We start from the raw sequence: 144,179 nt of genomic DNA, 5'->3' as shown, positions 1-144,179 counted from the left end.
CCTGGGACACTCACCAACTTCTCTTTGTGTTAGTATCTCCCTTGACTGTGTTCCCACTCTTCCTTATCTCCCTAAAGCCTGTCAGTCCCTTCACATGGTCACCTACTGTCCTATTCTCTTCAGTGTGGATGCTCAAACCTGCCAGTTAACCTTGTAGCTTCACCTCTTCTGTCTTTTGTCTTCACCTACCCTTGCCTTGTACTTTTTCACAGGGTCACCTTGGCTGTTTCCTTCTCTCTCTTTTCCATTCTTTTCTTTCTTTCTTTTTTTTTTTTTTCTGAGACAGAGTCTCTCTCTGTTGCCCAGGCTAGAGTGCCATGGCATCAGCCTCGCTCACAGCAACCTCAAACTCCTGGGCTCAAGCAATCCTTCTGCCTCAGCCTCCCGAGTAGCTGGGACTACAGGCATGCGCCACCAAGCCCGGCTAATTTTTTCTATATATTTTTAGTTGTCCAGATCATTTCTTTCTATTTTTTAGTAGAGACAGGGTCTCACTCTTGCTCAGACTGGTCTCAAACTCCTGAGCTCAAACGATCCACCCGCCTCGGCCTCCCAGAGTGCTAGGATTACAGGCGTGAGCCACTGTGCCTGGCCTCTTTTCCATTATTTTCTATATCAAGTCAGACTAAGTGCTTCAATAGCTCCCCTGAACTAAAGCATAAGAGTTCAATAGAAAGAAGGTAATTTTGAGACTCAGCCTAGGATTGGAATCCTGTCTTTGCTACTTACTGGTAGCTCTGAGAACAATAATTCTGTCATAGAGTTGTTGTAAAAACTTAATTAGATAATATAGAATTATGCCAAACACAATAGATGTTAAATGTGTGGTAGCTATTATTGTTCTTATTATTTTTGTATAAAAACTTTCCATACAACTGTAGCCCTCAGTGCTTTTTTTTTTTTTCTCCCTTTGTACTTAAGTAGATTTTCTTGGGTTTGTGGTTCCAAGAGAAGTGAGAGGCCAGAGTGTATGGCCCCAACCTTGTGACCCAAGAGTCAGAAAGGGGACTTTTGAACAGGACGAAGAGCCATTTCCATAAGTACGCCATATCTACTGCCTATTCACAGGCAGGGGTTTCTTTCAAGACCACAAGTGGCCTTTGCCTGAGTTTTGATGTGGTCCCCTCTTTAAGCACAAACTATGTCCTAGGGAATTTTTTTTTTCTGAAAGGACGGTTCCCTCAGTGCCATTTTGTTGAGATAAAGCCTTGGAATTTCAACTGGGCCAGCTCATAATGTCCTAGGTAAGTCCTATCCAGTGGGGCCAGGGTGCCTTCACCATGTTATGGGTGTTTCTATGTCCTGGCTCTGGTGTGAGCACAATTCTCTCGCCTAGCCTCCTGACATGCTTCTGATTGCCAGCAATTTCTGCTATTTGGTGCTGCACGAGAATTCTCTAGATTGGGGAGCCTTTAGACAATGCTGCCCCTGGTTCACTAATCTCTGAGACCTCCAAGAATGAGCTTCTAGTGCAGTCTATTCTTCCTTCCCTTTTGAACTTTCAAACTACAACATGAACATCTTATACCTAGGAATCTCTGACTGGTCACTCTGCAAGCCACGGTCTCTCACGTATCCAGGGGTTCTCAAAGTGGTGCCACACAGGGGAGCTTTTTCTGTGAAATTCTGCTATGTTTCACTCTGTCTCCCCTCTCTCTATTAAAGGTTACTGTTGAGAACCTCTAATAACCTTTAGAAGCATTGAGAAGGAGCAAAGATTGATTGGAACTCCTTTATAGAATTAGAAAAACATTTCATAAAATTCTAAAATATCTGCCAAAGTAGAGAATATAGGCGTTTCTTTTCTACTTCTTACTACTCTTCCAAACATTTCAGTTAAGCAGATAAAAATATATCTGAAAGCCAACCAACAACCAACCAAAATAAATCCTCAAACTTCCCCTAAATCCTTAAAACCCTCCAAAAACCAGAAAGCCCCTTCCTCTCTTCTTTCCTCTCTCAGACTCTATTTGTTCATTCTTGGACTATGTCTTCCTTGGAATTCCCTTTTACAACTTGCCCATCACTGGCAACTCTATCCCTGTGTTTCTGGCCACTCCTCAAACTCCACCTCTCCTCAGGACCCCTAAACATTTATTGTTTGTTTCATTTGATGCAGAATACATACCATTTACTGGCTGGGTCTTTTTTATTATCAAGGTGGTATGCTTCTTGAGGGTACAGTAGCTCATACCGTCTATAGAAGGTAGCACAGTGATTTCCAAAAATCAGTTGCTCAATAAAAATATGTTGACTGGTTATTGATTTTTGCCTTAGTTATTCTTCATGATTTTTCTGCTTGCCAAGTCCTGCTTATAGCCAACATAGGATTTATATGAGGCACCCGGGACAAAGATGGCATGGAGAACTAAAAACCTAGAGATAATCCTATAAGCTCATTTAGAACAAAGGTTTAATTATCCCTCTATCAACTGAGTCTTTTGTCTGAGCTGAGTTGCAATAAGCAGCAAATTGGTGAGTTTCCTTTGCTCTGCTTGCTTTGGCTACTGTGAAGCATAAGGAACAAAAGTCAGAGTGGAAGAGAAGCAAGGGACCTGCACAGAACAATCAGCTTGTTTCTGGTCCTGTTGGCCAAAGAGCAACAAGTGTTAAGTGCGTCACGGAACAAGACTTTGGCCTTTCTATGTGTGGAAACAAGCATCTGACAATTTGTTTCACTATGGACTGGAACTAGTCCGGGAGTGTTACGTACTTTCTGATGCCTGATTTTCCTCATTTGTAAACCAAAAGGCTAAGTGGTGCTGTTCCTGGAGATGGAGGTGGCCAAGTGCCAGTGGTGGGGGAACAGAAATTCAAAAGGGGTGAGGACTTCCCAGCGTGGCCTTTTATTGCTGCCAAAGGAATGGGCTCTTTCCCCTCCCTCCTGTGCCTTCCCTACCCTTACCTGCCACGGGTCCACAGGCAGGAGCTACAGAAGGCTGGTGACCAGTGATAAAGCCTGCTGGCCTCTGAAAGGGCATTAATTCTACCACTTAGAAACTTATTTAATTAACCTCTTTCTAGCTCCACTACACCTTCCTAGCAGTGAGTTTTTAGTGAAAATATTTAATGATTGGTATAGCACAAGGCACTGACCTACAAGGATGAAAGCCGGTTATGAACAACCAAGATGACCATACCGAGGAGCCCTGCTCTTTGGAACTTAAGATCCAGTTGCCTCTGGCCTGGACCCTGTAAAGCCCTCCTAAGTGGAACCTCTAGTGTACCCTAATCCACTGCACAATAGCCAGGAGTTATTTTTTTCAAATGCAAATATCCTTTGGTCATCCCCCTCTCCTCACTTCTTAAAACCCTTCCATGGCCTTCTGTAGTTCTTAAGCTGAAAAGAAGCTCCTTAACATTGCCTTTAAAGCTTCACATAATTTATCCTCTACCAGCCTGTGATATAATGGGTAGCCTATCTCATACACAAAGCCGCAAGCTCCATATTTGTTCTTTTCCACACAATTATTTCCCCAATGACCACTTGGTATAGTGCATGACACAGAGCAGGAGCTTATTAAATATTCTTTGAATGAATAAATAAATCACGAAACAATCCCAATTTTTCCAACCTGTATCTTCCTGTGTGGTCCAGAACTTTTATCGTATATACATGTGAATGTGCTTTTAATAAACAATTTCATAGATGATACTTGTTCATATTTTTTATAGTGTCAAACAGCAACAGCATTCTCCTGGTGGTGGGTGTCAGACATCTGGGAGCTATTCTAGGACACTCTTTGTTTCACCCTTCCCATATCTAAACAGTCATGTGGTGCTATCAGTTCTAGTTCCCAAATGATTCTCCCAACTGTTCCCTCTTCTTCAACCTTCGGCTGTGCCTTGGTCTGGGTCTTACTGTTTCTTCCAGTTATTTCCAACTGGGTTTCCCTGCTTTCTTGCCTTCTTTCCTCCAGTCTGTCTTCTGCATAGCTATTATGGAAAACTTTTTAAAACCTAAATCTAGTCATATTATTCTTGCCTTAAAATTCTTCAGGATTCCCCACTGGGGCACAGCATATAAAACCCTTCATAATTTGGGAACTTGTGTACTTTTTGAGAACTTATCCATATAATAAATATTTATTGAGCATCTACTATGTGCCAGGGGATTGACTGGAAATACATTGGTGAATAAGGTAGTAATTTCTTGTTCCTTATTGAAAATATTGTCTAATGGTAGAGTTACCCTTTGAGACAGACAGGCTACTATGTGTGGTTCCCAGAATCTGCCATCTCCTCATGTTTCTTTGTTGTGACTGGGGTGCCCCTTCAATTTCTCATCTCTACCCACAACTTCCTGAAAAAATATTTATTTTTTTAAGACTTAATTTAAGGACTATATCCCTTGGGACACTTTGTTTGATCACTTCCCCTCCCCCAGGAGAATTTATCATTCTTTCTTGTTCACTCCTGGTCACACTTTATATTTCCTTATCTTTCTCTACACTAATTTATAGACTCCACATAACATGACGTTCTGTCTTAGTCACTTTTGTCTCTCTAGAGAATAGATGGGTACCTGTTAAGTGGTAAGCGGGTCCTCAATAAATGTTTGTTGATTGAGAAAATATTTTCTTGGAATGTGAGACCCAAGAATATATGGTTTGTATCATGGACTCTTTTGTGACAAAACAGATTTTAAGATCTTAAGAAATCATAATTTATAATAGTAATTTGTTAATATATTTTAAATTGGTATATTTAAAAATGTAAGGCTCCATTTTATTCAAAATCCTTTGCTTAAATGGAATTCAATTGTAATATGACCTTTTTTAAAGCTTATTATCAACTATGATGTCAAATTAACTTGTATAACTTGAAAGATACATACACAACTCTGACAAATCTCAGCAGTAAAAATTTTCATTTGCTCTTTTCCTATTTTGATTTATGATGGACTTTGGCATGGTTTGGTGTGGTAAATGTTGATATTATCCCTCCTGGAATTTACTAGATTTTCTTTCTATTGATGGGGATAGACATTTTAGCAATTCATGTGTGAGCTAAGTCTCTCAGCCATTTCTTTTTCCCCGGGGCACCGATTTTTATTTCCATCTCTTGGTTATCCTTAAGCATAAAGTCAACATTAACTACTTCCTGTGACAGCAAATCCTGGTTAGAGCTCTCTGGGGTATGAGGTTTCCGGCGGAGGGTTGTCTGAGATGGGACTACTAGGGATTGGTCTTGTCAATGCACAAATATTTATTAAGCACATGCTCTGTGCCCAGCTCTCTGGTAAGGTATAATTATTTTTGTTCTATTCACCATTGTATTTCTAATGCTTCGTAAATTCCTGATGAATAGTTTTTGAATGAATAAGTTCTTGGAAGATATGGAGCCTGATCTTGGGAGGGGAGAAGGTAGTTGGGAAGAAGAGTAGGGAGAAAACTAACAGCTATGCTCCTACTATGTGTCAGGCCCTATGTTTATACTTGCCACATATTATCATGCAAGTTTTACAAGAGAATTTTGAGGTAGATGTGATTATTTTATTTTCCATGAAACCCCCTTTTCCCAGTTGTAGAGCCAAGGAGTAAAATTAGAATCACACAAACAGCATCATTGTGTTCCTAATTCTGTACTTACACTGTCTCTATTGACAGACCTTAGCTCTTCCTAAGTCCCCCTCAGTTAATAGGGAAAATGCCTAGGGGTGTCCCCTGTGTACTCATGAAAACAGCTTTTGCATTTACTACTGCCCATCCACTTGCCACATTATGTCTACCATTTTCTGGCTCGGTCTGCCGCTGTGACTATTTCTACCCATGGATGTCCCCAGGGGTTGGGCTGTGCAACACTCTATGCCATTTAGGCTGTTCCACTGTCACATGGTGGCCTATTTGGCCCACAGATGCAGCAGTGTCATGGAATTGTGAGAAAAACAACTTGGTGACCAGATTATCTTTCTCTGGCAGAGGACAAAGCAGTGGAGGGAAGGGTTGGCATGGGCAGAGCACTCATCTGATGTGCTCCTCCAATGGTGTGGAAGCCAGACGCATGGAAAACACTGCTACGCTGGGGATGGAGGGCGTGTAGCTGGAGCTTCAGGCTAGAGAAGCCACTGTCTGGCTCAGCTCACCCCATAATAATGTTTGCTGTTAAAATAAATCTTCCAACCCTGAAGGAGAAGGAAAAAGGTAGGAGAGGTTTGAGATCTGATGAGAAATGCCCCTGGGGGAACAAGGAGTATGTCCTTTTTGGAGACCTACCAATTTTAAGTAGAAGGAAAGTATGATAGGAACAAGAAAATTAACCTGTTAAAAATGGATAGCTTTTCCTCTTTCTCTACCTCTGAAAGAGGAAGTGTCATCTTTCCTTCAACAGTTCCAGGAACTAGGATGTTGTTCTGGTTAATGTCTGTGTATACTTATTGGAAGGAGCCCCAAAATTATAATTTGATATAGAAGAGACAGGGCAGACAGCTATTACTGGAAGAATAATAGATTCAGTGTTGAGAGGTAAGGTGATAATGAAATCAATAAAAAATCAGTATAGACTAGAGTTTTAAAGATAGAGAATATAAATGAGAAGGAAAGAAAAGAATGATCATTCAGCAGCTGTTATGAAGACTTCGGAGATAATGATGGAAGAGTTGCAGCCTTTGGATATTTGCTGTGTCTCTTTGAAAAATGTGAGTAAAAATTTGTTATTTTCAGGTGTATGTTTGGGTTTTGGACGTATGTTTTTGTTGGATACAGTCAGGGAAAGATGAGGTTTGGATACATTAGTGACATTATTTTCTGGGAAATGTAGGCCAAGAATTCTTATGGCATGTTAGGATTGGAAATATAGGTTTGGGAGCAACCAGCATAGCTGTGGTAATTGAGGCTTTTGTTTTGGGAGATCCTTTAAAGAAGCAGAAATTGATTCAAGCCTGAAGACTCAACCCTGGAGGTTGCTCATTTTTAGGATAACTATTTGGAAGGAGGAAAAAGACCCAGGGAGGAACAGTACTCATGTAAGCAGGGTTAGAAAGAGAGGCAGGAAAGGAAAATAACTTAGTCCTTATGTATGTTTTCACTGTTTTTATGTAGGTGATAATTAAAAGGTATATGTAAGGCAACAATATTTTCTGTACCCACAGTCTTTTTAAAAAACTGTAATAGAATTAAGGAGTACAAGTTGAAACTGTTACATGCATATATTGTATAGTGGTGAAATCTGGGCTTTTGTACTCATTGCCCAAATAGTGTACATGGCACCCCATAGGTGATTTTTCATCCTTTCTCCTCTCCCCTCTTGTGAGTCTCCAGTGTCCCTTATACCACTCTATGTGCCCTTCTGTGGCCATAGTTTAGCTCCCACTTGTAAGTGAGAACATGTAGCATTTATTTTTCTGTTCCTGAGTTACTTTACTTAGGATAATGGCCTCTAGTTCCATCCATATTGCTGCAAAAGACATTATTTCATTCTTTCTTATGGCTGAGTAGTATTCCATGGTAGTATATATTCCATATATACCACATTTTCTTTATCCAGTCATTGGTTGATGGGAACTTAGGTTGACTCCATATCTTTGCAATTGTAAATTGTGCTGTGATAAACATTTGAGTGCAGATATCTTTTTTTTTTTTTTTTTTTGAGACAGAGTCTCACTCTGTTGCCCAGGCTAGAGTGAGTGCCGTGGCGTCAGCCTAGCTCACAGCAACCTCAAACTCCTGGGCTCAAGCGATCCTCCTGTCTCAGCCTCCCGAGTAGCTGGGACTACAGGCATGCACCCACCATGCCCGGCTAATTTTTTCTATATATATTTTTAGCTGTCCATATAATTTCTTTCTATTTTTAGTAGAGATGGGGTCTCGCTCTTGCTCAGGCTGGTCTCGAACTCCTGAGCTCAAACAATCCGCCCACCTCGGCCTCCCAGAGAGCTAGGATTACAGGCGTGAGCCACCGCGCCCGGGGAGTGCAGATATCTTTTTGGTATAACAATTTTTTTTTCCATTGGGGAGATACCCAGTACGGGATTGCAGGATTGAGTGGTAGATCTACTTTTAGATCTTTGAGAAATCTCCAAACTGATCCCCATAGAAGTTGTATTAATTTACATTCCCACCAAGAGTGTATGAACATTTCCTTCTCACCGCATCTGCACCAACATCTATTTTGATTTTTTTTACTTTTTAACAATGGCCATTCTAATTGGAGTAAGATGGTATCTCACTGTGGTTTTGATTTGTATTTCTCTGATGATTAGTGATGTTAAGTATTTTTTCATATGCCTATCACTCATTTCTATATCTTTTGAAAAATGCCTATTTGCCCATGTCATTTGCCAACTTTTTAATAGGGTTGTTGGCTTGCTTTCTTTTTCTTTCCTTCCTTCCTTCCTCTCTCTCTCTCTCTTTCTTTCTTTCTTTCTTTCTTTCTTTCTGAGCTGTTTGCGTTCCTTGCAGATTCTGAATATTAGTCCTTTGTTGAATACATAGTTTGCGAATATTTTCTCCCATTCTGTAGGTTGTCTGTTTACTCTGTTGATTATTCCTTTTGCTGTACAGAAGCTTTTTAGTTTAATTAAGTCTTATTTGTCTATTTTTGTTGCATTTGCTTTGGGGATCTTAATCATAAATTCTTTGCTTAGGCCAACGTCCAGAAGAGTTTTTTCCTAGGTTTTCTTCCAGGAATTTTGTTGTTTCAGGTCTTACATTTAAATTTTTAATCCATCTTGAGTTAATTTTTGTATATGGTGAGAGATAGGGATCCAGTGTCATTCTTCTGCGTATGACTATACAATTTTTCCAGCACAATTTATTGAACAGTGTGTCCTTTCCCACAGTCTTAATCTTCTTCTGGTACAGTCTATGCAAATATCTGGCAGATTGCTGATTGAAAAGGCCATGAACCATTTTGTTGCTAGAAATGAATAACAAAAATAAAATTAATTTTTCTTTAGCACTTAAGTGAACCATTAAAATTATAGTGATCCAAACTGTAAATGCCTTATGAGTACTGAAGACTTTGTAGAAATGTTTATTTTACAACTAACCCATGCATCTACCCTCCATAAAGCAGTTATAATATGTTTCTCTATGTCCTCGTCCCAACCTTGAGGTTTTACAATCTAGCATGAACAACACCAGTGTGGCATGATAAGAGGCTCTTTGGACAGGGAAAAAAGCTGTAAGCAAATATAATACCTGAATGAAAAAGCAAGTAAGTAGGTGACTTATACTGTCGCCTGAAGTGCAAGGCTTATCATTTAGGCAGTGACTTATGTTACTAATCCCTTCCTATAAAGTCAAGGCTGCTTATATACTTGTTATTTGTTTCCTCTGCATTAGAATCTTTTTTTTTTTTTAATTTAAAAGATGCTAAGATAGACAAATGAATCAAGAATTCTCTAGGGCTCAGAGGGATTGAATTATGAGCCTTAGTATGTGAATTGTAAAGGTACCCTCTGCTGACACTCTTGTGTGAACTTGCAGGCTGGTATGCTAAACAACTGACGCAACAACAACAACATAATCCCATGAGACTTTAGATGATTATGACCTACATTTCACATTACAAAAAACTTTTAAATATTAACGATCTCTTGTAAAATCAATGTGTATTCTATTACATGGAAATTTAATAAGAAAAAATTGAATAACATTTAATATTGGTCAAAAGCCCTTAAGACACTTACATGTCTTAACTACCTCTTTGTCCTATTCATTACTTGTAAGGGAATTAAAATAATCATAAATGATGGCAGTGATGCAACAAAAATTCCTTATCTTATAACAATACCACACGAAACTTAGAGGCTGAAACTATTTGTTTCTATCCTTTTGCTCACAGACCATCTTTCAGTAATGGAAAGAAGCAAGTGATCATATTTAGTCTTGATGCTCATGAATTATGACTCATGCCAGTTTGGGAACCTGGAATGGTTGAATAGTATTAACCCTGATTTGCAAGCTCAGGTTTTGCTATTAGAAGTGAGTGCTTCCATTCCCACCCTCCTCTCTGCCTTTTTCCCTCTAAAGTTCAGAACTTAAAACTTTTCAACTTGAACACTTTTAATTTTTGCTTTTACTACATATAGTAACCTAATATCACCATTCTTGAGCTAACAATGACAGATGTTTGAGGACCATTGGTTTTAGTTGCCTGTTTTTTGTCAGACTAGATTTTTCTGTTACTAAAGTTGATTCCGTTTGGGTTTCTTTGTTGTTTGTTTTGTGAAAGGAATGATTACTTTTGTAAAATATTTACAAATATATTTAAAAATTAACATATATCAACCGAATACCAATCGCAGTGTAATATTTAAAATAGTTTAAATGTTATTTTGGTTGTGAAGTTCTGTGCCTCTGCAATTGATAAACAGAACAAAGCAGAATCAAGGAAACAGTAGTCAAATTGATTTTCATAATCCTTCTTTCATAGAATCATCTGGGATGTATTAAAAACTTCTTCTCTTTACATTACCATAAAATCTAAGGGCAAAATAAATATTTTTACAGAAGTGAATCATTCATATTTGAAGTTAGTGAAATTGCGAGTACACATAGATTTCTCTTTTTGTTAAAGTAACTTGAAAGATACTTTACTGTATGGTTTAGTCTGACCAAATAAAAGGAGAAATTGGGACCAAGATTCAAGAAAAGTATGTGTGGTGTATAATATCTGTGTTGGGATATGCTTTGAAAGACTCAGAAAAAACTTTACATATATTCCAACATATCACATATCTTTACATATTATTAGCATCTTAAAAAGCTGGACATAAAACAAGATATGTAAAAGCCAACATTATGTCACGGGGAACAAAAAAGAGAAGGAACAGACATTATAAATTTTCTTATATGCTTTACCAAAATTGTTTAAAAAATAAACTAGAATGTGGCTTGCAGCCATAGGTGCAAAATAGATTATAAATTAATTTGGAAGCAGGTGTTTCCATGGTTGTGGGAAAAACAATGCCAACTGAACATTTTCATAGCATTAAAAGAGCAGACTATGGTTATGCTTACAACAGGCAAGAAAGAGAAATAAGATCATAATCCTGGAACATATTCCTCACTTTCTGAAACAAAACCTGGAGCCATAAATGCTGCAGCTGGAAGAGTTTTGTAGAAGTTTTGATCTTGGTGGGTGAATTCAGCATTAACATCTTTAACTCAGACGCATAGCTTGCAATAAAACCCATATCCATGAGGTATTTTCTATTCCCAACTGTGAAGTTTCTGTTCTTTCTTTTTCTTTTAAAGAGAAATAAACAAAGACCAAAAATTATTGTATTTGTTAAGCTTCAATTTGTCATTTCTTGGAGCAAGTAAAGTTGCAAAACAAAAATTCTCAAGCCAGCCATATATATAGTTATGGTATTATTATTCTTTATGCTCACTGGCACAGAATCCTATTCCATTAGTGAGCTGTGTTGAAGAATAATGTCTATGCTTCCATGGGCAATATTTTCCTCTGATAAGAACTGCATTTCCATTTGATCACAGATTCCATCTATTAGTTTTCCAACACCTAATTCTAGCAACTTCTATCCCACCTTATTTTCATTTTCAGGCTAGGAAAAACATTTGATGCAGGACTCAGTTGTGTTTTATTCCTTGGTTTTGGCTGAATGACAACAACTATGATGTCTTTTCCATAGATCTTGGACATTTTTCAGGATACACATATACAAATTAACAAGAACAAGTTACCTGGACCTCCTGATGGCCATTTGCTTGATAATTAATGGGACTGTCATATAGTATATTTGATTTCATAATTAGAATATGCATATACAGTTAATATAAAGTATACATTTGAATATATGCATGTAACTACTAAAGATGTAAAGAAATAATTACGAATGGTTGATTTTTGTCATGTTTTAGTGATAACTTTAGTATCTGCTTATATTTTCATTAACATAAAACTAGTGGGCAAAAAAAAATCATGTATCTGACAATTATTTCCCACCATCCTTCTCAAATTGAGTAATCATCTACGAACCCCTTGGTTATTTAAATATGGTTGAATTATATGGAATTAATTACCTCCATAGGTGAAAAACAGTTGAATATTAGCAAAGTCATATGGTTCAACCTAATAAATTCAAGTTCAGTCACTAATCACATGCTTCCCTTTGCTGGTTCCAGGACTGGGAATCTTTCCCCCAGGTACTTCCATTGCAGGGGTTCAGCTTTCTCCCGTTAATCTAGCATGTGCACTTGTTTCCTCTTCAAAGGAACTATTTCATCTGCTTCCATATTCAAATTCTTTTTTCTCTTTTATTCTTTTCCTTGATGTTTTCTCTTTTGTCTTCCTTCTCTGAACCCAAGCCTTCTCAGTGTATCACTCTGCTCTTCTAAGCACCCTGCAATGTATAACTGCAGAATTCTTGCAGCAAATTACATTCAATGGGACTCTTTCCTAGTTACTTGGTCACTAGTTAGCAACATTTACTGACTGAATGTAGCACACTATGGTAATGGATGTTAAAGGAAGAATAAAAATGAAAAAGTCTTATTATTAATATTAAAGACTTTATAATCTAGTGAGTGAAATCAAAACTACATTTATGAAATTGAAGACAATGAATGAGACAATATTTAAAATGCAAACAGCAAGCTGAGAGCATAAGAATTAGGAGAGCAAGAAGTTATCTGGTGCACTCAATAAGATAGAACTGACCTTCATTGATAACAAAAATGATTTTCAACTGACGTTCTGTTGGTAGCTAGATATCCCAGAGTAGTTGCCCCAGAGTCATCTCTGATATCACAGGTTCAATACTGAACTTGCTTTCTTCCCCCAGCCAGAGGTTCTGACTGCAGGCAGAATTGTTTTGTGTAGGACAAAAGGAAGATTTTTTTTTCTGGAGAGAAAGAGAGAGAACAAGAGAGAAAGAGCGAGAAAGAAGAATAGAAAAAGATAGAGAAAAGTGGGGTGTGAAATATATACCAATAAAACTGTTTTCAAGTCCTTCTGAAGGTTCTTAAACTCAAAATATGTCTGGGTGTGAATAGATTGTTGCATAAACCGACCAGACTTGGCTTCCTGCTAGATTAACGTGTTGGAGTGCAGAGGCAGACGCCCAGGGAAGCCAGTCCTGAACACCAGCAGGAATCATGGTAGAACTTTGCCTTTCACAGTCCTATAGAATTTGGGGTTGTCCAAGTATAAACAGATTTCCAAGCTCCCGTTTGACATCCATGTTTCATTTTGGGGCTGTCTTCAGTATTGTTTGAATTAAGGGACTGTACTGAACCAGGAGTACTGCCTTATTATGACTTCCAAACTGTAGGGCGCATCATGCAGGAAGGTTAGGAGTGTGTTGAATCTGCCACACATCTTGATAATTTTGGAAATTCCATTTAAATTCACAGCGCAGTTGTGGAAACCACTCTGAGATAGACAGTATAGACTTTGGCAAAAATGCACTGTTTAATATTGGCTACTTCAGAAAGAAGCCAGGAATATGCTGAATCATGAGATATAAGAACATACATAGAACTTCCTGCTTAGCAGTGTGGTTTTGTTAATAGAGAGAAGAGACATTTTGTGGGGCAAATTCCTACTAACAGGAAAACCCTTGTTTTTCCAGAAATGAATGTCAGGAAATGGGAAAGGAGCCAGAAAGGTAAACTACTCCAGCACTGTGAGCAAAGCTGCTGGTATAGACACCTCACCCTTTCTTGTATGGTGATGAGGCCCCAGAGGGTGGAGCTGCAGGGGGCAGGGTGCCCACTTAATCCCTTCCCTGGTTGGGGCTTGGAGATCCAGGGAGGTCTCTTACTCTGAGCATGATGGAAATGTGGCACTAGTTTTAGATTGGGGGTTCCATCCACTTCCTGGGCTCCCTTAAACCCTTGTGCTGTTGGCTGTATTAACAATAGTGCTACATTCACAGAACTCCTTCCCTCTGGGTCCTGTGGAGTCCTCTGCTGCCAGAGAGGCCTTGTGTGGCCGGGCTGAGCGGGAGTGGCCCCTCAAATACATGAAGAGGCAAAGCCGAAAGAGGATCCTCAGAGACCGGCTTTTTCCAAGGCTGTAGGAAGGGGATGAGGGAAGTTAGGGCTGTGGAGTGAAGAAGGACCATGGTGTGGAGGGGAACTGAGTGCCAAGTCGTCTGTGTGCTTTGTCTTCTCTTTACCATTTTCTTGGAGGGAGAACTTGATAAAAGCTGTGAAAGACTGCTATTATTTCCCTTCTCACCCTCACTTAGTGGAAGTTTTTTAAAAAAATCACTTGATGGCCATACGATTGACCTATGAAAAGCGGTACATATTTGATATATACAGCTTGATGAATTTGGGGATAAGTATATATCTGTAAAACCATCATCACCATCAAGGCCATAAACATATTCATCATTTCCCAAAGTTTCCTCCTGCCCTCTTTATTATTATTATTAATTTTTTGTGGTAAGAACACTTAATATAAGACCTCTCAGCAAATTTCAAGTGTATAATAGAATATTGTTAGCCATAGGCACTATGCTGTATTAATCTTCAGAATGTATTTATCTTATCTAACTGAAATTTTATATCCTTTAACTATTATATCCCCCTGTCCCACTCCCACTAGCCCTTGGCAACCACCATTCTACTTTATTAAAAAGATGGAGAAAATTGCATTCACTAGAATTCACTTAGATGGGCAAAAGTCCTGTTTGGGAAAGTGCTTGGGGTATAGAATGAGATGTCAAGGCTATGGAAGGGACTCTTTTGAGCTAGATAAGCAAAGAACTTGCTCACTTCTTTGGGGGAAGGAAGGAAAGACTGATACTGGTGGACTCACCTGGCTGATAGAAAGTCATGTGCTCCAAATGCAATTTCTCTTCATGACTGTCTAAATTTGTAATAATTTACAAATAAGGTAATAAATTCAGGGAATGCCTCAGCATGAGTGGATTTTGGGGGAAGCAAACAAAGAGGCTTAGTGTGGAATTATGGGAGCATATGGATGGGATAGTTTAGGGATGGATAGAAGGGTGAGGAATGTGGACATTGCCTGGAGTGTTCTGCACTCTCACAGTCTGTATGATTGGCAGCCAAGTTTAACCAGACCTATGATATGATGTATGTATGTGTATGAGTGTGTGTGCGTGTGTGTGTGTGTGTGTGTGTGTATGTGTGTATATGTGACCTAGTTCAGCGAAAGGAGTCATGTCTTCCTAGGCATCTTCCAGGCCCCATGATTGTATGTTCCAATGGCAGCACTTTACGTATTGTGTTGTAATTACAACCCTTTTGACTACTTTTTTTCCTTCCAGACACAGACTTTCCAATCCACTGAACTATCACTGTTCCCTCACTCAAAGGCTCCCTCCCCTCTCTTTCTGTTTCCATAGGAAGTCCATGCACATGAGGAAAAATTCTTTCAAATAATTCTGACCTTATCCGGATCAGATGGATCTAACAAGACCAAAAGAAAAAGGGAGGGGGAACATCCTCTTTGAGTCCCGGTGTGACTGCCATACTCGTTTCTGCCTTCACATCTTTGTTTATCATAGCCTCTTGCCTAAATGCCCTCCTTCCATCCCTCTTTCAAGGCCTAGCTAAAGACACACATCTGCCTGAACTTTTCTCTGATCCTTCCAGTCTTTGTGGATCTCCTTTCTAGCATTTATCTTGTCTCTCCAACCCCATTGTGTTCTCTTTGAGGATGAAGAATGTTTTATACTTCTGAAGCTCCTGTGGTGCCTGGCACCATGCTAAGCATATAGTAACATTTAATTTAAACATATTTATTGCCAGCTATGAGCAAGTGTGGTCTACCGACTGAAAACGTAAGCCCCTAGAGGGCAGGGTCTTGGCCTTGCAGGTGTTTCTTTTTACCAGGCTTCACACATTTTCGTGTGTTAGACTATAAAGAATGAGGAGGACAATGAGAATGCTAGAAATCTCATTAAAAGTCTTCATGAGATATGTGCTTGCTCTGATCTTTTGTGATGGATATGCAACAGCAATGAGCTGTTCTGTAGGTGCACTCCCAGGGACCAGGCATGCCAGGAGAACAGTTACTGCAATTATCACCTACTGAGATTTCAGCTGATTTTCCTTTGTGAAATTATTTTTGTAAGGCTTCTTAAAGGACCCAGCATCCTGACTTTGAATTCATCCTGGATTGAATAATGAATTATTATTCGTAGAAAAGACTCAGGGGCAAAGTATAAGTAGAAAATCAGCAGCCATTGGTCCATAGAAAGACTGGAAAAATGGAAACAAGCCAGAGGCTCTTTATTCACTCAAAGAGTTCATACCTTTCTTAAAGCCTTGTGTTATTAATAATAATAATAAAAAACTTTGTCAGCTACTTGGATGCAGAGAGCATTCCAAAACCAACAGAAATGGTTTCGAGGAGCCAAGTCTTCAGGGTTTGCATAATTGCTAAACATTGTACTTCTCAACTTTCATAAGACAAACCCATCTTCAAAATTTATTTATGAGATGAATAATTGAGCCTGAAAATTTGATTCTGACATTTCCTGTCTCTATTGTGGACCTCTGAAGAGTTGTCTTAATCACGTTTTCAGTAGTGTCCAAGAATGACATTCTTCTGACCCTTTTAAGCAGAAACCGCAGAAATTTTTTAGCGTAAGTGATTGCCTCAAGTTGGTAACCATTTCCTTCGGGACATGCAATTGTGCCTCTTTTACTGATGGAATAGATCCTGCAGAAATGGAGGAGTCACATGCTTCCCCTAGTTTTTCCCCACTCCATCAATGCTATGGAAGATTTGACTTCATAAAAAGCCGTCATGTTATCGTAGACAAAGGATATTCTTTTTCATCCCTGTAAAAGTTATCTTGCCCAGGGAGTCAGATAGGGAAAGGTTGGGTGAGGCAGGAATGAACTGACTCATTGATATATCTCCCATGAACTCTCTGGATTGCTTTAGAGGGATGAAATTGAGCAGTTGAATGATTGTCTAAATTCCGAGGCAGGGAACTGGCTTAAGAACAACAAACACAATTTGGGCCTGCATAAAATAGAGGGCTTTCTAGGGGATCAGAAAAAACCTGTTTTGCACAGGTGTTACTCTAATTGTGATCCAGAGCTATGGAGAATTTCACAGTGTGCTGCGGTTCTTGCATTGAGACCACAGCTGTTATAATTCAAGCTCCTCTTCATCCTGTGTGGTGGGCTTGCATTATTACAGAGGCCCATAATAGGATGCACAAAGAGAAATAAAACAAGATATCAAGGCTCTTGCCTGGTTTGAGTGAGTGGGGGTAGCTTTGTTTCTGTAGTTAGGTTTTGATCTGTTTAACAGGCCTTTGGAGAGGCAAATGTACAAACTGAAAACTTCTTACAGTATGTAGAACCATTTGTTTTAGTGGTTACCAAGTGAAATTGCACATGCTTTGAAGTTAATGTGGAAGGTGAAATTAAAGAAAAAACTTTGGCGTTCCAGAGACCGACAGCCAGGTCAACAGGATAAAAGTTTCTCTTAGTAGGGATTTTCGGCATTATCTTTCTTAAAAGGTGTTTTGGTCCTGAATGTTAGTAATTTTGGATACAAAATATTATCTGCTACATTCGACTCTGGGGATGAGTACTAGAGTGTATCCATTCCTTTTCATGAATGGATTTACTTGGTTGTCTGTGGGTCATTTGGAGGTCTGCTTTTAAACTGATGGTTGGATTTCCCTGGGGATTGTAACTCTGCACAGTGTCAGCAGGATATTATGAAACATGGGACCCAGAAGCATCAACCAGTTTTTGAAATTGTATATTTGGTTTGTTGCACTTCCTGGGATGAAGAAACAAGGTACTTAATCTCCGTGAAACTAGCCTTTTAAAAAATATAAAAAGTAAATAGCTTTTCCTTGGTTACTGAGAACTCTTTATTGAACTGTCAGTATGATTGCTTTTTAATTTTGAAAATCTTGTCCCCCTGTCCTAGGTGACTATCTCCAGCCTTGAATTCTCTGTGTTGGATGTTCTTCTCTCCTCAACTTTCTACAGAGTTTTCTCTTATCACTCAACTCTATTTAAATTGCTTTATAGTCACTTTCCCACGTGGTTATATTTTAGTGCTTCTTCCTTTCTGTTCCCATAGCACCTTGTATATTATATTGGTAAAAGAACTGTAAATACTTCAAAGAACAGGAACTATGGTATTATCTCTTTATCTCTATTAAGCTAAATTTGTTCAATAACTCAACAATTATTCCCCACCCTTTATATTTTCCACACGCTTCTGTTTCTGTTCTTAATGTGCCCTCTTTTTATCATCCCACTTAGAAATGTTCTTTTTTAATTACTTTAATGCAGTGGTCTTCAACCTAAGCTACATGGAAATCGTGTGGAGAGCTTTAAGAAAATACTAACACCTGGGTCCCATCTCTAGGAATTCTGACTTAATTGGTCTGACGTGTGGCCTGGGCATTGAGTTTTTTTCCCCCGAAACTCCCCCCGATTCTAATGTCCAGCCAAGAGTGAGGGCCACTGCTCTAACGCCCTATCAATACCAATCATGAGTGCACTTGGCTCTGAGCTCCCTGCAAATGCATAGCTCTTTAATCTTTGCAATGATGTTTACTCAAAACGATAATAGTAATAATCATAATGATGAATAACAGTTATTGAGCACTTAATATGCCAAGTACAAAACACTTAACAATTTATTTTTCCTTCACAAAAATAATATAAGAGATAGTATCATTTCCATTTTATAGATGAAAAAATTAAAGCATAGGGAGTTTAAATAAACTGCCTCAAGTCACATAACTAATAAATAACAGAGCTGAGATTTCTACTGAGGAAGTTTGGCTCCAGAGTCCATTCTCCCAATCATGACATTATGCTGTTGTCTGTCACACCTTCTTGGGACAATGACTCTTGATTAATGGGGATTTCCATTTATCAGAAAAATAAAATTGCCAGCCAGTCACATAGCATCTCTCTCATTGCCTTTATCTACACAGCTTTGCACTGAGTTGCATGATGAGGAAGAGATTCCTACTAAAGAGAGAAGAGACAGATCGAAATATACAAGAAAACATGCCACAGAGCCATGGAAACATCTAATCTAGTGTTTTCAATAGTGGCTTTATTGACATTTTTGGGCAGACAATTGTTGTTTTGGTCACTGTAGAATGTTGAGCCTCTACACTCTACCCTCTTGATGCCAGCAGGACCTTCCCCCAAAGTTGTGACCCTCAAAAATGTTTCCAGACATTGCCAAATGTCTCCTCATTGACAACCACCACTCTAATCAAACAGCTTTCAAACTAGTAACAGTGATTAAAGTATTAAGATGCCATGACTGATAGTGACAACTTTTTACAAAACAAATGTGTCATAATTGATTTATTCAAATGAATGTTTCCACCCAAGTAATCAACTTGAAAAACTATACACTTATTCCAATAACATTGTTGTTGCTCAAAATATTTTTGAAATTATGTTTGGAGCCTGTAGGACAATTTTTGAATATTACCCAGAATAATAAATCATCCATTAATGGTGAGTTTAATATTTAGAAAGCTCTAAAAGATATTCAGAGCCAAGGATGGTGAACAAGGGGTGTTGATGAAGATGAACTGTAGAGTTTTTGGTAACTCTAACAACACGGTCCGTCTTGTATGACTCATAAACTGTCTTTGACAGTAATTAAGCAAGCAGACTTCAAACTAATGTTCTGATTTGTGAAACCCTTTGTAGAAGTCCTTCCAAAATTTTTTCCCTGAAGTATAATACTGTATAACTGCTTGTTATTTTTGTTTGAAAATAAATTTCATTTTCTAAGGATGACATAGCATGCATATACTAAGAATATGTTTGAGTGAGGAGTGAGCAAGTCCCACTACCAGAAGAAAGTTGGAAGCTTTCTACAGGGAGTTAATGTTGAATGAGGAAAAAACCATAGACTGGCTGAGAAAAGTTGGGGAAGTACTTTAAGTAGGGGCAGTAATGTGGGCAAATCTTTGGAAATGGGAGGGAGTAAGTCATGAGTTAGGGATGGTGAGCAGGTGCACTTAACTGGATTGCAGAGCCTGAGGCTAGGACTGTAGGTGTCAATCCTGGCCAGGTATCAGCATCATCTTAGAAGTTAAAAAAAAAGATAGCTGTCTGAGTCCCACACTGGACCTATTAAATAAGACTCCCTGGAGGTGATGCTTTGAGCCTTTCTCTGTGCTTTGACTTGAAAATCTTTGCAGGACGCCTTAATGCATAAGCATGGTTGAGAATCAATTTAATAAGATATAAACTTGGTTTAGTAAAAAAAAAAAAAAAAGGGAGCTTGCAATCACATGTTTTCCATGACTCACAAAGCAAAAGAGGGCCAGGTCAGGCTTCTGAGCAGGGGAGTGATAATCTCATGCAGTTTTGTAGATACCATGATGATGATACTGATTTAATATCAGAGGATCCAAAAAGGTTAAGTAACTAGTCCAAGTTCATGTAGCCAGTAAATAGAAAGCTAAGGCATAATCCCAAGTCTCTTGATTACAGTTCAGTGTTCGTGCCATGGAGGCAGACCTGAGCAGGAATTTGGGAATTTGACAGACAGTAGGAGTCATAGCAAAGTTAGAACAATGTGAAAGGTGTCTCTAAGTTGAGAGAGTCATGAAGAGCAGGAAGCAAGAAAACTGAAAACCGAACACCCACCCTATGCCAGGCTGTACTTCGCTTAATCTTCTCAGTACCCCGGCAGAGCAGCCCTGGAACATACAAAGTTACTGAGGCTCAAAAGGGTCAATAATTTGCCCAAGGTCACATGGACAGGAAGTGAGATTAGGATTTACACCCAGGTCTGCTGGCTCCAGCCCTCATGCTTTGTTTTTTCACTATCCCATTTTGTCCCTCATCTGAGAGTGGTGTTTCTTTACTGTGGGCAATTTTGCTCCCCAGGGACATTTGGAAACGTCTGCACAGAGCAACCACAAAGAATTATCCAGCTCAAATGGCAATAGTGTTGAGGTAAAGAAACCCTAAACTAGAAGGATGGTTGTAGCTAAGGGAGTTGGAAATGAAGGACAACTTTATGGTCAAGCTGATGAAAGGCACTTTACGCATTCACGTATTAGTTAGGTGTTCAATTAAATCTAGTTATGTCTCATCTCCTTCCACCTGAGTATTACGTGAGGCTGAGATGTTGCCCTGTGTGTGTGTGTAATCTAGTGACTGGCTTTCTCATGCCTTAACTGGCCGCTTCTTTACAAAAGCCCTCCTTCAAGACCCCAGACCCCAAAGGAGTTTATCACTAGAACAGCCTTTGTGCTAGTTTCTACCTACCTGTTAAGGGGAGGAGGCTTTATTTCCTCTCATTTCTTTCTTTTTTCTCTTGGTATTATTATTATTATTTTTAGATGCTCCGCTGAGGTCTTGGCAGATCTGTTAGACATGTGCTCCAAGTTTCTCTTTTGGGCCTTTTGTCTGAGGGAGGTGGATCCTTGTTTACCAGGATCTGAGAAGAAACTAACAAGCCCAGAGGCCACAATGAGACAGCCATTTTTAGTCACTTTCCACCTGGGCTGAATTAGAGCCAGAAGATAAGAGGCAAAACGTGTCCCATTATCAGATCTCTAAGCCATCTACTCCCCTGACTTCTCCCACGGATATTCTTGTTTCAACACCGGTAAGCCCACATACTCTGTTTGTGGTGGCTCGGAGCCAAAATCCAGGTGTGATATTCCAAAGCATTCTTGTAGAGGAGTTTTCAGCTGGTATTTTGTTTACCTGCATTTTTGGCCTGTCTTAATCCCTTGGGAGCCAAAAGCTCAAGGAACTGTAACATCTCTAACTCTTACCATACCTATCTGTAAAATATGCATGAATGCAGACTTTATGCAATGTGTCTGTGGCCTTTGGTGACCCCTTCATTGCCTTTATCTTTCTTTAGGAAATTCCAAGAGATGGTGGAAACACCTGCTATCTAGGTACTGCTCGTTGGAAATCTAGTACCCTCACAAAGTGTTTTGAGGTCCTTGGCAAGAAAAAAAGGAACTCTGTGAAATCAAGGTATGTTGCTCTTGGGATTACTTTCTATTTTTTAGTAGAAGATCCTTCTTGAATGTTCATCTAAAGGGAAGCCTGGAGGAAAATCATAATAAATACATTAGCCATAAAAGAATACTACCACCCTATCGATTCTAGTAAAAGATTTTAAAATATTCTAGGTTTGGATTTTGGTGTGTTTGGCTTTGGGATCACAGTCCTCCCCAATATCCTTTTCTTTGGCTTCTTTGGAGCCATCATGTTATTCCTCTCACTTTGAGGCTTGGGTGTGTTCTGGCTGGCTCTGTGACCTTCTCTTTTGCTCACCTCTGCAACTGTCCTAGGCCTTTTCTCTGAGGTCTGCTCTGGCCACTGGGAAGGCTGCACAGCAAGTCCCATGGCCTAGTCGGTAGAGATTTATGGTAGGGGGCTTGTGGGAACTTCCGCTCCTACTACTTTTATTGTTTCTGTACCTGTAAAATGGGGATAATTCTACTTTGCTTCGTGATCCTACATATGAATTAGGAGGACTTTGTCTTATTCACTACATATAGAACAACACTTGGTGCCCAGTAACCACACAATAAATATATATTGAATGAATGAATAATCATATAAAGTCTCCAATTCTAAATAAACTTAAGGTACTGGTTTTTGGGAGATAATGTTTTGTTTTAAACCAGTCTGTTTTTGTACACACAGATAAAAATTTTTTTGCTAATATTTCTTCCCCGGGCCATGCAACTACTGGAAGAGAACGAGGAATGAGACTATCATAGATTTTTCCATATAAGAAGAGTGGGGCCTTTCAGAGTGCACAGTGTTTTTCCCTTGGCAGAGTTTTAGTGGAAAATGCTTATTATTATTTATTATATACTTTTTAAGGGAAAATCATTGTATATAATCTTCATCTAGATTTTTCTGATCTCAATTTTGAAAAACTTATATGAAGAAGAGAACTAGATAAGGATGTAGCTCTTACTAAGTCCACTGTACTATATATTTTCTGGAGACTTCAAAGCTGGGAGACCCCTGCCTTGCCTTGCAGCTCAGGGAGAGTGAAGGCATATACAGTCTATGCCTGTCTCCTGACTCATAAGCATGATATACACACACATATGTATGTACATGCACACATTATCAGGATAGTGGCAGCTCATTCAATGTCCAATGCTGGGAGAGTCAAACTTTGGTACTGTGCCTTTTTGCTGAGATTCTCTATTGCATTACTGTTGAATCTTACATAACTTGAGCCTGTGTGTGTTTTTGTTTAAATCGTTCACTGGTAAGTTTCCTTCTTTAAACATCCCTATGATTAAAAATTTAAACAGTAGGATATCTTCTGCCATTGGTAATCTGCCTGATACTTTAGCTAAAAATCTCAGGGACAATTGAGAGTTGGAATTTTAGATCTGAGATTTTTTAGAGATTTTAGATTTTACATTTTAGATTTTTAGAAAGGCAACAAAGTGCATATACTATGTAACACCCTCATCTGGGTCTGGACCAGCATCCATAGTCAATCGAGTTTTTGCAATGAAAATGTATATTTACACTAAGGAGGATAAAGGAAGAATATAAATAGAGTCATGGACATTCAGGTAAGATTTTGCCAACAAATAAGTGCAGATCAAGTTAGGTTTTGCCACTAAATGAGTTTAGAAAAAATCTTTTGGTTTTTAGAAACTTTGGGATATTTGAATTGTGGAAAAGGGACTGTGGATTAGTATTTCAAAACCACAATTATTGATTAGTGGTATTTTTTAAAAATTCCATTAATGGGGAAACCCTATTTTATTGAGCCTCATGGAGAGAGGTAAGCATCTTGCCTTGTGGTACATTTTTTCTCCACGGAAAGCCGACAGTGTTTCTGCTCACAGTCATGTGAGACTCAGCTGAATGTATTTCTTGTTGCAGGCTGTTAAAATGGTTTGAATTCCACTAGAGGGCAGTTGGGTCTTATCTCAGTGGACTTTATGGTTACCAGATCTGGTCCTGCCATAATTGGGTAATTTTTGTCACTGGCACTGTTGGGGCCAAGGGAAAACTTCTCTGTCACTCTCTGAAGGTTCATTGAAAATCATTGACAAAGGCAGATTAATAGGAGAAAAGGCATATAAATTTATTTAATCCTAGTTTTATGTGACATGGGAGCCTTTGGAGCAAAGACCCAAAGATATAGAGAAAACTGTCCATTTTTATGCTTAGGTTCTATAACGTATGGACAGCTATGTAGAAATGTGACTGGACAAAAAGGGTATCATCTAATGCCAATAGATTGAGTGGAGAAACTCAGCAAGGCCTATCTGTCTAGATTATTCTTGGCCTTTCTAAGCATACATTTCTTCCTTCTGGGTATGGGGCAGGACTCCCTCTGGATTGGGGGGGAGGTGCATCTTATGACCTGCAATCAAACAGGGTAGGTCAGATAATTTCTTTATGGCCAGTTTTTACACAGAAAGGTGTGTGTATGTGTGGAGAGGGAAGTTAGACTGATATTTAGGTTTTATGGCTGGCTTTGTGGAAAAGGGGTTTGTGGAAAAGGGAGATTCTAGTTTCTATGGCTAGCCTCAGGGGAAAATGGAAAGCCAGTGACAAGAGCAGGAAAAGTTTAGAGAGAGCCTCTTATGAGGCCTTCATTTGGGGATATCATTTTCGGAGACCACACACAAACAGTTATTTCTATTTCTGTTCAGCACACATCTGTCCCACTTGATATGAGGTCAGTGATTCTCGTACTTACATTTCAGCCTAGATGGCTCATCCCCTACTCAGCGTCTCTAGTTGACTATTTTAAAGACCATTCAATCTTGACCTGTTGACGATGGACCTCAAGAGCTCCATTGCCTGCCCTCCACACACAGCTCTTCTCCCAGTGTTCCATGGCTCAGTGGAAGACAACACCATATCCATTTGTTCATGAAAGCCTAGGAACCTAGGCCTCATCTTTGACACTCCCCTTTCCTACATAACTCCTCACCAAATCCCCAAATTCTGTCTACTTTACTTGCAAAATATTGCTCATGGTCTATCTTCTTTTCTATATCTTTATCTCTACCTACTACCTTCTTTTGCCTGACTGTTAGTTACCTAACTGGTCTCCTAGCTCTAGGCATGCCTCTCTCCTTTCTTCCAAATTTCTCTCTTATCCTCTGTTTCCCCTACTACCAACTCTAGACCTTTCAATTAATCTCAGTTTCTATCTCCATACTTATATATCCCTATCCACTATGAAATACTGTTTTTTAAGCATGTGAAATGCCAGTGCACCGAAGATGCATGTAGCAAGACCCAATTTTCCAAGAGGATAGTGGGAGATCATATATACAAGTAGTGCTTGCTTTGCATGATTCCTATATGTATGAATATCAGTTATCATGAGTTATTTAAATAACACTAGCTCACCAACACCAGTCTCCTAACAATAAGTTTCAAATTTTATATTATTTCTTCAGTCATTTCCTTAGGTATGGCCTCCCCTTGGAGATCAGGACAACAGCAACAAAAAGTGAGTGCCTGGATATACGTAGCTATGAAATGCATATAGGGTGTGCTAGAAGAAAAGTACATCTAATTGGATGGTGGTTTCCTCTGGGAGGGGAGCAGAAATGGGGGTATGAAGAGTTGTCTTTTATTTTTATTTATTCAAACATCTGTGTGGCTTGAATCTAAAAAGAATATATCTGTGTACTAGTGGAGTAACAAAAGAAAACAAGAAAGAAAGGAGTAAGACAGATATTATGAGTAGTTTTTTGACCTTTTTAAAAATATGTCTTTCTGAATGGTTCCTTAATTTTTTTTTTTTTTTTTTTTTTTTGAGATGGGGTGTTGCTCTGTCACCCAGGCTGGAGTGCAGTGGCACTATCATAGCTCACTGCAGTTTCTAACTCCTGGGCTTGAATGATCCTCCTGCCTCAGCCTCCCACAGCCCTGAGACTACAGGCATGTGCAACCATGCTTGGCTACTTTTTATTTTTTAATTTTTGTAGAGACAGGGTCTTGCTATGTTGTCCAGACTGGTCTCAAACTCCTGGTCTCAAGCAATCCTCCCATTTTGGCATCCTATAGTGCTGGGGTTACAGGCATGAGCCATTGTGCCCAGTCAATAATAATTTTTAAGATACTAGAAAGACTCAATCTCCCTAAATATCTCCTTCATATCAATTCCAGCACCAGATATTTGTCATTCATTCAGTGAATATTTTACTGAGGGTGTGTCGCAAACAAAACTCCATGTTAAAATTTCTTTCTTTCTGTCTTTCATAATTCCTTATTAAAATGCAGATACCTTTTCCTCATCCCCCATGGTTGAGGTGTAAAATGCATCTTCAGCAAACACCCTGGGAGATTCTGGCAATGAAGAAAAAAAATGGTAGCCTGTTTTTGTTAATTTGTCCGTCCATTATTGAGTATTCCCAGTCACTGTTACAAGCTGAATGAATATAATTAGGTGGATCATAATCATCTAATTTAAAAAAAGAGAAGAAAGAAAAAATAAGTAAAAGAAAAAGATAATTACATTTCATAGCTATGTGTGTACATGTACTCACATTATCATTATTTAAACAAAATAAAGAACAGAGAAAAACCACTGAGAAGCCATGAGGCTGGGGGCCACTATACAAGGTAAAGCAGTCAGTAGAACATCCTAGTAGGACTCATAAGGAGAAGAATATATTTAGTGGCAAATCCTTTGAGTTGCTATAATGACCCCCTTCCTCTGTGTCCAGCCCTAGCCATTCTTTAATAAAGTCTACTTCACACACATATACATGTATACAAAAAAAAAGAAAAGAAGAAAAAAAGAGAAAATGAAGTCATGTCTTTCTTATTTGTAACTTCTCCTTAACATGATTCAGAAATCTTTCAAAATGAGTAAAAAGTCTACCTCATTCTTTTTGATGTTGTCTCAGTGCTTCATAATATGGATATACTATCATTTACTTACCATTTCTCTATTGATGGACATTTGTTTTCTCAGTTGTTTTCAATAACAAACCGTGCTTTATTGATCCTCCTGCTTTTGTGCACCTGTTGAGTTTTTCTCCTGTGTGGATTTTTTAAAGTGGAATTGCTAGATCTAAGAGTTGGTATATTTTAAGTTTCAATAGATATTGTCAGATTGAATCAATTTATGCTGTTTGTGCTTGTTTCTACTTGTCAAGACCTAAAATTTAAATAATTATTTAAATTAAATAATGTCTGATGGTCAAAAAATATGCTATTATTTTGGTTTGCCTTTCCCTGGTATATTGTGTACATGAACTTCCTTTTATCTGTTTAGTGTGTATACATATATACTTTTGGTCATATCTTTTGCTAAGTTTTACAAACTTTTGCTTTTTACTTGAGAAGAACTCATTAGAGTCATTTGTTCCATTTAGTTAACAAGCATTTATTCACCCATTGACATTGTGCAGACATAATGCTAGGTGTTGAGATTTCAGAGTTGTATAACATAGAGTACCTGCCCTCTTAAGGGTTGGGTGGTTGGAGGGAATGCAATCTTGGAAAGAAAATATACCCAGTAAGACGTTACAGCTATCATTTTAGACAAACTGTCTACTTAAGAATATTGGGTTGTGGGACAGTTGCTCAGTCATCTCAGAAGGAGAAAGATTGAAAATAGTATAAAAGTTCATCTCTCCAGTAGCAAACCCACAATATATTGAAAGTTGCTTACTATTTTTTAGCTTACTGTTCTATCCTTGAATGTGAATCTTTACATATTTAATCAGAAATTACTGCTTATCCACTAGTTCTGAAGGCCAGAGAACTAAGAACAAAGACTCAGGTAATTGAATGTTTTAATATTAAGTGTTTCTTTACTGCATCTTTAATGGCAATGGTGCTCTCACTCCCCTCGATCGGAGCCCTTCGACAGCTTCCACGACCTATCACGCCACACATCCAAGCAGCCATATTCAACCATACACCGGCAGAGCCACACAGACACACAGACGCAGCCAGCCAAGTGGCACTGTGAGAAAAGACTAGACGTGATGCGACTGTGATGTGACTTAGGTGAGGAGGACACTCCAGCTGGAGAGGCTTACATTCATGAGATCTCTACTTGCCAGTTAAATCAGGGAATTAATTCAAGACACCAGTGCTGCAATTTAACTAGAACTATAGAGAACTGAGTAACTTAGTAGGCTAGTAAGGGCCTGACTTATGTTCAGGAAGAGGGCAGATATTTGTGTATCTTGATGGGAAATTATAAAACTCAACTTACTTGTACAAAAGTCACTGATAATTAATTCTCCAAGTGGAATGCAGGATGGCTGGTTCAAATTTACTAAGACTGATCTCCCCATGGATTTAGTCTGCCAGAACAATAGTAGTCTTATTCCTTTTAAAGCACAATTCTAGTTAAAAGGCCAGAAAGGAGATACAGGGTGGGCAGGATTATTGGTCAGGTAAGTGCAGGGAAGCACAAGAGACCTCCTTCCTGGCTTGCTAACGGTGCTAGTAGGGGCCCCCAAGGCAGGGAGTGTGTCAGAAATATGATAATCCATGAAATATGATAGTCCATGCAATAGCTTGTAAATTGTGGGACATAAGTCATAGTAATATTATTTTTGGTAAAAATATAAATCTAACCCATGGGATTGAATTTCAGTTATAGAATGGGTTTATAAGCAGCACTGTGGTTGAACGGGAACCTGTCTTGAAGCTGTGTTTGCATAGCAAACACCTTATTTTTGTTTAGATTGTATGTAGGTTGGGAAGAAAGGAACCGATGTAAATTATTGGGCACTACAACATGACATGCACCTTCACAAAGACCCCCTTGACATCACCACCGAACCTCACAGGTATTTTGTCAAGAAAGACACTGAAAATAAAGATAAACTATGACCGCCATCTTGTGGCGGCATCCACCATTACCAAGTCATACTGAGTGTGAAGGGGTGGTGGGGGTGGAGGGGATGAGAAGGCGATAAAAACGCCAGACACATATTTTTTCTCACTTTGGGGATCCTGGTAGGGACTATAGGAGAGAGAAAATCCTCTGGATACAAAATTTGCCACCTGGCAGGAGAGCCATATTACCTGAGCCTATAGGGGAGGTTTTCCCTTAATTTGATTTAGGTTTCTACAGTGTGTAGAATCTGGAGTAGTTTTGAGAGAGCGTTTGTCATTCCTTACTTTCCTGTTCCCAGATCCCTAGTTTGGGAAGGTATTTTTCTCACATTCTCCAGAGTTCAAAGAGCTTATCAAAAAACAGAAACCCAATATTTATTCTTCAATATTATTCTATTATATACCACACCAGAGCACATTTGTTTCCACAACAGTTAATTAGATTTTCCGGAAATGGAAAAGCCATTTGCTTTTTTATGGATTTACTATCAGTCTGAAACCTAAGAACCTTTCCAATATTTTAATACAAACCAGTCATACTGACTTAAATTAAAGGAATGTGTTCAAAGTAGAAATAACATTGATAAAAGAGGCTTTTCATATGTCCCAGATAGCACCCAGCCTAACAGGATGACATTTTGGTGAAAGTGAATAAGATGTAGTATCAAAGGGAGATTTTTCTTTCTTGAAATATTTAAAGCATAGTTTGCCTTTCACTTGGCAGAACAACAACAACAATAACAAAAGAAACCATGTGGCCATTTTTCACTTTGCAAAGCATTCTTTACAGATGCCTGTGTAGTTGTTCTTGGATGGCTTCAGGGCACTGACACAGCATTCATCTTTTGAATGTTCTTCACCAGGTCCAAATGGCTGTTGTTGATCCCAGGAATGGGTGAGGCACATCATGCCTTCCAGTGGGTTTAGCATTTTGTTTATCTGTAGTGTAGCGTGCCCAGGAACATATCTGGCTGAAAACGTATCTGTGTCTAGAACCTTGTAGGACTACAGTATTCTATGTTTCTACTATTGAGGAAGGAAGATGATCAGATTGTAAATTTGTCAGCAGTGCCTAGCACAATGCCTGACACATAATAGGAGCCGAATGACTGCTCCAAGACAGGTCTAGCTGTTATCCTCAAACCTAGAGATACACTGAAATTCTTATATAGACATTGGCAGCAGCCCCCTCTCCTAAAACATGGCCTCAAATTTGGCTCTTTTGCCTTTTGGGACTGGATAATTCTTTGTCATAGGGATCTATCCTATGCATTGTAGGATGTTTAGCAGCATTCCTGGCCTCTACCCTCTAGATGCCAGTAGGTTGCCCAAGTGGTAAAAATAAAAAATGTCTTCAGACATTGGAAAACATCCCCTGGGGTGCGGGTGGAAGGCAAAAATCATCCCCTGTTGCAAATCACTGCCCTAAACTGAGTGTGGTTGTGTGGAAGAAATCTGGCCTTAGGTGTTATTTGAGTAAATCATGAAATATGATATGAGCGCCATGGAAGTGCTCTTCTGACCAATAATACCTCTCCTGCCCTCAATGTCCTCTAGGAAGGTGGACCATAAATGTTTCAGCTGGGATAGTTTTGCAGAAAGTTGAGAGAAAATGATGAGCAATCAGCCAGGGAAATGGTTCGTTTTTGTTTTAAGGAAAAGGACAGTCACTTGGGAGTAATGTAGTCACTTGTAAAAAAGCAGGTGTCTGAGAGATACTGTGTTGTAAAGAAAATAAAATTGGATAGGAAGTCAGGAGACTTGCACTCTAATCCTGGCTTGGCTACTGACCAGCTGTGTCTCATAGTGGAGCTCTTTACTTGACTGATAACAGGGGGCTGAACTAAGTGACCCATAAAGTTTCTTCTACTCCTCAGGTGTGAAGAAATTGTGGATTTGGTTACCTGATGAATAGCCCTTTGTGACCTCCTTTGCAGAGGAGAAGCAGGGCTTGGAAGGTGTGCGAGGCAAAAATCAGGGAAATGGAGGTTAGGAGTACGGAAAGATAAGTCATGGATAGGGCTGGGGGGATGCTGAGGTCTTAGATGAGGGTAATGGAATTTGCACTAAAGGGAAATCAGAAAGTGCAATGAGTATGAAAGCCATACATCTTTGCTGCTTTGTGTGTGAGTGCGTGTGTGTGCACATAGGTTGGTGGTGAGGACGTTAGGTAGGCCACAACTAGTAAGCTAGTCAGCTTCCCCATAGCTCCTCAGGGACAGTCTCTCTTGCCAAATGTGAAAGCCACGATCATAGCTTACTGTCAGCAATGGGTGATCTTGGATGTGTATGGAACCTTTCATCAGAGCCTTCAACTGATTCAGCTACGTTTCCCTATTTTGCAGATATACATGTCAAAGCAGTCCATAAATATTATGTCTTGTGGAAACCAATGTCATGATTCATTGACTAAAAAAGTAAAATGGCCTGAAAGATTCTGATATTCAATAGCACAGAAACCAGGGTAGGACAAGTCTAGCTGGATTTTCAGTGTTTGAAGAGATTTTCAGCCATTTTGGGATGGAAGAGTAAACTCACTCTATGAAGGAGTCTTACCCTTACTTTCTAAACATTATGTGTATTTGAAAGGAAATTCAATCCATATGTTTTTGATTAATTTTACTTAAATCATCAAAATATTATTTCTTAAGAGTCGTTTGATGTCTAAGAAGTATTTAAGCCCTTTGAATAATTTTAAAAATATACATTTTTTTCCTCTTTAAAACAGGAAATCACTTATTAAAGAGTTTAAATGGGTTTGGACACAAATGAGATTCAGACTTGAAATTCTGACCCTATAAGATTAGGGAAAGTTTGGAACTTGCCAAAATAGACTCTCCCATTCCTCCCTAAAAGTCAGTACCTTCTGGTATTATATTGTCAGCAGAAATACTTGGACATGGTCCAACAGAATGAAATGTTTTGTTATATTTTTCCTCCCAGTCATTGGGTTCATAACCGCAGTAAACTTTGACTCCCCTCTGTCTCCTTTGCACTGGCCTTTTTTATCAGGTAAGTCACTAAGTTCTTTACCTCTTTGGTCTGTCTCTTTCTCTTGATTTCCATTGCCTGCACCTCCCTTAGGCTTTTGTCACCTCAGGCCTCAGTCACAGCATTTGCCATCTAACCAGCACATTCCCACTGTCTAGTCTCTCTCTGCACCAACCAAATGTGTATGTTGTTGCCTTTTAATCCTCATGAAAACCATCACTAAGTCTTCCCCAAAACCATTACTCTTTCACCATAGAGGCTTCAGTAGTTCCTAAAGCTCATGGATCCTCTAGTCTGCGTTCGATGGTCCTCTGTACTCACTGGCCCCAGTGTATTTATTCAATTCAGTGTATTATCAGGCACTGTTGGCCAGTGGAGAAGCTCTCCGCAGAGTGGGTTGGTTGCTCTGTGAATCACAACATGTGTACATTGGTCTGCAGTGCCCTTCCTCCTCTTCCTCCTACTCATTCACTGAGAGCCAGCCCAAGTCTCACCTCCTTTCCAATGACTCCTGCTAGTGGAATTGCTCCCTCCTTATGTTCTCAAATCACTTGTCCCTCTGAGCTCGTGTCTGATCTTATGCTGCTGTGTTAAATTCCTTCACTTCATGTTTCTGTCTTGCCTCCTCACCTGGACTAGAGACTTTGTTCTATAGCAGTGGTTCTCCAAGTGTAGTTCCTAGACCATAGCATCAGCATCATCTGAGAATTTGTTAGAACTGTAATTTCTTAGGCTCCACCCTAGACCTGATGAGTCAGAAATTCCAGGGGTAAGGCCCAGTACTCTATATTTTAACTAACAAGCTCTCCAGATGATTCAGATGCATGCTCGAATTTCACAGCCACTGTTATAACAAGAAAGAGACGTCTTTGCGTCCTCCACAATGCCAGGATAAAGCTGAAATGTAGAAGTTATTAAAATTCTAGATAACTTGAATTTTAAGACAAGTTCTCAATTACATACAATGAAGAGAACGAAAATACTTTTAAAAGGTTGTTACGAAATTTTAAGAAATAAAAAGCTAGTACTTCTTACTGATTGTCATGAAGGATTAAATAGTTTACAAGTTTATTGGTAACCCATTTGAGGAGAATGTCTTCATTTTTTTTCTTTTTCCTTTCTTAAGGATTTTAGCATTGTTTAGCACTGAGTAATTAGATGATGGTATTCAGCATATTGTTTCTAACATTCTTAAAATTCTAAGTTTGTAGTTTATGGATGATTTTTTTTCTTTGGAGGTTGTGTGCTTGGTGGCCATATGTGTGCATGGAGGATAATTTCCTTTTCTTCCATTTCTCATTAAAATCCTTTATAACAGCTTAGAACTCGAATACAGAGATGAATGTTGCTACAGAATAAAAAAAATTGTGGTACACAGAAGAATCGACTATTTGAGTGTATCTGATAGAAGGGAAAGTAAATTTAACTTATTATTTTTAAAGAAATGTAAATATTTTATTTTTCTCTTCTCCACCTTCCTCTAATCAAAGTGTACACATCGCTAGTTTACAGTGCTGAGGTGATTCTTAAAACAATCAACCCGATCATATTTTTTCTATACTCCCCAAGAAAGTTCTGTGGTCAGAGGTAAACCATACCAAGTTCCTGGCCTGCCTATTGGCCACTGAGCCAATCTGACAACACTTGCACACATGAGCTCAGGCAGATAATAAGAGAGCCAAGGAACTACCTTAATTTCGACTGGGAATGTCAGAGAGCCTGTTTTTTTGATTAAAGACACTAGGTTAGTCAGCATAGTATTCGAGAAAAAGTTTGTGCTTCTAAGTCAGACACACCCTGGGTTTGAATCCCAGTTCCCTGTCTCTAACTAGCCATTTGCTTTTCATATTTGTTTTTCCTTTTCTAATGAGGTTCCTGATGTTGATCTGTCCTGCAGGGTTGCTGAAAGAGGTATTGATAAGGTATGTGAAGTACATGGCTCAAGTTAGGTGCTCAGTAAATGAACTGAGTATTGTTAGTCTCTGACAATTACTGTTTGTAATTCTTTTACTTTTAATCTCAAAGACATAACTCAAATGAAGTCATCCTGTTCCTGGTTTTAATCTCAGAGAGTTCTGCTTCTTATTGTTCTCTTCTAGTAGCAACTATTTTGCATTGATTTAAAGTCTGTTGAACAATTTTTCTTTTGCCTTTCCTCTGCTGTTCTTTATTGAAGTTATACCTCTTGGGTTTCTATAAAGCAGGTGTGTAGCCACATCAGTACTATCATTTATTTGGAAATCAACTCTGTCTGGACCTTCCTTCTTTTATTCAACCAGTATTTATTGAATGCTTATTCTTTCAGGCTCTTAGGTGCACAAGCGTGCACAGGAAATAGAGAACTGAAGTAAAAACTTGTTATGACTAGAATCCTCCCATTGTACCTATTGTCCCTACAAACTCGGACTAGTTGTTGAAGCAGGTTTATGCCTACATGGTGAGATATTTCCAGGACTTACTAACAGGACATTTTCCCCATCTGGTTGTTGTATACATGGTGTTTCCTTCACTAGAGTTAGTGCTTAGTCAAGGCCTTGGCTCTTTTATTCTCTGATGGATGAGAATGTGTGCTAGAAGCTACACTTTTCCCCTGTAGCATTCTCTGAGTGTATCAACAAAACATGAACTTACTAGATCATCAAAGTTACACCTAGTAAAGAATTGGGAACTAAGAATTTTTGGATAGGGATGCCATCTGGAGAAGACCACCAGGACAAATGCAAGCGGGCCAGTGTGGAAGGCCTTGGGCAGTTAGGGTCTGTGGTAACCTCCAAGATGGCTGCTAATGAGTCTCACTTCCTGTTCATTACATTCTGTGTTGTTCCACCCACTTTGAATAAGGGTTACATGTGCAACCAATAGGACATGGTGGAAATGACTCCCAAGTATGACTTCTAAGGCTAGATCACAAAAGACATTGAATCTTCTTCCTTATTCACTCTGGGAGACGCCCAAGATCAATCATTTTGGGAGAAGCCAGCTGCCATATCATAAGGAAGCCCAAGCAACCCTTTAGAGAGTTTCTAGGGGTAAAGAACTGAGGCCTCCTGCCAGCAACAAGCACCAACGAGCCAGGTATGTGAGTGAGTCATGTTGGAAGTAGACTCTCCAGCCCCAGTGAAACCTTTAGATGACTGTTACCCCAGCTGACTCTTGACTCCAACCTCAAGAGAAACCCTGAGGCAGAACCACCCAGCTAAGTCACATCCAAATTCCTGGCCCACAGAAACCATGTGGGATAATAAATGTTGATTGTTTTAAGTCAGTGATTTTTTGGGTTATTTATGAAATAGCAACAGGTAACTAATACAGGGTCCAGCATGTGGTGCTAGATTCCTGGAAGATAAGAGCAAAATTAAAGAAGGAGATATTGAAAGAGAAGATCAGAGAGGCTGAAGACAGACATTTTCTTCACATTTTTGCCCAAAGATGGTATTGTTTACACTTTATAAAGGATATGTAGAGATGGGGCTGGAAATGGAGAGAGAAAATGAATTCAATACCCAATTCTCAGAGTACATGGAAGAAAGAAGAAAGGCAAAAGGATGAATGTTAGTTTGGGAAGTACTCCTGAATATGAAGACTTGGAAATAGATCTGTCTTTTAACACTATGTGAAGTTTGAAAATTGTTTTTTACTTGAGCAATCCTTAGATTTCATCAAACAGTAGGACCACAGTAATGTAGGTAAAAGAAGTCTCTGGAGACCCTTCAGTCTTTTTTTTCCCCATAAAAGACTCTAGTTAAAGCTACCAAAGACTATCTCACCTTTTAAAAGTCAACATGCCAGTGAAAGCAGCAGTTTCAAGGCTTAGCAAAAGGTTTCACATTCATTTAAACAAAAGGGGCTCTTTCTAAAATTATCCCTAACTATATTAAACTATGAATCACTTTTATACATCCAGGAAGGACTTAAGTGACATATTAGCATTTAGGTAAGAAGGCTTTGTATTACAGATTAAAAAAATTTTTTTAAACAAATTGCGTTTTTTCCTACATGGTTTTATAACTGTCAACTTTTTATGTGTTTTTAGTTGGGGAAAAGGATGAGTTTCTTTGGAAAGGGGCAAGGCAGGAAATCAGTAATGATTCATACCACTCTTTCACATGCTTCTCTGACGAGTTTTAATCACAAATCTGGGTCCACTTGTATAACAAAAACATTAAAAGAGGGTGTTTTAAACTGTGTCTTTTTATTAATCATGAATTTGGTCTTGTAAATAATACACGCAAGTACATCCTTGTTACGTCAGTTGGAAAACAGTGATTAAACTAGCTGTTTAACTAGGAGACAGAAGTATCTGGTAATTTTATATTCACTCAAATAGGCTGTGTTTTCTCTTGTGCTATTTAATTTGATTTAGGCAAGTATGTTAAATTTTAGAATTTCTCTAATTGATTTTTAATTTCAACAATCTTTTCTATCTTTCTTTGCATTTAATGGCAATTTTTAGGGCTGCCACAATAGTCTTTTGAAAGAAGGGCACATTTATTTGAAAGAAATATACTTTGTTATTTCTAAGTCCCTTTGAAATCACTGAAGATGGCTTTTACTTTAGCTTTCCCTTCAGCCTAATTCCTTGTCCCCTTTGTTTCTATTGGGATGAGGTAATCCTGGGTTTGTCGAGTCTTTTGTGATGGAAATGGCTATGACCACACAGACACAGCATAATATTTACTTGGAATAAGAGAAAGAGAAATATCAATAGTGCTGCTCCCCAAGCATTTGAAAATACTTGTGTCTTTCATTTCCAGAGAGAAAAATGCCACTTAGCATGTTCCTTGTTAATTTGGGTGACTGAAACATACTGTGTGCACATAAATTGTGAACCACAATTGAGGAGAGGAGTGAAATTTAAAAATGAATTATGGCAAGTGGAGGAAATGGTCTAAAGTTACAGAGACCAGATGCATTAAAATGCATTAATATAATACAAGATGTTTGTAATTAAAGTAAGAAAGTTATGTGGAGCTGAACAAGCTTCAACAGATGAACTGGGGAGAATGTGAATACAGTACATAGCTGGGTAGTTGTAGCCTAGATTCTAGGGCCGGGGTCAGCAAGTGTTTGCTATAAAGAGCCAGATAGTATCCATGGATGGTTTTGGTGGGAAAAAAAAAAAAGAGCTAGATAGTAAATATTTAAACTTGGAGGCCGTAAGGTCTCTATCATAACTACTCAACTCCGCAGCAGTGATAGAAAGCAGCCATAGACAATATGGAAATGAGTAGAGGTTTCTGTATTCCAATAAAATAGGCTGCAAACCAGATTTGGCTTGTGGGCTGTAGTGTGCCAACTCCTATACTATAGTATGTAGTTTTTCTTATTTATTTATTTGTACATTCCAATGCATTGAATAAAGAGTTTGAAGCAGCTTATAAGTACAGGTTGAGCATGCCAAATCTGAAAATCAGGTATCTGAAGTGCTCCAAAATCTGAAATTTTTTGAGTGCTGACATGACACTCAAAGGAAATACTCATTGGAGCATTTTGGATTTTGGATTTTTGGATTTGGGATGCTCAACCAGTAAGTATAATGCAAATATTCCAAAATCCAAAAAAAATCTGAAATCTGAAACACTCCTGATTCCAAGCATTGATGATAGGGGATATTCAACCTGTGTCTATACAACACTGAATCCTTAAAAATGTATATGGCAGGGTCAAGGGGCAGTGGGACCTGCAGATGTTTTGTGAATAGGAATGGAGTGGGCTCCAGCTTACACTAGATTGAGTAAATCTTTGTTAGCATCAGGGAATCACTTAGCAGCAAAGCCAGTGTCTGTGGACCATTCAGTATCCATTTTAGTGAATATTATCCATCACTTGTGTTGAAGATCTGTATAGATGTCCTTCATATTGATCTTGTCAATGGAAAAGAAGCCGAACTGTAAAATATTTTAAAGAGGTTTATTCTGAGCCAAATTTGAAGACCATGGCCTGGAGCCATGCCCAAGAAGCCGTGAGCAAGTGGACTCGCTGTGGTTGGGTTACAGTTTGGTTTTATACATTTCAGGGAGACAGGAATTACAGGTGAAGTCATAAGTCAATACATGGAAGGCATATAATGGTTTGGCCAGAAAAGGTGGTACACCTCAAAGTAGGGGCTTACAGGTGGGTTTAAAGATTCTTTGACTTATAATTCGTTAAAGAAATGAAGCTTTGTCTAAAGGCGTGGAATGTTTTAAGTTAAGATAAGGAAGTCTGGGAGAGGAACAATGGCGGATTATTGGTGACCTCCTGGCTCTCTGCTCCCAGAGTAGAAGGTGAAGAATGCAGACAGCTACACACAAGTGGATCGCCCTCCCACAAGAACAGCATCGTGAATCTGCAGAGAAGCAGCATGGGACAAGCAGCACAGGACAAGAAGCGCTGGAAAAAAAAAAAAAAAGGTGAATTGGAGAATTGACTGCAAAGCCTGGAGAGTGTGAGATATGCAATAGGAAATAGAGTGTGGGACGGCCACGCCCATCGGCTGGCCAGGGCAGTGTGATCTGACCCACAGGAGGACGGCACTTCCTCCACCGACCTCCATATCCACTCAGGCAGGGAAGCACCTGGAGTCAGTGCGAAGTTGTGGCCCGGGATGACAGGCTGTGTGGAGAAGAGACAATAGCGGGAAACATTTTGAACTCTCCAGTGCTCTGTGGTAGGTCCGCACTGGGTGGGGGAGGGACTGGTCTGAGTGGACACTTCCAGGGTCGCAGGAGGGAGTTTGGAGACAGGCACCTCGTCTCTGGCAGTCACTGGGACCAGAACAAAGGAGGTGAACACTGAAAGGGAGGCTCTGCCCCTGGAAACCGCCGAAGATTTAGCTGGCGCAGGGTGGGACAGGGAATGCAGGACCCTCTACTGTACTGACGTGAGACAGTGGGTCAGGGAAGCAGTGGGACCAGCCAGTGGCTCGTTGAGACATCCTGTCAAACCCAGCACCCACTGCCTCCTGAAGCAGTCACCTCTAGTGCTGGCTCTCGGTGGGTGGGCAGCCGCCATTTTGGGGGTCCATAGCCTAGAAACGCTGTGGCGCGTTGCGGTTCTGGGCACCGCGCCTTCCCAGCCCAGCAGGGCAAGCTCAGGCAGCGGTTGCAGGCAACGCCCCCGCCCCTGCCCAACAGAGCAGGCCCCACCCTTGGAGGAGGGGAGTAATGAGAGAAGCCACTTTTTGGGCTGAGACCCGTGGTGGCCTCAGGCGGCTCCCCTTCGCCCAGCCTGGCCTCTGTATTTAGGGCTGACAAGACAAACCCCCGCCCTTGGAGGGGCAGAATAAGGAGAGAAGCCACTTTCTGGGCTGAGTCGCATGGCGGCCTCAGGCAGTGTTCCTTCCCTGGTCTGACCCACTTGTCTATTGCTCCGCTGGGGTGAACCCTGCCCTTGGAGGTGGGGAGTAATGAAAGAAGCCACTTCCTGGGCTGCCACCTGCCTCGGCCTCAGGCAGCGCCTCTCCCCCAGCCTGGGGGCTTGACTTTCTCTCTGGCAGGGCAGACCCTGCCCTTGGAGGAGGGGAGAAACAAGAGATGTTTTCTGGGCTGGGATGTGGGGTGGTCTCAGGCAACACCTCTCCTCCAGCCCGGCAGGGCAGACTCTGCCCTTGGAGGCAGGGAGAAGGGAGAAAAGTCACTTTCTCTGTGCGACTAGCATGAATCTGTGGGACCTTGGCACTAAGCAAAAGGGGACAGACTGTTGATTCCGTTCAGAGGGTTGCTTTTGATCATCTGATAAGAACATAACACTAGGGCTCACCCAGATGCCCAGGCAGCTGCCAGCTTTGGGGCTTGTGGACTGGGAAGGAAAATCCTGGCCAGAGTCCTGAGCAATTGCACCAAGTGACACCCCCCCCACACACACCTGGAGTTGCCTTGCAAATGTGGTGAGAGAGCCCTGAATAACATATTAGCAGCTCTCCCCTAGCTTTCCACAGAAGTATATGCTCTCAGGCTTGCAGGTACCTGTTGCTCTTACCCCACCTAAAGTGGCAACAGGGCTCAAGTTACCCTTGGGAGCTACAAGACATTTTCCAAACATTGGGGCACTTGTATACCCCATTCAGGGGTTTAGAGCCCAACACAAAGGCATTGGAATACCTTGATATTAGACTCCTCCATGCAAACTACAAGCAACAACAGAGAGGGTAACCGCATAGCTCAACACAGTGCCTTCCATCTCAAGCTATTGGAGGATAGCGGAATCACACACACAAGTGTGATTCACCACCTGGGAGCTTAAGCAAGGGGTCCAAACTCACTAATATCATCTGGCAAGAGGTGAAGAGAATATATCAGAGATAATCCAATAGGCTAAAACACCTCTAAGACAGTACAGGACCAGAGTGCATCTCCCCAGCACTGTCAAGCAACATCCTTTTGGGGACTTGGACATAAAGCCATAAACCAGCCCCAGCACCCCCAGTTCTCAACAAAGTAGCCTGATGAGAAAGAATCAGTGAAAGAACACAGGAAACAGGAAAGATCAGAGAGAAAAGTCACCCCTAAAAGAAAACATTCGATCTCCATCAATACATATCAACTAACACTAGGATTCAGAGGAAGAATTCTGAATATGGATTGTAACAAAACTCAATGGAATTGAAGAGAAAATAGAAATCCAACATAAAGAAGCCATAAGAACAATACAGGAAATGAATGAAAAATTCTCTAAAGAAATTGAAATACTATGGAAAAACCAAACAGAAACTCTGGAAATGAAAGACGCATTTAGGGAACTAAAAAACACAGTGGAAAGCCTCAAGAACAGAATGAATCACAGAGAGCAAAGAATCTCAGAGTTTGAAGATAATGCCTATGTGCTAAGCAAATTGGATGAAGAAAAAGAACACAGAAACAAGAGATCAAAACATACAAGAAATGTGGGATTATGTAAAGAAGCCAAATATAAGAATCATTGGCATCCCAGAGAAAGAAGAAGAAAATACACCAGGGCTGGAAAACTTATTTCATGGAATACTGGAGGAAAATATGCCTGGCCTGGCCAGAAATCTAGATATCCAGATACAAGAAGCACATAGAACTCCTGGGAGACTCAATAACCAAGTCACGTAGTTATTAGGCTGTCCAAAGTAAACATGAAAGAAGCAATCCTTTGAGCAGTGAGGCGAAAACTGCAGATAACCTACAAAGGAAAACCTATCAGACTAACTGCAGACTTCTCAACTGAAACTTTACAAGTCAGAAGGGACTGGGTGCTTATCCTTAATCTTCTAAAACAGAATAATGGCCAACCTAGAATTCTCTACCCAGCAAAACTAAGCTTCATCTATGAGGGAGAAATAAAGACCTTCCCAGACAAGCAATCACTGATGGAATTTGTGAGGACAAGACCAGCCCTACAAAAAGTACTCAGACCTGCATAACACACTGAACAGCGCAATAGACACTCTCCAACGTAAAATCACTCAAGAGTTAAAGTCTAGAACCTGGATGGATGATGGCTCAAGGAGAAAAACAAAACAATAGGAATTCAACCAACAATATGAATGGAAATCTACCCTAATTATCAATTCTAGCAATAAATGTGAATGGCTTGAATTGTCCTCTGAAGAGACATAGACTGGCAGAGTGGATAAAAATCCACAAGCCTAGTATCTGGTGTCTACAGGAAATGCATCTAACCCACAAAGATGCTTTCAGGTTCAAGGTCAAGGGATGGAAAATAATCCTCCAGACAATTGGAAGCCAAAAGAAAGCAAGGGTAGCTATACTTATTTCAGATATCATAAGCTTTAAAATAGCAAAAGTAAGAAAGGACAAAGATGGCCACTATATAATGGTGAAGGGTAGATCCAACAAGAAAACTTAACAATTCTTAATATTTATGCACCCAACTCAGGAGTACCCAGATATATAAAGCAAACCCTGTCTGATCTAAATAGCATGATAAACAATAATGCCATAGTAGCTGGGGATTTCAAAATCCCACTGACGGAACTGGACAGATCTTCCAAACAGAAAATAAGCAAAGAAATAATGGACTTAAATAGAAATCTAGAACAAAAGGGTCTAACAGACATCTACAGAACATTCCCCCAAATAAAGCGGAATATATATTCTTCTCATCAGCTCATGGAACTTTCTCCAAAATTGATCACATACTAGGCCACAAATCAGACCTCAACAAATTCAAAGAAATAGAAATTATACCATGTAACTTCTCAGATCACAGTGGTATAAAATTAGAGTTCAATTCCAACAGAAATACTCACCACTTTACAAAGTCATAGAAATTAAATGATCTATTGTTGAATAACTATTGAGTCAAGGAGGAAATATAGAGGAAAATCAAAAGATTCTTTGAACTAAATGATAACGGGGACACAAGTTACCAGAATCTGTGGGATACAGCAAAAGCCTTCCTGAGAGGAAAACTAATAGCATTAAATGCTCACATCCAAAAAACAGAAAGCTCAAAAATCAACAAACTAGTAAATAGTCTCAAGGAACTGGAAAAGGAAGAGCAAATCAATTCCAAACCTAGCAGAAGAAAAGAAATAACTAAGATCAGAGCAGAACTAAATGAAATTGACAATAAAAGAACTATACAGAAGATCAACAAAACCAAAAGCTGGTTTTTCGAAAAGATAAACAAAATTGACAGCCGTCTTGCTAGATTGACAAGAATTAGAAGGGAAAGGACTCTAATAAATTCAATTAGAAATGAAAAAGGAGAGGTCACAACAGACACCATGGAAATACAAAGCATTATCTTTGAATACTATAAAAATCTATGTGCCCAAAATATACATAATGTGGAGGAAATGGACAAATTCCTGGAAACATACCACCTCTCTAAATTCACCCAGGAGGAAATAGAATTCCTGAACAGACCAATATCAAGCACAGAAATTGCAGCAGCAATTAAAAACTTTCCAAAACGGAAAAGTCCCAGACCAGATGCGTTCACTTCTGAGTTTTACCAAACATACAAAGAAAAACTCATACCTATACTACAGAAATTATTCCAAAACATTGAGAAAGATGGTATCCTCCCCAACTCATTGTATGAAGCCAATATCACCTTCATACTAAAGCCACGAAAGGACACAACAAGAAAAGAAAACTACAGACCAATATCCCTCATGAGTATAGATGCAAAAATTCTCAACAAAATTTTAGCAAATTGAATCCAACAGTATATCAAAAAAATAATTCACCATGACTGGGTGGGCTTTATCCCAGAGATGTGAGGCTGGTTCAACATACACAAATCTATAAATACAATACACTTCATAAAGAAGAGAAAGAACACAGACCATATGATTCTCTCAATAGATGCAGAAAAAGTATTTGACAACATCCAGCACACCTTTATGATAAAAACTCTTAACAAAATAGGCATAGATGGGACATACCTTAAAATTATTAAGGCTATATATGATAAACCCACAGCCAATATCATACTGAATGGGGAAAAATCGAAACCATTCCCACTTAGAACTTAAACCAGACAAGGTTGCTCACTATCTCCACTTCTCTTCATCATAGCACTGGAAGTCCTTGCTAAAGCAATTAGATAAGACAGGGGAATTAAGGGCATCCAAATGGGGTCAGAAGAGATCAAACACTCACTCTTTGCTGATGATATGATATTATATCTAGAAAACCCCAAGGCTTCAAGCAAGAGACTCCTGGAATGATAAATGGATTCAGTAAAGTCTCAGGATACAAAATCAATACACACAAATCAGAGGCGTTCATATATGCCAGTAACAGTCAAGCCAAAAATAAAATAAAAAATGCAATACCTTTTACAATAGTCTCAAAGAAAATTAAATATCTAGGAATATATTTAATGAAAGAGGTGACAGACATATACTGGGAGAACTATGAAACACTAAGAAAAGAAACTGTAGATATAAACAGATGGAAAAATCTACCTTGCTCATGGATTGGCAGAATCAACATAGTTAAAATGTCCATACTACCCAAATTGATCTACAGAATTAAAGCAATCCCTATCAAAGTAACATCATCATTCTTTACAGATCTAGAAAAAATAATTCTGCGCTTTGTATGGAACCAGAGAAGACCTCGTATAGCCAAAGCAATCTTAAGTAAAAAGAACTAACTGGGAGGTATCAGTCTACCAGACTTGAAGCTGTATTACAAGGCTATAGTAACTAAAACAGCATGGTACTGGCACAAGAACAGAGACTTTGGAACAGGACTGAGAATCCAGAGACGAAACCATCCACATTTTGTCATCTAATCTTTGACAAAGCAGACAAAAATATACACTGGGGAAAAGAATCTCTCGTCAATAAATGGTCTTGGGGAAACTATATAACTACATGCAGAAGATTGAAACTGGATCCCCATCTCTCCCCTCTTACAAAAATCAATTCACGATGGATAATAGACTGAAACCTATGGCATGAAACCTTAAGAATCCTAGAAGAAAATGTAGGGAAGACTCTTTCAGACATTGGCCTAGGCAAAGAATTTATGAAGGAGACCCCAAAGCAATCACAGCAGCAACAAAAATAAATAAATGGGACCTGATCAAATTAAAAAGCTTTTGCATAGCCTAGGAAACTATCATTAGAGTGAATAGACAGCCTGCAGAATGGAATAAAATATTTGCTTTCTACACATCTGATAAATGGCTGATAACAAGAATCTATCTAGAATTCAAAAAAATCAACAAGAAAAAATCAAAGAACCCCATCAATAAATGGGCAAATGACATGAACAGAAACTTTTCAAAAGAAGACAGAATAATGGCCAGCAAACACATAAAAAAATGCTCAACATCTCTAATCATTAGGGAAATGCAAATCAAAACCACAATGAGATATCAGATAACCCCAGTTAGATTGGCCTTTGTCAAAAAATCCCAAAACAACAAATGCTGGTGAGGATGTGGAGAGATAGCAACACTCTTACACTGCTGGTGGGACTGCAAATTAGTACAACCTCTGTGGAAAAGAATTTGGAAATACCTCAAAGAGCTAAAAATAAAAATACCCTTTGATCCAGCAATAGCAGTATTAGGCATCTACCCAAAGCAACAAAAGACATTCTATAATAAAGACATCTGTACTCAAATGTTTACGGCAGCACAATTCACTATAGCAAGGATGTGGAAACAACCCAAGTGCCCATCAATCCATGAATGGATTAATAAAATATGGTATACGTATACCATGGAATACTACTCAATTACAAAAAACGATGGTGATCTAGCACTTCTTATATTTTCCTGGATAGAGCCTGAGCCCAACCTCCGAAGTGATGTATCACAAGAATGGAAGAATAAGCACCACATGTACTTGCCATCAAATTGGCACTCACTGATCAACACTAAGGCGCTCACATGGTAGTCATTGGGGGTTGGGGGGTGGGGGTGGGTAAACTCACAACTAATGGATGCAGTGAGCATTGTAGGCAGGAAAGGGCATGCCTCAAATCATGGCTTGGGTATGGCAAAGTCATAATATATAACCAAGATGTTTGTACCCCCATAATATCCTGAAAAAAAAAAAAAAGATAAGGAAGTCTGTTAATAAAAAAAAAACAAAAAACGCCACCAGACATGCCCAGACTCAGTGATTTGTTATGTAAATTGAGGACCTGCAGGTTTGTCTTGTATAACTGTAGGCCTGTTAATGAGTTACAAAGGATATCTACAAGTAGGGTGGGGGGCGTGATGAGGCATATCTGACCTCCCTTCTTATGGTTGGCAACTCAGTTTTAGGGTATCACCTTGTACAAAAAGGGATCCATTTGGTCAGCCAGTGAGGGGGAGCCTTGAGATTTTATTTTAGTTCACAGTATTGGTGAGACCCTTCCAGATATGAGATAAGAGCCAGCATATCTCCCAGTGATCATTCGAGACAGATTGTGCTCAATTCCTATGTGACTTTATGCAGAAAAACCTCTTTTCAATGGCTTAGGACACTCTTAGATACCCTGAGATAGAAGGTGGGCCCTTGACACCTAGAGGAATGATGGTTGAGAAGGGAAATCTTCTGCATACCTGAATGTGACTAAACAGGCCTAGCTCACCCCCGCCCTCCACTAATGAAGTGGAATGGGAAACATACCCTCTTCACTTATGTATAATATCCTTTGACCCTATAATTCCACTGCAAAAATCTGTCCTAAGAAAAGTTTTAGAGAAGCTGCTAAAACTTTACATACAATATTTGAATTTTGGCTTCATTTATTAAACCAAAAATTGGAAAGTAGCTAAATATCCAAAAGTAGGAGAGTAGGTAAGTAAGTTCTGGTCTATATGAGATGAATAATATATAGTCTTTGGAAACCGTTTTTGAAAACAATTTTATGATAGTAAAATGCTCAATATAATTTTAAATGAATATTGCAGAATGCAATATGATCCTAATTTTGTGGGAAAAAATGCAGCAAAAAGACTAGAAGAGAATATACTATAGAGGAAACCATTAGCTATCTACCCAAATTCCTTCTTCTCTTCTTCCTGGTATACAGACACACTACATTTCCCAGCCTTCCTTGCAGTTGTGTGGGGCCATGTGATTAAGTTCTCTCCAATGGAATGTGAACATAAATGATGTATTCCATTTTTAGGCTTGACTCATAAAAATCTCCTACACATGTTTTTCTATGTTTTTAAAAAAAGGTTTTTAAAAGTTGTTTTTTTTTTTTTTCCATCTATAGTTCACTGGGATATTGACATTGGAAAACCTTGGAAGTAACATGTTGAGAATGGCAGAGTGACCATCAACTTAGGATCCTGAATGCCCACAAAGAGGTGAGTTGCTCTGATGACCTGAGCATTTATCTAGGACTGTCACTTGAGGGAAGAAATACAAGTCTATGATGTTCAGCTACCATGGTGATGCATGATAGGAGAACAGATGCATGTGAGTGCGTATGAAGCACCCACTGAGGACTTCCAGAAACATTTGTTTGGGGGCAGAGATGGCATATTTTATAGGAACTCAAAGACTTTCATGAATAGATGAGAGTATAAACTAGTAACCTTTCAGCTATTGTTCAAGCTACCCCATTTGTACCTACATGTTGATGAGGTCTGAGGAAACTTGGACTACATGTATCTTTAATAATGTATACCTGAAGTATATATTTAATTGGGAGAGGTAGTAAAAAATATCAATGTATAAGTGACAAAATGGAAAAATAGAAGTAAATTAAAAAATATGTACCAGAGAAAGCATAAATTAATATACAAAGTAAAAATTCAGGAAGATAAAACACACATGAAGCATTCTGACCTACATAGTTTCTGAAAATCAAGTGAAAATTTAACTGTAATTTTCCTAGCAACTAAGGTTGATAGTTAATTAACTGACTAGTTTCTTAAAGGTGCAAATATTTCCTTTGGCAATTAGTTCTGAATGAAATTTCTCAGTCAATCTTCATAGAGGAGACAGCAATATCCCTAAAGAAAATACCAGAAGGAGATTTACAGTGCTGCCTCAAGATTAACTGAAAGGACATTGAGTCAAAACAAACCTCAGGAAAAGAAAATCTGAAGAGGGATTGGGCAGGGCAGCCGGACGATGGGACGTGGGTGATGATGGCCCGTGTTGATCCAGGAATTAAACCTGTATCTAGAGAAATGGTTGGAACTTCTGTCCTTCCAACAGTTTTTCATTAGTTTCCTTGCTCTTCATGAGGCTTTTTATAAGTTGGGCAGCAGGTGATTTTCAGGAGCTTTCTCAAAAACTGCTACAAACGCCTATCTTCTTCCATTTGCCCACACGTTTTTCTGCTAAAACTGTTAGAGAATAGTAGCTGCTCCTTCTCTACTGCCTTCTCAGTCTTGTGGGAGTTCCTTTTTCATTGATGGAATTTAATCCAGAATCACAGTTAAAAGGGATTCTGGGAAATATTTTTATGGGTGTCTCCCTTGTGATGCTGAGGAGAACATAGAAGGAGGAGGAAGATATAGTGCTGAGTGAATAACATATCATCTGGCACACTGTGGTTTATGTGGCAGTCTCCAATATGGCAAGCCACCAAACAGGTAAACAAACCAAAAATCACAAACAATAGGTAATTATGGTATTATTTGTTTAAAAATCACCTTAAAAACAAAATTTTAAAGCAAAATAATTTCATTTTTAAGAATTCTTAAAATTCTACATATTAGAATTCTGAAAACTGAAATTATCTGGACTGGGCACAATGGCTCACACCTGTAATCCCAGTAATCTGAGAGACTGAGGTGGAAGGATCATTTGAGCTGAGGAATTTGAGGCTACAGTGAGCTATGATCACACAACTGTACCACTCCAGCCTGGGTGACAGAGAGAGACCCCACCTCTAAAATAAAAAGAAGAAAGAAATTATCTGTATGTATAATGACATGCTCGCTATAGTTAATAATAATGTATTGTATGCTTGAAAATTGCTGACAGTAGATTTTAAATGTTTTCACCACAAAAATGATAAGTATGTGAGGTAATAATATTTTAGTTAGCTTGATTCAATCATTCCACAATGCACACATAGTATCAAAACATCATAGTGTACCTCATAAATATGTACAATTTTTATTTTTCAGTTAAAAAATCTTTAAAAACAAGATATCCTTGACCACCAGAGTATTCCCTATTTTAAGAATGTAATGTGTTTGGCACTGATTTCTGAGACGCTAGTGCTTTCTTTATACCAAAATATTCACAGAAATGGCTAAATAAAATGTTTGCTTATGCAAAAAAATTATCTGTATGTAAAAGCACAGGGAGGAAAGTAAATATCAATTTCAGAATAAAAGTATGTCTAGTGAGGGGAGTGGGATTCTGTAGGACCATGAGAGACTTGCATATAATCTATATTGTTTGAAAATTTAAAAATACAAATTTTTATTTATTCCTCAATTAAAAAGAAAAAATAGATGGAGCTATTCCAGAATAATTAGTACCTTAACGTAATAGTTTAAACAAATTTCTATGATGCCATATTCTGTGACAGCTCCTAAAGGCAGCAAATGGCAGAAATCCAGAGTTGTAGCCCAGTTTCTGCCTTAGCACTATACAGTATATGACTTTGGGTAAGTATTTTATGCTCCTAGGCCTCTGTTTTCCCAGTTGTGAAACAAGGGGATTGAGTTAGATGATTTCTAAGGCCCCTCTCAGCACAGAAAGCCTATAATTCTAGGATTTGTTGGAGAGAAATATTAGAAGTGTGGCACAGTTCTGAGTGAGGGGAGAAGGCACTCAAATGATGGTTTCTGGGAAGCAGGAGGAACTGCCTGAGGCTACAAGGAATTCAGAAAATGAAAATGTGAGCAGTTAAAGGCAGCCTTTATATATTTTAAAATTTTACTGATGTTCAGCTCTCTTCCTATGAGACAGTTGAGGTTACTCAGAGAAACTTATCCTGATATCCATGAATAGGGTTTATATTCATCTAGTTTGCAAAAGCATTGCTCTATGAGTTATTTACGGTAGGCATCCTTTCTGATATTTTGAGTCTATGCTGTATGGATTGTTGAATATTAATCCTAGCCATATGTCATACTCAGGTGCATCTCAAGAGGTGTACTCTTATATTTCTGTTAGGAAATACAAGATAGAAATTTTGCATTTGTTTTTGCTATGCAGGGATCAAATTTTGCAAACAGCTTACACCAGAGCAGAGGATCTATCACTTTAGAGAGTGAAAGAATGAAAGTGAAGGTGCATATCTTTCAAGTAAAAGTGAAACTAGACAATTTATTTATGCAATCCAAACAGAAGAAATACATAAAGACCTAACAGTATATCAATTGAAAAAACTATTAGCAAAAGGCATATTAGCACAATTTAGATGTAATGGCCTAAGTTTTCTGTTATTTGTTGTAATACCTAATATACTTTCATACCATTTCTAAAGTGGTATTATTAACTTTTGACATTTATTACACATCATTTATGGCCTCAATATTGCATGTTCTACAACAGAATCTATTAGAGATATTATTCTTAAAAAGTCCCAGAAAAATACTTAGAAAGATAGAGGACACAGGTATAGGGGCCCAAAAGGAATTTTTTATGTTCATGAATGGAAATAGTCAATATTAAGTTGTTAATTACCCAAATTGATGTATAAATTCAACTCAAAATACCAGCAAAATATAAGCAGACTGTTTTTTTTTTTGTTTTTTTTTTTGGACAAGCTGATTATAAACTTTACATGGAAGTGCAAAGGATCTAGAAAAACCAAGACAATTTTGAAAAAGACAAACACAAATTGTAAGACTTACATGGCCTAATTTTCAAGTCTCAGTATAAAACTTCAGTCACCAAGAAGGTTTAGTACTGATGTAAAGATAGACAAATAAATCAATGGAACAGAATAGAAAGTCCAGACATAGACTCACACATATACAATCAATTGATTTTCAGAAAGGGTATCAAAGCAATCCAATGGGGAAAGGGTGGTTTTTTTTTTTCAGCAAATGGTGCTGGAGCAATTGTGTCATATCATATACAAAACTTAACACCTAAATATAAGAGCTAACATTATAAAACTGTTAAACAAAAGCATGTGAGAAAATCTTCTAGATGGTGAGCTTCTTGAGGCTAGGGACCCCACCCCCCCATCCTTCTTCATTTATCTTTCTCTCCCCAGCAGCACCTCGCACAGTGCCTGGCTCATAGACGATATCCAAGCAATGCCGAAACTCAGTGAGACCATGCTTTGTGGCTCTAAGAGTGTGATGAGCAGAGGCCTAGATCTGTGCTCTTGTACTCCACATCCCTGGTCATTCCCTCAGGGTTTGGCTTCACTCCCTTCATACTGAACGAGTAGAGAATGGGGAATTTCTTAAGCATCAGCCCCTGCTGGGTAGTTCTTTGATGCCCCTCGACTTGGGATTTGCCCACAGTATTTCTAAACTGAAAGAATGAAACCTCCAGTCTCAGGGCATAGTTTGTTATCTCCTCAGCTCCTAGTAGATCCTTCCCTAGGTTGAATCCAACCAAGCGCTGCTCTCTGGCCACCCATGCTGACGCCCTGAGAAAACACAGCGAGCCAGAGTTCTGAGGTTTATCGGTGAGAGGGTGGCTCAGCTCATAATAAGGGTTGTTCCAAAGGGATATAGTGAAGGGCACTTAAATCACCATAAGAAAGTAAAATATTTATTTTTTAAGTATGCACAGGAAGGATGTGATACTGTTTTTATAAGAGGAACAGATTTTCTTCATTTCCTGTTCTCCGAATTAGAGACCTCCAATTTATTTGGTCCATAACCTAGATAAGTCCTGGAAAGAAATACTACAACTTCTTTGTCTTTTCTCCCTTATAGCCTCACCTCTGTGCTACCTATTTTCTAAGCACTAGCAACATCTTCATTTAAAACTTTAGCTCACCTAGTTCACGGTGGAGTCAGGACTAGAACCAGACCTAGCTGAGTCATTGCGGAAAATTGCTGTCAATTAACAATACAGGTCCTACTCTCAACGGGAATATAGTTGTGGATTTAGCACGTGTTAGAACTGAATGGTTGGATTAAGGAGGGTCACTTTGGTTGGAAAAGCCAAAAGAACATACCTCATACATCTATGAACTTCAGATTTATGACTTCTTAGCAAAATTTTTAAAATCACATCTTTTTCCTTGATATGTTTTCATTCTCTTCCACTGTGGTTTATGCATTGGTTTGTTTTATGGTGGTGAGTGCTTGACTTTCAGTGATATCTTTCTTTTCTTCATGGAACATCAAAAGAGCCCTGCCACATAAGTAGCCTTTGATTCAGGCCAAGATTCCTCTAAACCAGAGTACTTTGCCCAGATGAGGGCCTGCTCCAGGATCTAGAGTTACTCTGAACACTCTCCTACCACACCTCAGCACTTGGTCCATCCCACTTCACAAACCCTAATGGTCACATATGATAATCATTTAAGCAAGAGCTGTGCTAGTTATTATGTTGTTATGTTGGAGGAATTCTTGGTAACCAAGTAATTTATTTCCTTCTCCAAAATGACTATACCTATCTGCCTGGACATAGTATAAATACTTATTTTATTTTGGGGGTTAAATTAGAAAGAGGTATCTTTAAACAAGCTGGATATGTGTGTGTCCTTTAACAATGGGAATACGTTCTGAGAAATGCCTTCTTAGGCAATTGCATTGGTATATTAACATCATAGAGTACATTTACACAAACCTAGGTGGCCTAGCCTAGGCACAGCCTACACACCTAGGCTACGTGGCATAGCACCTATTGCTCTTAGGCTACAGACCTGTACAACATGTTTCTGTACTGAATACTGTAGGCAACTGTAACACAATGGTAAGTATTTGTGTATCCAAACACATCCAAATCTAGAAAAGGTATAGTAAAAATACAGTATAAAAGATAAACAATGGTACACTCATGTAGGGCACTTAACATGAATGGAGCTTGCAGGACTGGAAGTTAATCTGGGTGAATCACCGAGTGAGTGGTGAGTGAATGTGAAGTCCTAGGACATTGCTGTACACTCCTGTAGACTTTGTAAACACTATATACTGTGTTACACTAAATTAATAAAAAATATTTTTCTTTCTTCAATAATAAATTAACCTTAGCTGACTGCAATTTTTACTTTATAAACTTTTTGACTTTTTAAACTTTTGATCCTTTTATAATAACACTTAGCTTAGAACTCAAACATGTTGTATAGCTGTACAAAAATATCCTTTATTTTATATTCTTTATATCCTTATTCTATAAACTTTCTTTAATTTTTTTTTTTTTTACTTTTTAAACTTTTCTGTTAAAAACTAAGATACAAACATATATTAATTAGCTTAGGCCTATTCAGGGTCAGGATCATTATCACTGTCTTCCACCTTCACATGTTGTCCCATTGAAGGTCTTCAGGGTCAATAACACCCACAGAGCTGTCATCTCCTATGATAACAATGAATTCTTCTGGAATATCTCCTGAAGGACCTGCCTACAGGTGTTTAGATGTACACTCTAAAATAATGATAAAAAGCATAATATAGTAAATGCATAAACCAGTAATTTATTATCATTATTATTATTAAGTATTATATGCTATACATAATTGTGTGTGTATACTTTTATAGCACTGGCAGTGTAGTAGGTTTGTTTACCCCAGAATCACCACAAACAGTTAGTAATGCATTGTGCTACAACATTAAAATGGCTATGAAGTCACTAGGTGATAGGAATTTTTCGGCTCCGATATAATCTTATGGGACTACATTTGTATATAGGTTTACATCATTGACTGAAGTGTGTTTATGAAGTGTATGGCTGTATATACATACATGAAACACACACAAATATATTTTTTTTGTGTGTTTTTTTGTTTGGACTTACTTCCAGAGGCCTTGTAAAGGTCCAACTCTTTTTGCCTCCCCTTGCCACCCACTGCTCTAGATGCTTTGAGAGCTGCTGGCCCATTGGCTCATGACTGAGGGGTGGTCATTGAGGCAGCAGATGAGAAACTTCGGGTTCACGTTGTGGGAGTTTATGATTTTATACAAATTTCAGAGTAGCTACAAGCAGAGCCAGCTTTTTATTTCAGGCACAATAATGTCAATATGTTTTGTAACATCTTCTCATTTTACTCAGAGTTTTAAACTGCTTCTTAACCAAAGCTGGTTTCTTAACAGTGAGGTTAGCATTTATTTTTTTAAATCCTCTCTTTAGGACATGTGCAAAATAGGAAAATAAACAACAAATCAAGCAGAAGGGCCTGGAACTTCCCCTCTGATGACCAAAATGTGATGGACGTTTTTTCTGTGATTTCAAAGAACTAAGATTTTTATACTGCTACCAGGTTTTCTGCTACTGTTACAACATTGAGGCTTTCTTGCATGCTATTGTTTAAAAATCACTACTAAGGAAGCAATGTATCTTCATAGGTTCTAGTGTGAACTAGGGGCAGTTCCACCTGAAGTTGGCAGTGGTTTCTATGTGCCTGACTTGTCTTCAGTATTGGAGTTGTACCTTCTCTCACTCTACTAGTGCTGCCATATAACAAAATACTATAGACCAGGTAACTTTAACAACAGACATTTGTTTCCCACAGTTCTGGAGGCTGGAAGTCCAAGATCAAGGTGCTGGCAGGACTTGGTTTCTGGTGAGGGCTCTCCTTGTGGCTTGCAGATGGCCACTCTCTTGTTGTGTCCTCATGGTCTCTTCTTATGAGGACGCTAATCCCATTATGAGGATTCCAATCTCATGATCCCATCTGAATCTAATCACCTCCCGAAGACTCCACATCCATTCTGTCTCACTGGAGGTAGGACTTCAACGTATGAATTATGGGGTGGCACAAACATTCAGTTCATAGCACACCTCTAGCCCCTAGTTGCACGTGGGTTCTTTCTATTTCTTTACTGGACATAAAACATTGGAAACAGAATAAGATTTCAGCTGTGATTTCCAGTAGTAAAGGGTCTTGTGAATTTTAATTCTTATAAATTTTCTCTCAAGTGAAAGTTATAAAATTTTGATTAAAATCTAGTGTCCAGAGAGGTCTATATTATAAATCCCTCAAAATTAAATGTATTGGGGATACCCTGAATAGTTCATTGGCAGGAGTAACATTTTTAAACTGTGTCAGGCTGGGAGGATTTTACCATTTACTTTTGGTATAAACAGATTTTATCCAGCACTTACCAACAACTTGACCTACATTTCACATGGTACAACACAGAATCTCAGTGAAAAATAGAAACCAAGAGTGCTGGGTTTAAAGCCAGAAATATTTGAGAGGGAGTGTTTATAGGTACTTCTCTTGTATTTACTGTCTTAAAATGGTTGTAGTACCAATGAAGGGTCTAGGATTTTATTTCTGCCCACACTTAAAATGTTCTGAATAAACGCATGTGGTTTGCTTTTGTAAAATGTTTACAGAACACAGTTAAACAGCATCCAGTGTCTAGAGTTAATCTCAAAATATTATGCATTTTACTGAAGCAGAGTGTGATCTCCTGAGTAAAGCTGGACAGTAGGTACATTTATACCATGATTTTTTATTCTAAGTCAGTTTCATTAATTCTGTTGGCCATACAAAGCATAGTTTCGTGATAACCACTTGCGGTAAATGATATTCATTGTTCTCTTTATTTCATTTTGGGTGGAGGAAAGATATTGTCAGATACTTTGAAAGCCTTTTGGGAAAATAAGGAAGAAAGAGATTTCTTTTCCTTGTAATAATGCAACTCTTACAGGGAAATAGGCTACATTCCTCTGGTCAAAGGTCAAATAGTTTTGGGGTATCCATAGTTGTAGACAGTGATGACTTTGTTGGGCCTGTGGTCTGTTGCTTACCTCAAGGCCTAGGGAAAAAAGCCCAGGGCTGAGGGTTGGGAGGTGTTTCACCAACCTTTCCTCAGAGTAGGAAGCATTGAATGTTGACAGGTGCTGGCTCTAAGGTGCAGGAGGCCTTGCCTTTTCATGTAAATGTGGAGATTTTCTTTCTAGGATTCAAATTCTATCACAATATTCTCTAGTCAAAATTATAGAAAACTGTCTTTTACTCAGGCCTTTTCTTTTTTATTAGGGACAAAGTTTTTGATCTTTCTCTATTCTATTCCTTTTAGCATTGACTTTCCTTTGAAATATATAGGGATAATATTTTGACTGTACAGATAAAAGGAAGGGCAATGTACGTAAGCTAAACTTTTGTACCCCCTTATTTATGCTGAAATAAGGAATAAAATAAAATAAAATAAAAAAGGAAGCAGAGACAGAGTGTCTTAGTTTGGGCTGATGAAACAGAATACCATAGACTGGGTGGCTTAAACAAGAAGTATTTATTTCTCACAGTTCTAGAGGCTGGAAGTCCAAGATTAGAGTGCTGGCATGGTGGGTGGGGTTTTTGATGAAGGCACTCTTCCTGGCTTATAGAAGGCTGTCTTCTTGTATCCTCATGTGATGCAGAGCATAGAGAGAGAAATCGAGTTCTCTTTTATCTTTTTGTAAGGGCACTAATCCTATTTGCAAGGGCTCCACCCTCATGACCTAACCACTTCCCGTAGACCCCATAACATAAAACCATAACATTGGGGGCTAGAATTTTCAACTTATGAATTTTGGGGAGACACATACATTCAGTCCAGAGTGACAGAATAACAAATTCCTAAATAATGGAAAGGAAGCTTCCCCTTATAAAGCTGAACTTAAAATACTCTCCTGAGCTTTTGATCAGTGAATCATTAGGCTGCCTTTACACATTTACCAGTCTACTTGCTATGAACAAAGCCTCCAGTAGACATTTGTAGAAAGATCTATTTCCTCCTTTTTTGCTGTATCACCAGGCCATGAGATCTCTTGTAACTTAGTTATTTAAAATTAGTGTACAAGAATTAAATTGTATAAAATCCATTAGAAAAAAATTAGAGAACTTGAGGCTGATTGAACATCTCATTAGACCAATCTCTAAGAACTTAGGTACATATAATTATACATGTTAACTTATATAAGGGTCAGTGTTCATAGAATTAAATAAATATTGACAGATTCAAGTGCAAAGCCAATCAGTTTTATAGCAAGCAAAATGTTTCTTGGAGATAATTCGAGATGTACCTTAGAACTGTCTGCATGGTAATTTTTACTTAAATGTACAATACAGAAACAAAATTGCTGAATTTTATACCCTGGTCTTCTCCTGAAAAGAAAGGTGAAGAGTGGGAACAGTGAAGTAAAAAAAACCACTCTGATATTCATTTTTAGAAATTATTTATGTTTTTAGCCCTTTGTTGGATGTATAGTTTGTGAATATTTTGCCCATTCTGTAAATTGTCTGTTTACTCTATTAATTGTTTCCTTTGCTATTCAGAAACATTTTAGTTTAATTAAGGCTCATTTATTTATTTTTGTTGTTGCTATATTTGCTTTTGGGGTCTTACTTATAAATTCTTTGCCTAGGCCAACGTCCAGAAGAGTTTTTCCTACATTTTCTTCTAGAATTTTTATGGTTTCAGGTCTTACATTTAAGTCTTTAATCCATCTTTAGTTAATTTTTGTATATGGTGAGAGATAGAGATCCAGTTTCATTCTTCTGCATGTGGCTATCCAGGTTTCCCTGAACCATTCATTGAATAGGGCGTCCTCTCTCCAGGGTTTGTTTTTGTCTGCTTTGTTAAAAATCAGTTGGTTCTAGCTATTTGGCTTTATTTCTGGGTTCTCTATTCTGTTCCATGGGCCTCTGTGTCCACTTTTATACCAGTACCATGCTGTTTTGGTTACTATAGCCTTGCAGTATAATTTGAAGGCAGGTAATGTTATGCCTCTAGCTTTGTTCTTTTTGCTTAGGATTGCTTTGGCTATTTGGGCTTTTTTCTGGTTCCATATGAAATTTAGGGTTATTTTTTCTAGATTTGTGATAAAAGATGTTGGAATTTTGATGGGAATTGCATTGAATCTGTAAATCACTTTGGACAGTATGAACAGTGTGGATTCTTCCAATCCACGAGCATGGGATGTTTTTCCATTTTTGTGTCATGTATGATTTCTTTCATCACTGATTTGTGGTTCTCCTCATAGAGATCTTTCACCTCCTTGGTTAAATATATGCCTAGGTATTTTATTTTCTTTGTAGCTACTGTAAATGTATTGAGTTCTTGATTTGCTTCTCAGCTTGACTGCTATTAGTATATAGAAATGCTATTGATTTGTGTACATTAATTTTGTAAATCTGAAATTTTACTGAATTAATTTATCAATTCTAGGAGTCTATTGGTGGAGTCTTTAGGGTTTTCTAGGTATAAGATTATGTCATCAGCAAACAGGGATAGTTTTACATTCTCTTTTTTGATTTGGATGCCGTTTATTTCTTTCTCTTGACTGATTGCTCTGGCTAGAACTTCCAGTACTATGCTGAATACATGTGATTAAGTGGCACCCTTGTCTTGTTCTGGTACTTAGGGGATAAGTTTTCAACTGTTTTCTATTCAGTATGATGTTGGCTGTGGGTTTGTCATGCATGGCTTTTATTTTTTTGAGGTATATTCCTTTTATTCCTAGTTTGCTGAAGGTGTTTATCATGAAGGGGTGCTGGATTTTATCAAATGCCTTTTCTGCATCTATTGAGATGATCATATGTATTTTGTTTTTAATTCTGTTTATGTGGTGAATCATATTTATTGATTTGCATATATTGAACCATCCTTCCAACCCCAGCATTACTCACTTGATACTGTTGAATTTTCTTTTTGATGTGCTTTTTGTGTTGGATTTAGTTTGCTAGTATTTTGTTGAGGATTTTTGCATCTATGTTAATGAGGTATGTTGGTCTGTAGTTTTCTTTTTTTGTTGTGTCCATTCCTGGCTTTGGTATTAGGGAGATACTGGCTTCATGGAATGAATTAGGGAGGATTCCCTCCTTCACAATGTTACAGAACAGTTTCAGTAGGGTAGGTGCCATTCTCTGTTGGCCTGTGAAACCGTCTGGACTGGGGCTTCTTTTTGTTGGGAGTTTTTTTAATTATATTTTCTATCTCATTACTTGTTATTGGTCTGTTCAGGATTTCTATTTCTTCCTGACTGAAGCTTGGGAGGTTGTGTGTTTCCAAAAATGTATCCATTTCCTCTAGATTTTCTAGATGATATTTTGTTTTTGTGTGGTATCAGTTGTAATGTGTCCTTTTTCATTTCTGATTGAGCTTATTTGAGTCCTTTCTCTTCTGTTTATGGTTATTATAGCTAGTGATCTATAGATTTTGTTAATCTTTTCAAGAACCTAGTTTTTGTTTTGTTTGTCCTTTGTATTCTCTTTTTGGTTTCCATTTCGTGGAGGCATAGTGGCCCTGAGGCACAAGCACAAGCCTTTGAGTGATGATCATTAGCCTGAAGTTATAGTCCTAAGTCTTGGTCCAATCCATTTTTCTTCATCAGATTTTTTTTTTTTTTTTACATTTATTAGTCCAGGATGACCTACTGGACCAAACACAAAATCTGGGTTAGATAGTTCTTAGGTTGAGTTGTGGAGGTTAAGCATGAGCATTTCAGAGCAGTTGGGGTCAGATTCCCATCAAAAGCAACCCCTTGGGAATTTGGAGTACTCAAGTATTAGCCAAGTTAGGGTCTAGTTCAGTATTCTTATGAAATGACACACTGGAATTATTCTGTCAGAGGGAGCTATGGAATGCACCCCACCATGTGATTTGAAAGCTCTGAACTGTAAACAATGGAACTGTTTGAATGCCAAATAGAGTCACATGGAGACCAGTGACACTTTACATCTTAGTGGCATCACAACAAACACTATATTCATTAAAGATTTGCACTTGGCCTATGTCAATGATGGTCTAAAATGATGGCCTAAATCATTTCTCATTCCCTTTGCATTTATTCTAGTTAAATTAATCATGATAAATTCATTCGGTATTAATGCTAATGGCATAAGTACTTTATCAGATTTCTACCCATAATTCATTATTAATTTTTCTAGAGATTCCCAGATGTTTCTGGGATTGAGTTAAGGTAAACATGAAATGGCTTTTTAAGGTTATGATTAGAGCAGTTTGATCCAATCTGACAAAGTCTCATGTGCCTTTAAGTATAAAGCACCTGCCAAGCCACATGTGCACTAGACCACTGGAATTTCTTGGCATTGTTTCACTGAGCAGGAGGCTTGAGTAGTGGGGTACTCACCAAACTACTCAGTATTTCTTTCTTTTGTTTTAAAAATAAAACATTCTTATAAAACTAGCCTAATCTCTGTTTTCCAAACCACAAAATTATGAAGCTGGGATTTTCAGGAAACCACTGTATTTCTGAATGAAATGTTGCTAAGTCCCATCATAATTTTCAATTATTGTTTTCAAAGCACACTGTATTCTTTCCAAAGCACACTGATGTTCTATTAGTAAAGTCATTTCACATAGGCCTTAGTGAACATACTGATGTAGAATTAAAGAGAGAAAACACAACACCTCTTCTTTATTGGGGCTACGTGAACTAATTGGCATTTTATAGGCCTTTTCTTTGACTCAGTGGTAGAATAGATATGATGCACAGGTACTCTGTTCCCTGTTTCAGGGTATAAACCATGTGAGGAAGAACACACTCAATAATATTACACAGAGTAAAAAATTTAATCCCCCATATGTACAGCTATAGTGACAGAAAGCTTATAACCTACCAGGTATAGGACATCGAGAAATTAATCCAGTGAGCTTTGTTTACAAAAGATTCTGAAAATACTCTGTTATCAGTTAGGTTGGGCCAATTGCTTTAACAAATAGACCTCAAAGTGTACAAGGCTCAAACATAATACAAGGTTATTTCTTGCTTATATACCAGTGCTGGGAAGAAAAATGCGGGCAGTAACTTTCCTCTACACAGTCATTCAGGAATCTATGTTGATGGAGGCCTTGCCAACTTCAGCATATGGATGCACCAAGGTTCCCCCACCAGAGGTTCCCCCCATCCCCACTAGGGAAAAAGGGCAGAGAAACAAGTTTTATGGACCAGAACTGGACATGGCATGTAACATTTTCACTCATTTCTCTTAGGCTAGAACTCATTTTTATGGTCTCATCTAACTACAAGGGAGGCTGGGAAATGTAGTTCCTAGCTGGATAATCATTTTTCAAGGAATCTCTACGTTACGGATGGGAAACCACGAATTTTCAGTGGACAGTTAGTTACCTTTGTCACGTGCTCTACCCTATTTCTCTGAAAAAAATTTAGTCAGATAAAAGTTAAAACTAGTGTTTGAGATGGAAAATAACAAGAGAATAGATCATTTTTCCCTAGGAGTAGCCTTAATGATGATAACCTTTACCACTTTCTCTACCGTCTCTATGAAACTAGTGTAGAGGAGCGTGAAGAAGAAAGGACGTGGGAGAAAAGGAGGGAAATTCAGAGGAGGAGAAGTAAAAGAGAGAGGAAGAGAAAGAGAAAGATGGAGAATAACATGATGAAGTGATGAAAAAAATAAATTTGGACTACCCTGAATACACTTGAGGGATTAAAAAGAGTTAACAGCAATTTACTTCTCTTTCAGTTTTCCCTCTCAAACCATGAGAAAACTTCATATAAATTTTGTGCGGGCATAGCTGGGCTCTGGTTCCCCTTCACTCCAGATACATTCTAATACTGATTTACTCATTTTTTACCATTACATTAATGAAAAGATAGCATATATGAAAAGGCTTTGTAAAATACCAAGCATTATCCAACTGTAATTATTATGGATTTTAGCATGAGACCCTAAACATGTTTTTTAAAGGTTGTATTGCTAGGCTAAATCAGAAAATCTCAAATTACAGATTGCAATTCCATTCCATTTTATTTTAAAATATTATTTTATATTGAACTATAAAGTGCATACAGGTAAAAGCACAGATACTTATTGTGTAGTTTGATTAATTTTCACATATGAAGTATGTGAAATACTTCATATTCATCAGGACATATAACATTACCAGCACCCAGACAATCCTTTCATGCTTGTTCCTAATGACTGACCCCCTCTCTTTTCTGCAGGGGTAACAACTCACACTTCATATAAATGGATTGTATAAATGGATTTCTTTTCTGTGAGATTAATTTATATTGTTGCATGTAGCATTTTTATTACTGTATAGGATTCCAAGATATGAATATACTTCTCTATTTTACTCTTCAAGGGCATTTTGGTTGTTTCCAGTTTTCAGCTATTATAAATAACATTGCTGTGAACATTTTTATACCTGGTTTTCTGTCTGTATATATATACATTTCTGTTGATTCTATGTTATTGAGTAGGCATATATTATATATTCTTTTTTAGTAGATACAGTAACTAAACTATATAGTTTTTCAAAGTAGTCATAACAATTTGCCTTCCCATAGCAGTGTTGGAGAGTTCCAGTTCCTCCACATCCTCGCCAGCACTTATTACTGTTAGTCTTTTTAATTTTAGTCAGCCAGATGGATATATATTGGCTTTGAATTTTCCTGATGATTAATGAGCTTGAGAGCCCTTTCATATGTTTAGTCGTCATTTGGGTATCCTCTTTTGTGAAATGCCTGTTCATGTCTTCTGTCAAAATTTTTTTTTCTTTAAATAAGGTTGTTGGTCTTTTTCTTATAACTTTGCAGGAATGTGTCATATATTCTGAATATTAGTCCTTTGACTGGTGTCTACATTGCACAAATCTTTTCCCATTCTGTGGCTTGCCTTTTCACTCTCTTAATGATGTCTTTTGATGTATAAATAGAACTAATTTGACCAATCATTTTCTTTAAAGATAATGCTTTTTTGAGTGAGTTTCAAGAAATCTTATCCTACTCTAAGAATATAGCCTAGTTTTTTTTCCTGGGGCCTTTACTGTGTCACCTTTAATATGTGTGTCACAATCTACTTGGAATTGATGTTTTAATATGGTATTAAGAGGTTTCAATATTTTTTCAGTTAACTGGATATCCAGTTTTCCTAGCGTTATATATTAGAAAGACTCTAGTTTTACCACTTGTAGAAATGCAATGATATCTTTCCCAGATCTCTGCTTAACAAGCAATACACCCATACCTCCAGACACTGTGTGTTAACTGCCAGCAGTTCATAGATTGCCCATCTTCTCTGGGGAATTATTCTCTTTTAGTGGGAACCACCATCCCCGGGAAGTTACATCCCCTTTTGGGGATGGTCCTCACCCAGCAAATGAATAATATAGGGGTACTAAAGGCTAGATTGCTTACCTCAAGAAGGGTCAACCTTGTGGTGTGGGTTATGCTGCTGACCACCCCTGCCCCCGACTGGTAGAGTAAGCCATAGCTAGCTTTTACCGGAGACCACACCCTTGCTTGGCTCTTCATCCTTTCCTATTATGCTTCAGTCTTTCCCTATATAGATTTTTTTCCTGAAAAGCACTCTTCCAATAAATCACATGCACTACAAACCCTGTCTCAGGCTCTGCTTCTAGGGAACTCAACCTAATAGAGTCATTTCCAGAAGTTCTCCTAGAAGGCAGACTCTCTAAGAATGGGATTCCCAAGTTGGATCACTTTTTAGACGTGTGAGAGAGTACCTGCCTCCTCACCAGTTCTGATGGTCTGTTGTGATATGCAGTAGGAGTACTGCTGCAGAGACATTGAGGTTGCTCAGGTTTTACAATATCTCTGGCATTTGGAACATAGAATAGAGAGAGTAATTATTCACAATTCTCATAGAGAAATTCTCATAGAGAATTTCACAATTCTCATAGAATTATGAGAATTGTGAAAATGAGTGGCTATCATGGAATATTTGAAAAGAAAAAATCATAGGCTCAGGACACTCTACCACCAATTTAATTTAAAGCAAAGTGTGAGTGTTAGGGGGCTGCTTAGGTAGCCTTCAATGTGATCTCATTTCTTGCTGGTAGAGTAAAGATAGAGGCAAATATCAGGCCCAGAACCTAATTCTTAGGAGTGGCAGGACTTCAGAGAAAGGCAAATTCTCGGCTTACCCAAGTCTCCTATGCTAAAGATAATTCCCTGATGGAGAAGAAGTGAGACACTAAGACTTGATAGAAGGTTATCTGGACAGACGTACTTGAGCAGTAAGATTCCCCTTGTGCTCCTTGGGTTTGTAGAAGTGGCATCAACTCTCCATTGTAGGAATATTGAGTCTCCCTTTCTCGGAGACTATGAAACAGGTAGCAATAAAATGTTGATTCCCCTCAGGATTTGCCCTTGATTTTTCTGAGCACTAGAACAATACTAGGGTTAAATTTCAGCCTAAATCAGCTGAGCATGTGCTGGAAAAGCTAAGGGAGAGAGTGATTATATGTTTTTTTAATGTGAGGTACTGTCCTGTGATATAGAATTTTACATAGCACAAGAGCCCTGGGAGATAATTCTAGCGAACTGATAAATTTCTCTTGGAAACTTATGGAAAGTCACAGCCCACATTAAATGAGGTAGAGAGGCAAGAACTGCCTTGGCAGACTGTAAGGAAAAGGATCAAAAAGTTCAGAGATTATATACCCACAAATTTGATAACTTAGATGGAATTGACCAAATTCTTATAAGACACAATCTAACAAAACCCACATGATGAGAAATAGTTAATCCAAATAGGTCTATATCATTAAACAAATTGAATCAACAATTAATATCTTACAGAATAGAAAACACCAGATGCTTTACTTGTGAATTCTGTCAAATATTAAGGAAGAAATGATACCAATAATCTACAATCTCTTTTAGAAAAATCTGAGGAGAGAGAAACTTCCTAACTCATTCTGTAAGGTCAGGATTACCCTAATACCAAAACCAGATAAAGACGTTACAAGAAAATAAAACTATCAATTAAAATCTCTTTTGAAGATGGATGTAAAAACTCTCAACAAAAAAATACTAGGAAATTAAATCTAATGTTTTTATTGTTTTAAAAGAATTATTGCACCATGAAATAAAGTGGAATTTATTTTAGGTCTGCATGGCTGGGTTAGCGTTTGAAAGCAACTAATGTAAATCTTCAGTGGTCTAAAGAAGAAAAATCATATGATCATGTCAATAGACACAGAAAAAGCATTTTACAAAATCCGACACCCAATCATGACAAAAACTATTAGCAAACTAGAAATAGAGGGAAACTACCTCAACTTTATGAAGAACATTTACAAAACATGTACAGCTAACATAATAATGAGAAATTAGATATTTTTCCCCTAAGATCAGGAATGAGGCAAGTGTGTCCTGTCACTCCTATCCAACATTGTACTGAAAGTGCTAGCTAAGGCAATCAGATTGAAAAAAAAAAGAAAAGATTTACAGATTGGACAAGAAAAAATAAAATAGATAAAACTGTCCTTGTTCACAGATGACAAGATTTCCTACACAGAAAAATTCCAAAAACTTGATTTAAAATACTCCTGGAATTAATACATGATTAAAGCAAGGTCACAGGATATAAACAACAAGGGTCAATTGCTTTCCTATATACCAGCAATAAGCAATTGGAATCTGAAATTAAAAACACAATACCATTTATGATAGAGATAAAAAATGCAATATTTGGTATAAATCTAACGAAATTTTTTACAAGTTTTATAGGAGGAAAACTATAAAACTCAGACAAAAGAAATTAAAGAAGATATAAATAAATATAGGGATATACCATGCTCTTAGATAGAAAGACTCAATATTGTAACGAAGTCAGTTTTTTCCAGTTTGATCTATAGCTTCAACGTAATCCCAACCAAAATCCCAGTAAGTCATTTTGTGGATATGGAAAGCCAGTTCTAGAGTCTATATGGAAAAGTAAGAGACCCAGAATAGCCAACACAATATCGAAGGAGAAAAACAAAATTTGAAGACTGACACTACCCGACTTTAAAACTAACTATAAAGCTATGATAATCAAGACAGTGTGGTATTAGTGAAAGTATAGACAAATAGCTCAATGGAACAGAATAGAGAATTCAGAAAGAGACCCCAACAAATCTAGTCAACTAGATGAAGGATCAAAGGCAGTTCAAGAGAGAAAGGAAAGGTTTTTAATGATCAGTGCTAAAACAACTGGACATGCACATGCAAAAAGAAATTAATCTAGACACAGACCTTCCTTACATCTTTCATAAAAATTAGTTCAGAGTGGATCATAGATTTAAATGTAAAATGCAAAACTATAAAACTTCTACAACATAACATAGGAGAAAATCTAGGTGACATTGTATTAGATTTTCTAATATTTTGTTGAAGATTTTTATGTCAATGTTCATAAGACATATTGGTCTATAGTTTTCCTTTCTTGTAATGTCTTTATCTAGATTGCTATTAGGGTAATATTGGCCTTATAGAATGGGTTAGAAAGTGTTCCCTCCACTTCTATTTTCTGAAAGTGATTGTGAAGAGTTGTTATCATTGATAACTTAAGTGTTTGATAAAATTTACTATTAAAACCATCTTGCCTGTAGTGTTTTCTCTTTTGGAAGTTTATTAATTATTGATTTCAATTTAGTAGATTTAGGTCTTCCCAGGTTACCTGTTGAGCATCTCTAATCTGAAGATCCAAAATATAAAAATTTCTGGGCACCAACATGATGTCACAAGTGGAAAATTCCACACCTGACCTTATGTGATGGGTCAGAGTCAAAATTCAGTTAAGACTTTCTTTCATGCACTGGCTTGGCCGCTGCCACTAGTGTCTCACTGGGTCATGTGCACCCCAAGTCCACTGAATCTGAGCCAGCACAGCTGCAGGAATTACCCAATGACTGCAGCCTTTTGTGGCCCAACTACCATATTTAGTCTAGGCTCTAGGCTGCTTTTTGTCAGCTGGTGGTGCTGCTAGCTAGAACTTGGGTTTCAGGGTGGAGGATTTCCCTCTGGCCAGGCTGGTCTAAATGCTCTCTCTGTGGGCATCAGCAGAATTCTGCCCTGTGCTGTGTTCCCCTGTGCCAAGGTTGCCCTGAGCTTCAATGCAAAAGCCCGCAATCACTTCATTCTACTTCCCTCAGGCACACAGATTCTGTCTTCACTTGGTGAGTTGGCACAACACTGCCAGGGGACAGGGAAGGGGTGGAGGAGGCAATGCAATATTGTCTTTTCTGCCCTCTTCAGTGCCTCTTTCCTTGATATAATGTTAAAATCATGTAGTATGATTAGTCACCTGAGTTTTGGTTCTTCTGAAGGTACTTGCTTGCATGGATAATTGCTGAATTTGGTGTTGGTGGGGAGGGACGATTGCTGGAGATTTCTAGTTGGCCATCTTACTTTAACCCCTTCTCTGACAACACTTTCCTTCTAACATTTACAGCTACCTTAAAGGTTTATTTCTAGTTTCTCCTCCCACCCTGCCTCATGTAGGTTTCAGGAGGGCAGCAACCTTGTATCATTTCCAACTAAACTGCTAGTCTAAGAACAATGCCTAACCCAGAACAGGTGCTTAATAAATATTTGTTGAATAAATGAATTAATATATAAATGAACAGACCAGAGTCAAAAGTGCGAGAAAATTAAAAGCATTTGCAATGAGTGAAAATGTGAGGTCCACTGTTACTTAACTATACCTTGGATATCCCAAATGCCCAATATGTTTATAATATGAAGTGTTTAAATTTTAGCATAAAGGCTTGGAAAGTGGGAGTGAATAATAAAAGTGCTGATCTCCAGCAATATCTTAAAAATAGCTATGATTCTTTAAAATGCTTTCTTCTAATGGGACACACCTAAAAATGGCAGTCAATGCATTAGCATGGTATTCGGAGACATGAAGCCTGGTGATTCTCAAGGCTGGCAAAGTCTTTACTCTTTCTTTTCTCTGTCTGATTCCCCAGCACAGACGGCTGGATAAAGTTGAGCTGTATTTCTGTTGAGTCTATCCAGGGCTGGGCTGATGAACTGTGTGGTAGGACAGTTCACACCAAAATAAAGAAGTACAAGAGTAAATTTGAGCTCCAAAAAATAAAAATGGTAGTATATCAGGTAAACAATGGAATAAAACCAAGACCAGAAACAGTAAGTTTGCCCAACAAAACTGTTACACATGCCCATGACTCATTGCTTTTGCTCACTAAACTATATGACGCATGGGGAGATATACTTGATACAAAGGAGCAGATTTTAATAAGTCATGTAGATAGAGAAGTCATATAGATAGATAAGTTTGTGTGTGTGTGTATGAAAATTAAGCAACATTAAGTAAGATAAGCTATATTGCCTGGTACCTAGAAAATTTGCTAAATTTGTTGAAATGTCTTCTTATCAATACTAGATCAATATTTGGATTCTACTCACCTATTGAGAAGCCACAGATCTGCAATATAGGCTAGGAAATTGAGAGAGCAATTCTGTTAGGGTTCATCATTAATCCAACATGTATTGAACACTAGTTTGCACAAAGCTCTATACCAAGTGCCATGACTCAAAGATAAAAGAAATATAATCTAATGGAGAAGTTAAGTTGTGTATAATACTGTCATTATAAAAATATCTTTCAACTATAACACTGCATATAACTACAATTTAAGGCAGAAAGTGATTAGTACAAGAAGAGAAAATAAAAGTATTGTAGGCATTAGAAGACAGAGAGAGAACTTCTGTCTGAGGCTGCATGGAGTTACAGGGAAGGCAAAATGGAGAATTCAAGGTGACAATTTCTTTATAAATCAATGAAGCACAGTTATACTATAAACAATAGTTTTACATGCAAATTTTTTTCTGATGCTTCACTTTAAGATTTTAAAATTTCAATTTTCCTGTAGTTGTATAATGAATGTTTTAATTTTCTTTCTTTCTTTTATTTAAATGATGTTTGCCATTTACAGAGTCTATAATGTATCTATTAAACCTTTGATGATTAGTAAGGAAATCTGGGTAAGCACAGAATAGTTCTAACAATAGATTAAATTGTGAGTGGCTTCAATTCTTTTGATAGAAATTACAAGACTGTCACACTTGAGAGCTAGTTTCTCAGCAACATAAACAATTGGCTTCGGGAACATCTTGTACTGAAGCAAATGCTCGGAGTATCTTGATTAAAGCGAATTTATTTAGAAAGTGAGTGGGGTTGAATCTTATGCAACTGTTTGATTAAGTTTGACATCCTTGGGAGAGGGATACTTACTAAAAGGTAAGGCTGCAAATGAAAGACAAGTTCCAGAGGAGAGATTTTAAAAAAATATAGAACATGAAATCCACTTAAAAATAAAAGTTAGTGAAGTCATGGAAACTGTTAACCTTTGGAAGACAATTCCAAACTCTGTTCAGGAAAAAGTCATGTACAATTCAACTACCTCTCTGGGATTTGAATCGCAACCCCTATTACTTCGTTCCTTTCAGCTCCCCACAAATATTGTTTGCTATCCAAAAATCTTCTTGGACTGGAAAAATACCAGAGTCCTAGATGTGACTTCCTATAATTATAATACCATCATCTACATGACAAAGTTATATTGTACAAAAATGGAATTACTCAGGGTGGGCAAATTTGAACTGTTGAAAAGTTCAAATGTTAGATTTAAAAAAAGGCACAGAATACTTTCAATTATCTACAAACAAATCCTTGTCAAGGCGAGAGAAGGCTTACTGTGTTTTGTTTAATAGATAAGATGGCATTTGAAATAACACATTAATTGTTTATATACAAATGGATGCTATTACATGGTGCTGAAAACAGTCTGTTCTCTAAGGTCAAGCATTCCCCCCCCCAACCTTGTTTACATCAGAGAGATTTAATGGACATAAGTTGCTTTCTTTACAAATATTGCAAAGGAAGCCCAAGTCAAATACCATAAATTCCAAATTAATGGAGCTCAAATTGGTGAGAGGATGTTGCCTTTTACTTACGTATTTAAGTTCATAATATTTTGTTGCTCTTAATCAGTTGATAATCTGCATGTATCCACTGGTTAAAACAATTTTATTGAATGTTTGCTGTATTTTACTGAAAAAAATTTCAGATGATATAATATGGTCATGAGATTCTGGATCCCCCCCAAGTCAATGTTTAGCTTAATTCTCCGATATTTTAAAGGGCATGAATGCCCAGCTGTGTGATCTAATGGGCAGGGGTGTTTTAAATATACTCACATCACCATCATATTCCCTTTTAGACATTCTTGTCCCACTTATATACCTGAGCTTACACAAATGGCCCAAAATGGGAGAAACAAACCAACATTGTAGTTCATTTGTAAATGTTCTTTTATTTTCACTTCACATTTTGAATGTCCTTAAAAATAATCCAAGCAATGCCAGTCATGTTCTTTGCAGTCTGTTTCCCTGAGGACATTTGTCACAAAAAAGGCCTGCAGTGATGCTGTCTTCCTTGGAGAATTTCCCTTCCCTCCCCTCTTCTCTCCTCTCTCTTCCTCTCCCCTCCCCTTCCCTTCTTTTTTTCCTTTCTCATCCCTGCCTGAATCCTAAAGGAATGAATCCTCACTGCCAGGGTTAGCAGAAGCCAAACTATAATCTCCCTTTTAGTGCATTACATAGAATAACATATTGTAGCTTTGAGCCAGAAGTTGAAACTTCTTTATTTATTAAAAAAAGATATTTGTTGACTTAAACTGAGCTAGGACTATATTTTCAGACTAAAGAATAAAATGAAATCAATCCTCTGTTTTTTTCTTTCTTTCTTTCTTCTTTCTTTCCTTCTTTCCTTCCTTCCTTCCTTCCTTCCTTCCTTCTTTTCTTTTTTTCTTTCCTCTTCCTCCTCCTCCTCTTCCTCTCCTCCTCCTCCTCCTCCTCCTCTTCCTCTCCTCCTCCTCCTCCTCCTTCTTCCCTCTCCTTCTTTGTGGCTTTGTTATTAAATAAAACGGCTTTATAAGTAAAACAAAACCCATATACAAATGACTGAAATAAAGGGTCAAAGATTTATCTTCTTTCCTCCCTTTTTCACCCAAGGAACTCTTTTTTCACCCAAGAAGAGATCTGAAGACTTAAACATGATTCCCTAAAATAACCAGCCAGCAATTCCACAAAAAGGAAATCAAAATAAATACATCTTCTTAGAAGTCAGTTATAATTTCCCCTTCTGACTTTTTTTCTCTTTTGCTTACATGCTCCTTAACCCCTGTTCCTCTCTGTCCCCATTCCACCTCCTTTGGGGAAGAGCCAAGGATCCTGGTAAGGCATCTGCTCTCCCCCTTCTTTGGCAGCTGATGTTGCCCCTTGAAATATTTCTCATGTAGTTAACTTCAGGAGACTGGTGAATTAATGCCTTCTGATGATATTGATCTAGAAGATACCCCTAAATAATTGCAGCTAATAGGCACAGTTTTGTGATGGATAAATATATTCTTAGAAATAAATTGTACCCGAATTTGAAGTGAACAACTCAAGGTTGACCTTATTTCCTTAGGCTTCTTTTCAAATGAGTGAATAATTTATTTCCAAGAAGATTTACATTTTTCTTACATTAATGTACTTTTTGGTTATAATTGATGCTGAGTTATGGGGCTATTTCTTGTGCTATGACCTTCACGGCCATTATGGAAAAATTAAGCCCTTTGTTTGATTATCTTCTAATTGTAAACAGAGTGACTGATGTCTTGATGACAGAATGATCTTACTTTCTGATTTTAATTCACATTGGATTTAGGCCTAGTGTCTGAGTCTTGTAATCTTGTTGAGTTTTACAATTTCCCTGCAGATCTATATCTTTCTTCATTTTAAACCAGTGATGTTTGACCATTGGTTTATAAGACTAGGTTCTAATTCTCATTTCTAACTCAAACTCTTAACTTATAGTTATTTCTTTGCATAAACTGAATCACACAGTGTACCTTACTAAAGGTGGAAGAAATTGAGAAGAACTTTGCTTCTGGTCATGCCCATGATAATTTTCTCTCAGAGAATCTTTGTCAGTAGTTTTATTTGTGAGTTCAGATTTTAGATAATTAGCCTTACTCAGAGGTCAAGAAGTTCACCCTTTTTTTGGCGGGGTGGTGGGGGGTGGGGGTGGTGGGTGGTGGGGGTTGGGGTATTGGCTAAAGAAAACAGTGAAATTTCATAAATAAATACTTTATTCTTTCTCCTAAATATTTCCAGCTTTTCTAGTCACAATTGAAGAGGGCATCTTAAAATAAACATTTAATTTTAGAGATTTAGATTTACAGAAGAGTTGCAAAAATATTACAGAGTCCCCCTCTAACCGGCTGTTAGTTTCCACTACTGTTAACATTATTATGGTATAATTAGCACAACTAATGAACTAATACTGATACATTATTATTAACTAAAGTCCATACTTTATTTGGATCTCCTTAGGTTTTCCTAATATCCTTTTTATGTTCTACGATCTCATCCAGGATACCATGTTACATTTAGTCCTTACATCTCGTTAGGCTCCTCTGGGCTGTGAAGTTTCTCAGACTTTCTCTGTTTTTGATGACCCTGGTAGTTTTGAGGAATATTGGTCAAATACTTTGTAGAGTGTTCCTCATTTTGGGTTTGTTTGTTATTTTCCTCTTGACTAGGTTGGGATTGTGGGATTTGTGGAGGAAAACCACAGAGGTAAAGAGCCATTTTTCAACATATCATGTCAAGCATATGTACTATTAAAAACACTTGTCACTAATGGTGTGGAATTTTACCACTTGGCTGAGGTAGTATGAGGTAATATGGTGAAGTAGGGTTTCTTCATTGCAAAGTTACTCTTTATTTTCTCTTCCAATACCATACTCTTTAGTCAGCCACTATGTACATCCTACTCTGAAGTTGTGGGGAGTTATGCTTCATCTCCTTGAGGGTGGAAAATCTGCATAAATTATTTGGATTCTTCTGAATGGGAGATTTGTCTCTTCTCTCTCAGTTATTTAATATCGTTATGGACTCAAGAATATTTACTTTATAATTTGGGTTTTAATCCAAAACTACTTTGTTTAGTTTCCTGTTTATTGTTCCTGTTTTTGGCCATTGGGTGCTCTTTTGGTTGGCTGTGTCCCTTTAGTATGCTCCCATCATTGTAGGGTTTTGTTTTTGGGCACTTTCCGTGCTTTTTCTGTTACAACAAGATGCTCCAGCTTGGAATCCAATCTAATCCTGGAACCCTGAAATCACACTTTTATTCAAAGAACACTGGTTCTTTTGATGTAGAATGGTATTAGAAACCAAGATCTGGGTGCTGGGTGGTAGAGGGCTTATTTGACATTTTATTTTAGAAGCTGACCCAGAAGGACTCTGGCAAAGTAGAATGAGACATTTTAGTAAATGTAATTTTTATTCCTGAATATTTTGATTCCAGTGTCTATTTGGAATCTTTTAGAAAAAACCAGAAAACTCAATATCTAGAGAAGAAAGCCCTCTTATTCAAAAATCACAGTAGGTATATGCCACAGGTCCTGACAGTAATGTGTACTTTTTTCTATTGATGTGACATATTTATCTTGGTAAGTTCACTTTTATCAGTTAATACCTATATTAAAACTAAAATCACTTAGGATAACTTATTGTTATCTTTTCTGTGATGAGGAGGTGGTGTAATTGTTTGCATATATACAAATAGGTGCTTTAAAATATTTTAATGAAACATTTCAGTTTTAAAAAATAAGCACAGAAAGTAACGTAATGGACATTGATGTATCTCAATTTAGCTTAAGAACTAAGACTTTTCAGTTACTATTCCCCTTTCTCTTGACAAAGGTAAAGATGATCTTAAGGTTTTTATGCATGTTTTTATATTTTACTAACTTTGCATGCATCCTTAAACAATATGTAGTATTATTTTTTATACTTTTAACTCTATGTAAATGGTTACAAACCACATATATTATAGCCTTTTTTTCTCCTGAACCATATGTTTTTTGATATTTTGTTCTATGTTGCATTAGGTTATTCATTTTCATCATTGTAGTTCAATTGTATTAAAATGGTATAATTCATTCATTTTCTTGTTGATGGTCATTAAAGTTGTTTTTAATTTTTTTATTAATACAAACACTACTATAATGAAGACAAATAAGTTCTTTTGATTTGGTTTTGATTCGTAGACATATAGCCTCCCTTTACCCCACTGTTTCACTTCCAGACTCTATGTTCAACCACACATTATGTGATGTTCTTATTTGGAGTTGGCATACCAAAATATCCCCTCATTGTTGGGATCACAAACATATGCACAATGCTGATAATGCAGTGCTAATTTCCTGATATCTACATTATTCTGATGTAAATAGTTTGTTTAATGAGATCCTCAGTATTGATAATTTTTTTTCATTTATTCAAATATGGAGATAAAATGGTGGTCATAATCTTGACATTCAAATTGCTTACCTTATTGTAGGGGTTTTCAAGCTGCCAATCTAAACCCATTAGTTTGTGATAAAATCATATTAGTAGGTTGTATGTGTGTGTGTGTGTATGTATAACACACACATATATGGGTGCACACATATATTTACAGTTGGTCCTCATTATTTGTGGATTCAATATTTGTCAATTTGCTTACCTGGAAAATTTGTCACCCCAAATTCACACTACTGCTGCTTTTGCAGTCATTTGTGGGCATACACAGGCCATCAAAAAATTTCAGTTGCCCAACTTGCATATTCCCAGCTGAAGTTGAACAAAGAGATACTATACCTTCTTGTTTCATCCCTCACACTGTAAATAAGTGTTCTTTTCACAGTGTATTTAGTGCCATGGATTTTGCATTTTTGCACTTTTTTGGGGGAATTTCACTGTTTAAAATGGCCCCCAAGTGTAATGCTGAAGTATTTCTAATGTGCCTAAGCACAAGAAGGCTGTCGTGTGCTTTATGAAGAAAATATATGTGTTTGACAAACTTTATTCAGGCATAGTCATAGTGCTGTCAACTGTGAGTTTGATGTTAATGAATCAACAATATATTAAATTACATGTCTTGAAATAGTAACACATACAAAACAGATTATGTGTTGATAAGTTGAAGAAAATATTGTCCCAGAGGCTCAGAGGAACCTAATCCTATATTTTCCCTGTGAGCAATAGTTTAGTATTCATTAATTCAGTGTTTGTGGTGAATTTATAGAACATAACTACATTAATAATGAGAATTGATAGTATATATAATAGAAAATATAAGAAGACATTTCACATTGTGAGAAAAAGTCCTATTTTGTGAAATTTTGTTTCAAATATATTTGTATATATGTTAGTGTATATATATAATATATATATGTCTATGTGTCTGGGTCATTATGTAAAACATATTTCTTATTCTTGGTCATGACAGACATACTTTTAAGCCACTGATCTATGATAGTATTTAAAGTTAAGTTTTTCAGGACTAAAGATTGTGTACATCAATGAAAGTAATCTAGAGGGGTCAATCAAGTAAACAATAAATCACTTAACAACAAAAAAATACATTGCAAAGTTCTAAATTATTTTCTAGAAATAATGCCTTCATTTTCAGGGGATTCAACACGATTGTTATATCTATTAATAGTCCTCAATTCGGCTTAATTTATTTAGGCTCTTCAGCAACTCAGGATAATATATCTTAAAGCCTCTACATTTCTAACATGTCAGGGCCCCTCCAGGGTTTTGCTTCAGGTCTGTTCTGCTCCAAGTCAAGTGGACATAATTCTCCTGGGAGGGAGAGCTAGGAAGATTCTTTCCACATGATTTCTTATGCACGAGAACGACCTTGGGGAAAACACAATCAGGGAAAAGAGAATAGGAAAATTATATGAGCTCCTTAGAGAACTTAGAGAACTCCTTAGAGGACTTGATGTTGATGTTCTGCTATGCACTGGTTAGGTTGTTAGTAAGTGTTTGGAGTATATCAAACATTATTCAATTCAACACTTAGAGTCAATGAAATTACCCAAACATTTTTTGGATCCCATTGTTGAATTTCATGTTTCCTTATTATCTCCTCTTTAATATTCAATACTAATATCCATCAAAAGAAATTTTGTTGTAAACCACTGCAATAGAAAGTCTAATGTCTTTAGATTGCCCTAGTAAAGACTGAAAAATAACCTCTAAAACTGGGACTGTGAATGTAATGGAAACAGACATGATTTGAAATTTGTATTTGATCAGTTACATTCTCTTGCATCATCTAGACTTGCTTTATTCATAATGTGTTTCAGCCCATCAGAAAAGCAATGCCAAAATATTAACAATGCAAGCTTTTGAAGACTTGTTTCATTGCATTATATTGTATCATCTTTGGCTTCAGCTTTAAAGTTCAGTTCTTATGTTTCTTCTTAGGTAGAAAATTCTTTGCCTGAAGGGATATCATTAACACTGTCAGTGAGTAGGTGCTAAGGGATGCAACAGACTCTCTTTAAGTTATATTAGCCAGTTTTATTGCCTTCTTTGCTGGACTTCCTGCACCTCCCCTGGTGTTGATTGGCCCTCGATGAATCTTGGCTCTTGATTGGTCTCCACTAAGATGAAACAGTTCCTTTTCGTGCTGTGTTCAACATTAGACTGTGGTCCACAGAGTCCTTGCAATCCAGTAAAAACTAACTGAGCTTCCCTTAAAGCCAATTCCCTCATTGGAAAGTTCCAAGCATTTCCATAGACTTATGCTTGGTCTCTCAAGTTCTTTTGGGAGGCCAAAACTTTCTGAGTCAAAACTTATTAAAGTTTGTATATTTCAAGCAGGTGCCTCTCATTCTAAAGATCTGTGGCTAGGGTAAAGAATGATTTTGCAATTTCCATTCTTAACTCTTCCTTCCTGACTGCCTTGCTTACCATCTGGCTAAAATGTGTTGCTGTGTCACCATTGCACATTGACTCAGCTAGACTCTGACCTTAGATTGACCTCAAAGCACTCAAGCCAAAGGAAATAGTTAAGTAGGAGCTAGAGCAAACAAATAGGCCCACATGCCTTATATGTTTACTATAATCACCTGCTCAAATGGAGGCAATGTTAATGCACCTAGGAATTCTTTTTGCATTAATAAAAAATATTTCTGATGATATCTAATAGCAAATGTAATTCTGACTAGGAACACTGGTTGCCTCAGGGGAGATAAACTGGGTGGCTGGGGTAAAGGGAAGGGAGGAAGAAGAAGAGTGACTTACATTTCTCTGAACACTCTTTTGGACTTTGTACAATGTGCATGTATCATCTATTCAAGAATAGAAAATAGAAAAGTGAATGTAAATGAAGACAAAGAGAAGGGAAAAAATAAGTAGGTCTGCCCAATTAGTATGACTAAAAGCGAAACAGCCATATTGGATTTTAAGAGAACTTTCTTTTTATCACTGTGGTTTGTCTTCTGGTGAGTTTGCAGCCTTTTGGAACCTAAGGTAAATCATAGTGGGAGGATATTTGGATGAACTTTGAATTCAGCTTTTGCTCACATGCAACATCAAGGCATGTGCCACTTTGGGTCTCAGGTTTCATTTGGACATTTATAAAAAAATCAGAGTCAGAGGGGATGTTAAAGACCATCATTTAGAATTAACATATATCCTCCTTTTCCTTTTTACAAAGGAGAAAGCCCAGGGGCCACATTATGAAGCGTTCGAGGTTACACAGGCCTGCAAGACCTGAGTGTGATGCCTCATGGGGGGCTCTTTCCTCCATATAGTTGTAGCTGGTGACTTACTTGAATAGAGATGGAACTCGTGAATGTACATGTACTTACAGGCAGAGTTTGGTGCTGGTGCCAGGAAAACCCAATGATTCTTTGTGGTAAAGTGTTTTAAATTTTTTTTCAAAAAGTCAGAGTGAGGACCGTTGCACCAAGCAAAGGACAATGTAAAATACAGTCTGATCTCATTTCACCCTGGAGTGGAAATTTGGTTGGGAAAAGGACAGATTTTATCCAGTGATGACCATCCTAACAGTCTCACATAGTCCAGTGTGAGAATTACTAGGTTTGTTCTCCCGGTCTATGTGTTTGCTTTTGTGGCCCTAGGAAAGTGGCAATAGAAACAGCAAGGCCTTTCCAGGAAGAAAATGGCCTGGTCTTCTAAGAATTCCAAGGAGCAGGCTATTAGAAAAATTCTATATTACAAAATGATTTTAATTGATTAAAATCTAAATGTTCTTATGAGGATAGATCAAGAAACATGAGAAAATGAAATTGTGTTGTTCTGATGTAGTTATGGGTTCTCAAGAAATGGGAGTCCTAACAGCAAGGGAAGTATGTCACCCTGAGGGGCTTTTCACCATTGGGGCTGTACTAGGTTGTGCCCAAGGATAGGGTTATTCTCTGGGCCAGAAGTGACTTGACTGGTCCATTTTGACCTGTATTCTTCAAGAGCCCCTGAAATCACTTTCTTGACACTGGGCTTATGTCAATGCAATTCATCAGCACGTGGCTGCCAGAATGTGCTTTAGGAGATATACTTCTTAGCTGGTCAGTATTAATTACAGTTCTTTAATGGCTCTCCATTGCCTTTGGTATGAGGTCAAAATTTCTCAAGGAGTCTTGCAAAGCCCTTCACGGGCCAAGCCGTGTCAACATTCCAGCCCCATTTTCCTTCATTCCTCACAAGCCTTTAAGTCCCAGCCTCTCTGAACTGCCTGAAATTCCTTGAATGTGCTGTGGCTTGTCATATCTCTGAAAGCTGGTTACCTGAAATTGTAAGATGCCACCTCTTCCTCACCTCCTTTTTTTTTTTTTAACCCATTCCCTGCTTGTGTTTGATATCTCAATTCAAGCATCATTTCATCTATGATTTATTCATCAAAGATTATGGTCACTGAGAATAAAGATGAGTAAAATATGCACCTTACCCTGGAGGAGCTTTTAGTCAATGGGTGATAGATGTGTAAACAAATACACGAGCTATTTACAGATCTATGTACAGGGTACAATAGGGCACAGGAGAGGAACAGGAAAGGTTCTTTGATCCCTCCAGGCTGTTAAAGGCCCCCACGCAATGCTCTCAGACTTACTAAAACTGCCGTGAACTCATATCATTTGAATCTTAATCATTGGCTCATTTTCTCTTCCAGTGGGAACCATCTCAATAATTTCTAAATCTCTGGCCTCTAGTGTATAATGTCCCCCCATTATTGGTACCCCTAAAATATTTACTTCTTAAGTGATAAATGTAGTCGTGATTACCCCCAGCAAATGCTGGAACCTTGTGTAATCCAGCCGATGGTAGGGAGCCAAACATGGCTGGCCAAACCTACCCACGGGCTCAAATCATAAAGGGGAAACATTCGAGTTTTATTAGAGGAAGCCATACTGCAGAGAACAATGGAACAGGTGCCAGAAAGAAGTAGAAACAAGAAACCTGAGAGCCAAGAAGAAAGGGAAGGGAGACAAATGTCTCACTCTGAAGTCAGGAAAGCCAATCCCATCTAACCCAGCTGAACTTCATTTATGGGAGAGCTCCATGTCCCTAACAAAAATGTCCTGGTTCCCTTCCTCACACCCTCCAAGATCTGTCATTTCTTTATTTATTTTAGTGAGTATAATTAGATTTTTGTTTCATGCAACCCCCCAAAATTTAAGTTACATGTTATTAATGTACTGAGGTTTTTAGAACAGCACAGGGGAAAACCACCTACTGACTATGTTTTGGTCAGCTGTCACATATTTACATTTTAAAAATATTTCTGAATAGATTAAAACATCATGAAGAGTTTGTTAGTCTTGTCTGAAAATGAAAATGACCTGGACTACTAGAGCTAAGAAAAGGAATGAAATGAATCAATTAGCATTATTTGACTAGTCGTCATTGTCTGCTGATTTGTTTTGGTTTGAATGACCTAAAAGAGTGTTCGTTCTGAAGCATCTCCCAGGGAACCTAAGCAGTCCTAAATCCACAGGAGTAGGAACATCCGAATCTCTATAATTATTTAGCCATTATAGGAGATGACAACATGACCCAAGAACAGTTGAGAAAACATTGAGTACAAGCTATATGAATAAAATATTCAGTTATAATAACAAGGTCAGATGTATAGGAATATTAGGAAAATCAAGAATTTACTGGTATTCTTGAAGAAAAGGAATAAGCTTTGTTTGACTGATTATCTTAGAATTCAGGTTTAGAGTAGGTAAATGTAAATTCATCAGTTATGCCAAACTTTTCTAACTATTGAAATGCTAAAAAAAAGTATTTGGAGGCATTCCAAAGACTTCTAAATTTTTATAGGTGTTTATAAAAAAAATAAATCTCTCTTTCCTGGTTTTAGGTAAACATAGACCTACATGCTATGTTTAATTGCAGATAGTTTTCATAGCTTACGTTCTAGTACAGCTATCTCCTTCTCTATTAACGTTCTTTTGTTCTTATGTTAATGGTTTTATTATTGATGTGTCACTTATTTTAAGTTATCCCCAAATCTTAAGAAGGAATCAGCAGGTTACATAATGAATAAGTAGAGAATATTTACCTCTCTTGTGACTATATTGACAAACCTCTCACAATTTGTATTTTTTTTTTTTTTTTTTTTTTTGGCATCAGAATGAAACTCCCCACCATATAAAGCAGACAGGAAAGTTTCTATGTGTTGGGACAGGACACAAGACCGTTCCCAGGGGTAGTAGACCTTTGTTGTTCCTACTGTACAGAATTTTTCAAAGCAGTACACAATCTAAAATTTCAGGCAATAAAAAGGACTGTGACAGGTTTTATTATATGTTAATGATTACAAACATTTATTAATAATTTGTTTTTATAATTAGAAACTAATATTTCAAAAAAGTAGTTTTTATATCCCTACTTACACTGGGGGCAAGCCAAGGCCCAAGAAGGATCTTAGAGCTGGGATTTAAAATCTACTTCCAAACTGATGTGCTTAACATCAATTCTAAATGCTAACACTTTGAAATTCACTTTGGAAACCTTGGTGAACAGTTGGAGGGGGATATGAAATCTGCAGAAGAAAGCTAGCAGTGATGTGTGAGCTGTGGAAAGAGGATATGCCATTAACTAGCCCTTACTTCTTAACTGCAAGGCTCCTTGGTATCCTCCACACTCCACTGGGAATAGGTAACCTCAGGGAGACTCTGCATTCTCAAACATCCATTGCTCTTTGGCTTGAAGGTTCTCTTTTCTTTTATAAGGGATGTATACTATTTGATTTTTTTTCCCCAGAAGAAACTAATAGCTGTGAACCTTCAACCAAGAATGGTATCATTTAAAATGAATATGTGACAATACATATTCACAATGACCTTTATTCTGTGATCCGAGTCGTATTTGGTCCATGCTGATATTCATATAAGTGCTCAAGCCACGGAAAAGAAGATAGCTAAAAATGCCCCAGCTATTTTTCAAAAAGAATTCACAGTAACTGTTAAAAAAAAGAGAGAGAGACAATAGGACATTTTGAACATAGGTGGCTATTTGTTATTATAGAAATATTGTTAATTGTTTTAGTTGATATAATGATTTTTGGCTATTTTTAAAAAGAGTAATTATTATATAGAGATATATGAGAAAGCATTTATGCATAAAATAATATGATATCTGAGATTTGCTTTGAAATAATATGCAAGGGAGAAGTAGAAGGGGATATGGATTACCTAAGATTAACCATGAGTTGATAATTGTTGAAGCGAGTTGAAGTTCATTATTAATTCTATCTACTTTTGTATGCATAGAAAATGTTATGCAATAAAAAGCTAAAAAAGAAAGGGTCTTAATATGCTCTATAGACAATTTATGATCTTCTTCTACTTGTTGTCCAGTCACATCTTGGACTTAGTAACTGTAAGGTTGAGTAGAGAGAGGAACAAAACTAGGCATAGAGTTGGTTATTGGAGTGTGTGTGTGTATTTCAGTGTTTTTTTGGTGCAACTGTGTGTTTGGTCATATGTGTATATAGGTCATTGATTCAGTGAAAAATTTTAAATACATATAAAAGCTTAATAATGTCTATACTGTTTTTAGATTGATATATTGAATTACTTATACTTCTTATTCCTTTTGTTATGTGCAACTCTATAATAGACTTGGAGATATCTTTAGTTGTCATATTTATTTGCTATTCTATCAGCAAACTTGCAGCTAAACTTTACCACTTTTGCTTAATCACTGAAAAAAGTTTTAAGAAAGATTTAATAACTTTCCTAAGATTCATTGAGTTAGTAGCATAGGCAGAAAATAAGACCCTGTTAGTGATATTTTTAGCTCTCAGTGTACCAATCTTCATGTTCTCCTAACATTCCCATGAGTTTTAGTCACAATTTTTATTTTTTACTATAACAAAATCAAATATTTTAAAACTTAGGCATCATGGAACAAGTTCAGTTAATGAAGTGCCAACTGAATTTTGGCGCCATTTCTTGCATATTTGTCATCAAGAGTCAAAAGTAATAGGAAAGAAATTAGACTGATAATAGTGGTTTGGTTTCACAGAAACAGAATCGGCAGTGTACAGTCAGTGCTATGGAATTCTGAATTCTGCCATTACAACTACCACTACCATCCTCTCTAATCAGTTTCAGCAGACTCGTTGGATTGAATTAACATCCGGAAATCTTTTACTACAATGAAACTAAACATTTCTGCCTAAGTCTACAATGTTTAGTCATAGTTCATGTTTATTCCTTTTACGTTCTGAAACTATTATACATGGCCTGTCATTGAATTACTTTCAATTAGTGTTCCTTTGCTGACTTTTGCCAGGAATGCTGCCCAACCTTTTGACCGACTGATATGGTGTTAGGAGGCATTTTGGAGAGAGTGCTGTGCTTCTTTTTGAAACCATGTTTTCAAAGTCAAACTTTCAACCAAATTCTCTGCCTCTCTGAAATCACTGGCTTTTAGTAAAAGTTAGTTTCATTTTAATGTAATCTCTTTGTCATGTTGTATTTCTCTTCCCTAACAGAAATTGTGAACTCTCTCTCAGGCCACGCATCATTAAGTCCACTGGTTTAACCATGAAGCACAACATTTTTTTTTTTAGATTTGAATTGGAGTAATATTACTTCCCCAGTTTCTTAGACATGATTAAGCAGAACATATTGTGTAGTTATGAATGTGGACTGAGGGGGAGTTTATAATTTCTGTCAGGGAAGAGTTAAGCACTTTGCCTAGAACAGATGGGGCACGTGTGTACTACACTTGAGACCTCCATAGACTGGAACGAGGATACCAAGATGTGTGAGAGAATCAGTAGCCATTATCTTTCCAGATATGGTTGGTTTATTTCTTTCTGTTTCTACCTAATTCACCCTCTCAGCACCAAATTGATAAAGATTACATATGGATATTCTTTTTTGATATCAGCAGGTAGAATTGTGAGCAGGCAATAAAAAAAAAATCCAAAGATTATTTTTTGTTTGCTAGTAACTTTTAGGTGATTTTAAGATTAACATCCTAACAGTTTCCATACAGTAGTAACCCATATAGTTGTTCTCTCTGGGAGCCAGTCAGTTTGCTGGTGGTAGCATTACCAACGTAATGGGCAAATAATACTTCTGTGTCTTTTCCTGAATCCACATGACTGGTTTTGAAATTGATGAGTTTTTGCCATCTTCAGTGAAAGATCCTAAAGGAAAAAGGAAAGTTGTATACTAATGACACACCACAGTCACATGGTTCCTCTTTAGCCACTGCAAGGCACGTTATAATAATGGAAGTATTAATTGTTGCTTGTCACATCATGAAACAGAGATACAGTAATGATCAGGGTTCTAAATGGCAAATTCTACTCTGGTCAATAGATTGGTCTGTAAGCTTTAACCCTTAAAGAAACACAGAAGAAAACAAAACAGGAACAGGTAATAAAATTTTCAAAATGTGTCTAAGGTCATGTAGATGATTGTGTCAGAGTTTAATCATCTTGCATTTGCACCTTTGACAGACCCAGACCCTCCCTCACTTGTAAATTGGAATGGCCAAGCAACAATTCCTCTGAAGTACAGATCCAAGTGACAGAGTGATCCATAATCCTTCAGTGGTGATGTTACTATTAAAAGTCAGATCCAACCACAAATATAGAATCCAGTAAGGTATTCATAGGAAAATAAATTCAAGAGCTATCCTCTTCTATTCCAAAGTTATCCTCTTAGAGTTAGTCAGATATTTTTGACTAGAAATACATTTTAGAAAATGCCTGACCTTCTATTCAATGATTCATTTACTGAATGATAAAGTTGGTTCAGAAGGATCTGACGTTGCCCTCTGTATCACTTGCACCTAAATGAAAAGAAATAAACCAGAAAAACCTTTGCCCCAGGTGCCCAAAGACATAAGATATACACACAAGTTCTCAGCAGTCACCATGGAAAGTAAAAAACAATACCAAAGACTACTGTTTGCACAATTCTCGACCAAGCATTGAAAAGTATAATATGAAATGCTTATTAAACACCTTGCTGACACATATTAACATTCTTATTAATATTAATCAGATCTTGGTTCAATAAACTTGTGCCACAAAGAGATGTGACATCTGTGGAACATTTAAGCTCAGTAATTGGGTCACAAAAATACTAAACAGAGACCTAAATTCACTTGGAAATGTTTACTTTTATTTAAAAACAGAATTCTCAAGTGCCTCTCTGCTTTCTGATTTCATTCACAACAAGAATGAAAATACTGAAATGTGGCAGGATTTCTAACAGAACGAAAGCCAAGAAACTCTGCAAACACAGTGTTGAGATTTCCGGTTTAATTTCCAGGACAAAGAGATTCATTGTCAGTTTTTATCATCTCTGCTACATGGATACCTGGATAAACAAAAGCTATCGACCTCTGCAGGGTCACCTGATGCCCCATTTGCCTCTAATTTTGCATTGCTCTTCACAGTACGGTGCTGGGATGAATCCAACCTCCCTTTACCACAATGGCTCCTAACCATTCCCAAAGGAAGAACTGGAAAATAGTTGGAATTTTTCTTCTATACTTTCACATTAGTTTATTCTCAGAGCACTTATCATTTGTGTTGTGAGCCACATGCTGGGTAAAGAAATATGGATGAGGAATTTAACTACTTTTTCTCCCTCAAGGGCAATATCATATTTTTGTTCATATAGTGCTTGTTTTGTTTTGCTTTGACACATAGCTTCTGTAAAAATTTCAGTCAGTCTTTGTCTTTGGATTTAAGTACACAATTCTAGGCAATAAAAACAAACACCAAAGCATGAATTTTTAATATTATGAATTTAGTTGTTTTCATGATTAATCTTTTTATGGTATCACTCAACTCATTATCTTACACATATTATCTATAACACAAAAAAGTGTCTATTTTGTGACTTTATGAAAAAATTTATGAGTACTCAGGTTCCACTTAGGACTATCACAAGTGCCATTTTCTTTTCTTATAAACTTACTTTATTCTTATGCTCAGATGAAAGAATAAAAGCATTTGCTATTATAGCAGCCAATACTCTCCTATCAGCTTGGCATACACAATCTCATTAAATAAGAAAAAAGAAAAAACAACAAAGGGAAACAGAGGTTATTCAATCTGGTTAAGCAATGGCACCTGGTTCTTGGTCGTCTTGATTTGTTTGGGGCCATAATGCATTGAACAGATGTTATTATTTATTTATTTACTGCTGGAATTTGTTTCTGGTTATGTTCTGATCTTATCATACTTGACTGTATCTTTCATATTCAGGTTTTTTTTTTTTTTCATTCCTATAGCCACCACTCTATGTCAACTTTTAGTATCATATACTTCAGAAATCATCTGTAGCCTCCTAGTTGGAAAAACCAGTGGCAACTCAAGTGACTGTCCATGAGAACAGTAAGATTAAGCTGAGAACAAGTGAAATTGAGAGAGGCTGCTCGGCTTAGCAGATCAAATCCTTTTTGTGGTCAGTTTACTGCCAATTTTTCTTCCAGTTTGGGTTATCATTACAGAGTTGCTCTGTGGCCATTCTTTTTTACTACCTGCACCACAGCCTCCCACCATGTTCCTCCAGTGACTCTGCCACTGAACTGAAAGCTCCTGGTTTTACTCCCCATTGATTGGCATATAGGAATGACTGTTCTTTCTTGTTTGACCCTCACCTTGATCCCTGGTATTTGTTCTTCATTTATACTTCCCAGTCTCCTGCTCTGCAGCCACTTCAAACAACTAGCACTTTACAACAAAGGACATCAGTTTCCATGACAACTAAAAATGAAAATTATGGAAGAATATGGCTCATTTTGATACCCAGTTATCAACCACCAAGGAAATTGTTCTACTGATTTGTCTTCTGTGGACAATATTTGTTCTCTTTTCAGAGATACTCACAAACAAAGTTTTTATAAATGCAAACTGGTCTCTACTGGAAGGGAATGTGAACAGCATTAGAGAATACCTTTTTATTCCATAAATTATTATGGTTTCTAGATAGATTATAAGACTCTTCCAGGTTGCATGATATTTTTTAGGGCACTGTTTTTTTATGTTCTGTTACAATCCATTTTAAAGAGGTAAAGTCATCTCATACCACATTAACACTATATTGCCATCCATTTCATAACCTTGCTTCTTTTATTTTTGTATCCTCTGACTGATTGCAGAATGAAGCATATTCTACAATTTGTGGCATCTTAATTGCTGACTCTTCATCTAACTCTTTCGTTTTCTGTGTTGAGTATTCTGCTTAGTTTCACAGTAACCTTTGCTTTTTTTCCTCTGGTATCTTTTGGGAGCAGACAAGTTATAGATATGATAGAAGATGCCAAAGTCACTTTGGTTTTGACTTTGCCCTATTCCAGTCTGGCCCTTGACTTATCTCTCAGTTTTAACCAATCTGCTATTCTTGGATTTACCTGCTAATCTGGCATCCTTTATGGCTGAAACTCATTCCTCTGACTCTTTTCAATCTCAGTCATTTGCATGGGATTTCCTCTTGCACTGTCCTTAACTCCTGAGACTCTAGAACTTGATGTGGTTTACTTTTCTGGCCCAGAGAATCTTGATCCTCCAGTAAGGGACTTATGCGATGGAAAGTTGAATGTTCTCCATTTTCCTCCTCAAATTTATCCTTTGCCCTTTTCTTCCCACCTCTGTTCCCCAAAAGCCTTCCCTCTTTATGGACTGTACCACTCAAGTTCTCTTGGCTTCTGGTTTCTATCTGGGTTCAGCAATGCTGGAGATTAGCAGACAGGAGACAAGAGTAGGTGGAGTATTGATCCTCCCTGTTTCTTCTATTCAATCACTGTGTGCAGACTCTGGTATGTGTTTGGTCAAAATCACTGAGCAACACAGCCAAAATTAAGTAGAAAGTTTAGGGATTATCTGGTAAATTATTCTTTGCCAACAGCTAAATAGGATTATGTTGGACTTGGGTTAATTTTTTTTTTTTTTTTGCTTATTCAGCCAATTTGAATTGGCTGTCTACAGCAGACCAAAGTTAAGAGAAGATTGTGGGCTTTTAGACAAAGGACTGTCATTAGCAGAATGGAATAGAGTCACATCCAGGGAAATCATGAAATAACTTGTGTTTCAGCTGGGATTAAAAAGGAAGAGTGAAGAACAACATAGATGCAATTTAATTGTGGCACTGAGAGATTGAATACTGAGAGATAATTAGTGTTAAAAACAAAAGTTCCATATTCTAAAATTTTAGGTCATAGAGAAAAATTAATAATAAATATTCATCTTTTGACATATGCTAATTGAAATGGCTGATGATGCAGACCCAATCCACCAGACTTCTGCTCTGTTCATTGGGCAGAGGTGATTTCAGACAAGTCTATCTATTTATTCCCCGAATTAAATCTCTGCCTTCTGTGTTTCTCCAGTTCTATCCTGCTCAATAAAGAACCACACAACTCACACTCATAGTGAACAAAGCTATTATTTAATGGAATCTTTCCACTGTGAAACCAAATTATTTTAATTGGCTTAAAATAATACTAAATGCTGAAAGCCAAGTACGCGACCTTTGGCCCTGCTGGTGTTTAAGATATCATACTCATCATACTTTCTGGTGAGAGTCTCAGGCCCGTCTCTGAAGAAGGGCCAAATGTAAATAAATTCATAGTGTTTAGAGCAGAGTTTTGCCAATGTATATTATGTCTCATATAAGCCCTTATTATATAACTTCCTTCTTTGGGTTTTACAGAGTTCTTGTTTGTTGACATTCAGGGTGTGTCTAGAAAGTGTATTTTTGATTTATCCTACTCACCTAGGCAGGGTGCCCTGGACATTAGGGGATCTGGTTTATACTTCATGGTTTATTTTTTGTGGTTGTGTATTGCTTACATTTTGTTCATGTGCCCTTGGACTTCTTAGGAAAAGCTTGACAGCTCATTTTTATAAATCAATAAATAAGTAAGTAATACATCATGGATCAAAGGCCACAGCAGCAGCACCATAGAGAGAATTATATTGTCCTAGGCACTTATGTACTTATAATGATGATATCCTTGGACCCAAGGCCTAACACATTTTTCAATAGAACTATTAGGTTCCATACAAGATCAACAATTACAAACACTCTAGTGAAGATGATTAAAATTTAACAGGCTTCTTTTACAGGCTTCAGAGTTTAATATTCTCATGTCTTCCTCCTTGGCCTGACTTCTTTCTGTATTTCAGAATTCCCTTGTTTGACTTCCAAAAGCTACTCTGTTAATACCTCTTAAACCCAGAGGCATAATTGAAGAAGAATGAAACTTGGAATTCTCAAATCTTTAATGAGCCTCCCAGGAGACAGGTTTAGCTTAGGACTTCCATCCAGGAGCAAGCATGCCTATCACTCTACATGCTCTGGGTCAAACTTCAGAACCTCTAGTTCAAGAGGAGATTTTAACTCTTGTAAAATCCACCAAGTTTTATTTGAGAAAAGAGGAGGGAGATTTAGAGAGGGCATTCCTCAGGAGCTATAATCTGGACTGTACCCTTTGCATCCACGGATATTCATCTGTCCTGTTTAGCACTGTCTCTCAGACCCAAATAGTTCCTGGCACAGAGGAGAACTCACACATTATTGGTGAAATCCATTAATGAATAAATGTAAATTTTGAAAGCAGGTAGAAAAACTAAAAATTTAGTAGGCAGTCTTAAATTTCTAATGTACACATATATCACCTACATTTCAAAGCAAAACAGACATTTATTAATAAAGAAAAATAAAATACAGAGTGACAGCAAAAATAAAGGAGAGGCAAAGGGGGATGAGAAAAATTAGGATCATTAAAATTTGTTCTAAAATCGTCTTTGTGGCCTTCTTTTTCATCATTTTATTTCATAATAATGAGAATAATAACAATACAATAAATATAGCTCAGACATTTTGAAGCCTTACTCAGTGCCAGGCATGAGCCTAAGGATGCTATGTGTACAACTGCACTGAATTCTCCTGACAGCTGTGTAAAAGCAGATGCCATGATTGCTCTTATTTTATAGATGAGACAAAGAGGCTTAAAGGAGTTAAGTTCCTTTGCCCAAGATCATAAAGCATGCATGTGGAAGATTTGAACCAGGTTGTCTTTCCCCATATCCTCTTGCGGGATGCCCAGTGTCCTCAAAGCATCCTCTTGTTACCTAGAACCCCAACAACTACTTCCTCTGGCTGTGAAGCCTCAGGAGTCCTATAGCATACCCAGATGGGTACTAAAGACTGAATATTGTGTCCCCTCCAAAATTCATATGTTGAAATCTAACTCCCTATGTGATGGTATTTGGAGGTGAGGCCTTTGGGAGGTGATTAGGTCATGAGGGTAGAGCTCTTATGTATGGGATTAGTGCCCTTATAGAAGAGACTCTAGAGAGCTCTCCCACCCCTTCCATGTGAGGATAGAGAAGATCACCATCTTTGAACCAGGAAACAGGCCCTCACCAGACACTGAATCTGATGGCACCTTGATCTTGGACTTCCCAGCCCCCAGAACTATGAAAAATACATTTCTGTTGTTTATGCCACCTAGTCTATGGTATTTAGTTATAACAGCCCAAATGGACAAAGACAATGGGCTTTCCTAATCTCACACCCTTCAAAACTTGTCTGTTTTATGTGCTTCAGAGCCCTGCTCTGAGGAATTAATTCTTGCTAATGGGTTAAGGGCAGGGATAATAGTTAATTTGTAATTACCCCAAGGAAATCCATTTATATCTTTAAGAGAAGCTCTCTGAAGAGTGTGCTTTGCCCAAAGGAATGACTACACGATTGAGAAGTTCAGACAGTTGGAAGATCTTGGAGGAAGGGCACTAATTTGGCCCAGGTTGACTTTTCAGTGCTCTTGACATCACACTAAAAAGGTAGATGCCTTTTTTGGCTTATGCTCTGGGAAGATGTGACAAGGGAGAGAGTGTTTGCATGTTCCTTCATTATTTATAAGTAAATTCTAGTCAGGCTCATTCATATGTATGTACTCATTTCCCCTTTTGGCTATGAGAGCACCTAGGAAAGTTTTGGCCTGTATCCCTTGGGGTTTCTTGGCAAAGATAGCAGTTTCAAGGAAAAGAGACTGCTTGCTCTTTTGGATTGACATTTGTGCTGATGCAGCAAGCAAACAAGCTTCTCTATGGGTGTGTATGTTCTGAATCAATGTCAAAATTCCTCCTTTAGTAGTATTATCTGTTGTAGATGGAGGAAAGTGTGTTTGTGTGGAGAAAGAAAGAGAGAGAGAGAGAGAGAGAGAGAGAGATAATTTAAAACCCCCTCAAACCTTGGATTTATTTAATTTGGAATTGAATTTACATCTTTTCCTTTCTATGAGATATAGTGGAAATAAAAATTGTGATCTTGAATTAACTGATTTCACCTCTGCTGGTAAATATAGTCCAATAGTCATGATGGGAAGCTCAGAAAAAAGCACTAATGGTAGAAAGAACAGTGGTCTTTGAGTCAGAAGGCGTGGGTTCTTGGATTTACCCTGCTGTCTCCGATCTGTGAAAACTTCTGCAAGTTTAATTCACCTCTCTGATTCTCGACTAGGAGACCCTCTCAGTTTGGAAATCCTAAAATTCTATGATTACTGATTTAAACCTTTGTCATTTATAATTTTTTCCTTCAGAGATCTTGCCAGCTGTCTTAGTTTAGGTTCTCCAATTGCAGACCCCAAGACAAAGATTTTTAAAGGAAGTGATTTTTAAAGAAAATGTCACACGGAAGAACAGTGAATGAATGGGAAACAGGACAGGACAGTAGGAAGCCAAGCAGAGATCCATTTCAGGCAAACATCATATCAGACTTATCTACAGGGGAGTTCTGGAGGGTGAGTTGTGCCACAGTTGTCATGACACAAGGCAAAGGAGCTGGGTTTCCTACCTAAGCACTTGTTGAAGGCCACTATGTCTCCCTGCTATCTCTTTCTCAATTCCCCGAACTCTGGTTTCTCCTAGGTATGAATGCAAAGGGACTCTAGTAGGCTGAGCTCAGTTTTCCTAAAAAGAGTGGGTGCTGGCTATTGGAAGTGAAAGTATACCCAAAGGGAGAGTGGTGCACAAAAATGGTAGAAAGAGATTTGAGGAGATCAGGGTGGAGCACCATTCTGCTCTATTCTACTATACCGTGTAAGAAAACTCTTGTGACATGGCCAAGTTACTATCAACATTAAAGATACATGGAGAAATATGAAAGGCTTAGAAAGCATCCACTTGAGGCTAAATACCATTGTCAGACCAAACCAATTCTATGCTCATATCTGATTGCTTGCAGAGTTTCAAGAGATATGGGAAAAGCACCAACAATACCTGCTACTATGTAGAACTCAGGTCAGCATCATATTTTTCACATGAAGTTGTCTGCTCTTTCTGTATGGTGTCCAGAGTCTTATAAATGAGAATCCTGTACAAGGTAATCACATGAAGGGTAAAAACAAAACAACAAAAGGTAGCTGGGGAAATCTATGCACATCCAGATAGTTTTTAAAGCAAAGATATATGTTCAAGTTTTTGGCAATGGTCTTATTCCCTCCTCAGACATACTTATTTTTTTAATGAGCTACTTTATTTTCTTGCAAAACACCTACATACTTAAAATGTTTTCCTTATGAATCAATTTTTTATTTGACAGAAGTGAAGATACTTGTGCCCATAAAAAATGCCATGTGTTTTTGAAGTGTTAGAAAAAACAGCTCTTTGGCACTAAACAAAGCTGAGGCAGGAACGCAGGAGAGCAGCTGCAGAATGACAGAAAAAATGTAGATAATGAGCCATGTGAGAGAATGTATAATTTAATGTGGGGCCTTGATGCAAAGGGAGGGGGCAGGAGGACCATACATGAGAAAACAGTTAAAAATAGTGACTAAAATGACTTTAAATCCAATAAAACAGAAAATGAATCAATTAGTGCTTGAACGTTGGAGGAGGCACGATGTTGTGAGAGAGTCTGGAAAAGGCTGACAGATTTTTAGTCTATGAATTTAAATTCATAGGACCAACAATTTCTCTGCCTAGAGAGATTTATATGCTGTTTTTTCTTCTCATACTAGTTTACAAAATGACTTCCTTTCCATTCCACTTTCTGAGATGTGAACCAATCTGTTAGAAGAGCCTCAGTTTTCAGTTTTCTGAAAACATTCCCCAAGATGTATGGCAAAATGTGTTCAAGTTTTAGAAAATTCTTGTAGCTCCTGCTAAACTGTGGTTCTCTCTGCATATGGATATTAGAGGTGCTTCTTAGGAGTTGACTGAATTGGCTCATTGTGCCATGTTGATGGAATTCCAAGGAATGATAGCACGTGGCCCTGTCTGATGCCTTTTAACTTCTTTCTGATGTTTAATTATATTATCCATGTTCCTGTGTATCGGATCCTATAACATCCAGGGTCTTCCTGGTGAGTGCTGATTTTACGGGAAGTTAGGGAAAGCTATTAAGAAACTGAAAGCTTTGAAGCACAGCCTGGCTAGCTGTCTTCTTGGAATGCTGTACCTGACACTTGTCTTCGCGGAAGCAGAGGCCTGGACAACTTCTAGTAACCCTTCTCTTTTCTAGGAAAATAATGTGTTCTCCATAACAAGTCCTCACTCAATGCTGGCTGCATACATGAAGGAATGAAATATTATAAAATGTGTGGTAAAATACTATGAAAATGAGGTTCATGGGTTATGCCCCCAAAATGACATTTTTACCTTAGAATTTTGAAACAGTAAGAAATCTTTTATTTTTAACTAGAAGTCCAATCTAACAAACACCTTTCTTACTCTCAGGTTTTTATGTTTCAAAATTCTAGTCATCAATCCATTTTGGAATAGATGTATGCTTACTAGAAGTTAACTTTCATGTTTTTTTTTTTTCCAATTTTCCTCCAAATTGATGGTATGTATAATAAATAATCCATTTAGCACTGAGGAAGCATGGTAGATAATATATTTCTTTCTAAGAGCTTAAAAATTGTTCCCATGTTATCTCATTTATTCAAAAAATATAATTTGTAGGGAAATCTGTATCAGAATTTTATAATCAGCTTTGGTCTTTAACTCCTATCCATTTATATTAACATAGTATTTCTAAAATCTGGTCTATGAACCCATTGCCTCACAATCACATTAAATGCTTATTAAAATTCAGATCCCTGGACTCCAAAGCAAACCAAGCAGTAGGATTATAGAGCTTGGACCCCGAAATATGCATTTTTACAAGTTCCAGATGTGATTCCTGTGAACATGAGAAGTTGAGAACCACTGGCCAAAGTGCGGAGTGGACCCCAGGTAAAACTGTGCAGCAGGCTTTGTCTTCAGTGATATTTGGCCACCCCTCCACATTCCTCCCCTGCTTCCCATACCACTGGTTGTTATTTCAGTCCTTCAAAATGTATTTTTTATAATGAATTTATAGCAATGCATCAATGACTTGATTTGTTGCTCATTCTAGTTGTGAATTAAAAACAGGACTGCAGAGGATAGTAAGGATAGTAAGTGCCTCTCTAATGGACTTTTAGCCACTGTGACAGCAGAGTTATTTGGAGCCAGAGAAACTACCCCAGCAACCATCACAGCTGCGGAACTTATAACTGTATTTACCGACTCACCACCGGACTCTCTTAAAGTCACTTTGTGTAAGGTCCCTGGAAGCAGGAGTTGGGATAAGGGTGAGGCAACACCAGTGGCAAACTTTTAGCTCCCACTGTCTCTCCAAAAGTTTTGAGTTAGGGAAAATTCTTTCCCTGCCCCAAATGAAAATTTGCATAGTTTCCTGACTTTTTTTGGTCTTTTAAATGGGGAAAAAATGCAGTCTCAATGGAGTCATTTATAGTGTCTAGTTTTATGTAATAATCAAAACTTAGAACTTGATTAAAAACTATTAATAAATCTTCCCTTTCTCCCAGCTATGCCTTGCTTTGGGCTGTCTGCTTGCAGTGGCCTTTCTCTTTTTTCCCCCATTTGGCATTTCCCTTCCTCACCTAGCAGAATAACAATTATTTCCTATCCTCCAAGTTTCCTGGAGAGGTGAGAGGGATAGGAAAGTTCTTGCTCAATTAGTATGATCTTAAGAAGGCTGGGTGCTCTGAACTATGGAATATTTCCTCCAGTTCTTCAGAAACTGCCATTGGGCACCTTGACTGCATGTCTTGTGATATGGGTGGTGCATTTTTCTCGAGTTGGCTCTTCTGTCCTCAGCCCATGATTTTCTCCTCTCCCTTCTGCTTTTTCTACCTCCTTTCGTCCCTTCCTCCTTCCTTTTTAAATCTTTTCTCTTTGCTGGATCACTCCACCCAGATTGGCTTACCATAAGATGATCCTCTTGAGCAGTATTTTAAATGGCTTCAGGTCAGTTCCCCCTTCTACTTGTGTCAACACACATGCCTGTTCTACCTCGATGAATCCCGGGAATAAGGCAGATTCCAATATAGCTGCGGCCTCTCCTTTGCCTTGGACTAGCCAGCCAGCTGTTTCAGTTACCTATTGCTGTGTAACAAACAACTTACACAGTGGCTTCAACTAACTCGCACAGTGATTCATTATGTCTTCTGGTTCCTTGGGTTGGCTGGGTAGTTTTCCTGCTGGTTTCGCCTGAGCTTACTCATGAGCTGCATTCAGCTGGAGGGCTGGCTGGGCTGGAGGGCCCAATGAAGCCCAGTTCATGCATCTAACAGTTAGTGTTGGCCATTGTCTGCCCCCACTTCCCATGTCTTTTCATCCTCCAGTTGGTGAGATTGACTTCCTACAGGGTAGTCTTGGTACAGTGTTCCAATAGCCAACAAGTGGAAGTGGCAAGGCCTCTTGAGTCTTGGGCTTTTTAAGTCACGTAACATTACTGTTGTCAAATTTTATCAGTCAAAGCAAATCTGAAGGCTAGCTCAGATACAAGGGGTGAAGAAGTAGACTCCATGCCTTGATGGAGGAAATGACAAAATCACAGTGCAAAAGAGCTTGAATACCACAATGAGAGGACTTTGTGGTCATATTTCGTAATTTACCACACTAACTTTTAAGTTTGCCAGATTTATGTCAAGCACTAGTTCACCATGTCCCTGTAATGGCAGAAGACATATATTGAGCTCTCTGAATGGTTCCATTGAATAAACTCCCTCACACTGGGCTTCATTGAGGGCAGGCAAAAGGAGGCATAGGAGGGCACACAGAACTGCTCATTCCAAAGAAACCCTCCTCATAAACATTCCCCTAATTTCTGATGCCCCCATCCTTGTTTATCATCAGTATGAGTCAGGTATCTAAGAGTCAGGTAACCCATATATGGATCACTCCTTTGTAAATTATTTATGCAACTTCATATGTCCTTTAAAATGCAATATTTATTGTATTTAGTGTCTTAGCCAAAACTTCATTTTAACATTTTCTTATACTTACTTGAAAAAGATTTCCAAAGGGAGCCTCTCTAACTTCTGAGCAAACAGCAACTACTAGTGCAGCTTTGGAGTCTTATGGGCCAAGGTTTGACTTGCCGCTAACTTCTTCTGTCTAAGCCTTATGTGATCATCTCTGCAGTGGGACTAAGACATACCTCAGGTGTCCAATAAGCCCACTTTGAAAATCCTCTTCCGCTTGGCCAGTGATTTGTCTATGGTGCCTGTGTGACCCAGTTCTCACTAATGACATGTAAGATGAAGTCTGCTTGGGGTTCCCAAGAAATCCCTAAGGAAGAAGCCTCTTTCCTTCAACCCACTTTTCCCTTTTTCCTAGTTTAGGTGCTACCATGTGAGGACATGACATCTCACACCATTGTGTGATGCAGTCATCTCATGACCAAGAGCTGACAGGCCTGAGGACAAAAGGCCAAATTCACTGGGAAGAGTGGAACGTGGGATTGGAAGAAGATCCTGGTTGAGGCACTGAACTAATCTGCAAATGCCACTTCCAGAATTCTCATGGTGTGAGAGAGTACAATGTTTCTATTATTTTGTCACTGATAGTTGAGTGTTTTATTTGTAGCCCAAAGCATCCTAATTGATATAGTCGATGTTATTGTAGGTAGGATAGGGATTAGTTCCGAACTTTTTCAGATGAATTCAAAAAAATAAGAAAGACAAGGCTGAGAGAGTTAGATAAGTTGACTAAGGCACGCTGTTAATCAGCGGAAGATAGGAGCCTAGTCACTCTGAGCTCTAACTTCCAAGACACATTTCTAATCAGCAAACATTTATTGAGCACCTACTAAATGCAAGTGCCTAGAAAGTACCTCCCTTTTATGTCCTATGTGCTTGGGGCCTGTCCCCTTCTCTTTGTCCTTTTTTTTCTGGCAAGTTGTATAAGCTTTTATAGCCCCTGAGATAAATATTTGTAATACATAAATATTTTTAAGCCGTAATTTCTTAACTAAAAATTGAGATATATGTTCTGAGCAGGTAATCTTGGGAAAGTTGCTTAAATTCTCTTTGCCTCAGTTTCCTCAGATTATTATAAAATGGGGATAATAACAGTACACCTACTTTATTTCTTGTTATGAGGATCAAATGAGGTACAGGCATTTAGAACAATGGCTGATACATGGTCTATTCTAAATGAATTTTAGCAAACATTATTATGGGAGAAATGAAACAGGCTATTCAGGTTCAGTTCAACCAAGGAAAATTTAGTTATTATGATTTCAATATGATATTTTTCAGCTGCTGTTTTTATGTTGGAAATTATCTCTAAAAAGTAATTGTCCTCTTTCCTCATTTAGAAAGACTTTACAAGATTTTCTTTCTACTGTCCATTCTGGTAAGATAAAATTATGGTGTTAAAAGATAGAAAACATATTGGTTGGAAAATAATAATCTAAAAGTAACCCTATTGTCCTAGTGCATAATGAGTATGAGACATGGCCATGCAGAAACTGAATTTGCCTATTCATTTCCAGGTAGCCTTTGAATGTGGGAGCCAAATTTCTAGTTGCTGAGACCCAAGACTCTTTATTTTAATAAGGGGTGGCATCGCCTAAGGAGTAGTGATAAATTCTACCTAATTGTAGATGGGGAAATATTGATTATCTGCTCTAAATTTGACTGATGTCTATGGGCATATGCTCTTAAATAAGAACCTTGGTTATGGGAACAACCCTTGGTGCAGCACCCTCAGTGAATATTATTCTTGCTTTTTCCTTTAGCTGAAGGCTGGCTAGGGGATGGGTGGGGTACCTCAGGACCAGGGCTGGGTAGAATCCCTTCCTGGGGCAGTAAGAGACACTAAATCAAGCTGTCCAAGTAATCACCTGTGAGAAAGGCCAGTGCCCGGCTGCTGAGAAAGAATTGCTGATCTAAGCTTCCATTCACCTAACTGTGCAAGGCTGGGATTGAACACTCTGGGCAGGACAGACACACAGTGTGACTTTTGCGTTGATTTCTACCAATCCGTCCTGAAACTGGCCCCTTTGGCATTCTCAACAGTAGAATACTGAGCTTGTTCCTGAGGCTTGCAGCACTGTGCCACCTGAGGGCTGGTCTATTTGAAAGTACTTGGAGGCTCCATCCAAGACTGTTTTGTCTGCTGAGATAGACAGTGGAAGCCCCAGAATTCCCAGACAGATGTCCGAGGGAACAGAGGACCTCGGACACATGTGGAATCAAGAACACTGTCAACATACCTGCAGTGACTTACAGTGAGGGTGGGGACAGCAGGCAGAGGGAGAGCTGTATGACACTCCTGAAAGTCTCGAGGAGCTACAATGAGATGAATTTAGGGGGCACAGGGAGGGAGGATTTCTTTTGTTGTCCAGGAGACAGGGCTTCAAAAGTGTAGCATCCCTGGAAATTTGAAAATATTCATGTCAGGATCTGATTTTCGAGATGGCCAAACTACAAGTAGTACATAAGTAGTCACTGGATCCTTCTCCTTTGTTTTATCTCATAAACTTCCTCCCTGCTGAGTCCTTTAGTTTGTTGTCCAGTGAATGAGATGCTCCAACCCCGGACCCTCACTCTATTGGCTGGTTGCTGGTTTGCCTCCACCCTCCTGGCATGGTTCTCACCTGGGCTGCAGACCTTCCACTGTGTCTTCCACTGATGCCAGAAGCCCCCTTGCTGAATAACTCCTTCAGGAAGCCCCCTTGGGCAAGGGCCAGTCCCATACCTTCCTCATCTCTGGCCCTGATGTGGGAAAAACAAGGTGGCCAAGTGAAAATAATACAGGCATTAGATCCACATACAGGTCCTTTCTGTCACTTAATCACCATGTGATTTGGGACAAGTCTCTTTCTTCCTCCGAGCCAACTTTCCCCAGTTGTCTTAGGAAGTGATGCTGACCTAGCAAGATTATGACAAGGATTATATGCAAAATTAAGATAATGTCTATGAATCCTGCCTTAAAATTGGGTCCAAACTGGCCTTTTTCAAGATGTCAGCCAAGCAGTTGTGTTGGGATTGGGTCCCCAATGCCTGGTGGAGGAGGATGGAATTCCTCTGAAGGGTAATTTGGAGTCTTTGGAGAAAGAAGACAAGCCAAATCAAGCCTGTCTGGGAAAGTCTTTATCCCAGTGCAAACCCAGGGACCAGAGGCTGGCTTCTGCTGGTAGTAGGAGCAACAGGTGAGATTCATGCCAGAGAGGGGTGTTTGGGAACTAACGTGGATGTGGTTCTAGGAAGATGGCTACAAACTACCTCAGGGCATCTGCAGCCTGCCTCTCTCTGCCACTGGGTCCTGGATGTGTGAAGTGTCTGCCTGCTGCAGAAAGCTAGAGGCAAGGCAGATGTAGCATTTGCCAAGTGTGCACAGGGTGCTTCGAACAGAGAAACTCAGCAAGCTTTCTCTTGGAGCTGATCCAAATGTTGGAAAATCCTTCTTCTCTCCATGGTTAGGGTGGGGAAGAAACTATACATCTTGCAGAAAGAAACTTCACTGGGAAATAGGAGTATGTTCTGGGCATCAAATCAAGGAGGTTGAAATATGCTTTATCCTCAGGTAGAACGCAGTTGGTCTTTGGATAGGAGTGAACTGTGTCAACCAAAGAATTTGACCCAGGGGCTTTGGGTGGGGGCTCAGGTGGCAAAGATTACTAAGAATCTGTGTAAGATTAAGTTCCCTGAAAACACATTCTGATAGAGATATGCATGCAGGTGATTTATTAGGAGTGTTCTTAGGAACTTTATCTGTAAAGTAATAGAGAAAGCAGGATTGGGAAGAGGAAGGAGATAAATTGCATTACAGTGGTGACAAAGGCTTCAGCAAATCCAAGCAGAGCTCTGGAACTGGGAGTGCCTTTCAGGGCTCTGCTTTGGACAAGCATTGGATACAGGCTGTCCAAGAAGGGGGTAAAACCTTGAGTGAGGCAGCTTCCTTTGGCTGAGGGCAATTCTGAGAGAGGAGCACAGCTCTGAGCTATTGATAACCAACATTCCCTATGGCTAGATGAATGAGTAGTTGGTTTTGCGGTAGAGATCTTGGTGGTCCCTCATAATATCCACTAGAAAACACAACTCTTGCCTCCTGCTAACCAATGAGGATCCAAAATGAGGATTTATTAATAACTGCATTTATTTCAGTCTGCCTTAAGCCATGCAAATTCTTGCGTAATTGTTGATTTAAAAAAAATGCTCACAATATTTTTGTGTGGAAGTTCCTGAGTACTTGGCCTGTCTGTCAGTAACTAGTGTCTCCTACTGTTTCAGGAAGAGTTTCTGCCCCAGCCCTGGTCCTCTACCCATCCCCAGCTGACCTCCAACCAAAAGGAAAAACAAGAAGAACTCTACATTAAGTGCGCTACACCAACAGTTGTTCCCATAAGCATAGCTCTCATTTAGAGGAACATGTTCATAGGTCTTAGTCAAATATAGAGGAGATATTCAACATTGCCCTATCTATAATTAGGGAAAATTCATCACTACTTCTTGGGGGACTCCACTGCTTATTAAAATGAAGAGCCTTGATCTTTGATGTGATCTTGAGCCACATTTGAAAGATGGTCAAACTTTTATTGCATATCTTAAAAAGGTATATATTAAGTGCCTCAGCTCAAATTCTTTCCCTCTCTTCCAACTGTGACGATAATAATCAATAAATGTAAAATATAACACAGCTGGTCTCTAAGATTTGATTTTAGGACCTGAGATAAACATTTAATGAATGACTACTATGTGCCCTATATTAACCACTTTCCATGTATTTTTTTCTTTTAATCCAGGCACCAGCTCTCTCAGTTAGGCACGATGATACCCAATTTCACACATGGTTATATTGAGATGTAGAGATCAGGTGATTTGCTCAAGTGCCTTCAGGCAGTAAGTGGCAGTGCTGTGGTCAGAACCCAGGTAGTTGAATGTCAAAGCTTGAGAACTTACCTTTTACAGCACACTGATGAACACCCACTCAATCCTTTTCTCCAAGGTGCTAAAAAGCAGTACATGAGTAAATATCCTGAGACTAGAAAACAGAATGCTACAATACTTAAGGACATTAAAAATAAGGAAATAAACTGAAGGGGTTTTTTTTTTAAGTGTATAGGATTAGTTATTTAAAGATCATTTATACATTGGCCACTTTGTATTTCCAGCATAGTTTGATATCATGGGTGACTATTTTCAATCCTAACCCTCCATCTGAGGCAGATCAGACAGAGTCCTAACAGTAATAACCTTTAAATCAAGAAAGTTTACTCTAAATGTTCCCAACATACCTCAAAGCCAGAAACGTTCACAGTTCTACATTAAAATGTTAGAAAAAGATCACATTGCAGCAGCTGCTTATGTGGATTACCTAGTCTAGCCATTCTGCTAAGGCTTAAAAAAACCTGTCTGAGTTGTAAGAAGGAAAAAAATAAAAAAAGAAAACAAGTCTTGAAAATATCAAGTTGGTGCTTGTTGATAGAGCTGTGATTTCCCATTTGTTGCCCCAGAAGACTCAGGTGTAGCTGAAAGAAAGTCAAGGTGTTTTCCAAAGTACTCCTAGGCAGTGGAGGGATTTCTTTGCTGTGCCCTCTGCTCTTTCCAGAACTGTAGCTTCCCTTTAAATCCATGGAATGTTTCCTAGCCCCAAAGCACAGTAAGAAATCTCAGTCACTTCTCATAGCCATTTTATACAACTTCTTTTAATACTTTACAAAGAAATAAGACCAAATGTACTCTGCCCTCAACCTGTGTCTTCCATGTAAAGGCCAGTGATAGTATTACTGTGTGTGTGTGTGCACATGCATCTGACCCTTTTGAGATTTACTGTTTTTAATTTCCAAAATATCAAAGCCAGCCATAGTCTATAAGGCATGGTATGATCACCATTTTGCAGAAGAGGAGACTGAAGCAGCCTTGGGCAAAGGACAGCTCTCACAACAAGATTAGAGTCCAAGATAAGGCTTTTCAGCTACCACATTGGCTGTCTCTTCCTGGGTTCTGAACATTCCCCTTTTTTCCATAGTGCTATGTTCAATAGCATTGGTTTCCTGCCTTTCCTCATATTTGTGGTTATTGTTGGGGTTAATCATAGTAAGAAAAATGATGAAAGTAGATCCTACAATAGAATATGTCTTTGTGCAGATTGATGTCAAAGATTTGATTTCTGACACCATAAATTCAGTTCCAATATAATCATCTAGACCCAGAGATGCAAACAATATTATTTTCAGGGTTCAGAAGGTTGTCGAGAGGGGAGATAGTGTTAGAGGGCAAGGGTTCTGGCCCATGTTACAACCTTTTCACCACAAGGAACAAAATTGTCAATCTAGTTTGAAGATGTTTATGAAAAGTTATGAATTACCTGTAAAGTATCCGTGAACCTGAAACAGAGAGATCATGTTTCTCATCTTGTTGCGTATAATTTCAGAGTATTCAGGCTTCTATTGTGAAATGTTTTCTCAACATGAAATCCCAGGGTTCCTCATGCATGGAAAGAAGTGGCATAAAAATGTACACAACTGATGTCACTTTAAGAAAGGCCAGTGAACTTCATGGTGTTCCTGGAAGATAAGCAAACCAAAAAGAATCAGTATGGTAGATCCCTTGGTTTACCTTTTGTATAGTTTATTGGTTAAGATTTTGTTTGGCCACATGCAACCTGTACCTGAACTACAGTGGCTAACCAAATGGGTTAAATTTTCAGACTTAGGGAGTATGGAGGTAAGCACCCAGTGTCACCATTCCAGAATGTCATCAAAGAACCAGGAGCCTTCTTTTTCCTTGTTCTGCCATCTTTAATGTATGGCTTTCTTTCCCATGGGCTAACATTCCACTTCCAGTAATCATGTTCAAATTTTAGGCTAAGGACAAAAAGTAAAAAACAAAAGGCACATATTGGTTTACTATGTCCCATTTTATTAATAATAATAAAAAGAATGATAATTTTTAAAGAGCTTTCTAGAATCCCACCTAAAAGAGTTGCTTTTATATCTCATTGGTAAGTTGGGAGAGGTGTTTTAAAGTAGCAATATGGCCACCCTGAATTTTGATTTTTGCTAGTAAGGAAAAAGTAGAGAATAGTTATTGGGTAGGAAGCCAAAATTAGGAATATGATTAATGACAATGGGGAGGAAAGGACATACCTTTTATTTCCTTATAAACATTATACTTGATGTGTTACATAAGTTCAAATGTTCTATCATTCATGAATTTTTCTTATCCTCACTGTTTTCTCTGTATTCCTGTGGCACTTTGTCCTTTACTTTAAATAGAGTGTCATTGACACCATTACATTCACGTGAGTTGTTTACGTGCCTGCTTTCCTCACTAGACTGTGAGCTCCTCAAGAAGGCAGACCTGGTCTAATTTACCTTTGTAAGCTCGTCACTTACCACTGTGTCTGGCATACTACTAGGAACTAAAAAGTTTACTTGAAGAAATATAAGGACAAAGCAAGGTGTGGCAGGTCATGGTCCCCAAGAAATGGGCTCTGAGGCTCTGTGTCTATTCACATGCCTCTTCCCCAGACTTCCTTGAATCCAGTTCCATTCTTTCTCCTCCTAAGCTCTTGACCATTCAGAACCTCCTTCCCCCGACTGTACTTCTTACCCCAAGATTCTGCTTATGCCCTCACCTTGGGCCAGTTTTTTCCTACACAAAGTAGATGACCAGCACTGCCTGACATTCTGCCCTTCGGAAGGATCATCCCTCACCTTAAGTAGGGTTAATAGCATAGCAATAAGCCAATTTTGGCTTGTACCCCATAGTAAGCTGACTCATCTGTAAAGAAAGTTCATTTTCCTTCCTCCACCAAGATCTGGTAAAAAGAGATCTTCACTCCCAGTGGGGCCAAAGGCTTGAGCTGAGGGAGAGGTGTGGGCAGCAGTTGCAGATGGCATGGAGTGTAGCTGTTTGTTCACAAAGCTTCCTTGTACTTTCTGGCCCTGCTTGTGCCTGATCTCTGATGTTCCACTTCCGTCTTATGCTTTTGGTTTGATATATCTGAAAGAACTATGGCCTGCAGGCTAAATCTGGCCTGTTTTTTTAATAAATAAAGTTTTATTATAACACAGCCACATCCTGTGTTACAATAATTCAGTTAATTATTGTCTACGGCTTCTTGGTGCTACATCAGAGGTGGGTAGTTGTGGTAGCGCCGCAGAGCTTCCAAAGCCTTAGATATTTACTACCTGGCCTTTTATAAAGTTAATTGACTGAACCTAGTTCAGGGAAATCTGGGACTTCAAGATTTTTGACTGAATTAACTCAGATATTCTCATCCCAATTTTCAGGGTTCCACTCTTTCCCATTTAGGACCTTCACCTTGGCAGAGGGGCTAAGAATTCAGCTTACTCTGGAGCTGGGCTACTGAGTCATTAAGGACTGGATTTGATCCTCAGTCCTTTCCGCCCTTTGGCTACAAAATATAAGAATCTCTTTATATGCCAAAAAACTCTCTGTCTTTCACATCTCACTTATATTGATGATTAATCACTTTCAGCCTTTCATTGTCTTTCTCCAGTGCATTGATGGCTCCTGGCAACAGCCATTCAATTTCTTACTTCTTATAATTATTCTTTTTCACGAATCTCTCTAATTTCTGAGATATTGTATCTGCCAGTGCATTTCCTTCTCTCCGTATCTCAACACAATTCCTGTGCTTAGAGGGGTTCCACACTTGGTTTAATGCTATCCTGTTACCATCTTGAAATTCTTAATACCTTTATCTTTGAACTGTGTTTTGTAAGTGAAACCTGAAGGGACAATGGAGATATGTATGAGTCGTCAATGAGATATGTGAATATGCATATCTGTCATTCCTTGCCATTCCATGAGCATAAAGCATTTGTAATGCCCAGGAACAAAGAATTCTCCCAACATGCATGGAAGTTCAAGAAGTCACAAAGCAAGTAAAAGATAAGCATTTTAAGTTTGCAACTGAGTAAGCGGGTAGTACTGACAGCCCTGAGAGGCCATGCTTTCCGTTTGAACCTGATCTGCTTCAAATGCAGAAAGAAGGCAATGACAAAAACATGAAAGGCCAAAGAATGGAACTGTATAATTTCTTACTTGTGTTACTTTTTTTGTATTAGCCAACCACTTACTGAAAATGGTAATAGAAGTAAAGAGAAATACGGGACACAGTCTCTTTTCCTTCCAGTCCTTCCTTATGAATCAGTAAGCCAAAGATAGTGCTGTAGAATGTACTGTATTAAGAAATGAAATGAAAACAGGTGAGTTAGTTTTGTGTAATTTTTCCACTGTTCTGCTAAAAATGAAATGTATACAATATGCATGAGCTAGGAAATATGAATTGTGTAATTTTAGTGTGGCTTGGTCTGTTTGGGCTGCTATAACAGAATACTACTATAGACTTGGTGGGTATAAACCATAGACATTTATTTCCTATGGTTCTGATGTCTGGGAAGTCCAAAGGTGAAGATGCCGTCAGACTGAGTGTCTGGTAAGGGTCCACTTTCTGCCCGCAGTGGCTTCTCCCTGTATCTTTATGGAGTGGAAAGGGGGAGGGGTCTCTCTTGGGCCTCTTTTATAAGGGCAAAAACCCCACTCATTGGGCTCCACCTCCACGACCTAATCACCCCCCAAAGACTCCCATCTCCTAATACATATGAATGTTGAGGGACATAAACATTCAGGCCATAGCTCAGTGACTCTGCATATGAGTTAAATAATCTTATATTTGCATTTAAAACTGATATTATACAATATAAAGATGAGTTGTAAGACTCATGCTAATAATTAAAAATTTTAATTGATGACAGGAAATAGCAAAAGCAAATAAAAACTCCACGAGAAGTCTAGAGGCTGCAGGAGAAAACAAAAAGCTTTATATTTTAGAACCATTGGCAGAACTTTTTTTCTGTTTTTTTGTTTGGTTTTTTGAACAAAGGTCCCCACATTTTAATTTTGCACTGGGTCCCACAAGTTACACAGGGGCTCCTTTCATCACTGTGAAGCTTTTCACAATCACATTGTATGCTAAGGGCAAGCACTGCACCACCTACCACTGGTCTCCACTGCTGGCCAATTGGTGAGAAATCCAGCTCCAAAATCTCATTAGACTTTGGTTCCCAGGACACCATCTGGAAACTGTCTTAGGTTTGGTTACCCAGGGGGAAAGCCCTAAGAAGGAAGCTTGCTCATGGGTGCACCTGGGCATGATCTCAAGATTATCTATGAAAGGTGAAAGAAGTATGCGATCGGAGGAAGGAGTTACATTGTAATGTAATTGCCACAGGACCTTTGAATGATCTCATGTGGAGTTCTACAGCTCCATGGCCCTTCAGAGTTACTCCAATTGAGGCAAGAGGCCTGGGCCTTTCTACCCTCAAGTTGATCAGTCATGGGAGGCAGGCTAGTCCCGGGGCCATGGAGCTGGGGGGGTCATCACCTTTGGTGAGGCATTCTCCTTCAGCTCATGACAATTCCTGGAGAAGGACTTAGTTGTAAACAACATCAGTGAACACTCGCAGCAGCTGAGGAATAAGTGCCTCAGTTCTAAAGGGGTCTGAGTAGCACAATGTCCACTGAGCAAGGTCCACACGACAGCCAGGAATAGGAAGGCATCAACAGATTCCAAAAGAAGCAAAGCAAAAGGTTTCTTCTCAATCTTCCAGTTTTTTAAAATTCAGACAATGTAGAGAAGGAAAGACAAATACTTCTGTCAAATACACTACGTAATTCCTTCAGTGGTTAAACCATGGTTGGTACATCAGAGCCAGGTGATACCAGTTCTAGTACAAGAAAACTAGTACTTTTTTTTTTTTTTCTTTAAATAGTTCTCCCTCTCTTTTTTGTTCCAGGGGTTCAGGCTCAAAGCCTATGTCACCCACAGTCTTCACTTCTGGAGAAAGTGGAAGCTAGCATACTCTTTCTAAAAAGTGTTAACCTTGTGGCTCTGTTTCACTAGGAAATGAGTCAAATGTATCGACTGCATGATTCTACTCTTAGGTGCCATAACCCAAAGGTTACAAAATAACGTGCAGTATATAAGTTACTTTTGGAATGAAAAATGAAATATTTCCCTTATGATTAATGCGATTACATATGGGATGGGCTGAGATGGCATGTGAATGTGTTTGTGTGCATGTGTGTGGGTATGTTGGTTGCTGGTAGAGTCTTGGGGGGAGGGCACACCTTACAAGTTTGAACTAGGCAGGCCCAAAGGAATCATGCTTGGCCTAAATCCCGTGGTACAAGTTTATACTGGGCCATGAAAGATGATGCTTAGTCCCGTGTGTGACACCTGGTACATAGGCTGAAAGGAAGGCATGCCTTGTTAGGGATTTTCCCAGAGGCTTTCTGGATTTCTCCACCATTATCAGCAGCTCCTTTTAGACACAGAAAACACGTATATCATACATTGCCAGGGCACTGTTTTGGGAATAGCCTGCTGACTGTTCTTTCTTACTGGTATAATCCTGGGTGAAGGAAGATATTGGCAAGAAATCAGTTTTTTCCCTCCATGCAATCAAGAGCTCTGTATTCTCTGGTTTGAAGGAAAGAATCAGATTGTTTGGACATTGGACAGAGTATCTAAGGTTACAGTGAGAGCCAGGCTCTCTCTCTGTCTATCTTGTCTAGGATAGTAGGGTCAAAAGGAGAGTTCAAACTTTCAGGGGCATGGGGGCATGGAGGAAAGCTCAAAGCCCCAGCCTCAGATAGTTGAGACTGGCTGGATTTTTCAGGCCTCTTTTTAGCTTACTGCTCCTACTCCAGGTTGGGATGGGGGTGGGGGGTGTTGGAGAATTATATTTAACCATTAGTTATAATCTTGATAAAGCAACAGAGGATCATTCATTTTGGATCCTGAGGCTGGCTGGGTTCATATAGTTAAGCAGAGAATGAATTGGCATTATATGAACTCAAAATAAAGAAAACATGTTTTATGATGTGGGGAGAGATGTTGGCACATTATTGCTGTATTTTAAAAGCCCAGACTTGGACTAAAGTCTTCTCATCAAGAGCAGAGCAGGTTGTCCATCAGGATATCCACAGGAAGTCAGAACCACAAAAACGTACCCCTTCTCCTCCCAATGCCCACCTACATCTTTGTTGCCACAGAAACAAAATTCTGACTCAAAAGATTAAAAATTTTTGTGGTTCATTGACAAGGCACTTAGCCACTGTACTTTCACCTCCTCAAATGCCAGCCCCTCTCACTTTTCGGTTGCTTCAGCACCTAGGGAAACATTACATTGTCACAGGGTTCAAGATACTTTTTCTTCTCATAAAACAATAATCACATTATAAACCCCAAGAGTGCTGCAATAGGTGTATCTCTGGTCCTTTATTAAGGCAGCTGGTATTTGTCTAGCCTTAAAAAAGCTTTTGGCTCAATATCCTACTCATATTTTTGGACTATAGCTTGCTAGAGTTGTCAGGACAAGTAAAACATTTCCCTTTCAGCATTCATTACAAGAAAAAAAAAATTCCCATTGTATTTCTTAAAAGTGACTTGTGACTCATCTCCTTTTTTGGGGTAGAGTTATAGCTTAAGATTTGGCCAATGGTGTAGTTTCTGATTATGAAAAGTAATGCAAATATTCAGAGGGTGAGAGATGTTGAATTCAGGTATAAGTCTCATTGATTCATTTACCACACCTATAGGATGCTGGGGGAATTATGTAGAAACATTTAAATGAATAAATCTTATGGGTTCTTGGAATACCTCTGTAATTTAAGATTGCAGTCTGAATTCCAGGTGAAATTCATATTGAGAGAAAAGAACAAATTGCCACAAAAGTGCAGAGTTATTTTGACTAATTATTTTATTTTATGTTTTTGAAAAATAAAAATAGCTTCATTGTTTCTTAATTATACGATTACTTAGTAAATGTTTCTATGTTGGACTTTTTAAAAATTATTGTATTTATAAGCAGGAAAAAACCCCTATCATTCATGCTATTTCCAATGTTTCAGGAAAGACAGTGACATATAAGGAAGGAAACACAAATTATTTACAATTTCACCATGCAGTGATGATCAGCATTAAGGTATTGGTTTGTAGCCCTACAGTCTATTTTTCTATGTATATACACAGGTATATTTTGCCAATATAGGATTATACATACCTGATTGGTTTGTGGCTTTTCTTTATTATTCATCAATAAATGAACTACATCCTTACTTTTTTATTGTACCAATAGTTTTGTTCACTTTAGAATGTGTGCTATGGCAAAAGTGGAAACATTTTCATATCAAACAAATTATATATCATTTTGTTAGTGATTTGATGGAAACACTGGATAGGCAGCAGAAAACAAATATTTTGCTGTGAATTTTTTATTCAATTATGAAAATCTTCTGGGGAAAAAGAGTTTTTGCCTGTCATAGAGCCAAACAAAATGGCTAAAAGTTGTCAAAAGTCCTCTCAGAATATTATGGTGCTGTGGGCTTCCTGAGGACTTGCTGGGCATCTTAGGAAATATAGGGTATATTCCTTCACCTATGTCTGTCTGTATCATCTTTCAGAAGAAGATATGTAGTATATCTGTGAACCATTTTTTTTTTTTTTTGGATGGCCAAGAGTATAACTCTAATTCCATAATATTATTTGCTCTCAGATTTTTTCTTTCATTTTTTGTTCTAGTTGTATATAGAACCAAAATGAATTAAAGCCAAGGGTGGGGAGGTCCTAAGTACATTATATCTGAACATGCTTGGCTTACATAGACAAGGTCAAAGTTCTTTTTAGTCAAAATGTAGTTTTTTTTTTGTTTGTTTGTTTTTATCACATGTTGCTTGTGTAAACAAAAAGAGATGAATGGAACTAGGATCCAGTAAAAACCCTATTTGGGGTTTTTGTAAAAAAAAAAAAACCACAGTAGGCCAAATTTATCAAGTTCTGCCAAAGGTGAGAAATCTAAATTGGTTAAATTTGTCTGCTTCCTGAACCTGAACGTGATTATTAAGTGAGTTCCTGGACTGAGTCATGATATGAATGCTAAGCAGAACTTATAGGAGGTGACTTCTGCTGTCTGCCTGCACATGCCCACATGGCCTTCCAAGTTGAGCCAAGGGGATGCCTCTTTGCTTTATCATGTTCACTTCTCATATTTCTGAAATGAAGCTTACAATTCAGAGAGGCTAAAACTCCTGGGAAAATAGTTGAAAGACTTTGAAATTACCAGCAGTCTTGGCTTATGCTATCACATGACTCTGAAAGTCTTTTGCTGATAGAATCATAGGGCCAAAAATGATGGAAAGAAGTCATTTAGTTCATTTATTCACCTAAGGCAGAACCATAAATGTATCATTGGTGGCCTTGCTTCTTGCTAAAATGGCATTTCTTTGAGTAAGAAAACACCTTTTTTTTAGTAATTTACTAACTGATGTTTGCTTTTGATTTAGTCACAATAACTTTGTCTCACTGTTTGTTGCAGAACAAAAAAGAGATACTGGATCCTGGCTGATTAGGTTTCCCATATAATTAATTTGTAGCACTGATGAAGTTACGTAGTGAAAATGATAGGATAACAGCAAGGTAGGCTATTTGTAAGTACACACACATATTTGTCATCTCAGCAATGGCGTGTAGTCACAGACATATTTTCAAAAGCCAGTTTCTCGGTAATTAAATTAAGGTTGCAGTTGTTGGAAAATGTATATGAAAATCTCTTGGAGCATTTTGCCACACATTCAACTGTGAAAACAATCACCTTTTACATTTTTTTTTTATCATTCATAGAAACAACTAATTCAAGAAGAAATAAATAAAATTTATATATTTTAGGCTGCCCTAAATTGAATTCATACCATTAAGAAAATATTTCATGTTTTACTTCTATTTCTGCCTCCAAAATACATCTTGAACATAAAAAGTTTCATACAAATCAAGGCCACATTTTCTGGTCACTTGAAATAAACTGTATACCAAGCTAAACTCACATCCACACACTACCCACAAGAAGATTACAGCTGGATTTGGGAATTAAAGTATAGGTATATAAAGAGTTAACTAGCAAGTTAAAAGTTAACACAAGCCTGTTGCAGATTTCCAGATGGGCAGTAAAGACAATTGCTGAGGTCAAAGGCGGCAGAAGATCAATCCGATCATCTCTATTATTTATACAAGAGAGTCAGAATAGATAACTTTTAGGGGACCCTATGGATTATGATTGAGTGTTACTCATTCATTCACAATCAGTGTGATTTGGCAATACTGGACTCTTGGAAGCTGTGTTTCTTTTCTTGACATTACAGAGAAAAATATAAAGAGAAAAGCTCCTTATTACTGCATATTATTTATTATCCCTTTATGGTGAATAAATGGGTAAAGATATAAATAGTACAGAGTTCATCTTGATGTTGTGCCTATACATATGGCCAGCCACGAAGCCCACACCTGGCAAAAATAAACACAAGGTTTTTTCCTCTGGTGGTAGCTGTCTTGAACCCACTTGTTTCTCTTCTCTTTGCTCTTCATTGCCTATTTCATCACTGCTCACTACATCCCTTTTGCTCTGGTGTTTTTTGATTTTTCACCTATTTCTTGCCATGTGCTTGCCCTTGAAATCGGTAGCAACTTTGACTTTCCAAGCTTTAACACTGGGCAGCCTCAAGGGCACGTCTGGTACTGGCTTTTGGCTTTTCTGTATAATAAGCTCTCTGTGTTGCCATCTAATCTTCCTCAGTGTCAGCACCTAGGTGGCTGCATTTGGATTGCATCTTGAAGAATAAACTCAACCCACATAAAGTAGAAGAGAATTCCAAACCAAGGCAATAGTGTGTTCAAAAGGTAAAAAACCATGAAATAAAATTGGCATATTCACTATATTGTGATGATATATTCAGATATTAAATTATCTTCAGAGGGACTTCTGTGGCTCCATATGTAATTTGTTGGGTTGAATCTTAGCAGAACCCACAAAAGGGGCTGCTGCAGTTGCCCTAATGCCTAGATATCCGTAGGCTGATCTTCAGAGGTACTATCTTAGGACCACAGGCCCATCTTTTTCTAAGCCCAGTTACTGAGTGATTCCCAAATGTCTAACACTTTAAAAAAAAAAATCCTAATAGACCTTTCAAACCACTTTGTGTCCTTTAAAGGAGAGGTAAAAGGCCACAACCAAAAGGTAGTACATCTCAGGGAAGTTAGGTGTCCAAATCAGAGAGAAACTTAAAATTCTAGAGTAAGGAATGACTAAAAGCATGAGAAACATTATGGCTAGAGAAGGGAAGAGAATGAATATGACAATTGTCTTCAAATATTTGGCAGCTGTCATCTGAATGAGGGACTAGACTCATCCTGTATGTTCTCAAGGAATAGAATTAGAAGCAATGTTGAAGACATGAGGAACACGATTTTGGTTCAGTATGAGCAAGAAATGTCTAATAAATAGAATTATTCAAATGTTAAACAAGAAAGTTGGGAGTTCTCCATCACTGAAATTATAGTAAAGGCTGGATCCAAGCATAAGGGAATGAAAGGAGTTGCAGAGGTATCTTTTCTATAAGAGCATATGATAACTCCGTAACAATCTGACATAGATTTAGGCTTCATTTACTCATTCACTTAACAAATCTTTGAATGTTTACTATTCCCCTGGCATCAAGTGAGATTCTAGGAATATGAAAATGCATGACACATAATCTTGCCTTCAAAAAGCTTTCAATCTAGTGAGAAAAACACATGATAATTGAGACAGACATACAAACAAATGCAAGGAGCATCATCAAATTATAACATGTCTGATTATCTGTCTCCCACTAGGATCTAAGCTTCTCAAGGGCAGATATATGTCAGTTTTGCTCACCATTGTATTGCCAGCACCTCGGCAAGTACCTGACACATAATAAATTTTTGTTGCCTAAGTTTATTGAATAATACAAGGGTCTGTTCTGATTGGGATCAATATTGTAGAATACTAAGGAGAGGATGTTTAATGTTATCTGACAAGATGGGAAGTGTTCAGAGAGGAGCCGATACTCCTCCACCTCTAACCTCAGAGCAGGAGTGTGATCTGACATGGAGGAGGAGCCCACAATCAAGAAGAAAGGGCAGCTAAGCTTGTTTGAAGACAAAGATATGAAACGGCATTGCACATGCTGAAATTATAAGCAGTTTCACCTTGCTGGAACATATGAGTTAGGGCAGTGAGTAGTAGGAAACAAATCTGAAAAGGGTGTGAGAGATTGAATCATGAGTTTTAATGAATAGAGCAACATAATTGATTTTCCTTTCAGGAAGAAAACTTTGGCAGTAATGCAGTGGGGATGGGAAGGCAGACTGAGTAAGAGCAAACTGGAGGTGAGGAATCCTAGGAGGCTACTACCATCATCCAGGAAAGAGATGAGGAATGTCGGGAAGAGAGGAGAATAGTGGCAGTGAAGACAAAGGGACAGAGATAAATTTGAGAGATATTTCAGGTGTGGAATTTATGAAACTTTGTGACTGATGGGACGTGGGTAGGAGTGGGGCTGGTAAGGTGGTTATGGTGAGCAGTAAAAGAATGGCATCTAAATTAATGTCAGAGAACATAACAAGACTTGGAAATACAGGGAGTGGAGCATTTGGGAGCCTGTGGCTTATTAAGCAGAGACAGCCTAGCAGTGGGCACTTGATATTATGGAATAATGGTCTGGGAAGACAACATAATTATAATTCATCAACATATACTAAGGTGAAGTGAGTATGGATGAAGTCACCAAAGAAGAGTGTGCAAAGTAAAGTAAGAAGAGACAGCATCTGGGGAACACAAATGTTTAGGGGTTGGGGAGTTGAAGCTTATCATCGACTAAGATGTGACACCAATAAGAGCCTGGGTTCTAAGTAGGCGTATCGCTAGAGTTTGGCATTGAAACATGAGATAGGGCATACTCACAAAGTGATGTTTGGTTTTGACTGGCAATTTTAATCATTAATATTATTACCATCAGTAAGGGTGAGGCACAACTAAGGAGCGATGTCAAGTGGGCAAATAGTAATACTTTTAAAAGATCTTTCATAGGAAACCTGAAAGAGTGATATTCCTATATTTACAAAATACCGACAATATCTAAAGCAGAGATAATGAAATATTCAGGGAAAAGCTCAGATGAAGAATGTGCTAAACCATGTTATGCTATGCTTTCAAATTCCCATATTCTGATTTTAGTATATATATTAACATATTTCCTTTTTTTTAGGCCATGCTTTCTCCAGAGGGCTAAAGGTCCTTAAAATATATATTCTCTTTCTAGGGTGTAGCTAATGCCAGTCGGAAACCTTATTAGTGAAGGCTGATTCATTTAATCAGTTTGCACAGGCAAGGAGTGGGGCTAAGCTTGGGTGCCACTAAAACGGACATCCCTTGATAGGAAGATCCCTCACTGCCCAACTTTTTGAGTCTCCAAAGCTCTCTCTAGTCTACAAGTCATTCTTTATTGTCTCTAATTCTTGCAGAAAACAAACACGCAAACAAACAAATAATGTGGAAATACACTAATTTCTTTTTTTCCCAATATACATAAGCTTTTTGGTTCTTCACTGGCAGCTAGCTGATCTCCTGAGACATGGTTCTGGACAATGTCCAAAAGCAAGTTTAGTTTCTGAGCAGGAACATTGTGAAATCAGTAAGAAAGAAACGTTGCTGGTCCAAGTGAGCAAAATGCTTTTTGAGTTGGTAGGTGTTCCAAGCAAACGTGCTTAAAGGGACCCAAGAGTTCTATTTTTCACTTGATTCACATTTGTTAAATTTCTTTCTATGGAATCCTGGAAGATGAGCGTCACCAAATGCAGAAGCTGAGTGGGGTGGAACTGCTGTGCACTACGGGGCAGCTCACTCATGGCCTTGACACATACTCTTGCTTTGCCATGAACATAAGTGACCTAAACACATTTTTTTCTAAAATTGTAGCAACAAGGGACTTGAAAAAATGAAACTCATGAGACAGCTATCTCTCTTGGCTCCAGAAAAGGCTGCTTCATAATTGCCCCGAGAAAGATGAAATGATGTTACTGACCCCATTTCTCAGGAATGATGAATGGTTCACTACAGCAATAAATGCAAGAATAGATACTGGCTAAGAATACACTCAGAGCTCTATTTTTGCCTTATATGTTTATCGTGAATTCAGCCAATTAAAAGCTACCCCAAACTGTGGCTCAAGACATCACTTACTTTTTGAATATTGCAAAGATTTCAAAAGTAAATCATTAAAGACCTCTTATACACTTTGAACATCTCTTTCCCTCCCCCAAGTTCCATGTAAACAAGTATGTTTCTTGCATTGCACCATTAACTGTGCCAAATTATCAATTTTTCTCCTGAACAAAGTTTGGATGCTTTCCTTACAATTTCCTTGTAATATAATTATGATATTTTGAAGGAAATAAGAAGTCATCAGGAAATATTTTTTAAAAAATTACTGGCAACAATATCTGCTTAATTCTGGAAGGAATCAAGGCTTAGAGCTTAATGGACAAAATGAACAGAAAGAACTACATTTCTTATTTGGCATTCTAGAGAGAGAAGGTTTATTTACAACTTGCATAAGGCATACATAGAGTCCTCCATTTCTAAAAAAACCATTAAGTAAAACTTCTTATGGGAGGCGGTGGTGGTAGAAAGCATAGGAAGGTGTTTGTTTGTTTGTTTGTTTGTCTATATATTGATTATGTCCCACACTTTTCCCAGAAAGATTTAAGGCCACCAAGAGAATATACTTGAAACATGCAAAGAGGTTTGCTATAGAAAAAAATCAAAATATGTTTCTTCACAATTGTGGTTCTAAACTGGATGTTAACTATTTTTAATGAAATAATTTGAAGGACAACTTCTCTATCAATCATCTATCTGTGTATTTATTTAACAGCTATTTATTGATTCTGTACTTTTTACAGTATTAAGAATTGGGGACCAAGGAGAATCTAAAACTAAGATGGACCTTCGGCCATTCATTGTATGTGGGAGATTCGTTGGGGAGCTTCCACTTTGCTGAGAAATTGCGTAGATCATTATTTACAATTAAGGAGAAAATTGTTCTTGTATTCATCAGATGCTTAATTGTTTCGCTAGACCAGTGTTTCCCCAGATTTGGCCAATCATCAAATCATCAGAGATACCTGTTGACCATAAAGTTTCCCAAGCCTCATTCCTGGACCTTTCGTCCAGTGGGCCTGAGGATGGGAAATCTCTAGTTTTACCAAGTAACCAGGTGATTCTGATAGTTACCAAAGTATGAATAACTTGGAACAACAGTAAGAACTCTTCCTGCACAGGGATTACATCTTGTTTACCTTGGCATTTAGCGCTCAGCACAATGCTGGGTACATAATGTTTGTTGAACAAAATAGTAGACAGCTCCACAAATTGCCTTTCTGGAAGGACTCATTTCTTGTTACAGCTCTAACTTCATTGCTGTGTGTGCCCTTCACTGCTTGCTGTTTTTCCCGCTGGTATAAACATGCCTCCTTTCTGTTCACCGTGTCATCTAGATCAGTAGAATCAGTCTGAATAGAAAATTAATTCCACAGAAGGATATTACTCAATGTCTTTTAGCCTTTGGTTGAAGGATCTTTATGTAGCAAATCAGTGTCTACAGAGTTGGGTGTAGATCGGTATTAAGAATATTATGACTTGTGTTTATGTAATATCTTTCCCTTAGGACTGAAATCCTTCTTCAGACATTATTTAGCAAGTACAGTCTATTCATCCCTCTCTGGGTGTGTATGTTGTTTTAAGGGTGCCTTACACATGAGTCTAGTTGATTGGACCACCAAGAATTTAGTGGCAATGATCCTTCCAACTGACTGCTGGGCCTCAGGGTGCCTGAAAAAGGTGTGTCCCAACAAGCAAAGGCATCTTCCTTTCAGACAGGCGAGAGTTTGACACTTAACTTTATAACTAGGTGTTACCTTAGCTGGAGTGGTGGAACAGGGCTGGGACAGGCCAAGGGAGGAGGACCTTGGCAAGGAGGATGTGATCGATGCTAGAGGCTTCTGACAGACTGACCTGAATCCCAGATGGGAGGACAGGAAGAATCTGACCCAACAGGTCAGAAATGACAATTGGTAGAAAGTGAAATTGAAGATTGGCATGCTGAAGAGATTTCCCTGAGGTCACTGGCTGCTTGACACAACCATAGATAGAACTGAACTTTGACCTAAAATCCAGTCACCAGACCACATCCTGCAGAGAGAATACTCATCATCCTCCAAGGCCTAATCAGTGAATTTGGCTGGAATGTGACTTTGACATATCACTGCTGTCTGGGCAAGGCTAATTGAAAGTTTGTCCTCGAAGAAGCACTTTCGTTCCTCCTTGTGAGCTCTAGATTCTAGGAGGAAAATTCCTGAGGTTATTCATCCCATTGCTTCTGGGAACACATATGTGAAAGAACACTCCTTAGTCAAAAAAAATTTCCATAGACAATTATCAAGTACTGAAGGTTTTCCTGACAAGGCACGTATCTCTACACCGTTGGTTAGTAACCGATACTAGCTAGTATCAGATAGTATTACATCAAATTTCTCTTTGTGGTTTGACTTTTGCATATTCTGAGAGGACAAGCATGAATCACAGGTATTCAGCTCGCTAGCAGGTTCCCAGCATTTGCCAATCTCTGCAGTCACTTGAAATTTTCCCAGTTGGCTTCGAGCCAACAGGCCCTGTAGGCAGCATAAGATGCTTATGGAAACTCAGTGTGTGCGAATTACTTCCAGGATCTTTGAACCCCAGTGATGGTAAATGTTTTACATAGTGAAGAGTACTAAGGAGATGCATGCTCCTCCCCCCTCCTCAACTCCATCCTTTCCCCAGATGCAAATCTTACTCGATATGTTAATTGAATTCATAACCCCTCATTAAGGCTTGGGCTAATGGAGTGAGAATTACCTTTTTCCAGAGAATTTACGATTTACCATCCAGAAACAGAAATCTAATGATGTAATACTCATTGAACAGAATTTTTCTAGAATGGAGAGGAAAGTCTCATTTTCAGTACAAGGGGAAAGCCAACGACTGTATGTGATGGAGAGTAACACCCAAGGAACAGTCCCATCTATTTGGCTCATTATGTGATCTTGTACAAGCTCATTTATGCTCCACTCTGGTCTCTGACAAACCTATGAAGTCTATTGTGGACTCCAGGGAAGCTGTATTTGTGAAGTATCTTCTAAGAGCAAAGAATTCATTCCTTATCACAACTCTGTAGGATAGGTGCTTTCACTGCCATTTTTCCACAAAAATTAAGCCTGAGAGAGGTCAGTTTTCCAAGATTACCCATTTAGTAGTAGTGCTAGGACTTGAATCCTTGTCTGCCTAGTTTCAGAACCCAACTAGCACACCTCCCAACAGGGAGCTGGGGAAGTAGGTGGAAGTCAAAAGACTGTCTTTTGGCTTCACAACCAAGTGTGTGGACTTAGCAAATTTTGTTCTTTCCAGTATCTATCCTCTCTGCCAACTGCTTGCTCTCATTTCATTCCACAGGTAATTTGTGAGGTGCTATTTACAGCCCTGGTACCAAAGGTACCACAATGAGAAACCTAAGGAGGTCAAGGAAAACACAAAGTAGCCATGTTCAGTTGTAGAAGACAGGCACTAAGAGGTTTGATGCAGAGTTCACTTTCTGAAAGTGAACGTTTAGGTAATTGCCTAATTGGCCTAGAACTGGGTGTAGATCAGTATTAATAATATTGTAACTCGTGTTTATGTAGTATCTTTCTCTAGGACTGAAATCCCTTTTCTAGACATTGTTTTGGCGTACAATGTATTCATTCCTCTGTAGGTGTGTATGTTTTCTTAAGGATGACTTACACATGTCTTCTAAACTATGTTTAGTGGTTGGGTATAGATCGGAGCATTATTTTCTCTCTCTCTCATCTTTAGAGAAGAATTTCCAGGTCTGACTTACTGGAGTAAAACAGCAGTTTAATGCAACGGTTAATTTCCAGTGGTTAATTTAAGAATTGCTGGGGATCCCTTTTAAGGTTTTCTAAACTATTAAGGGTCTTGAAACCTAATGTAAATTGCTCTAAAAATTGAAGATTTCACCTCTGAAGAAATATATGACCTGAAAACAGAAACTTTAAAAACCAATCAGGAAGTCAATATTTGAGTTACCTTCTTTGGGAAAAAAAAAAAAAGCCATTACTGTTTTTCATTTTATTGAAAATATTTTCTGGTATTTACAAAATGAGATTTAACTTTCAAAAATTTATTTTTCACACAGCTTTAATAGGCCATACCTGTCTTCGGCAGCATCACACAGTGGCAAGGTTCCTGAATAGTCTGTCAGAAAATTTATGTTTTTATCTTGGCTCTCCCATTAGCTAGCTGTGTGTCCTTGGGCAACTCACCTAACCTCTCTGAATTTCATGGTAATTATTGTAAATGAGGAGATTGGGCTATCTGAGATCTCATGCTCTCTGCCAGGTCTGAAATTCTGTGATTTTATTCTATACCATCTGGTTTCTGGTTAAAACAAACAAACAAAAACCAACCTCATTATATCACATATACTATTACTACTAATAATTCCTTGTTAATTGTTTTCTAGAATGTTATGGTATGGATTCTTTTGTTATTAGAAAGAGCTGAAGAAATATAACATTACATGTAATTTCTATTTAAGGGGAAAAGCGTGTGGTTCCAAGTATTTTATGAAGATTCAAGTATTGTACTTGCTGTTAATCTGTTTAACACACATGAAGAGATGAGGAATACATGGACTGTGGGAAGCTGGAAGTAACTTTAGTTTTATTCAATAACAGATATTTTATTTCCCAATATTTTAGTGTGGAATTATAATCATGCATTTGTTCCCTTCTTCTTTCCTTTCTGGCCAGATAAGCAGATACGTTGTTTTACATAGCAAGGGTGTTGATGGTGTCTGAAAGGAAAACAATCTGATTTTTGAGCAGATTGTTTTTTATGGGTCAGCACTTCTGTGACTATAACAGACCGTGACTGATTAAGACAAATGGTTGTTGGATGCCTTGAAGGAAGGCGAGGTTCGTTCAGTGAGTGACTATAGAAGGTAATACTTCTGGGCTTTGAGAGCTGCCATTGAGCATAAACTCTAGCTATCAAGACCTAGGCTTGGCAAAATCGGGTCTCCTTTGGAAGGCTTTTTCTTGCACTGGAATATGTCAGATTCTCAGCTGAAAAGAAGGAAGACTGGTGATGCCCTATTTAAACAGAACCCTGATAAGACTGAAGAGATATGGTAACTAAATACAGTGCATGATCTATCTTGTGTTGAATTTTGGACTAAAAAAAGTGTATAAAAAATGTCACTGGGACAAGCAGTGTAGTTGGATTATGGACTGCAAATTAGAAAATAAAATTATATCAGTGTGAAATTTCATATGATTTATTTTAGTAATTATGCTCTGGTTATGTAAGGGAATGCTTTTACTTAGGAAGTACATACAGAAGTATTTAGGAGGAAAAGGGTATGATGTATGCAACTCGCTCTTAAACAGCTTATAAGAAGTTATACACATAGAGATAGTAACAGATAAAGCAATTTTTCTTGCAATTTTTCTGTTTAAGTTTGATTAAAATAAAAAGTTTTGAGAGAGAGAGAGAGAGAGAGAAATGACTGCCTGATTTTTCTGGCTTGGGGGGGGGGGAATGTTAACCAATAGTAAGTTTATTATCTTCCCTTTGGCCAGAACCAGCAAGCTGGTGAACTTCTAAACTAGAAAGTTAAGGATTTAGCTGAAAATAAAAGCCCTAAGCTTATTGGTACCATGAAACCATAAGACTCTCCCCCTCTCTATCTTAACATCACAATTTGTTCTTTTGTATCATTATCCTTTGTTCTGGATCAGTCTGGGTAAGAGCTTGAGTTAATCAGTTCCACTCCTTCAGAAAGTCTTTCTAATATCTTGACCTAAGTCAGAAGAAATATGTGTAAAATCTCCCCAGGAATTGAGGAAGACTTCAATATTTTTCAAGCCAGTGGGCCCTTTTTTGTTGTAAGCCAAGGTCTGTGGATTATATTTCACTTCTCTTCCACCCTGGCTTAGTCTCTTCTCCTTTTTCTCACCATAAAGAGAAAAAACTCAAATCCTGGCTTTTGTGAAGCCATTTTTAGGAGGAAGGGGGCATGCAATTTCAGCCATCTGAATTGCCAGGAACAATACTGCACGATCAATAATACTACGTGACAATTTTTGTCCTTCTAAGAGTCAAATTAAAATGAACACATCTAATCCTGTTTTGCCTAAGACTCATGCAAAGTTTGAGGGTGGGGTGAAGCAGGGAACAGCACTGGTGAGCTAATAGACGAGGGCAACACGTTAGGGTCTTTTATTTTAATGGGAGTGTTTGTTTTTACATGTGGATTTTCATTGCTCCTAGAGTATTAACAACATAATGCTGAAGATGCCAGTCTCATATTTGCAATTCCCACCCAAAGAGCTACCTTTGATCTCATCTGGAGTTCATATTCTGGGAGTCTTGGGGAATAAAAGTCTTTTCTTGCTACTTCATGGCTGTAAAAGCATGTCTGATTTGGGGGCTTCGTATAAAATGCCTGTGAAGTAGACGCCGCTTTGAAGGAATCTGGTCAGCTGTAACATTCCCGCAGGAGGAGGAGGATGGGTCAGAGAATGCGGTTCTTCTTCGAAACAAAGATCCACATTAGAGTCGTGAGCCTGAAGGAGGTTAGAAGGATACTTTTTGCCTTCAGGGTGTCCCATCTCAGTCACTGGGTACTAGTCTGGGCAGGTAATGCTTTAGTTGACACCTTCAGGATGAACAGACAGGGAGAAACTTGTAGTCATTTTTCTTGGCAGAAGCCACAACCCAGCCCAAGTTAATTATGTCTGAGAAGAAGAATAGTGTCTGGGCACCTGCAATTTTCAATTTGGTACCTCATTTTCCAGTGCCAAGTATTCCATCAAGCCATTCACATGTATCTTCACAAAGTCTCTTTCTGGTTTCATGTTAGACAATGGGAACACTGAGTTTATAAACTTCTATATAATTGTCTCTGTTCACTGAGAATTTCATGTGTGCCAGAGCTGATTAAGTTCTATACATGCATCCTGCTATTTAATCTTCATAACAATGCTTCAAAGGAGGTATTATTATTGCTCCCACTTAGCAGTTGAGAACACTGGGGCATCGAGACTATCTTGCCCCAAATCACATGACTAAGTAATATGAAATCCGTGCTTAAAATTAAGCCTACCAGACTGAAAGACTCAAAAATTGAGCCTATCGAACTTTGTATAAAGTTCTACCTATGGAGATATATATCTATATATCTATATTTCTATATATTCCTATGAATTAGAGGGTAGGCATTATTGCTCCTGATTTTATAGTCAGACTTAGGGATATTTGCCCCAAACTATAGATTCATTAGAGCTGAACCCAGAACTGCTATTCTCTACTCTGTTTCAACCTCTTCCTTTCCCTAATAACGAGTGTCACTAATGTTGGGGCTCAGAACATGATATCCCAAAGTGTGGTGCTTTGGCATTCTGAGTACTTTGAACTAAAGGAGATTAGAAGGGCCTCAGAAGCAAGACCTTCTCCTGCCCTCCTGTCTCCTTCCCCCATTTTTCTCCCAAAGCACGTTATAAGAACTAGAATTCCTCTTTCCCAAGGTGGGTCATAGAAACTAGAACTCCTGTCCCCCAAAGCAAGGCATAAAACCTAGACATGTCACTCTCTGACCTTCTCCCTTCTTCCCTAAAGACCCTCATGTGACAGGTATCCTGCCCTATACCTAGAGGAAAGAATGCTACACAGACAGGTCAGGAAGAATCCTAACAAACAGGCCTTGCTAGGTGTTTCCCTCAGTCTATTACCATTAGATCATATTATTTTTGTCCAATCATGTTTCCACACAGCTGTCCATTCTTCGTCAAACATAAGCATAAAAATATCAGTTGTCCCTGGGACTTTGGGTCTTCATTTCTTTTTTTTTTTTTTTTTTTTTCGTTTTTTTTATTTTTTTTTTTTAATTTAATTTTACAGAATCAAAGAGTCTAACAGTATATCTTGTTAGATACAGTATGTCCTCATAATGTATACATTATTTCTTGTACAATGATATGAAATAATATGGGAAATATTCATGATAAATTATTAAGTGAACAGTGCAAGTTAAAAACAATAGTTTCATATTTTTTTCCCCACCCCCCCTTTCCCGAGTCAGCACCTTCAAGTGTAACCACTCCCCAAACGGTGCGCAATGCACTCATTGTGTAGGCATACCCCCATCCCCTCCCCCACCCCCCACCTCAGTCTGATGTCCAATTGGTGTCATTCCCAGATTTGTATTTAGGTGATGATCAGGGAAACCAATTTTCTGGTGAGTACATGTGATGCTTGTTTTTCCATTCTTGGGATACTTCACTTAATATAATGGGTTCCAACTCTCTCCAGGAGAACCATAGAGATGTCGTATCTTCATCATTCCTTATAGCTGAGTAATATTCCATGGTATACATATACCACAGTTTACTAATCCAATCATGTATTGATGGGCATTTGGGTTGTTTCCACATCTTTGCTATTGTGAATTGTGCTGCTATAAACATTTGGGTACACGTGCCTTTGTTACAGAATGACCTTTTTTCCTTTGGGTATATGCCCAGTAATGGGATTGCTGGGTCAAATGGCAGGTCTACTTGAATCTGTTTAAGATACCTCCATAATGCTTTCCACAGGGGTTGCACTAGTTTGCAGTCCCACCAGCAGTGTATGAGTGTTCCTGTCTCTCCACACCCACGCCAACATGTGTTGTTTTGGGTTTTTTTGATAAAGGCCATTCTCACTGGGGTTAAGTGATATCTCATTGTGGTTTTGATTTGCATTTCCCTGATGATTAGAGATGTTGAACACTTTTTCATATGTTTATTAGCCATTTTTATATCTTCTTTTGAAAAATTTCTATTCATGTCCTTTGCCCACTTTTTGATAGGGTTGCTTGATTTTTTCTTGCTGATTTTCCTGAGTTCTAAATAGATTCTTGTTATCAGTCCTTTATCTGATGTGTAGTATGCAAAAATTTTTTCCCATTCTGTAGGTGGTCTGTTTATTCTCTGGACTGTTTCTTTGGCTGTGCAGAAGCTTTTTAATTTAATCATGTCCCATTCATTTATTTTTGTTGCTGCTGTGATTGCCTTGGGGGTCTTCTTCATAAATTCTTTGCCTAGGCCAATGTCTGTAAGAGTCTTTCCTACATTTTCTTCTAGAATTCTGATTGTATCACGCCTAAGGTTTAAGTCTGTTATCCACCGTGATTTGATTTTTGTGAGAGGTGAAAGCTGTGGGTCCTGTTTCAGTCTTCTACAAGTGGCTAACCAATTCTCCCAGCACCATTTGTTGAATAGGGATTCTTGTCCCCAGAGTATATTCTTTCCCGCTTTGTCAAAAATTAGGTGACTATATGAGGATGGTTCTATATTTGGATTTTCTGTTGTGTTCCACTGGTCTGTGTCCCTGCACTTGTGCCAATACCAGGCTGTTTTAAGAACCACGGCCTTGTAGTATAGTTTGAGGTCTGGCAAATTAATACCTCCCATTTTGTTTTTATTGCTTAAAATTGCTTTTGCTATACGGGGTCTTCTTTGATTCCATACAAAGTGTATAATTATTTTCTCTATGTCTGTAAAGAATGATGTTGGTAATTTAATAGGGATTGCATTGAATTTGTAGATCACTTTGGGTAGTATAGACATTTTAACAATGTTGATTCTTCCGATCCACGAGCATGGTATATTTTTCCATCTATTTGCAAGTTCTGCTATTTCTTTTCTCAGTGTTTCATAGGTCTTCATTTCTGAAGGCTCCTGTATAACATAAAATTTTGATTAAATAAATCTGTTATGCTTTTCTGTTGCTAACTTGTCTTTTAGTATGAGTGTCAGCCACGCCCCTTGTGATGGGTGGGAAAAAAGTATTGCTTTTTTTGCCCTACACTGGCAATGCATTGTTCTTAGAAAAGGCTCTGATTTAAAGATTAGGAAAAGTTGAGAAAATTACTTTCAAAAGTGTATGACTTGCCTCTCTATTGACTCCTTCTCCACAAACCATAAATATGCTCATCTCTCATCTAAAACAAAACATAATAAAGCAAACCAAACAATAAAATAAACAAATAAAACCCATCTCTCTCAACTGTTCATCCTCCCCCAGCTCTAGTCCTGTTTGTATCTTTCTCTTAGCAAGAAAGCTTCTTGGGGGAAAAAAAAGTCAATTTCCATTCTTTGATATCCTACTTCTTAAACCTAGTGCAATCTGTCTCTTACACATCTTCCTACTGCACTAAAAAACTGCTCTTCAACGGTCATCAATGACCACCCAATGTCAAGTCTAATGTATTAATATATTTTCCCCTTCCCAAAATTTTATTATAACATTTTTAATTATAAAGTTGAAAGAACTGCACAGTGAATACCCATATAGCTTACACTTAAATTCTATAATTAATATTTTACCCTATTTTATTTATCTATCCATCCATCAATTCATCTATTTTTTTAACTGTAATTCCAAGTAAGTTGCAGACATTGGTGTACTATACTCCTAAGCACTTCAGCATGCTTGAATGACTAGATGCATACTAATTTTAATTTGGCATGGTATCTTGTCACATCTCTGTGCTAAAGTTTCCAAATTCAGCTTTAATCTCTCCTGACTCTAGTATCCAAATTTGCAATGACCAGTTGGCTATCAGTCTTATGATTCTCTTTTCCTTGTTACAGTTTCTTCTTACCTTTATTGCCTTTCCCTTTCAATATACCTTCTGCCCTCTTTTCTTCTACCCACTCCTTAAACATTGCTGTGTTTGATCTCTTTGGGTTGGACTATATTCTCCTGCATCTTTCTCATTTCCCTTTAAGTTAGGTTAAGTTTCCCAAGGAACAAATGATAAAATGGATATTTGTTTATAGGAAGTTTATTAGGGAGTACTTTTAGGAACAACAGAAGACATAGTCTACCCCCAAGCAGAGTCCTGGAGTTTGGATAGTTCTTCAGAACTGTCCCAAATCAAGGCAAGATGGTTATGACTTTTAGCCTTTCATCAAGTGGTGATTGGAAGTCCAATGTACACCTTGGGCCTTTTTGCTGAAGCCTCTGGCTTTATGCTAAACTAACACCCAGACTTTGGAAAATGCAATGCTATGAATTGTTGTATGATATGGCTTGCATTGGTTAGGAACTTTACTGTCTCTGAGAATTATTGTTTGCCCAAGGAAACTGTGTGTGTGTGTGTGTGTGTGTGTCCAGAGTTACCAATAGGAAATAAGAGGGATTCAACAAGAATTGGGTGATATGGACATCTATTTATCACCCAGTAGCAGAAAGGCCCTGATATGTGCCTGGACTGGGAAATAGAGTTGTCACATTTGGTGATGTAGGTTCTGTAATGCAAAACTCTAGGGATTGTCTTTCATCTCATAACCAAACCTATAACTGTGCCATCCAAATGATCTGTTTTCCCCAACTACTTTATGAGACAAGCCTATACTCTTGACATTTATATTTTATTCCCAGTCATTTTTATCCTTACTGATTTTTTGTCTATTTGTTTTGTTGATTACTGAGAGAGGGTATATTAAAATTTCTGACTATAATTGTGGATTTATCTGTGTCTCCTTTAAAATTCTATTGTTTTTTGCTTCATGTATTTTCAAACACTGGCTTTAGGTACCTATACACATATTATTATTATGTCCTTTTGACTCCTTTATCATTATTAAATGTCTCTCTTTATGCCTGATAATATTTCTTATTTTAAAGTTTATTTTCTCTGGTATTAATATTAATATAACCACTTCAATTTCCTTATGTTTAATGTTTACATAGCATATATATTTCCCATCCTTTACTTTTAACCCAGGTTTTTATATTTGAAGTGAGTTTCCTGGAAACAGCATATAGTTGGGTTTTGCCTTCTTATCCAATCGGATGATGTCTGCCATTTAATTTGAATGTTTAGACCATTTACATTTAATGTGATTATTATTATAGATCTGTTTAAATTTAACACCTTGCCATTTGTTTTCTGCTTACCCTATATCACCTTTGTTCCCCTTTTCTTCTTTTCTTACCTTCTTTTGAATTGGGTATTTTGTATGATTGCATTTCCTCTACTGTTGGTGTATTGGTAATAATTACTTGTTTCACATTTTTGGCAGTTGTAGTAAACTTTACCATACATATCTTTAACTTATCACAATTTACCTTCAAAAATATTTTATTACTTCACATTTAGTGCAAGAAACTTACAATAGTATTTATCCACCTTCACTTTGCATCCCTTATGGTACTTGATATATGTTATAAGGCCCACAATATATTGTTATTATTTTTGTCTTAAACAGTCATTTATCTTTTAAATTAAAGAGATGAAAAAAATTCTACTCACATATTTACCATTCCTAGTGCTCCTTATTCCTTTGTGTAAATCCAAATTTCCATCTGGCATCATCTTCCTTCTACATGAAGAACTTCCTTTAGTGCAGGTTTGTTGGTGATGAATTATTTCAGCTTTTGTTTATCTTAGCAATCTTTATTTTGCCTTCATTTTTGGAAAATATTTTTATTGGAAATAGAACTCTAGGTTGACAGTTGTTTTCTTTCATCATTTTAAAGATGTCATATCATGGAAAGCAAGCCCTGGAGTTTTGTATTACTCAGACTACATTACCATATGATAATTCCATGTTCTAGTCCATGCACACTTAAAATCTTCTCTACTAGTGTGTGATAAAGATATGTCTTTCTTTCCCCATTCTTCTTGAATACCTCTAGTTTCCTGTTGGCAACACCAGATAGAACACACTCACACACATTTCCTTGATCAAGCTATAATTCTTAGAGAAAGTGCAGTCTGATTCTCTATGAAAGCAGAAAGAAATTTCCTCAAGTCAATATTATCTACCTGCAGAACTTCATATAATTCTGCAGAGCATGTTCAATTTTCCCTTTTCTGATGATCTGGACTCCATATTATGTCTTATCTGTGCAAAGACATTGAATTAATAGTATGAATAGATAATAGTTATCTTCTAACTTCCTCTTTTGCTTACACAAAAGAACTGGCAAAAAATTTGAAATTTTACTTTTTCCTTATATTGGGTGACATAAATTTCTTATTTTGCTCCTAATCAGAGGAGTTGTGGCTAGGTGTTTGCTTGTTTTTCACTTTTGATTACATTTGTACAATATCTTTCCTTTTTCCTTAAAGATAGGACTGATAATTCTCTCCTTTGGGATCTCATTGCTCTCTGGAGATCAATCATAACACCTACAATAGTTCACTGTATTTGTTAACTTACACATAGCTTTTTATTCTATTAATATATACATCTAGAAGAGAAAAATCTATAATTTACTTTCATATTTCCAGAACATTGCATAAGGCATGGGATATACTAATATTCTAAGAAATATTAGTATTGTTGAACACATTAACAAATAAATGAAACACTAGGCAATTATTTTGGTGCTGAATCTTGAATTAATCAAGTATGTATGATAGTTAATCTTGTTCAAAGAGCTATGATTTTAGCAATATCAGTTTCATTTCATAATACGCATAGTCAGTCTATTTTATGAAGTCAATATGAAGATTATAGCAAGGAGCCTTTTTGGAAAAATAAACCTGTGACTTCTGGAAAAATCTTTCAATGTAATAGAAGCAGTTAGAGAAATAATTTATTGGCAGCTTTTTGAGAATGTCTGCTGTTGAAATATGAAAGATAAAGTAGGAATTGATGGAGAAGATAATTCCATTTGAGGTGGTTGAATTCTTTAATGTGTGAGGCCAAACTGTGACATAAAAATGTATGAAAAGGGATTAGAAACAAGGAAATGGTGAAGATCATTTGAGAATCTAGGCTTATTCATATAGACTTTTCCAGATTAGAGCCAGAGGGGTCAGGAAATCAAGGCAGCATATACTACCCCCCCCCCCTTGTCCATTGCCTGGAGTCCAAGTGGTTATGTTTTGGCAGAACCTTAGACCAATAATTTGTTCAATCTAAATATCAAGTTACCCTTAGGAATGAACTGAGTCAGTAGCCCACTGACTCTTAATAAAGTGAGTCCACAGAAAATTTAATTTATTTTATGAGCTGCTAAGATATCCTTTAATTTGGCAATTTCCAGAATTAATATCATAGAAGCAACTAAGTAGGACTCATGTGTATGAAACCATTTGGAAAATAAAAAGGATACAGAGAACATTGCTCTATGAATGTCACCGATGGACTCTTGGGAGGACGTTTATTGGAGATAAACAGAAATGTTCAAAATTTGGTATAATTTAATTTGGGAGCTGTTTGTACTGAGAGAATCTTGGCAAGGACTACAAACTATGGAGTCATATTTAAATTTGGTTTTTAGAAAAAGAACAGTCTTACATGTTAAGAGAACAGCAGAATTAATACTATTCTGGCCACTTTTTGGTCACATCTGTGCTGCAGATTTGGCTGTTAGTTGAGTGGCTGCATGTCCTAGTCCTTGGTCTGGGAAAACATGGTCATGAGTTATTGAGATTATAAATATGACCTAAGTAAATACATGTATGTGTTTAAGCACAAGCATAAATGCCTTCACATGTGTCTCCTCATATACGGTGCCTCGATTCAAACACAAGCTAGATATTGTGGGTGGTCATTTGCATGTTTGTTTTTTCTTCCAACAAGTGACAGAAATTCATAAGCTATTTAAACTAGTTGTAGCTAGAACCACAAATTCAGAAACATTCAGAAAAATGGATATTTTAATTTGGAGACCCTAACTTTTGGTGTGTATACTTTAGTTTGTTATATTTTACCACCATATGCAAACAAGTCAGATTGTATTTAATGTAGTTCTGGGGCACATGCAACTGAAAAACTTGTTCGGCTATCATTTATAGGACAGTAATGGCCTTTTTAGCATATGACATCAGATCTGAACCTTCCACTAAGTGGTCTCAGTGATGGTTCTCAGTGTGTCCTGTCTTAGGGCCACGAAGTTGTGCTTACGTCAGACTGTACTTCCAATCTCAATTCTTCAAAATAGAGCACACCTCAGGCTCATACAGGAATTAAGCCTTTGATTATGTTTTCAAACATTTTAAATCCAGAAATCCAGCTTCTTTTATGTCTGTCTCTGACAGACTAAATATCATGCCTTTGACCTTCTTGAAAATTTTTCATAGTGATTTAAAGAGTATTCTCTGTAGTTTGAGAACTTTACTTTGTGAGCTAGTATTCCTACTTATAATGTCTCTATTTTCTTATTTGTAATATGTAGCTATTAATGACATCTACAACATAAGGTTATTTTGTGCTCACATAAAGTGTCTCTCATAGTTCTTGGTACCTGGTAAGTGCTCAGTAAGTTATCACATTACAGTTAAATCAATTATTATTATTATACTACAAGAAGAGTTTAAGAAATCTCTATCATCTATTTGTTCTAAGAAAGAGGTCAGATCTGGTGAAATACTGGTGAATGTTCAGCTTCATGGAAGATCAAGTAAATGTAAATTGCCATGTTATGTTCATCTCAGATACAGGGAGAGAAGCCAGATGTGGCCATAAATTTCACTAGGGCTTCACTTTTCTTACAAGCATAATAATATGAGAAAGCTAAGTCAAATAAAGAGCATTATGAAATCAGCACTATTTTAATATCACATTAGTAATTACATGGGATTATCCTAGAGTGATTTCCAAATGACTTTTTCTATCACCCACACCAGTGCATTCTGTACATATGCAAGCATATACATGCATATGAACATGTAACATCCAGTTATTGATTTAAGAACAAAGACTCCCCAAAGGAGTTTTAAAAACTCTGCTATGTCCCAGCATGCTGTTCTATATTTTACATCCATTTCTGAGTCAGCAGAAAAGTGTGTAGAATCATATAAAGTCTGATAACTCCCCTGCTAGTCCACGAAGTCAGAACCGACACATGGGGGTTGGTGTGAATTACTTATCCTATCCTAGGTCTGGAACATATCATTACCACAAAATTCATTGCCTATGCAATCATCAGGGCTGATGGTAATGTAAGAATAGCTGGGGCATGAAACCACAGTAAATTGTCAGGATTGTCTAGCATATGGTGGATCAGACACAGAGGTACTTCCTTCTGATCTCTTGGGAAGCAATATTATACTGTAGGCTGGGCAACAGGCCACTAATTTGGGGCTGAAAATTCGAATTGTTCTTTTGTCACTAACCTGTGGTGTAATCTTGTAGCTAGTCACTTGATTTCTCTATATGTGTATGAGCATACACTCAGAGGCTTATCTATATGGTTGCAAACAGGTTTCAGAACCAGCATTAAGGCAAATTAGAAAGCCTCATTCCAAAGTCCTCTGATAAGAGCCAAATTAACAAACCATTCCAGTACACAGAACAGGTGATCCAGTCCCACCTTGCCCACTGAAATGTCGTGGGAGGATAATGATGAACTAGCTGTTCAACTTTCTTTATACCATGGTGTGGCATAGATCCCATGGGCTCTTTAAGTGGCTCTCAGTTTGCTCGGGGCAATGAGAAATGATGGAAATCAACATAATATAATAGTAAAGAACTTGGACTTTGGAGACAGATGGTCAAGTGTTCAGATCTCAACTCTGCCACTTACCATTGCCTGAACTTGGGGAAGTCAAGTTAACCTTTTTCAAACTGTCTGCTCATATATAAAAATGGGAAAATAATAGGATCTTCCTCATGGTATGATTATATGGATCCTCAGTATATTATATAGTTGATATTAATAGTTAACTGTAGGCCAGGCACGGTGGCTCATGCCTGTAATCCTAGCATTCTGGGAGGCCAAGGTGGGTGGATTGCTCAAGGTCAGTAGTTTGAGACCAGCCTGAGCAAGAGCGAGACCCCCATTTCTACTAAAAATAGAAAGAAATTAGCTGGACAACTAAAAATATATAGAAAAAATTAGCCAGGCATAGTGACGCATGCCTGTAGTCCCAACTATGTGGGAGGCTGAGGCAGAAGGATTGCTTGAGCCCAGGAGCTTGAGGTTGCTATGAGCTAGGCTGATGCCATGGCACTCTAGCAAGGGCAACAGAGTGAGACTGTCTCAAAATAAATAAATAAATAAATAATTAGGTGTCAATGAATGTAAGGTACCACTATTGGTATACATTCAAAATGTATGGAGTAGCTACCATTTTAGACTATGAAACTGTAGCCTAGATCTCCTAGGGGATTCTGAGAATTACCTGCCAAGAGTCCAGGAGTTTTCAGAAAATTTAGTGAAACTTTGAGGATAGCGAATGATCAATATCAGCATTATGAGGTGTTGTGGGCGAATCTCCATTCCTGAAACAGTTTAATATTTATTCTCAAAGGTTACTGTAAAGTTTAATGAGATAGGGCAAACAACATTCCAAACACCCTGCTTGGTATGGAGTAGACACTTGGCAACAAAAATTTCCCTTTTCCTTTTATTTCTTGAGTGCACTTGCCTTGGACCTATGCAGCTTGGAGTTGTCTCCAGGCAGCTGCAGCCACTGAAGGAGCTGGCTGTATCTCAGGGGTTTACAGCAGATGCCTGGACCAAAGGTGGGCTTCACCTGGAGGACTCCTGGGGTGTTGGATGGATTACAAGACTGCTTTGGAGAGTGGGATCCTAGGAGCGGGAGGCAGTATGATATAATAGAAAGATCCAAAGGAGAACCACTCAGAAATGTTGTGTTCTAATCTTAGTTCCTCCATTTACTGTCCTTGTGACCTGAATGTTTTACTGGCAATCTCCTAAATTTTGTTTTACCATCTTTGAAATGGAGGGAATACTCCACGTTGTAAAGTCTGTGGTGATAATATAAAAACAACGTGAAAATGTGGCTTAATGAAAGTATTTTGAAGATGGGAAATCACACAAATAAATGGAAGAAGAAAAAGAAGTATGTTGAAATAAACCTGGAGTCCCCTAAGTGGGTCAAAGCTAGATCTCCACCAGATTGCCTGAAGTGGTTGTAGGTATGGTCAAAACTCAGGTTTATTCTTCCTGGAACCTTTACTTTCGCTTCTCATATGTCCAAGCTGTATAGAGTTGCTCAGTTCACATGTTGTCTCCTCCATTAAGCCTTTTTGGATCCCTGCTCCCACCCCCTTAATGCTGGAATTAATTGCTAAGATCTCTAAACATTTGTAATCCCCTGTGCATATCAGTACTGTTTAATAGAAACATAATATGAGTGATATATATCATTTTATATTTTCTAGTAGCCACATTCAAATGTTAAAAAGAAACGGGTTTGAGTAATTTTAGTATTTTATTCAATTAAGTAAATTGTTTTTATTTGATTCTAATCTTTCATTTAAAAATTTTATTTATTCCAAATTTTATAATTTTAATATGTAATCAATATAAAAATTATTTATGAGACATTTTGCATCTTTTTCATATTAAATATTTGAAATATAGTATGTAATTTATACTTACTATACATCTCAATTTGGATGAGCTAAATTTCAAGTGCTCAGTGGCCACATGTGGCTAGTAGCTACCATATTGGCCAGCATTGGCTTATATCTTTCATGTGACATTGAGGTGTGCCTGGTTTTAAAGTATTTATATAAATGCTACAGATGTTATTAGACTGTCAACTCTTTGAGGACAGGATCTCTTTCAGGAAAAAAGATAAATCATACAGCATTTTGCATATAACAGGCCTTCACTTAGTGGGTTGAAAGAATTAATATATTAACAGAGGAACAAATGAATGAATGGATGAATAAAAGAATGAAAATTGCTGAAGAGCCAGATTATTTTCATCTGGAAAACTAGCAAGCTGGCACTGGCCAAAATGTCACTTTAATTATTAGTCATATGATCTCTTAGTATTAGACTTCTACTATTTGATTCAATCAATGTTTATCAAGTACCTAATATAAGCAAGGTAATGTGCTAAGTGTTACAGGGTATATCGTATTGAATAAAAGACACAGTTATTGCTCTAAATGATATTAGTTTTAGTTGTCCCCTAATTTAGGGGTAAATTGCAATTTTTTTGTGTACCAGCTTTAAAAAGGGAGACATAGCTCATTATGCTGTTCAATAATCTAGGATCTTGCATACCTAAAGAGTTAAATGTATTTGCCTAGAAATTTGCCATTTTAGCTATGCCAAACAACTTTCATAAAGACGTGTTTTTTCCCCATAGTCCATCATTTTAGAGTCTAACAAAATGAGAGAGTATTTTAAATTCAGATTACTAACTTGCAACAAGTTATCCCTAAGGGATGACATAAGAACTTAATATTATTTTGTGCTTCAGGGGAAAAAACTGACACTGATTGCTATAAATATATCAAGGACCAATCCCAGTCAGTGGCATGGGCACACAAATTCCCTAGGGGAGTTTCAAAATTCATGTTCTAGCTCTGAATACTTGATTATGCCTTTGGATCTTTAGTGAGGGGAAAATGTTTATTTGTCTGATGCCTTTCCTGACTTGGGAATTCTTTGAGGGTCAGGAGTATCTATCTATCTATCTGTCCATCTGTCTTAGTTCATTTTGTGCTGCTATGACAAAATAGTTGAGACTGGGTAATTTATAAATAACAGAGATTTATTTCTTACAATTCTGGAGGCTGGGAAATCCAAAGTCTAGGGGCCTACCTCTGGCAAGGGCCTTCTTGCTGTGTCATTCCATGGCAGAAGGCAGAAAGGTACCAGATAATGAGGGAGAGGGGGAAGGGGAGGGAGAGAAAGGAATGGGGGCCCAAAGTCATTCTTTTATCAGGAATACATTTGCATGCAGAGTACTTATGACCTAATCACCTCTTAAAAGTCCCACCCTTCAGCACTGTTGCATTGGGGATTAAGTTTCCAACACATGAATTTTGGGGGACACATTTAAACCATAGGACTATCAATCTACCTATCTACTTATCTATCATTTATCCAATTGTGTACCCAGAACAATTTCTGGCACATATTGGGAGTTCAACAAGTGTCTGTTGAGAGAATGATGCAAAGTAAAATCTTTGATGATTTTCCTTTGTGATTCATTATGTGAATCCTCTGAGATTAGTAATCTGCATTTGCCAGATGAGGAGAAAATGTGACTGGCTAAGGTTGTGTACTCTATTTCACTCTCTTATTCACCGACTCACCATGTCCACAGATTCTGTGGCGTATTTTCCTATAATGTTTTTATTTCCTCATGTCTTTCCCCTTCATCTGACTCACATTGTTACAACTCTTACATATTAATCATTTTGAAACCACAGTACTCTGAATCATTGATGGGTCCTGGGTTACAATGAAATACATCCTCTAGGAAATGAGAGCACTTCTAGAAAACATCTTGGTGCCACGTGCCTCTTTTGATAAGGTTCCAGGCTACCAACCTGGGTTCATCTAGAGCAAAGTACTAAACTTGATCTTCAGTATTCCTGTAGGTAATTCAGAAGTGCAACTGACACGAATACTGGCAGGTTTCTCAAGGCTATTGCATGAGTGAATGGACTGCCTTTTAATCTTATTTCAACCACTTAATGATTTTTATAACCAAAGGGTATATAGTATGTGATGAGAAATGCGTTTTTACACAGCAACTCTATAGTGGACATCAAACTGTTTTCCTTTTCTTGCTCCAGATTCATTTGCATGTCATTAGATGATGAACTTCTGTGGTTTGTTTCTAGACATAAAACTTGGTTGTCAAAGCCTCTTAGGCTAGAAGCCTTTAATCTTCCTATCTAACCATCTTAACATGGGTTATGTTTGCTTTTATAAACATACTAGTAAAAGATTTGAAGCAGTTTGGGCTCTGTGAGAGACAAATATGCTGACTGAATAACTGAATAGATTACTGGATGGCTCTAGAGTGGCTGTTTTACTGGTTGTGAAATCAAAAGCTGAATAATCTCAGTTGATATTTTAAGTGTCACAATATGCTGCCTACAGAGTAGGAAGGTTACACATCAGTCGAGAATTTTGAGACACTCATCATCATATATATTATTACTGTTATTATCTCAGCACTTTGATTTTTTTACCAGTTAATTTGATTTTATTTTTATTTTTTTAAGTATATGTAATAATGACTGAGCCAATTCTTTGGAAACATTTATAACTTCTTTTGGGATTATAAAGCTCTCCAGGATATCAACTTCCTCTTGAGTTGGTTTGGTAAAATACCATATGATGCCAGAATGTACAAGTGGGACTCATAGCTAGTAATCAAAGCAACATTATCATTTTGACACGTTCCCATCTAAACCCATTCTGTAGGTCTTTTCTGCCCTTGACCCCATATTTTTCCCAGTGACTCTAAGAAATCTTATCTCTTTCAGTTACAAGAGCAGTTTCATTTAGAATTAACTTGTCATGCCTACTGTAATAATTAAAAACAGAAGCTTTTTAATTATTCCCTAATTTGGGCCTGCAGGGTGAAGGGCATGCTGGTGGCCTCTCTAGTTCCCCTGCCTTGCTCTTCTTTTCTGCTCCCGTTTCCCCAGGTGGTTTTGTACTACTGCAAGGTGGAAGAAAAATGGAGGCAGGGGAGTCATACTTGCAAGACACAGCAGTAATCTGGCACTCATTTCCTGTAGTTGAGGCAATTGTTTAAATCAAACTCTTTGCCCTGGGAGTGCTGTATTAATTTTCCAGAGTCCTTGCAGGGTACCCTTGGGGGACCTCTCTAGGCTAAAACACAGCCTCACCTTTGGCAGGTCACATGACCTCCCCAAGCACAGATATCTCAAATCTGTGCCCGTGAAGTTTTCTTGCCCCTACAGACACTCCCTTGGGTGGTGTTATGGTCTGAATTGTGTCCCCTAAATAGATGTGTTGAAATCCAAACTCCTGGTACTTGTGAATGTGACCTTTTTTGGAAATAGAGTCTTTTGTAATTCATTTAAGACGAGGTCATTAAGGTGAACCCTAATGTGATATGACTCGTGTCCTTATAAGAAGAGAGGACAGATACACACAGGAAGAACGCCAAGTGATGACAGAGGCAGAGATTGGAGTGACGCAACTGCAAGCCAAGGAACACCAAGGACTGCAGGCAACACCAGAAGCTAGGATGAGCCAAAGAAGGATCCTCCCACAGAGCCTTCGGTGGGAACACTGCCCTGTTGACACCTTAATTTTGGACTTCTAGCCTCCAAAACTGTAAGAGAACACCTGTTGTTTTAAGCTGCCAGAGTTTGTGGCAAATACTTTGTTGTAGCAGCCCTAGGAAACAAACAGAGGTATCCATATCTATATAGATTGTATCATATGGTTGCACAGTGTCTGTTGACAGCCATTACCAGAAGTTAGAAGAGGCAAGGAAGGATTCTATCAGAGACTCAGAAGGAGCTGAGTGGCCAGGCCTGACTGACACCTGGCCAGGCCAACACCTTGATTTCAGACTTCCGGCCTCCTGAGAGAATAAATTTCTGTTGTTTTAAGCACCCAATTTGCCATACTTTGTATCAGCAGCTCGAGGCGGCTAATAGAGATGGTATCCCTTTTGAGATGACTCCCTCATGACATTCCCACTGAGAGTTTCCCATCTGGTTTCCCGGAGTTATGTGCCTTTAATCTACCATTAGTGAGAAAGCAGTAAACCTCCAAGCTTTGCCTGGAATCTGTTTCCAAGGGTGAGTCAGGTAGCAGCCTAGTGTGTGTCCTAGATTGCAGGGGACATGCTCTTCCCCATGGAGGTAGGGGGAGGAACCTACAGTGACCCAACACCCTTTCATTGCCACAACCTTAACCCTTTCATAGCTTCTCTTTGGTATCAGGCTGTGGATAAGATATCGCTATTGCAGGATATGCTCAGGTCATTTAGCGCCGCACTTTGGAGATTGGGAGTATCATACCTGTTCTTTTAGTTTCTGTCTTTTGGAGCCTCCGCCAAAACTGAAACAGAAATTGTTCCATTTTAACATTCTGATTTAAGCCTAAATTAATTTCAACTAGATTTTCAAGTTTATTGATATTAAGTTGGAGAGACTGTTTTTTAAGGTTTAAAAAATCTTCTATATATTATAGTTATATTCCCTTTCCGGTTCATATGTTGCTTATATTTGTTTTTTCTCTCCTTTTTTTCCCTTGATCAAATTTACTAAACTTTGTTTTGAATACTGTATTAGCCTTTTTAAAGAATCAACTTCCTATGTTATTGATAATTCTAATATCTTTGTTATTGTCAATTTCACTATTTTTTGCTTTAATTTTTATTAATTCCTATCTTTTTACAGTGGTTGATTTTGTTGCTTAGCTCCTAGAGTTGGAAGCTTATTCAATTTTAATGCAAAATTATTTCTAATGAATGCATTTTTTTCTTGAGTATCAGTTCAGGTCATGTACCACACTTGTCCATCCATTGTTCATCTGTGGGTCCTTTTCCTTTTTCCTACTTCCTAAAGGGACCTTGTGTTTACTTAGGAATCTATCTTACTCTTAGATATAAAGGGCTGTCATGCTAGTTCTTTTCTAAATAGCATTTTACTTCCACTTGGTTTCTTCTTTAATCCAAAAATTATTTAGAAGACTTCGGTTTTTCTGTTGATGCTTTGGAACTGCACTAGCCTTTTGTTTTTACCTTTTGAGTTGCTGACTGTATAATGGTAACTTTGAATTTTAATTGGATTTTAATCTATTGGATTTTAATAAAATTTGATTAGATTTCAGTCAGTTACAATGGTCCATTTGACTTCTGCTTTGAAAATTTGTCACCAGTTTTAAAATTTCCTAGTACCTGGTAAATTTGTGAATATTCCATGTGTTTGAAAAGAGCATGTATTCTCCTTGTTAGGTACAAAGTTCTACATCAATTTAGAGATCAAGAAATTTAATTATGCATTATAAATTCTGTTTATTTGTTAATTGAGTTTTTAAGATACATGTGTTAAAATTTCTCACTGTTATGGAATTGTCAATGTTTTCTTTTATTTTTACAAAATTTTGATGTCAAAAGTAAGTTGTTAGGAACATAAATATCCATGAACATAATAAAGTTTTAATAGGTTTTACATTTTATTAAGACAAAATACCTACATTTGTCCTCTTTTAGTACTTTTTATCCTAAATTATATTTTATATTATATTAATGTCTTTATATCTCTATGCTTCTGAATACCCTTGTGCCTTCTTTTATTTTTAATCTCCCTGTGTTGTTTCATTGTACTTGGATCTTTGAAAAAGAGAATATGGCTGTAATGTTTCTTCAGTGTGAGAAATCTTTGTCTTTTAATATATGAATTTAACCCAGGAAAATTTATCACACTTACTGATATACTTGGATATGTCTTTAGAATCATATTTTATTGTTTCTCTTTTGTATGCTTTCTTGCTATTTCTTTTTCTTTACTTCTTTTTATATGACTAAGTCCTCTTTGCTCCTTTTGTCCTCCAAATGCTTTGGAAGTAATATGTCCTAATTATCAATGGTTAGCCTTGAGTTTTTAACAAGTATACTTAAACTTATAAAGGAAATCAACAACTAGAGTTGATCAGCATGAATATTTCTCCTCCTAGGATGACAAGAACACTACCCCCTTTTCTGATATCTCTTCCTTTTCTTTGTCACACTCCCCTCTGTAAGCCCTCAGCGTCCAGTCAATCAGCTTCACCTGATTTTTCCCTTTGTGGAGTAAAGCAGGTGAGTTGAGGGCAGGAGTGACTTCAGGTTCTTCAGTTTTTCTGCATTGCTGGTAGAGGTCTTAAGTACTGAAAGTCCCTCAGACTGAAAATAAATAAGACAAAACTTTCCCTTGCTAATACTGACAGTCTCTTATAGCATACTTTTGACTATTTACTCTAACACAGTCTTTGTCTCTCTTCTTCATCTAATGAAAGATGCAGTCCCATGAACACAATGGAGGGAATGTAGACAGAAAAGAAACAGGAGTAGAAAAACACTTTTCATGACACAACCTTTAAAAAAATATACATCACTAAATAAACCATAAATAAAATAAAAAGACAACTTACAGGCAGAAAAAAATATTTGTAGTAGCAAAACATATAAAGCCTTAATATCAAGACTGCTTCTGAAAACATTAAGAAACAGAACATGACATAAAACATAAGTTAGTGAAAAATACAAATGACCACTAAACCTATAAAAAGATGATGAACATCAGTAGTAAGTAACGAAAAATAAATCTATGCCATGATAAGATTCTATTTTAAAAATTTTGGTTATCAGATTGGCAAAAAACCTTAGAAGTGAATGAAAGTACCAAATACTGACAAGGATGTAGAAACACTAAAATTTAGTTCATTGTTGAAAAGACTGTAGATTGGTATAGTCTTGTAGATAGGTTGGTACAGACTTTAAATTTCTATTAACCTATTTCTATTAATCTAAAATGTAGATAACTAGAACCTTAAAGGATAAGGATCTCACTGCTAAGAATTGATCTCATAGAAATAATACATTGAATATTTAAAGGCGAGTATTCCTTCTTTCTTTAAATAAATGTTTTCGACTGCCTGCTAAATGTCAGACATATTCTATGCACTTGAGATACATCAGTGGAGGGGAAAAAAAAGATCCTTACTCTTGTGGAACATATATTCTTGTGAGGAAAATGCCAACGAATTTAAGCAATTATTCTTTAACTAGTCTCAATTTTCATCTCTAGGATATGGCGTTTGTGGGAATGGAAGACATCCATAAATAGCCAAAGCCAAAGATGTTAGTGATAGTGATTCTTTTAAATGTTTATTTATATTTTTATAAGACTGCAGAAATATTTAAGATATCTTGATCAAAACCAAGAGATAAAAATGTTTTATGATATATTTCAGAGTCAGGGTGTTTTATTTAACATAGTAGCTAAAACTGATATATCTAATTTTATAAAATATTTATTCCAATGAGTCAATTGCCCTATTTCCTTAATGAAATGATGAATTTATGCAATATTTAACATTAACTGATATTTGTTTAATATATTAACATTAAAGGACATTCATTTTCTATTTTCAATCCCTTGTGATTAATATTTTTACACATTTTACATATTTTTACATTAACATTTTCAATCTTTTATTAAGAAAAAATATATATGCTGTATACTAACCTTAATAGTTTTTAACTGTTTATACTTTTTTACTATCACAAAGAAAAGCTTTGATCATGAAATATAAATTACTAAAATTATTTCTGATTTTTATAAATGATATTTAATTATTCCCTAAAGCCAAACACTGAAGTTTGATGCATAAACACATACGATTATAATACTCCTCAATTAATGAATAAATTATGACTTATTTACACCGAACATTGCATTTATTACAAATTAAGTAATGAGAAAGAGCACATTGATTAATCTTGTTGTATAACATTTTATAAATGGATAAATTTATTATATTGAACTATACCATAAGTTTAACTTGATTGCTTTTAGTAATCTACATTATGTTTCCTTGTATATTTATTTCTCCATGATTTTATAGTCTATAAAACTCACATTAACATGTTTATTTTAACACAAGATTAGTTTATTTTCTTGCAGAAAATAAGTCTGACTTAGCTGAAGGATTCAATAACCATATTGGCTTTGCCAATTAAGTTACATGATGGAGACTTTCTATGTAAGTTATGCGATGAAAAAGAGAAATCTGCAGCTCCAAAAATACGATAAAAATGTATTCAAAGCACATAAAATGAAAACAGTCTATTTAAAAAATTATATTGGGAAAAGATAATGAAATTAATGGTAATTCAATTTTTAAGCCTCTCTCAATACATCATGTTATACAAGAGGCTGCTAAGCAAAAGGGTAACATATTTAATTAACAATAATTTTATAAATCTTGGTTATGAGAAAATGAACGACTCACATGCATAGGTAATAGACTTTTCAATCAGGGGTTTCCAATTCTTTGCATTCAACAAAACTTCAGGAGATCTTAATCAGGTTGTCAGCTGGTAGATCAAAATAATTTTTGGTAATGATCACTATGAGATATTTGGCATTGTAAATGCCTTAAAATTCTAATTTTTCTTTACTTGAAATGACATTAAGTAGCAAATAACACTGCCATGACAAGTTAAGAGCAAGGTCTGAGAAGAAAGGAAAAGGGTTTATATATTATTATCTTTAACAGCTCTTTTTCCTCGTTTTGACCAAACGGCCCCACATTTTCATTTTGCCCTGGATCTTGCAAATTATGTAGCTGATCCTACTCCTCAGTTTATTTGGGAAAAGGACCAACATACAAGCACACCATCATCCTTTCTATGGCGGGGTGAGATAGGAAGGTGGGGTGGACCAGGAGAGCGACGAGAGTTGCCTGATTGTCACCTGTCTTTCCAGTGACTGGGGGGACATTCAGTACTGGATGCGGAATAGACTCTCTTGACTTGGTGTCATGTTCTCCAGTCTTTGTACTGATAACAAAGTAACAGTTTGATGACCATCTGATTCTGGTGATACCTTCTGAAATGAAAATAGAGTAAAATTTCAACAGAGAATTTTGCCTTTTCTCTCTCAAATAGACCTCAAAGTCTGAAGATATGTTTGCTGTAAAAAATAAATAATTAGGAAACAATAGAATTAAAATATCTAATATTTTGAAATAACTTATACTTGCTATTACTAGACCTAGGGAGCAGGTTTTAGTAGGAAAACAAGGGGAACTTTCTTGTTGAAATGGTTCAGGAATACTAGAGCCATATAGTGTAGTGGTAAAAATGGAATATGAGCTTATGGAATTAGCCAAAACTAAACTCAATCCAAACTTCTGCTCTTTTTGCAATATATAACTGAATGCTGTTTTTCCCTCACACATGTAGCTTCTAGGCATGTTGTGAGTATGAAAAAAGGTAACATGTAGGGCTGTTGAGCACAGTGCATGTTACAGAAGTCCTCGATAAGTATTTGTCAATTTATTATCATTGCTAAGGGGTGGAGGTCATTTTCACATAGGAGGGCATGATTCCTGGGCTATTCTCAACTCCTTTTCTATATTCCCCACTCCTCTCATTCCCTATAGCCTTACTCTCCCTGTCCCCTGAAGAGGTCACTCATCATGAATGTAGACTCATGGGCCATGATTGAATGGGAGAATGTGGAAATGTATTCAGAACAACACAATTAAGTAAGATGAGCAAAAGGAATGACTCTTAGACATCCTTTCTCTTGTATTGAGTGATAATCAGTGCCCCATGTAGCATGTAGGGGTTTGTTCCTTCTCACATCAATCTTTTCTTCCATGAGCATTTGTTGAGTGACTGCTTTGTGTTAGGTATCCTCCTTGCACTCAGGTAAGTGGTAATGTAATGGGTGAGCAAATGTGTCATCTTATTAAGGTGTCACTATGATAGAAGGAGGTAGTAAGTGTTAGGGGAACATGTGGAATGTCACCTAATGCAGTCAGAGTGATTTCTGGAAGGCTTCTCGAAATTGATAACAGGTTAGCTGAGTTTTGAAGAAAGAGTAGATGTTAGTCAAGTGGGCAAAGAGGTATTAATAGATGGCAGAAAGGGCTTCAAGTGCAAAATATGGAATCCTATGAGACCTTTATGGGTTTAGAGAATGAAAAGATGAAACAATGACCACTTGTTTTCCCTTGTTTTACTGAGAAAACTTTTTCATTCATTAACTACACCATAATGTCCAGAAAATAAGAATTAGAAACTAGTTTATGATCATATAAATGGTGATGAGAAAAAATCTCTTTGTTCTAAAATGATTTTGTTATGTGTTTCATATACTCAGAAATGGTGAGAAACTGTATACTAATATTATTGCTTCATATCTTTTTATTAAATGATTCATTCTGCATTTTTTCTCTTTTTCTTAAGAAAACCTATTTTGGTAATTTGCTTTTGAAGTGATGAAATTTTATCAAATACTGCCATTACCTCATTGTAATAACTCATCATTTGAACCCCTGGACTTTCCATGCCTTTGAATGACTTCTGTTATTTATTTGTGGAAATTCCAGTGGGGTGGAATGCAATTTTTATTTTTACTTTCAATTCATGATTTTGATATTTAGTCATGCTTCCTCAAGAGGTACATGTTGATCACTTATTCTGTTCCAGGCACTGAGCCAGAAACTTGGAATAAAATAATGAACAAGAAGACTCTGCTCTTAAGCAACTGACATGTAATCTGTGTATTTAATGGTGCAGGTGGGAGTAGGGGCCAAAGCAGGGGTAGGATGGGCGGAGAGTGGGGATGCAAAGACCTAAAAGGCAGTTACAATGCAGCTATGATGTGGGGGCTATGAGGATACACAGGGTGCTTTGAGAGTAAATAGGGGAGAAAAATATCCCAGTTGAGATAGTTCACCTAAATGAAACTGGGAAAAAAAGGGAACAAAAAAAGAGATACAATTTTAAGAATATTTAATGTCTACATTCTATGGAGAGTCACTGACAAAGGAAGCACTAGAGGGTGAGTGAGTCCATCTTGGATTTTCCAGTCTCAATCAATCCCCAGACAACTATAGACATATGAGAGACCCCAGACAAAACCAACAAAACCCTGAGCTGTGGTCAGCCTCAGATTGCAGAATCATGAACAAATAGATGGTGGTTGTTTTAGATCACCATGTTTTGGGGTAGTTTGTTACACAGTAATGGATAACACAAACACCTGGGTTAATTATCCATCCAAGCACAAGTTCCTTCCCAAACCCAATCTCCTATACCATTCACCTGGAAAATCTCTTTCACAGGCTACGTCATTATATTATCTTTCAAGTTACTTGTAGTTTGAGGACAAGAAGATTTTGTCATTCTCTAATATGCCTTCTTGCTTTTCTACCTTTCTCAGTTATGGCAAACACTCCTTGTCCTGAAATTACTCTGGGGTAGGGGGAAATCTTCAGGGAATATGAAGAGCTCAATCAAAGATGCAATTTTCTTCTGAGTTCTATTTAAATGTGGTCTGTTGTATTCCCACCAGAACAACCAGAAATGCCACAAACAGGAATGTCTCTAAATGATTAAAATAATTGTGTTTATTGTCAACAAGGAAACATGCTTTCTTAGTATAATAAAAGACAAGATTCCCCCACCCCAACCATAGACAGTTAATTAGACCAGAAGTGTGAACGACCCTTAGAAACATCTCTAGTTCCATCTGAGTTTAAGTGGTAAGAGATGCCAAAGGGGGAACCAAGCTTAGCTGGGATGGAGGGGAGAGTAGCTCTTTGAAGGACCAGTGTTTGCGTTAGAGGAGGAACAACTGGGCTGTGTCCTAAAGATATAATTTTCTATATATGAAAGTGATTTAACTTTCTTAAAGGAACTGAGGTGTAGGCAAGGGGGGATCATGGGTCTAATATCTTTTTCAGGAAGATCATTTTAGAAAGCTTGTTTAATTATGTACCCCCAAATTATGAGTTGTCTTCAATCATATTTTTCAATAGCAAATGGCAAGTTTTGCTGAGAGAGGCAGTTTTAACTCTGACAAGGTAGTTCTCCAGAGTCTTATTACACAATAAGAGATTACAGAATTTTATTCTGGAAATTTGCAACAGTTTGTGCTGAAGTGACCCTCCCTGAGCCTTGAATATTTGGCAAAGAGAATGGGATATAAAAAGCAAAACAGAGTTCAGCTATTTATTTCTTTTTTAACTAGATGTAACCTAAACAGAGTCCAAATGATGACTCCATAGCAATGAACTCGTTTTGCTTAGCAAAGATTT

Source organism: Eulemur rufifrons, chromosome 17 (assembly GCF_041146395.1).
Source record: "Eulemur rufifrons isolate Redbay chromosome 17, OSU_ERuf_1, whole genome shotgun sequence".
Classification (NCBI taxonomy): Eukaryota; Metazoa; Chordata; class Mammalia; order Primates; family Lemuridae; genus Eulemur; species Eulemur rufifrons.
The sequence above is the reverse complement of the archived record's forward strand: the minus strand, read 5'-3'. Positions refer to the sequence as shown.